The 141,611-nt window shown below is 57.4% G+C and overlaps 2 protein-coding genes across 3 annotated transcripts; one reads left to right on the top strand and one right to left on the bottom strand.

Moving 5' to 3' along the window:
• The first annotated feature begins 27,876 nt into the window (after window positions 1-27,876).
• Window positions 27,877-107,703, top strand: rnf5 (ring finger protein 5). Of its 2 annotated transcripts, XM_041213695.1 has the most exons (6): window positions 27,877-28,080; window positions 34,437-34,455; window positions 43,068-43,180; window positions 45,226-45,280; window positions 47,646-47,757; window positions 107,475-107,703. In XM_041213695.1, exons 1-6 carry the CDS (start codon window positions 27,914-27,916, stop codon window positions 107,612-107,614), a joined length of 606 nt encoding a protein of 201 aa, XP_041069629.1. In that variant the 5' UTR covers window positions 27,877-27,913; the 3' UTR covers window positions 107,615-107,703. The 2 variants fall into 2 exon arrangements, with proteins under 2 accessions (XP_041069629.1, XP_041069630.1); XM_041213696.1 differs by lacking the exon at window positions 47,646-47,757.
• A 6,028-nt stretch (window positions 107,704-113,731) lies between these two features.
• ercc6l (excision repair cross-complementation group 6-like) lies at window positions 113,732-128,969 on the bottom strand. The gene is made up of 4 exons (XM_041213694.1): window positions 128,651-128,969; window positions 126,513-127,784; window positions 124,682-125,107; window positions 113,732-116,246 (listed from the first exon to the last, which is right to left on the bottom strand). The coding sequence occupies exons 1-4, from the start codon at window positions 128,802-128,804 to the stop codon at window positions 114,730-114,732; spliced, it is 3,369 nt and encodes a 1,122-aa protein (XP_041069628.1). The 5' UTR covers window positions 128,805-128,969; the 3' UTR covers window positions 113,732-114,729.
• Window positions 128,970-141,611: the final 12,642 nt, after the last annotated feature.

Genomic DNA, 141,611 nt, shown 5'->3' with positions numbered 1-141,611 from the left:
TGCAGCACTCCCTCAGTACTGACCCTCTGACAGTACAGCACTCCCTCAGTACTGACCCTCTGACAGTGCAGCACTCCCTCAGCACTGACCCTCTGACAATGCAACACTCTCTCAGTACTGACCATCTGACAGTGCAGCACTCCCTCAGTACTGACCCTCTGACAGTGCAGCACTCCCTCAGTACTGACCCTCTGACAGTGCAGCACTCCATCAGTACTGACCCTCTGACAGTGCAGCACTCCCTCAGTACTGACCATCTGACAATGCAACACTCTCTCAGTACTGACCCTCTGACAGTGCAGCACTCCCTCAGTACTGACCATCTGACAGTGTAGCACTCTCTCAGTACTGACCCTCTGACAGTGCAGCACTCCCTCAGCACTGACCCTCTGACAGTGCAGCACTCCCTCAGTACTGACCCTCTGACAGTGCAGCACTCCCTCAGCACTGACCCTCTGACAGTGCAGCACTCCCTCAGTACTGACCCTCTGACAGTGCAGCACTCCCTCAGTACTGACCCTCTGACAGTGCAGCACTCCCTCAGTACTGACCCTCTGACAGTGCAGCACTCCCTCAGTACTGACCCTCTGACAGTGCAGCACTCCCTCAGTACTGACCCTCTGACAGTGCAGCACTCCCTCAGTCCTGACCATCTGACAATGCAGCACTCCCTCAGTACTGACCCTCTGACAGTGCAGCACTCCCTCAGTACTGACCCTCTGACAGTGCTGCACTCCCTCAGTACTGACCCTCTGACAGTGCAGCACACCCTCAGTACTGACCCTCTGACAGTGCAGCACTCCCTCAGTACTGACCCTCTGACAGTGCAGCACTCCCTCAGTCCTGACCATCTGACAATGCAACACTCTCTCAGTACTGACCCTCTGACAGTGCAGCACTCCCTCAGTACTGACCCTCCGACAGTGCAGCACGCCCTCAGTACTGACCCTCTGACAGAGCAGCACTCCCTCAGTACTGACCCTCTGACAGTGCAGCGCTCCCTCAGTACTGACCCTCTGACAGTGCAGCTCTTGCTCAGTACTGACCCTCTGACAGAGCGGCACTCCCTCAGTACTGACCCTCTGACAGTACGGCACTCTCTCAGTACTGACCCTCTGACAGTACAGCACTCCCTCATTACTGACCATCTGACAGTTCAGCTCTCCCTCAGTACTGACCCTCTGACAGTGCAGCACTCCCTCAGTACTGAACCTCTGACAGTGCAGCAGTCCCTCAGTACTGACTCTCTGACTGTGCAGCTCTCCCTTATTACTCACCCTCTGACATTGCGGCACTCCCTCTCTACTGACCACCTGACAGTACGGCACTCCCTCATTACTGACCCTCTGACAGTGCAGCACTCTCTCAGTACTCACCCTCTGACAGTGCAGATCTCCCTCAGTACTCACCCTCTGACATTGCGGCACTCCCTCAGTATTGACCCTCTGACAGTGCAGCACTCCCTCAGTACTGACGCTCTGACAATGCAACACTCTCTTAGTACTGACCCTCTGACAGTGCAGCATTCCCTCAGTACTGACACTCTGACAATGCAACACTCCCTCAGTACTGACCCTCTGACAGTGCAGCACTCCCTCAGTACTGACCCTCTGACAGTGCAGCACTCCCTCAGTATTGACCCTCTGACAGTGCAGCACTCCCTCAGTACTGACCCTCTGACAATGCAGCACTCCCTCAGTACTGACCATCTGACAATGCAACACTCTCTCAGTACTGACCCTCTGACAGTGCAGCACACCCTCAGCACTGACCCTCTGTCAGTGCAGCACTCCCTCAGTACTGACCCTCTGACAGTGCAGCACTCCCTTAGCACTGACCCTCTGAGAGTGCAGCACTCCCTCAGTACTGACCCTCTGACAGTGCTGCACTCCCTCAGTACTGACCCTCTGACAATGCAACACTCTCTCAGTACTGACCCTCTGACAGTGCTGCACTCCCTCAGTACTGACCCTCTGACAGTGCGGCACTCCCTCAGTACTGACCCTCTGACAGTGCTGCACTCCCTCAGTACTGACCCTCTGACAATGCAACACACTCTCAGTACTGACCCTCTGACAGTGCAGCACTCCCTCAGTACTGACCCTCTGACAGTGCAGCACTCCCTCATTACTGAACCTCTGACATTGCAGCACTCCCTCAGTCCTGACCATCTGACAATGCAACACTCTCTCAATACTGACCCTCTGACAGTGCAGCACTCCCTCGGTACTGACCCTCTGACATTGCAGCACTCCCTCAGTACTGTCCCTCTGACAGTGCAGCACTCCCTCAGTACTGTCCCTCTGACAGTGCAACACTCTCTCAGTACTGACCCTTTGACAGTGCAGCACTCTCACAGTACTGACCCTCTGACAATGCAACACTCTCTCAGTACTGACCCTCTGTCAGTGCAGCACTCCCTCAGTACTGACCCTATGACAGTGCGGCACTCCCTCAGTACTGAAACTCTGACAGTGCAGCACTCCCTCAGTACTGACCCTCTGACAGTGCAACACTCCCTCAGTACTGACACTACGACAGTGCAGCACTCCCTCAGTACTGACCCTCTGACAGTACAGCACTCCCTCAGTACTGCCCCTCTGACAGTACAGCACTCCCTCAGTACTGACCATCTGACAGTGCAGCATTCCCTCAGTACTGACCCTCTGACAATGCAGCACTCCCTCAGTACTGACCCTCTGACAGTGCAGCACTCCCTCAATACTGACCCTCTGACAGTGCAACACTCCCTCAGTACTGACACTCCGAGAGTGCAGCACTCCCTCAGTACTGACCCTCTGACAGTGCAGCACTCCCTCAGTACTGACCCTCTGACAGGGCAGCACTCCCTCAGTACTGACCCTCTGACAGTGCAGCACTCCATCATTACTGACCCTCTGACAGTGCAGCTCTCCCTCAGTACTCACCCTCTGACAATGCAACACTCTCACAGTACTGACCCTCTGACAATGCAACACTCTCTCAGTACTGACCCTCTGACAGTGAAGCACTCCCTCAGTACTGACCCTATGACAGTGCGGCACTCCCTCAGTACTGACCCTCTGACAGTGCAGCACTCCCCTAGTACTGACCCTCTGACAGTGCAGCACTCCCTCAGTACTGACCCTCTGACAATGCAGCACTCCCTCATTACTGACCCTCTGACAGTGCAGCACTCCGTCAGTACTGACCATCTGACAATGCAACACTCTCTCAATACAGACCCTCTGACAGTGCAGCACTCCCTCAGTACTGACCCTCTGACATTGCAGCACTCCCTCAGTACTGTCCCTCTGACAGTGCAGCACTCCCTCAGTACTGTCCCTCTGACAGTGCAACACTCTCTCAGTACTGACCCTTTGACAGTGCAGCACTCTCACAGTACTGACCCTCTGACAATGCAACACTCCCTCAGTACTGACCGTCTGACAGTGCAGCACTCCCTCAGTACTGACCCTATGACAGTGCGGCACTCCCTCAGTACTGACCCTCTGACAGTGCAGCACTCCATCAGTACTGTCCCTCTGACAGTGCAACACTCCCTCAGTACTGACACTCAGACAGTGAAGCACTCCCTCAGTACTGACCTTCTGACAGTAAAGCACTCCCTCAGTACTGCCCCTCTGACAGTAGAGCACTCCCTCAGTACTGACCATCTGACAGTGCAGCATTCCCTCAGTACTGACCCTCTGACAATGCAACACTCCCTCAGTACTGACACTCCGACAGTGCAGCACTCCCTCAGTACTGACCCTCTGACAGTGCAGCAGTCACTCAGTACTGACCCTCTTACAGTACAGCACTCCCTCAGTACTGACCCTCTGACAGTGCAGCACTCCCTCAGCACTGACCCTCTGACAATGCAACACTCTCTCAGTACTGACCATCTGACAGTGCAGCACTCCCTCCGTACTGACCCTCTGACAGTGCAGCACTCCCTCAGTACTGACCCTCTGACAGTGCAGCACTCCATCATTACTGACCCTCTGACAGTGCAGCTCTCCCTCAGTACTCACCCTCTGACAATGCAACACTCTCTCAGTACTCACCCTCTGACAGTGCAGCACTCCCTCAGTACTGACCATCTGACAATGCAACACTCTCTCAGTACTGACCCTCTGACAGTGCAGCACACCCTCAGCACTGACCCTCTGACAGTGCAGCACTCCCTCAGCACTGACCCTCTGACATTGCAGCACTCCCTCAGCACTGACCCTCTGACAGTGCAGCACACCCTCAGTACAGACCCTCTGACAGTGCTGCACTCCCTCAGTACTGACCCTCTGACAATGCAACACACTCTCAGTACTGACCCTCTGACAGTGCAGCACTCCCTCAGTACTGACCCTCTGACAGTGCAGCACTCCCTCATTACTGACCCTCTGACAGTGCAGCACTCCCTCAGTCCTGACCATCTGACAATGCAACACTCTCTCAATACTGACCCTCTGACAGTGCAGCACTCCCTCAGTACTGACCCTCTGACAGTGCTGCACTCCCTCAGTACTGACCCTCTGACAATGCAACACACTCTCAGTACTGACCCTCTGACAGTGCAGCACTCCCTCATTACTGACCCTCTGACAGTGCAGCACTCCCTCAGTCCTGACCATCTGACAATGCAACACTCTCTCAATACTGACCCTCTGACAGTGCAGCACTCCCTCAGTACTGACCCTCTGACATTGCAGCACCCCCTCAGTACTGTCCCTCTGACAGTGCAGCACTCCCTCAGTACTGTCCCTCTGACAGTGCAACACTCTCTCAGTACTGACCCTTTGACAGTGCAGCACTCTCACAGTACTGACCCTCTGACAATGCAACACTCTCTCAGTACTGACCCTCTGTCAGTGCAGCACTCCCTCAGTACTGACCCTATGACAGTGCGGCACTCCCTCAGTACTGACCCTCTGACAGTGCAGCACTCCCTCAGTACTGACCCTCTGACAGTGCAACACTCCCTCAGTACTGACACTCCGACAGTGCAGCACTCCCTCAGTACTGACCCTCTGACAGTACAGCACTCCCTCAGTACTGCCCCTCTGACAGTAGAGCACTCCCTCAGTACTGACCATCTGACAGTGCAGCATTCCCTCAGTACTGACCCTCTGACAATGCAGCACTCCCTCAGTACTGACCCTCTGACAGTGCAGCACTCCCTCAATACTGACCCTCTGACAGTGCAACACTCCCTCAGTACTGACACTCCGACAGTGCAGCACTCCCTCAGTACTGACCCTCTGACAGTGCAGCACTCCATCATTACTGACCCTTTGACAGTGCAGCACTCCCTCAGTACTGACCATCTGACAATGCAACACTCTCTCAGTACTGACCCTCTGACAGTGCAGCACTCCCTCAGCACTGACCCTCTGACAGGGCAGCACTCCCTCAGTACTGACCCTCTGACACTGCAGCACTCCCTCAGCACTGACCCTCTGACAGTGCAGCACTCCCTCAGTACTGACCCTCTGACAATGCAACACTCCCTCAGAACTGACCCTCTGTCAGTGCAGCACTCCCTCAGTACTGACCCTCTGACAGTGCAGCACTCCCTTATCACTGACCCTCTGAGAGTGCAGCACTCCCTCAGTACTGACCCTCTGACAGTGCTGCACTCCCTCAGTACTGACCCTCTGACAATGCAACACTCTCTCAGTACTCACCCTCTGACAGTGCAGCTCTCCCTCAGTACTCACCCTCTGACAATGAAACACTCTCACAGTACTGACCCCCTGACAATGCAACACTCTCTCAGTACTGACCCTCTGAGAGCGAAGCACTCCCTCAGTACTGACCCTCTGACAGTGCAGCACTCCCTCAGTACTGACTTTCTGACCGTGCAGCACTCCCTCAGTACTGACCCTCTGACAGTGCAGCAAACACTCAGTACTGACCCTACGGCCGTGCGGCACTCCCTCAGTACTGATACTCTGACAGTGCGGCTCTCCCTCAGGACTGACACTCTGACAGTACAGCACTCCCTCAGTACTGACCCTCTGACAGTGCAGCACTCCCTCAGTACTGACCCTCTGACAGAGCAGCAGTCCCTCAGTACTGACCGTCCGACAGTGCAGCACGCCCTCAGTACTGACCCTCTGACAGTGCAGCGCTCCCTCAGTACTGACACTCTGACAGTGCAGCTCTCCCTCAGTACTCACCCTCTGACAGTGCGGCACACCCTCAGTACTGACCCTCTGACAGTACAGCACTCCCTCAGTACTGACCCTCTGACAGTACAGCACTCCCTCAGTACTGACCCTCTGACAGTAGAGCTCTCCCTCAGTACTGACCCTCTGACAGTACAGCACTCCCTCAGCACTGACCCTCTGACAGTGCAGCACCCCCTCAGCACTCACCATCTGACAGTGCAGCACTCCCTCAGTACTGACCCTCTGACAATGTGGCACTCCCTCAGTACGGATTCCTCTGACAGTGCAACATTCCCTCAGTACTGACCCTCTGACAGTGCAGCACTCCCTCAGTACTGAACCTCTGACAGTGCGGCAATCCCTCAGTTCTGACCCTCTGACAGTGCAGCACTCCCTCTGTACTGACCCTCTGACAGTGCAGCACTCCCTCAGCACTGACCCTCTGACAGTGCAGCAAACCCTCAGTACTGACCCTACGACCGTGCGGCACTCCCTCAGTACTGACACTCTGACAGTGCAGCACTCCCTCAGTACTGACCCTCTGACAGTGCAGCACTCCCTCAGTACTGACCCTCTGACAGAGCAGCACTCCCTCAGTACTGACCCTCCGACAGTGCAGCACGCCCTCAGTACTGACCCTCTGACAGTGCAGCACTCCCTCAGTACTGACCCTCTGACAGTGCAGCGCTCCCTCAGTACTGACCCTCTGACAGTGCAGCTCTTGCTCAGTACTGACCCTCTGACAGAGCGGCACTCCCTCAGTACTGACCCTCTGACAGTACGGCACTCTCTCAGTACTGACCCTCTGACAGTACAGCACTCCCTCATTACTGACCATCTGACAGTACAGCTCTCCCTCAGTACTGACCCTCTGACAGTGCAGCACTCCCTCAGTACTGAACCTCTGACAGTGCAGCAGTCCCTCAGTACTGACTCTCTGACTGTGCAGCTCTCCCTTATTACTCACCCTCTGACATTGCGGCACTCCCTCTCTACTGACCACCTGACAGTACGGCACTCCCTCATTACTGACCCTCTGACAGTGCAGCACTCTCTCAGTACTCACCCTCTGACAGTGCAGATCTCCCTCAGTACTCACCCTCTGACATTGCGGCACTCCCTCAGTATTGACCCTCTGACAGTGCAGCACTCCCTCAGTACTGACGCTCTGACAATGCAACACTCTCTTAGTACTGACCCTCTGACAGTGCAGCATTCCCTCAGTACTGACACTCTGACAATGCAACACTCCCTCAGTACTGACCCTCTGACAGTGCAGCACTCCCTCAGTACTGACCCTCTGACAGTGCAGCACTCCCTCATTATTGACCCTCTGACAGTGCAGCACTCCCTCAGTACTGACCCTCTGACAGTGCAGCAAACACTCAGTACTGACCCTACGGCCGTGCGGCACTCCCTCAGTACTGATACTCTGACAGTGCGGCTCTCCCTCAGGACTGACACTCTGACAGTACAGCACTCCCTCAGTACTGACCCTCTGACAGTGCAGCACTCCCTCAGTACTGACCCTCTGACAGAGCAGCAGTCCCTCAGTACTGACCGTCCGACAGTGCAGCACGCCCTCAGTACTGACCCTCTGACAGTGCAGCGCTCCCTCAGTACTGACACTCTGACAGTGCAGCTCTCCCTCAGTACTCACCCTCTGACAGTGCGGCACACCCTCAGTACTGACCCTCTGACAGTACAGCACTCCCTCAGTACTGACCCTCTGACAGTACAGCACTCCCTCAGTACTGACCCTCTGACAGTAGAGCTCTCCCTCAGTACTGACCCTCTGACAGTACAGCACTCCCTCAGCACTGACCCTCTGACAGTGCAGCACCCCCTCAGCACTCACCATCTGACAGTGCAGCACTCCCTCAGTACTGACCCTCTGACAATGTGGCACTCCCTCAGTACGGATTCCTCTGACAGTGCAACATTCCCTCAGTACTGACCCTCTGACAGTGCAGCACTCCCTCAGTACTGAACCTCTGACAGTGCGGCAATCCCTCAGTTCTGACCCTCTGACAGTGCAGCACTCCCTCTGTACTGACCCTCTGACAGTGCAGCACTCCCTCAGCACTGACCCTCTGACAGTGCAGCAAACCCTCAGTACTGACCCTACGACCGTGCGGCACTCCCTCAGTACTGACACTCTGACAGTGCAGCACTCCCTCAGTACTGACCCTCTGACAGTGCAGCACTCCCTCAGTACTGACCCTCTGACAGAGCAGCACTCCCTCAGTACTGACCCTCCGACAGTGCAGCACGCCCTCAGTACTGACCCTCTGACAGTGCAGCACTCCCTCAGTACTGACCCTCTGACAGTGCAGCGCTCCCTCAGTACTGACCCTCTGACAGTGCAGCTCTTGCTCAGTACTGACCCTCTGACAGAGCGGCACTCCCTCAGTACTGACCCTCTGACAGTACGGCACTCTCTCAGTACTGACCCTCTGACAGTACAGCACTCCCTCATTACTGACCATCTGACAGTACAGCTCTCCCTCAGTACTGACCCTCTGACAGTGCAGCACTCCCTCAGTACTGAACCTCTGACAGTGCAGCAGTCCCTCAGTACTGACTCTCTGACTGTGCAGCTCTCCCTTATTACTCACCCTCTGACATTGCGGCACTCCCTCTCTACTGACCACCTGACAGTACGGCACTCCCTCATTACTGACCCTCTGACAGTGCAGCACTCTCTCAGTACTCACCCTCTGACAGTGCAGATCTCCCTCAGTACTCACCCTCTGACATTGCGGCACTCCCTCAGTATTGACCCTCTGACAGTGCAGCACTCCCTCAGTACTGACGCTCTGACAATGCAACACTCTCTTAGTACTGACCCTCTGACAGTGCAGCATTCCCTCAGTACTGACACTCTGACAATGCAACACTCCCTCAGTACTGACCCTCTGACAGTGCAGCACTCCCTCAGTACTGACCCTCTGACAGTGCAGCACTCCCTCATTATTGACCCTCTGACAGTGCAGCACTCCCTCAGTACTGACCCTCTGACAATGCAGCACTCCCTCAGTACTGACCATCTGACAATGCAACACTCTCTCAGTACTGACCCTCTGACAGTGCAGCACACCCTCAGCACTGACCCTCTGTCAGTGCAGCACTCCCTCAGTACTGACCCTCTGACAGTGCAGCACTCCCTTAGCACTGACCCTCTGAGAGTGCAGCACTCCCTCAGTACTGACCCTCTGACAGTGCTGCACTCCCTCAGTACTGACCCTCTGACAATGCAACACTCTCTCAGTACTGACCCTCTGACAGTGCTGCACTCCCTCAGTACTGACCCTCTGACAGTGCAGCACTCCCTCATTAATGACCCTCTGACAAGGCAGCACACCCTCAGTACTGACCATCTGACAATGCAACACTCTCTCAGTACTGTCCCTCTGACAGTGCAACACTCTCTCAGTGCTGAGCCTCTGACAGTGCAGCACTCCCTCATTACTGACACTCTGACAATGCAACACTCTCTCAGTGATGACCCTCTGACAGTGCAGCTCTCCCTCAGTACTCACCCTCTGACAATGCAACACTCTCACAGTACTGACCCTCTGACAATGCAACACTCTCTCAGTACTGACCCTCTGACAGTGCAGCACTCCCTCAGTACTGACCCTATGACAGTGCGGCACTCCCTCAGTACTGACCCTCTGACAGTGCAGCACTCCCTCAGTACTGACCCTCTGACAATGCAGCACTCCCTCATTACTGACCCTCTGACAGTGCAGCACTCCCTCAGTACTGACCATCTGACAATGCAGCACTCCCTCAGTACTGACCCTCTGACAGTGCAGCGCTCCCTCAGTACTGACACTCTGACAGTGCAGCTCTCCCTCAGTACTCACCCTCTGACAGTGCGGCACACCCTCAGTACTGATCCTCTGACAGTACAGCACTCCCTCAGTACTGACCCTCTGACAGTGCAGCACTCCCTCAGTACTGACCCTCTGACAGTAGAGCACTCCCTCAGTACTGACCCTCTGACAGTACAGCACTCCCTCAGTACTGTCCCTCTGACAGTGCAGCACTCCCCTCAGCTACTGCACCATCTGACAGTGCAGCACTCCCTCATTACTGACCCTCTGACAGTGCAGCACTCCCTCAGTACTGATCCTCTGACAGTGCAACACTCCCTCAGTACTGACCCTCTGACAGTGCAGCACTCCCTCAGTACTGACCCTCTGACAGTGCAGCAATCCCTCAGTTCTGACCCTCTGACAGTGCAGCACTCCCTCAGTACTGACCCTCTGACAGTGCAGCACTCCCTCAGCACTGACCCTCTGACAGTGCAGCAAACCCTCAGTACTGACCCTACGACCGTGCGGCACTCCCTCAGTACTGACCCTCTGACAGTGCAGCACTCCCTCAGTACTGACCCTCTGACAGTGCAGCACTCCCTCAGTACTGACCCTCTGACAGAGCAGCACTCCCTCAGTACTGACCCTCCGACAGTGCAGCACCCCCTCAGTACTGACCCTCTGACAGTGCAGCACTCCCTCAGTACTGACCCTCTGACAGTGCAGCGCTCCCTCAGTACTGACCCTCTGACAGTGCAGCTCTTGCTCAGTACTGACCCTCTGACAGAGCGGCACTCCCTCAGTACTGACCCTCTGACAGTACGGCACTCTCTCAGTACTGACCCTCTGACAGTACAGCACTCCCTCATTACTGACCATCTGACAGTACAGCGCTCCCTCAGTACTGACCCTCTGACAGTGCAGCACTCCCTCAGTACTGAACCTCTGACAGTGCAGCAGTCCCTCAGTACTGACTCTCTGACAGTGCAGCACTCCCTCAGTACTGACCCTCTGACAGTGCAGCACTCCCTCAGCACTGACCCTCTGACAATGCAACACTCTCTCAGTACTGACCATCTGACAGTGCAGCACTCCCTCAGTACTGACCCTCTGACAGTGCAGCACTCCCTCAGTACTGACCCTCTGACTGTGCAGCACTCCATCATTACTGACCCTCTGACAGTGCAGCTCTCCCTCAGTACTCACCCTCTGACAATGCAACACTCTCACAGTACTGACCCTCTGACAGTGCAGCACTCCCTCAGTACTGACCCTCTGACAGTGCAGCACTCCCTCAGTACTGACCCTCTGACAGTGCAGCACTCCCCTAGTACTGACCCTCTGACAGTGCAGCACTCCCTCAGTACTGACCCTCTGACAATGCAGCACTCCCTCATTACTGACCCTCTGACAGTGCAGCACTCCCTCAGTACTGACCATCTGACAATGCAACACTCTCTCAGTACTGACCCTCTGACAGTGCAGCACACCCTCAGCACTGACCCTCTGTCAGTGCAGCACTCCCTCAGTACTGACCCTCTGACAGTGCAGCACTCCCTTAGCACTGACCCTCTGAGAGTGCAGCACTCCCTCAGTACTGACCCTCTGACAGTGCTGCACTCCCTCAGTACTGACCCTCTGACAATGCAACACTCTCTCAGTACTGACCCTCTGACAGTGCAGCACTCCCTCAGTACTGACCCTCTGACAGTGCAGCACTCCCTCATTAATGACCCTCTGACAAGGCAGCACACCCTCAGTACTGACCATCTGACAATGCAACACGCTCTCAGTACTGTCCCTCTGACAGTGCAACACTCTCTCAGTGCTGAGCCTCTGACAGTGCAGCACTCCCTCATTACTGACACTCTGACAATGCAACACTCTCTCAGTGATGACCCTCTGACAGTGCAGCTCTCCCTCAGTACTCACCCTCTGACAATGCAACACTCTCACAGTACTGACCCTCTGACAATGCAACACTCTCTCAGTACTGACCCTCTGACAGTGCAGCACTCCCTCAGTACTGACCCTATGACAGTGCGGCACTCCCTCAGTACTGACCCTCTGACAGTGCAGCACTCCCTCAGTACTGACCCTCTGACAATGCAGCACTCCCTCATTACTGACCCTCTGACAGTGCAGCACTCCCTCAGTACTGACCATCTGACAATGCAACACTCTCTCAGTACTGACCCTCTGACAGTGCAGCACACCCTCAGCACTGACCCTCTGACAGTGCAGCACTCCCTCAGCACTGACACTCTGACAGTGCAGCACTCCCTCAGCACTGACCCTCTGACAGTGCAGCACTATCTCAGTACTGACCCTCTGACAGTGCTGAACTCCCTCAGCACTGACCCTCTGACAGTGCTGCACTCCCTCAGTACTGACCCTCTGACAATGCAACAAACTCTCAGTACTGACCCTCTGACAGTACAGCACTCCCTCAGTACTGACCCTCTGACAGTGCAGCACTCCCTCATTACTGACCCTCTGACAGTGCAGCACTCCCTCAGTCCTGACCATCTGACAATGCAACACTCTCTCAATACTGACCCTCTGACAGTGCAGCACTCCCTCAGTACTGACCCTCTGACATTGCAGCACTCCCTCAGTACTGTCCCTCTGACAGTGCAGCACTCCCTCAGTACTGTCCCTCTGACAGTGCAACACTCTCTCAGTAGTGACCCTTTGACAGTGCAGCACTCTCACAGTACTGACCCTCTGACAATGCAACACTCCCTCAGTACTGACCGTCTGACAGTGCAGCAGTCCCTCAGTACTGACCCTCTGACAGTGCAGCACACCCTCAGTACAGACCCTCTGACAGTGCTGCACTCCCTCAGTACTGACCCTCTGACAATACAACACACTCTCAGTACTGACCCTCTGACAGATCAGCACTCCCTCAGTACTGACCCTCTGACAGTGCAGCACTCCCTCATTACTGACCCTCTGACAGTGCAGCACTCCCTCAGTCCTGACCATCTGACAATGCAACACTCTCTCAATACTGACCCTCTGACAGTGCAGCACTCCCTCAGTACTGACCCTCTGACAGTGCTGCACTCCCTCAGTACTGACCCTCTGACAATGCAACACACTCTCAGTACTGACCCTCTGACAGTGCAGCACTCCCTCAGTACTGACCCTCTGACAGTGCAGCACTCCCTCATTACTGACCCTCTGACAGTGCAGCACTCCCTCAGTCCTGACCATCTGACAATGCAACACTCTCTCAATACTGACCCTCTGACAGTGCAGCACTCCCTCAGTACTGACCCTCTGACATTGCAGCACTCCCTCAGTACTGTCCCTCTGACAGTGCAGCACTCCCTCAGTACTGTCCCTCTGACAGTGCAACACTCTCTCAGTACTGACCCTTTGACAGTGCAGCACTCTCACAGTACTGACCCTCTGACAATGCAACACTCTCTCAGTACTGACCCTCTGTCAGTGCAGCACTCCCTCAGTACTGTCCCTCTGACAGTGCAACACTCTCTCAGTACTGACCCTTTGACAGTGCAGCACTCTCACAGTACTGACCCTCTGACAATGCAACACTCTCTCAGTACTGACCCTCTGACAGTGCAGCACTCCCTCAGTACTGACCCTCTGTCAGTGCAGCACTCCCTCAGTACTGACCCTATGACAGTGCGGCACTCCCTCAGTACTGACCCTCTGACAGTGCAGCACTCCCTCAGTACTGACCCTCTGACAGTGCAACACTCCCTCAGTACTGACACTCCGACAGTGCAGCACTCCCTCAGTACTGACCCTCTGACAGTACAGCACTCCCTCAGTACTGCCCCTCTGACAGTAGAGCACTCCCTCAGTACTGACCATCTGACAGTGCAGCATTCCCTCAGTACTGACCCTCTGACAATGCAGCACTCCCTCATTACTGACCCTCTGACAGTGCAGCACTCCCTCAATACTGACCCACTGACAGTGCAACACTCCCTCAGTACTGACACTCCGACAGTGCAGCACTCCCTCAGTACTGACCCTCTGACAGTGCAGCACTCCCTCAGTACTGACCCTCTGACAGTACAACACTCCCTCAGTACTGACCCTCTGACAGTGCAGCACTCCATCATTACTGACCCTTTGACAGTGCAGCACTCCCTCAGTACTGACCATCTGACAATGCAGCACTCTCTCAGTACTGACCCTCTGACAGTGCAGCACTCCCTCAGCACTGACCCTCTGACAGGGCAGCACTCCCTCAGTACTGACCCTCTGACACTGCAGCACTCCCTCAGCACTGACCCTCTGACAGTGCAGCACTCCCTCATTACTGACCCTCTGACAATGCAACACTCCCTCAGAACTGACCCTCTGTCAGTGCAGCACTCCCTCAGTACTGACCCTCTGACAGTGCAGCACTCCCTTATCACTGACCCTCTGAGAGTGCAGCACTCCCTCAGTACTGACCCTCTGACAGTGCTGCACTCCCTCAGTACTGACCCTCTAACAATGCAACACTCTCTCAGTACTCACCCTCTGACAGTGCAGCTCTCCCTCAGTACTCACCCTCTGACAATGAAACACTCTCACAGTACTGACCCCCTGACAATGCAACACTCTCTCAATACTGACCCTCTGAGAGCAAAGCACTCCCTCATTACTGACCCTCGGACAGTGCAGCACTCCCTCAGTACTGACTCTCTGACCGTGCAGCACTCCCTCAGTACTGACCCTCTGACAGTGCAGCAAACAATCAGTACAGACCCTACGGCCGTGCGGCACTCCCTCAGTACTGATACTCTGACAGTGCGGCTCTCCCTCAGGACTGACACTCTGACAGTACAGCACTCCCTCAGTACTGACCCTCTGACAGTGCAGCACTCCCTCAGTACTGACCCTCTGACAGAGCAGCAGTCCCTCAGTACTGACCGTCCGACAGTGCAGCACGCCCTCAGTACTGACCCTCTGACAGTGCAGCGCTCCCTCAGTACTGACACTCTGACAGTGCAGCTCTCCCTCAGTACTCACCCTCTGACAGTGCGGCACTCCCTCAGTCCTGACCCTCTGACAGTACAGCACTCCCTCAGTACTGACCCTCTGACAGTGCAGCTCTCCCTCAGTACTGACGCTCTGACAGTAGTGCTCTCCCTCAGTACTGACCCTCTGACAGTACAGCACTCCCTCAGCACTGACCCTCTGACAGTGCAGCACTCCCTCAGCACTCACCATCTGACAGTGCAGCACTCCCTCAGTACTGACCCTCTGCCAGTGCGGCACTCCCTCAGTACTGACCCTCTGACAGTACAGCACTCCCTCAGCACTGACCCTCCGACAGTGCAGCACTCCCTCAGCACTCACCATCTGACAGTGCAGCACTCCCTCAGTACTGACCCTCTGACAATGTGGCACTCCCTCAGTACGGATTCCTCTGACAGTGCAGCATTCCCTCAGTACTGACCCTCTGACAGTGCAGCACTCCCTCAGTACTGAACCTCTGACAGTGCGGCAATCCCTCAGTACTGACCCTCTGACAGTGCAGCACTCCCTCTGTACTGACCCTCTGACAGTGCAGCACTCCCTCAGCACTGACCCTCTGACAGTGCAGCAAACCCTCAGTACTGACCCTACGACCGTCTGGCACTCCCTCAGTACTGACACTCTGACAGTGCAGCACTCCCTCAGTACTGACCCTCTGACAGTGCAGCACTCCCTCAGTACTGACCCTCTGACAGAGCAGCACTCCCTCAGTACTGACCCTCCGACACTGCAGCACGCCCTCAGAACTGACCCTCTGACAGTGCAGCACTCCCTCAGTACTGACCCTCTGACAGTCCAGCTCTTGCTCAGTACTGACCCTCTGACAGAGCGGCACTCCCTCAGTACTGACCCTCTGACAGTACGGCACTCTCTCAGTACTGACCCTCTGACAGTACAGCACTCCCTCATTACTGACCATCTGACAGTACAGCTCTCCCTCAGTACTGACCCTCTGACAGTGCAGCACTCCCTCAGTACTGAACCTCTGACAGTGCAGCAGTCCCTCAGTACTGACTCTCTGACTGTGCAGCTCTCCCTTATTACTCACCCTCTGACATTGCGGCACTCCCTCTCTACTGACCACCTGACAGTACGGCACTCCCTCATTACTGACCCTCTGACAGTGCAGCACTCTCTCAGTACTCACCCTCTGACAGTGCAGCTCTCCCTCAGTACTCACCCTCTGACATTGCGGCACTCCCTCAGTATTGACACTCTGACAGTGCAGCACTCCCTCAGTACTGACGCTCTGACAATGCAACACTCTCTTAGTACTGACCCTCTGACAGTGCAGCATTCCCTCAGTACTGACCCTCTGACAATGCAACACTCCCTCAGTACTGACCCTCTGACAGTGCAGCACTCCCTCAGTACTGACCCTCTGACAGTGCAGCACTCCCTCAGTACTGACCCTCTGACAGTGCAGCACTCCCTCAGTACTGACCCTCTGACAGTACAGCACTCCCTCAGTACTGACCCTCTGACAGTGTAGCACTCCCTCAGTATTGACCCTCTGACAGTGCAGCACTCCCTCAGTACTGACCCTCTGACAGTGCAGCACTCCCTCAGTACTGACCCTATGACAGTACAGCACTCCCTCAGTACTGACCCTCTGACATTGCAGCACTCCCTCAGCACTGACCCTCTGACAATGCAACACTCCCTCAGTACTGACCCTCTGACAGTGCAGCACTACCTCAGTACTGACCCTCTGACAGTGCAGCACTCCCTCAGTACTGACCCTCTGACAGTGCAGCACTCCCTCATTACTGACCCTCTGACAGTGCAGCACTCCCTTAGCACTGACCCTCTGAGAGTGCAGCACTCCCTCAGTACTGACCCTCTGACAGTGCTGCACTGCCTCAGTACTGACCCTCTGACAATGCAACACTCTCTCAGTACTGACCCTCTGACAGTGCAGCACTCCCTCAGTACTGACCCTCTGACAGTGCAGCACTCCCTCATTACTGACCCTCTGACAGTGCAGCACTCCCTCAGTACTGACCATCTGACAATGCAACACTCTCTCAGTACTGACCCTCTGACAGTGCAGCACTCCCTCAGTACTGACCCTCTGACAGTGCAGCACTCCCTCAGTACTGTCCCTCTGACAGTGCAGCACTCCCTCAGTACTGTCCCTCTGACAGTGCAACACTCTCTCAGTACTGACCCTTTGACAGTGCAGCACTCTCACAGTACTGTCCCTCTGACAATGCAACACTCTCTCAGTACTGACCCTCTGACAGTGCAGCACTCCCTCAGTACTGACCCTATGACAGTGCGGCACTCCCTCAGTACTGACCCTCTGACAGTGCAGCACTCCCTCAGTACTGACCCTATGACAGTGCGGCACTCCCTCAGTACTGTCCCTCTGACAGTGCAACACTCTCTCAGTGCTGAGCCTCTGACAGTGCAGCACTCCCTCATTACTGACGCTCTGACAATGCAACATTCTCTCAGTGATGACCATCTGACAGTGCAGCTCTCCCTCACTACTCACCCTCTGACAATGCAACACTCTCACAGTACTGACCCTCTGACAATGCAACACTCTCTCAGTACTGACCCTCTGAGAGCGAAGCACTCCCTCAGTACTGACCCTCTGACAGTGCAGCACTCCCTCAGTCCTGACTCTCTGACAGTGCAGCACTCCCTCAGTACTGACCCTCTGACAGTGCAGCAAACCCTCAGTACTGACCCTACGGCCGTGCGGCACTCCCTCAGTACTGATACTCTGACAGTGCGGCTCTCCCTCAGGACTGACACTCTGACAGTACAGCACTCCCTCAGTACTGACCCTCTGACAGTGCAGCACTCCCTCAGTACTGACCCTCTGACAGAGCAGCACTCCCTCAGTACTGACCCTCCGACAGTGCAGCACGCCCTCAGTACTGACCCTCTGACAGTGCAGCGCTCCCTCAGTACTGACCCACTGACAGTGCAGCTCTCCCTAAGTACTGACCCTCTGACAGTGCGGCACTCCCTCAGTACTGACCCTCTGACAGTGCAACACTCCCTCAGTACTGACACTCCGACAGTGCAGCACTCCCTCAGTACTGACCCTCTGACAGTACAGCACTCCCTCAGTACTGACCCTCTGACAGTAGAGCACTCCCTCAGTACTGACCATCTGACAGTGCAGCATTCCCTCAGTACTGACCCTATGACAATGCAGCACTCCCTCAGTACTGACCCTCTGACAATGCAGCACTCCCTCATTACTGACCCTCTGACAGTGCAGCACTCCCTCAGTACTGACCATCTGACAATGCAACACTCTCTCAGTACTGACCCTCTGACAGTGCAGCACTCCCTCAGCACTGACCCTCTGACTGTGCAGCACTCCCTCAGCACTGAACCTCTGACAGTGCAGCACTGCCTCAGCACTGACCCTCTGACAGTGCAGCACTCCCTCAGTACTGACCCTCTGACAGTGCTGCACTCCCTCAGCACTGACCCTCTGACAGTGCTGCACTCCCTCAGTACTGACCCTCTGACAATGCAACACACTCTCATTACTGACCCTCTGACAGTGCAGCACTCCCTCATTACTGACCCTCTGACAGTGCAGCACTCCCTCAGTCCTGACCATCTGACAATGCAACACTCTCTCAATACTGACCCTCTGACAGTGCAGCACTCCCTCAGTACTGACCCTCTGACATTGCAGCACTCCCTCAGTACTGTCCCTCTGACAGTGCAGCACTCTCTCAGTACTGTCCCTCTGACAGTGCAACACTCTCTCAGTACTGACCCTTTGACAGTGCAGCACTCTCACAGTACTGACCCTCTGACAATGCAACACTCTCACAGTACTGACCCTCTGACAGTGCAGCACTCCCTCAGTACTGACCCTATGACATTGCGGCACTCCCTCAGTACTGACCCTCTGACAGTGCAGCACTCCCTCAGTACTGACCCTCTGACTGTGCAGCACTCCCTCAGCACTGACCCTCTGACAGTGCAGCACTGCCTCAGCACTGACCCTCTGACAGTGCAGCACTCCCTCAGTACTGTCCCTCTGACAGTGCTGCACTCCCTCAGTACTGACCCTCTGACAATGCAACACACTCTCAGTACTGACCCTCTGACAGTGCAGCACTCCCGCAGTACTGACCCTCTGACAGTGCAGCACTCCCTCATTACTGACCCTCTGACAGTGCAGCACTCCCTCAGTCCTGACCATCTGACAATGCAACACTCTCTCAATACTGACCCTCTGACAGTGCAGCACTCCCTCAGTACTGACCCTCTGACATTGCAGCACTCCCTCAGTACTGTCCCTCTGACAGTGCAGCACTCCCTCAGTACTGTCCCTCTGACAGTGCAACACTCTCTCAGTACTGACCATCTGACAGTGCAGCACTCTCACAGTACTGACCCTCTGACAATGTAACACTCTCTCAGTACTGACCCTCTGACAGTGCAGCACTCCCTCAGGACTGACCCTATGACAGTGCGGCACTCCCTCAGTACTGACCCTCTGACAGTGCAGCACTCCCTCAGTACTGACCCTCTGACAGTGCAACACTCCCTCAGTACTGACACTCCGACAGTGCAGCACTCCCTCAGTACTGCCCCTCTGACAGTAGAGCACTCCCTCAGTACTGACCATCTGACAGTGCAGCATTCCCTCAGTACTGACCCTCTGACAATGCAGCACTCCCTCAGTACTGACCCTCTGACAGTGCAGCACTCCCTCATTACTGACCCTCTGACAGTGCAGCACTCCCTCAGTACTGACCATCTGACAATGCAACACTCTCTCAGTACTGACCCTCTGACAGTGCAGCACTCCCTCAGTACTGACCCTCTGACAGTGCAGCACTCCCTCAGTACTGTCCCTCTGACAGTGCAGCACTCCCTCAGTACTGTCCCTCTGACAGTGCAACACTCTCTCAGTACTGACCCTTTGACAGTGCAGCACTCTCACAGTACTGTCCCTCTGACAATGCAACACTCTCTCAGTACTGACCCTCTGACAGTGCAGCACTCCCTCAGTACTGACCCTATGACAGTGCGGCACTCCCTCAGTACTGACCCTCTGACAGTGCAGCACTCCTCAGTACTGACCCTCTGACAGTGCAGCACTCCCTCAGTACTGACCCTCTGACAGTGCAGCACTCCCTCAGTACTGACCCTCTGACAGTTCAGCACTCCCTCAGTACTGACCCTCTGACAGTGCAGCTCTCCCTCAGTACTGACCCTCTGACAGTGCAGCACTCCCTCAGTACTGACCCTCTGACAGTGCAGCACTCCTCAGTACTGACCCTCTGACAGTGCAGCACTCCCTCAGTACTGACCCTCTGACAGTGCAGCACTCCCTCAGTTCTGACCCTCTGACAGTTCAGCTCTCCCTCAGTACTGACCCTCTAACAGTGCAGCTCTCCCTCAGTACTGACCCTCTGACAGTGCAGCACTCCCTCAGTACTGACCCTCTGACAGTTCAGCACTCCCTCAGTACTGCAGTGGAATGGTAGCTTGGAGTTCTGTGCTCGGATGCCGAATTGGGATTTGAATCCAGTGCTTCCAGACTGAGGGGAAGGACTGCTACCATCCGACCTACACCTGATGAGACAGAGCTCCTTGTATACTTGAAACTGCTTTCCGAGAGTTTAACTTAAGATGAGATGGATCAAATCTAAATGAAACCTCATTTTTACAAACTGGTTTTTGATAATGTAAACAAACCAGTCAAGTTTCATGTGTCCCTTTCGATTGGGCACTCCGTTTATAAACATAAATGTTCCGTGGGAGTTTAGAAATTCTGTCCGTGCTCAGTGCTCCTTCTGTTGCAAATTATCGGGACATTTCAACACTCAACATTCTTGCAATGATGAGGGATGACATTGTGGAACTTGCCTCTGCGTGTCAGTACGTCTAAACTCTGCTTCTCATAAACCCGGGGGATTTATACAGCTCTCCCAGGAGCTGGTCATGCTTCCTCAGATTGATAACAACACAGTCGTAATGAAATAAACAGGAATATCAGGATATGAAAGCAAAATACTGAGGTACTGGGAGACGGGTTCAAATCCCACCACGGCAGCTGGTGGAATTTAAATTCAATTCATAAAATCTGGAATATAAAGCGAGTCCCAGTGACGGTGACCATGAAACTATCATCGATTGTTGTAAAGACCCATCTGGGTCACTAATGCCCTTTAGGGAGGGAAATCTGCCCCCCTTACCTGGTCTGTCCTACATGTGACTCCAGACCCACAGCAATGTGGCTGATTCTTAACTGCCCCCTAAAATGGCCGAACACAGTTCAAGGGCAATTAGGGATGGTAACAAGTGCTGTTTGGGAGGGAGTTCCAGGATTTTGTCCGTGTGGTGTAGGTACACCCACAGCGCTGTTAGGGATGGAACTCCAGGATTTTGTCCGTGTGGTGTAGGTACACCCACAGCGCTGTTAGGGAGGGAGTTCCAGGATTTTGACCCAGCGACAGTGAAGGAATGGTGATATATTTCCAAGTCAGGATGGTGAGTGACTTGGAGGGGAACTTCCAGGTGGTGGTGTTCCCATCTATCTGCTGCCCTTGTCTTTCTAGATGGTAGTGGTCGTGGGTTTGGAAGGTTGTCTTAGGAGCCTTGGTGAGTTTCTGCAGTGCATCTTGTAGACGGTACACACACTGCTGTTACTGTGTGTCGGTGGTGGAGGAAGTGAATGTTTGTGGATGGGGTGCCAATCAAGCGGGGCTGCTTTGTCCTGGACGGTGTTGAGCTTCTTGAGTGTTGTGTGAGCTGCACTCATCCAGGCAAGTGGGGAGTATTCCATCTCACTCCTGACTTGTGCCTTGTAGATGGTGGACAGCCTTTGGGGAGTCAGGAGGTGAGTTACTCACTGCAGGATTCCCAGCCTCTGACCTGCTCTTGTAGCCACAGTATTTATATGGCTGGTCCAGTTCAGTTTCTGGTCAACGGGAACCCCCAGGATGTTGATAGTGGGGGATTCAGTGATGGTAATGCCATTGAACATCAAGGGGCAATGGTTAGATTCTTAACGAAAACAAAAGTACCTGGAAAAACTCAGTTGGTCTGACAGCATCTGCGGAGAGGGTACAGTTGACGTTTTGAGTCCGTGTGACTCTTCATCAGAACTAAGACATATAGAAATGAGATGAAATATAAGCTGGTAGAAGGGGGAGTGGGTGGGACAGGAGAACTTGATAGGGAGCCAGTGATAGGTGGAGGCCAAGAAGAGAGATCCAAAGATATCATAGACAAAAGGACAAAGGGGTGTTGATGGTGATGATATTATCTAAAGGATATGATAATGGTGACATTAAGGATAGCAAGCAGGACAAGCTAGTGGCAGATGGCCCTAGTGGGGGTGGGGTGAGGGGAAGGGAGTGAATTGGGCTAAAAGGTGGAGATGAAACAATAGATCAAAATAAATTTAAAAATAGGAGGGAAAAGAAAAAAATATAATGTAAAAAAATTATAAATTATTGGAAAAGGGGGATCGGAAAGGGGGTGGGGATGGGGGAGGGAGTTCATGATCTAAAGTTGTTGAATTCAATATTCAGCCCGGAAGGCTGTAAAGTGCCTAGTCGGAAGATGAGGTGCTGTTCCTCCAGTTCGAGTTGGGCTTCACTGGAACAATGCAGCAAGCCAAGGACAGACATGTGGGCAAGAGAGCAGGGTGGGGTGTTAAAATGGCAAGCGACAGGATAGAGTGGACGTGGGGAAGATGTTTCCATTAGTAGGAGAGACTAGGACCTGAGGACACAGCCTCAGAGTAAAGGGAAGACCTTTTAGAACAGAGATGAGGAGAAACTTCTTTAGCCAGAGAGTGGTGAATCTATGGAATTCATTGCCACAGAAGGCTGTGGAGACCAGGTCATTGAGTGTATTTAAGACCGAGATAGATAGGTTCTTGATTGGTAAGGGGATCAAAGGTTACAGGGAGAAGGCGGGAGAATGGGGTTGAGAAACTTATCAGCCAGGATTGAATGGCGGAGCAGACTCGATGGGCCAATTGGCCTAATTTCTGCTCCTACGTCTTATGGTCTTATGGACAAGGAGGTCTGGGTCATGCTTGCGGACAGACCGAAGGTGTTAGATTCTCTCTTGTTGGAGATGGTCATTGCCTGACACTTGTGTGGTGTGAATGTTACTTGCCACTTGTCAGCCCCGAGACTGAATATTGTCCAGGTCTTGCTGCATTTGGACTTGGACTGTTTCAGTATCTGAGGAGTCACGAATGGTGCTGAACATTGTGCAATCATCAGCGAACATCCCCACTTCTGATAAAAGCAAAAAACTGCGGATGCTGGAAAACAGAAATAACTGGAAAAACTCAGCAGGTCTGGCAGCATCTGCAGAGAGGAACAGTTAACGCTTCAAGTCCGTATGACTCTTCAACAGAACTAAGTAAAAATGGAAGAGAGGTGAAATATAAGCTGGTTTAAGGGGAGGGTGGGAAAGGTAGAGCTGGATAGAGGGCCAGTAATAGGTGGAGATAACCAAAAGATGTCACAGACAAAAGGACAAAGAGGTGTTGAAGGTGGTGATATTATCTAAGGAATGTGCTAATTAAGGGTAGAAAGCAGGACAAGCAAGGTACAGATAGACCTAGTGGGGGTGGGGTGGGGTGAAGGTACAGATAGCCCTAGTGAGGGTGGGGTGAAGGTACAGATAGGCCTAGTGGGGGTGGGGTGAAGGTACAGATAGCCCTAGTGGGGGTGGGGTGAAGGTACAGATAGCCCTAGTGGGGGTGGGATGGGGGGAAGGTACAGATAGCACTAGTGGGGGTGGGGTGAAGGTACAGATAGCCCTAGTGGGGGTGGGGTGAAGGTACAGATAGGCCTAGTGGGGGTGGGGTGAAGGTACAGATAGCACTAGTGGGGGTGGGGTGATTGTACAGATAGGCCTAGTGGGGGTGGGGTGAAGGTACAGATAGCCCTAGTGGGGGTGGGGTGAAGGTACAGATAGCCCTAGTGGGGGTGGGGTGGGGGGAAGGTACAGATAGCCCTAGTCGGGGTGGGGGGAAGGTACAGATAGCCCTAGTGGGGGTGAAGGTACAGATAGCCCTAATGGGGGTGGGATGGGGGGAAGGTACAGATAGCACTAGTGAGGGTGGGGTGGGGGGAAGGTACAGATAGCACTAGTGGGGGTGGGGTGGGGGGAAGGTACAGATAGTCCTAGTGGGGGTGGGGTGGGGTGGGGTGAAGGTACAGATAGCCCTAGTGGGGGTGGGGTGGGGGGAAGGTACAGATAGCACTAGTTGGGGTGGGATGGGGGGAAGGTACAGATAGCACTAGTGGGGGTGGGGTGAAGGTACAGATAGCCCTAGTGGGGGTGGGGTGAAGGTACAGATAGCCCTAGTGGCGTTGGGGTGGGGGGAAGGTACAGAAAACCCTAGTGGGGGTGGGGTGGGGGTGAAGGTACAGATAGCCCTAGTGGGGGTGGGGTGAAGGTACAGATAGCCCGAGTGGGGGTGGGGTGAAGGTACAGATGGCCCTAGTGGGGGTGGGTTGGGGGGAAGGTACAGATAGCCCTAGTGAGGGTGGGTTGGGGGGAAGGTACAGATAGCCCTAGTGGGGGTGGGGTGGGGTGAAGGTACAGATAGCCCTAGTGGGGGTGGGTTGGGGGGAAGGTACAGATAGCCCTAGTGGGGGTGGGGGTGGGGTGAAGGTACAGATAGCCCTAGTGGGGGTGGGTTGGGGGGAAGGTGCAGATAGCCTTAGTGGGGGTGGGGTGGGGTGAAGGTACAGATAGCCCTAGTGGGGGTGGGGGTGGGGTGAAGGTACAGATAGCCCTAGTGGGGGTGGGGTGGGGGGAAGGTACAGATAGCCCTAGTGGGGGTGGGGGTGGGGTGAAGGTACAGATAGCCCTAGTGGGGGTGGGTTGGGGGGAAGGTACAGATAGCCCTAGTGGGGGTGGGGGTGGGGTGAAGGTAAGATAGCCCTAGTGGGGGTGGGGTTAAGGTACAGATAGCCCTAGTGAGGGTGGGGTGGGGGTGAAGGTACAGATAGCCCTAGTGGGTGTGGGGTGGGGTGAAGGTACAGATAGCCCTAGTGGGGGTGGGGGTGGGGTGAAGGTACAGATAGCCCTAGTGGGGGTGGGGGTGGGGTGAAGGTATAGATAGCCCTAGTGGGGGTGGGGTGGGGGGAAGGTACAGATAGCCCTAGTGGGGGTGGGGGTAAAGGTACAGATAGCCCTAGTGGGGGTGGGGTGAAGGTACAGATAGACCTAGTGGGTTTGGGGTGGGGTGAAGGTACAGATAGCCCTAGTGGGGGTGGGATGGGGGTGAAGGTACAGATAGCCCTAGTGGGTGTGGGGTGGGGTGAAGGTAAGATAGCCCTAATGGGGTTGGGGTGGGGTGAAGGTACTGATAGCCCTAGTGGGGGTGGGGTGGGGGGAAGGTACAGATAGCCCTAGTGGGGGTGAGATGGGGGGAAGGTACAGATAGCCCTAGTGGGGGTGGGGTGGGGTGATGGCACAGATAGCCCTAGTGGGGGTGGGGGTGTGGTGAAGGTACAGATAGCCCTAGTGAGGGTGGGGTGGGGTGAAGGTACAGATAGCCCTAGTGGGGGTGGGGGTAGGGTGAAGGTACAGATAGCCCCAGTGGGGGTGGGGTGGGGGGAAGGGATCAAAGTAGGCTAAAACGTGGAGATAAAACAGTGGATGAAAATACATTTAAAAATAATGGAAATAGGTGGGAAAAGAAAAATCTATATAAATTATTGGGAAAAACAAGAAGGAAGGGGGAAGAAACAGAAAGGGGGTGGGGATGGAGGAGAGAGTTCATGATCTAAAATTGTTGAATTCAATATTCAGTCCGGAAGGCTGTAAAGTGCCTAGTCGGAAGATGAGGTGTTGTTCCTCCAGTATGCGTTGGGCTTCACTGGAACAATGCAGCAAGCCAAGGACAGACATGTGGGCAAGAGAGCAGGGTGGAGTGTTAAAATGGCAAGCGACAGGGAGGTTTGGGTCATTCTTGCGGACAGACCGCAGTTGTTCTGCAAAACGGTCGCCCAGTTTACGTTTGGTCTCTCCAATGTAGAGGAGACCGCATTGGGAGCAACAAATGCAAAGCCTACCGACTCCCACAGCTACCTCGACTACAGCTCCTCACACCCCGCTTCCTGTAAGGACTCCATCCCATTCTCTCAGTTCCTTCACCTCCGTCGCATCTGTTCCGATGATGCTACCTTCAAAAACAGTTCCTCTGACATGTCCTCCTTCTTCCTTAACCGAGGTTTCCCACCCACGGTCATTGACAGGGCCCTCAACCGTGTCCGGCCCATCTCCCGCACATCCGCCCTCACACCTTCTCCTCCCTCCCAGAAACATGATAGGGTCCCCGTTGTTCTCACTTATCACCCCACCAGCCTCCGCATTCAAAGGATCATCCTCCGCCATTTCCGCCAACTCCAGCATGATGCCACCACCAAACACATCTTCCCTTCACCCCGCCCTGTCGGCATTCCGTAGGGATCGCTCCCTCCGGGACACCCTGGTCCACTCCTCCATCACCCCCTACTCCTCAACCCCCTCCTATGGCACCACCCCATGCCCACGCAAAAGATGCAACACCTGCCCCTTCACTTCCTCTCTCCTCACCGTCCAAGGGCCCAAACACTCCTTTCAAGTGAAGCAGCATTTCACTTGCATTTCCCCCAACTTAGCCTACTGCATTCGTTACTCCCAGTGTGGTCTCCTCTACATTGGAGAGATGAAACGTAAACTGAGCGACCGCTTTGCAGAACACCTGCGGTCTGTCCGTAAGAATGACCCAAACCTCCCTGTCGCTTGCCATTTTAACACTCCACCCTGCTCTCTTGCCCACATGTCTGTCCTTGGCTTGCTGCATTGTTCCAGTGAAGCCCAACGCAAACTGGAGGAACAACACCTCATCTTCCGACTAGGGACTTTACAGCCTTCCGGACTGAATATTGAATTCAACAACTTTAGGTCGTGAGCTCCCTCCCCATCCCCACCCCCTTTCTGTTTCCCCCCTTCCTTTTGTTTTTTTCCAATAATTTATATAGATTTTTCTTTTTCCCACCTATTTCCATTATTTAAATGTATTTCTATCCATGGTTTATCTCACCCCCACTAGGACTGATCTGTCTTCCTCCCCACAGAAGCTGCCAGACCTGCTGAGTTTGTTGTGTTTGTTTCTATAAGTTTTATTGCTGTCTTGTCCAGATAAGTTGTTGTTGTAACAAACACTGGCTACACCAAGACCATCTGACTCCGCCCAGCCCCCACCGTCCAATCAGCTTCACCATTCCCTCCCTCCGGCACCCATAACCACAACACCCGCTGGTATGGATTGACAGCGGTCTAGGCCAGTCGTCTAAGGGAGAATCAGCAGTTACCTTTGAATGACGGGCCCCTGAACCAATCCGTGCTCAGTATCATCCCCCTCACCACATCCCTCCCCCTCTTAGTCTGGCTGTGGACCCACCCACCCACCCGTCCGTCCATACTGTTTAACCAGCTCACTCTTCTTCCCCCCCCCCACCACCGTTTCCACGCAGCAGATTGGATAATCATTTGTGACTGACGGACGGCTTGTCCAATAGCTGCTTCTGATGCCGTCCGGAGGTTTATCCAATCTGATGAAGCGTTCGATCGGGCCATTGATGATTGACAGCATTGTCAGCCACTCGAACTGAGGGCAATTTTGATTGACTTGTCAAATCACCAATGGTCGATAGACTACTTATTGCCCTTCTGCCTGGTACTGTCCAATCGGCGATCTGGAATGTCTGTGTGACAGTCAGCCGGGCCAATCGACTGAGAGTAAATATGTGGTGAGGGGCGTTTGATAGACAGCCGACTAGACCAATCGTCCTCCGGCGCCGCCCCCTCTGGCGGGTGATGGACGTGCTCATGGCCCAATCAGAGGGCGGGGCAGCAGAGGGGCGGCAGGCGGTGGACGGGCTCTCCCGGGGTGATTGTTCAGTCATGGCGGCCGCAGCTGAGAGCGGGGAGAAGGTGGCGGGCGGGGAGGAGAGGCCGGGACAGCCCCAGGCCCAGGGCCAGGCCCAGGGGGACAAGGGCAGCTTCGAGTGTAACATCTGCCTGGACACGGCCAAGGACGCGGTCATCAGCCTCTGTGGACACCTCTTCTGGTGAGGGGGGGGGAGGGGACTGGGGTGGGGGAGAGAGGGGGGAGGGGGAGAGAGGGAGGGGACTGGGGTGGGGGAGAGAGGGGGGGGACAGCGGTGGGGGGGGGGGGGGGAGGGGAGGGGGACAGCGGTGGGGGGGGAGGGGAGGGGGACAGCGGTGGGGGGGAGGGGAGGGGGACAGCGGTGGGGGGGGAGGGGGGACAGCGGTGGGGGGGGAGGAGGGGAGGGGGGACAGCGGTGGGGGGGGAGGGGAGGGGAGGGGGACAGCGGTGGGGGGGGAGGGGAGGGGAGGGGGACAGCGGTGGGGGGGGAGGGGAGGGGAGGGGGACAGCGGTGGGGGGGGAGGGGAGGGGAGGGGGACAGCGGTGGGGGGGGAGGGGAGGGGGGACAGCGGTGGGGGGGAGGGGAGGGGGACAGCGGTGGGGGGGGAGGGGAGGGGGACAGCGGTGGGGGGGAGGGGAGGGGGACAGCGGTGGGGGGGAGGGGAGGGGGACAGCGGTGGGGGGGGAGGGGAGGGGGACAGCGGTGGGGGGGAGGGGAGGGGGACAGCGATGGGGGTGGAGGGGAGGGGGACAGCGATGGGAGGGGAGGGGGACAGCGGTGGGGGGGAGGGGAGGGGAGGGGGACAGCGGTGGGGGGGAGGGGAGGGGGACAGCGGTGGGGGGGGAGGGGAGGGGGACAGCGGTGGGGGGGAGGGGAGGGGGACAGCGGTGGGGGGGAGGGGAGGGGGACAGCGGTGGGGGGGAGGGGAGGGGGACAGCGGTGGGGGGGTGGAGGGGAGGGGGACAGCGATGGGAGGGGAGGGGGACAGCGGTGGGGGGGAGGGGAGGGGGACAGCGGTGGGGGGGGAGGGGAGGGGGACAGCGGTGGGGGGGGAGGGGAGGGGAGGGGGACAGCGGTGGGGGGGGAGGGGAGGGGAGGGGGACAGCGGTGGGGGGGGAGGGGAGGGGGACAGCGGTGGGGGGGGAGGGGAGGGGAGGGGGACAGCGGTGGGGGGGAGGGGAGGGGGACAGCGGTGGGGGGGGAGGGGAGGGGGACAGCGGTGGGGGGGTGGAGGGGAGGGGGACAGCGATGGGAGGGGAGGGGGACAGCGGTGGGGGGGAGGGGAGGGGGACAGCGGTGGGGGGGAGGAGGGGAGGGGGACAGCGGTGGGGGGGTGGAGGGGAGGGGGACAGCGGTGGGGGGGGAGGGGAGGGGAGGGGGACAGCGGTGGGGGGGAGGGGAGGGGGACAGCGGTGGGGGGGAGGGGAGGGGGACAGCGATGGGAGGGGAGGGGGACAGCGGTGGGGGGGGAGGGGAGGGGAGGGGGACAGCGGTGGGGGGGAGGGGGACAGCGGTGGGAGGGGAGGGGGACAGCGGTGGGAGGGGAGGGGAGGGGAGGGGGACAGCGGTGGGGGGGGGAGGGGAGGGGGACAGCGGTGGGGGGGGAGGGGAGGGGGACAGCGGTGGGAGGGGAGGGGGACAGCGGTGGGGGGGGAGGGGAGGGGGACAGCGGTGGGAGGGGAGGGGGACAGCGGTGGGGGGGAGGGGAGGGGGACAGCAGTGGGGGGGGAGGGGAGGGGGACAGCGGTGGGGGGGACGAGGTGTGGGAGGTGGGGGGAGAGGTCGTGGGAGATGCAAGACTCTGGAGGGAGAGGTGAAGAGGGGAGACTTGGGGGGGAGGGGGTAGGAGACGGGAGACTGGGGAGAGGGCGGTGAAAGGGGAGACTGCGGGGGTGGGAGTGGGGTGACTGTGGGGTAGGGAGGGGAGACTTGGGGGGAGGGTATGGGGGAGGAGAGACGGGGAGGGGTGTGGGGGTGAGAGACGGGCTAGAAATTGAGGAGAAGTGGGGAGAGACTGGGATGGGGGGAGAGGGTGAAAATCAGGAGGCAGCAGGGGGGAGAGAATTTGGGGGGGTGGCGAGAGGCTGGGAGAGGGGGAGAGACTTGGGACGGAGAGGGAGGAGTTTGGGGAAGTGGGGTAGAGGAGGGGAGAGACTGGGGAAGGGGTTGAGATTGGTGGAGAGACTGAGGGGCTCAGTGGTTTGGGGATTATTTTTATGGGGTTTGGTGTTTTGGGGAATATTTGAATGGGGTTTGGTGTTTTGGGGATTATTTTTATGGGGTTTGGTGTTTTGGGGAATATTTGAATGGGGTTTGGTGTTTTGGGGATTATTTTTATGGGGTTTGGTGTTTTGGGGATTATTTGTATGGGGTTTGGTGTTTTGGGGAATATTTGAATGGGGTTTGGTGTTTTGGGGATTATTTTTATGGGGTTTGGTGTTTTGGGGATTATTTGTATGGGGTTTGGTGTTTTGGGGATTATTTTTATGGGGTTTGGTGTGTTGGGGATTATTTTTATGGGGTTTGGTGTTTTGGGGATTATTTTTATGGGGTTTGGTGTTTTGGGGATTATTTTTATGGGGTTTGGTGTTTTGGGGATTATTTTTATGGGGTTTGGTGTTTTGAGGATTATTTTTATGGGGCTCGGTGTTTTGGGGATTATTTTTATGGTGTTTGGTGTTTTGGGGATTATTTTTATGGGGCTCGGTGTTTTGGGGATTATTTTTATGGGGCTCGGTGTTTTGGGGATTATTTTTATGGGGTTTGGTGTTTTGGGGATTATTTTTATGGGGTTTGGTGTTTTGGGGATTATTTTTATGGGGTTTGGTGTTTTGGGGATTATTTTTATGGGGTTTGGTGTTTTGAGGATTATTTTTATGGGGCTCGGTGTTTTGGGGATTATTTTTATGGTGTTTGGTGTTTTGGGGATTATTTTTATGGGGCTCGGTGTTTTGGGGATTATTTTTACGGGGTTTGATGTTTTGGGGATTATTTTTTGGGGATTATTTTATGGGGTTTGGGGTTTTGGGGATTATTTTTATGGGGTTTGGGGTTTTGGGGATTATTTTTATGGGGTTTGGGGTTTTGGGGATTATTTTTATGGGGCTCGGTGTTTTGGGGATTATTTTTACGGGGTTTGATGTTTTGGGGATTATTTTTGGGGGATTATTTTATGGGGTTTGGGGTTTTGGGGATTATTTTTATGGGGTTTGGGGTTTTGGGGATTATTTTTATGGGGTTTGAGGTTTTGGGGAGTATTTTTTTGGGGTTTGAGGTTTTGGGGAGTATTTTTTGGGGGTTTTGGAGAGTATTTTTATGGGGTTTGGGGTTTTGGGGAGTATTTTTATGGGGTTTGGGGTTTTGGGGAGTATTTTTATGGGGTTTGGGGTTTTGGGGATTATTTTTATGGATTCGGTGTTTTGGGGATTATTTTTATGGGGTTTGGTGTGTTGGGCAATTTTTATGGGGCTCGGTGTGTTGGGCATTATTTTTATGGGGCTCGGTGTTTTGGGGATTATTTTTATGGGGTTTGGTGTTTTGGGGATTATTTTTATGGGGTTTGGGGTTTTGGGGATTTTTATGGGGATTGGTGTTTTGGGGATTATTTTTATGGGGTTTGGGGTTTTGGGGATTTTTATGGGGATTGGTGTTTTGGGGATTATTTTTATGGGGCTCGGAGTTTTGGGGATTATTTATACTGGGTTTGGTGTTTTGGGGATTATTTTTATGGGGCTCGGAGTTTTGGGGATTATTTATACGGGGTTTGGTGTTTTGGGGATTATTTTTATGGGGTTTGGGGTTTTGGGGATTATTTTTATGGGGTTTTGGGGATTATTTTTATGGGGTTTGGGGTTTTGGGGATTTTTTTGGGGGGTTTTGGGGAGTATTTGTATGGGGTTTGGTGTTTTGGGGAATATTTGTATGGGGTTTGGTGTTTTGGGGAATATTTTTATGGGGTTTGGTGTTTTGGGGATTATTTTTATGGGGATTGGTGTTTTGGGGATTATTTTTATGGGGTTTGGGGATTATTTTTATGGGCCTCGGTGTTTTGGGGATTATTTTTATGGGGTTTGGGGATTATTTTTATGGGCCTCGGTGTTTTGGGGATTATTTTTATGGGGTTTGGGGATTATTTTTACGGGCTTTGGTGTTTTGGGGATTATTTTTATGGGGCTCGGTCTTTTGGGGATTTATTTTTATGGGGCTCGGTCTTTTGGGGATTATTTTTATGGGGTTTGGGGATTATTTTTATCGGGTTCGGTGTTTTGAGGATTATTTTTATCGGGTTCGGTGTTTTGTGGATTATTTTTATGGGGTTTGGGGATTATTTTTATGGGATTTGGTGTTTTGGGGATTATTTTTATGGGGCTCGGTGTTTTGGGGATTATTTTTATGGGGTTTGGTGTTTTGGGGATTATTTTTATGGGGTTTGGTGTTTTGGGGGTTATTTTTATGGGGCTCGGTGTTTTGGGGATTATTTTTATGGTGCTCGGTGTTTTGGGGATTATTTTTATGGTGCTCGGTGTTTTGGGGATTATTTTTATGGGGCTCAGTGTTTTGGGGATTATTTTTATGGGGTTTGGTGTTTTGGGGATTATTTTTATGGGGCTCGGTGTTTTGGGGATTATTTTTATGGGGCTCGGTGTTTTGGGGATTATTTTTATAGGGCTCGGTGTTTTGGGGATTATTTTTATAGGGCTCGGTGTTTTGGGGATTATTTTTATGGGGCTCGGTGTATTGGGGATTTATTTTTATGGGGCTCGGTGTTTTGGGGATTATTTTTATGGGGCTCGGTGTTTTGGGGATTATTTTTATGGGGCTCGGTGTGTTGGGGATTATTTTTATGGGGCTCGGTGTTTTGGGGATAATTTTACAGGGTGTGAGGGTTGTCCATGAGGAGATAGTTAGTGACACCCTCTCTGACAAACCGGCTGTGAATTGTGTGTTTCTGAGACAGGAGCTCAGCGATGTGTTTCTGCTTGAACACTGACTGGGCAGAACTCTCTCTTTCTCTCTCTGAATTAACCTTTCATCAAACAATTGTTTTGCAACCCGTCTGTGTCCTGTATTGGACCTGTCCCCTGTGTGATGTAATATTATTGTGCAATCGCCTGTCCAAGCTGTGCCCTTTGGTAAAATCAATCCAGACTGATAGCGGGATGAGCTTTTCAGCAGCAATGTGAGATGGGGCTGGAGATTTAATCCAATAAAGCTCATCGGTTGGAGGCTGGCACTGCAATAAATTGCTTCACTTGTGCCGTTCTGAAGTGGTCTCCACATTAGAGCAGCCTCACAGTACGTGCTTGATTGTCATGCTCCCTGCACCCTGTTAGGAAAGCAGTCACTGACGACATTTCCCAGTACCATCACCGCAGAACCACTTTGGGCCACAACAACTGTGCCAACAATTGTTATTAAAGCATTTAAACAGGGCCACGTTAAAGGGCTGCTTTCCAACCAATGCTGTCCTATTGGAAGTTGGAGAGAGCGGGAGGGAGAATGGAAGGTGATCCTGGGCAGATCAGGGAAACGTTGGTACGTCTCGGATATGTTCAGTGTGAGATCCATAAGCTTGCCTGTCAGGAGTGTCCAAGGCCTGTGCTGCTTCTCCTGTCGCTGGCCAATGAGGAGATGGGTCACAGCCATTTATGGGTCGGTAGCAGAGCCATCGCTGAGCTGCAGCTGCTGAGTGAGTGGTTCGGGATGTGAATCTGTCTTTCTTCACAGACATAAACTGCTTTGGATTTCTAAAATTCAGCAGCAGCAACTTGCATTTATATAGCGCCTTTACTACAATAAAGCTTCCCAGGGGTTCTTCACGGGAGCATAACTGAACAAAATTTGACCCTGAGCCACATCAGGAGATATTTGGGACAGGTGACCAACAGCTCAGTCAAAGAGGTTGGTTTTAAGGAGCGTCTTAAAGGAGGAGAGATTGGAGGGAGTGGGGTGGGGGGGGGGTGGGGAGTTCCAGAGTTTAGGACTCATGCCTGGCTGCCATTGGCGGTGAAATGAGAATCAAGAATGCTCAAGAGGCCAGAATTAATTGAGGCGTTGCTGGACCAGGAGCCAGTGTAGGTCAGTGAGCAGAGCAGGTGATACATGAACAGTCCTAGCTTCTCCAATCTCTCCGTGGAACTGAAATCCCTGGTACCATTCCAGTTATTCAAGTCTAGTAAACCTTTAAGGGAGTGATTGCAGCACCCTTGCTGGGGCCTCCCGTTGTTTTATAACTGGACAAAGCCAAGTTCGGGCCACACTCGACACGGGCCTCTCTCTCTTAAATCCACCCTTGCTCACATCCCCTTTGAAAGAAGCAGGCCCTGCAGAGAGAGCCCCATGTCTAGGCCGTGCTATAAGCTGTCCTGGTGGGGTTTATGCTATAAATCGGAGGGCGTGTGAATGTGAGGAGCCAGCGATGGACAGGCGGTAATCACACCGTTCAGGGTTCCTGTCACGCCACTGATTTCATTATCTCTAATATATTTTTCTCTCTCTCCTCCTCCCTCCTGCTTGGTTCCCTTGCGTCTGTGCAGTTGGCCATGTCTCCATCAGGTAAGAGTCATTCATCACCCATCAGCTCTGTGCTTCTGCCTGCTTTGAATTTAGCTGCATTCGATTGGGAGACAGCTCCCCACGAGGTCCCCAGTCCCTGGCCCTCTTTGCCCGACACAGCGACAGCAGCCCTTGAGTTGCTGCTGGGGAACCCCGACACTACCCCACCACGCTGCCCCTGCTTAAGGTGGCACCAGGCAGTCACGTTTCACTCTGCTCAGACTGAGAGCTCCTTCAGTTGACGAGTAAGTCAGTCCCTTTGGAGGAAAATTGACAGTGGAGGTGGTCTCAAAGCCAGGGTCTGACACAGCACTAAACTCCTGACCAAACCCCTGTGGCACATTCGATTAGTTTCTGGATTGCACAACCATTCGGTGAATGTACCGAGCCTTTCTCGACTCCGGCAACGTTTTAATGCAACATTCACACCACACAAGTGTCAGGCAATGGCCACCTCCAACAAGGGAGAATCCAACCATCTCCCTTTGAAATTCAATAGCATTCCCATCACTGAATCCCCCACTATCAACATCCTGGGGGTTACCATTGACCCGAAACTGAACTGGACCAGACATAAAAATACTGTGGCTGCCAGAGCAGGTCAGAGGCTGGGAATCCTGCGGTGAGTAACTCACCTCCTGACTCCCCAAAGTCTGTCCACCATCTACAAGGCACAAGTCAGGAGTGAGATGGAATACTCCCCACTTGCCTGGATGAGTGCAGCTCCCACAACACTCAAGAAGCTCAACACCATCCAGGACAAAGCAGCCCCGCTTGATTGGCACCACATCCACAAACATTCACTCCCTTCACCACCGACACACAGTAGCAGCAGTGTGTGTACCATCTACAAGATGCACTGCAGGAACTCACCAAGGCTCCTAAGACAGCACCTTCCAAACCCGCGACCACTACCACCTAGAAGGACAAGGGCAGCAGATGGATGAGAACACCACCACCTGGAAGTTCCCCTCCAAGTCACTCACCATCCTGACTTGGAAATATATCACCGTTCCTTCACTGTCGCTGGGTCAAAATCCTGGAACTCCCTCCCTAACAGCACTGTGGGTGTACCTACACCACATGGACAAAATCCTGGAACTCCCGCCCTAACAGCACTGTGGGTGTACCTACACCACATGGACAAAATCCTGGAACTCCCTCCCTAACAGCACTGTGGATGTACCTACACCACACGGACAAAATCCTGGAACTCCCTCCCTAACAGCACTGTGGATGTACCTACACCACACGGACAAAATCCTGGAACTCCCTCCCTAACAGCACTGTGGGTGTACCTACACCACACGGACAAAATCCTGGAACTCCCTCCCTAACAGCACTGTGGGTGTACCTACTCCACATGGACAAAATCCTGGAACTCCCTCCCTAACAGCACTGTGGGTGTACCTACACCACATGGACAAAATCCTGGAACTCCCCCCCCCCCTAACAGCACAGTGGGTGTACCTACACCACATGGACAAAATCCTAGAACTCCCTCCCTAACAGCGCTGTGGGTGTACCTACACCACACGGACAAAATCCTGGAACTCCCCCCCCTAACAGCACTGTGGCTGTACCTACACCACATGGACTGCAGCGGCTCAAGAAGGCAGCTCACCACCACCTTCCCAAGGGCAGTTGGGGATGGGCAATAAATGCTGCGCCCTGTCATGAATAAAAAAGAGTTCAGGACCGTCTCTTGGTGAAGCTCAGTGCCTGCTACATTATGCAAACATAAGAACCATCACTGAGAAATCGCAGCCGTTCCAGGTTGAGTCATTGTGGATATTCCCCCCGTGGCCTTGAGTGAGTGTGTGAGGTTTGCTGTTCACTGTGACCCACCAGATTGCAGCATTGTTATTGATGGGTGAGGCTGGAGGTCACTGGGCAAGTGTGGAGTGCTGGAACCTCCTCAGCCAGTGTGCATGTACTGCTTTAAAACACTTACAGGTGGGGACTGTGTGCCAGGGGTTTCAAATGTACTGTCCGTTGGAACCCAGAGCTGTAGGTATCAGACGCACTGATCTAGGGAGTGCTGTACCCTTTCTGAGAGAGGCTGTGTCGCTCCAGATGTCCCAAGCTCTCTTCACCCGTTCAGTTTTCCAGCAGATAGAACACAGGGTCTGTCAGACTTTCTGGACTGATTTTGATTGTCTGAGGAGTTGGAGAGGAATTTTCCAGAGGGGTTTTTCCCATTTATTGGCCCTGGGTTTCTTTCTCCCCTCCCAAGAGTTTGATGAGAGGGTGGGTGGGTGAGTGAGTGGTGTTAAGTGTGTGTGTTTGTGTTGTAAAAGTTTAAAATGAGGATGCTCCAGCCAACCCAAGTGTGACAGACGGACACGATGGAGCAGATTTTCCTGCCTACAGCTGTGCTGCTTACCAGGTTAATTGGGTTATTGAATCATAGAATAGTTCCAGCACAGAATGAGGCCATTCAGCCCATCGTACAGGTGCTGGTTCCCTGCAAGAGCAACTCAGCTAGTCCCGTTCCCCATGGGCTCGCTAATTTCCTTCCCTTCAGATAATGACCTAATTTCCTTTTCAAAGCCACGATTAAACCTACTTCCCCCACACTCTCAGACAGTGCATTCCAGTTCCTAACCACTCGAATGACCCTGTCTCCACCACACTCTCAGACAGTGCATTCCAGTTCCTAACCACTCGAATGACCCTGTCTCCACCACACTCTCAGACAGGGCATTCCAGATCCTAACCACTCGATTGACCCTGTCTCCACCACATTCTCAGACAGTGCTTTCCAGATCTGAACCACACCCTCCACTTATCTAGCCCATCCACACAACTGGAGCCCTTCATCCCTGCAAGAAACTCAAAGATTTATAGAACAGGAGGGGGGCCATTCAGCCCATTGTGTCAATCCTTGCTGAAAGAGCTATCTAGTCTAATCCCATTTTACAGCTCCTGCTCCCTGTGGTCCTGCAGGTTAGAGCACTCCAAGTGCATGTCCAAGTAATTGTTCAATGTGATGAGGGTTTCTGCCCCTCTCATCCTTTCCGACAGAGAGCTCCAGATCCCCACCAGCCTCTGGGTGAAAATAGTTACTCCTGAGCTCATTTCTAATCCACCAAATACTGTCAATCTCTCCCCCCTTGTTGCTGACCTCTGCTCAGGGAAATAGGTCCCTCTTATCCAATCTACCTAAGCTCCTCATAATGTTATACACTTCAATTAAATCTCCCTTCAGCCACCTCTTTTCTAAGGAAAACAACCCCAGTATCTCCAATCTTTCCTCATCGCTAAAATTCTCTAGTCCTGACAACATCCTGTGTAAATCTCCTCTACCCTCTCAAGTGATCACATCCTTCCTGTACTGTAGTCCTGACCTGCACACAGCACTCTCTAACTTTGGTCTAACTAGGGTTTTATACAGACCTGACATAACATGCCTGATCTTATATTCTGTTCCTTGGCCAGTCAAACAAAATATCCCACATTCCTTCCCTTCATTAAAGGAAAATCATGTTTAGCTAACTTGCTGGGGATTTTTGAGGAGGTTACAGAGAAGGTTGATTTGGATTTCCAAAGGCATTTGATACAATGCCACACAACAGACTTGTAAGCAAAATTCTAGCTCATGTAATAAAAGGGAAAGTAGACACTTGGATAAGAAATTGGCTGAGTGACAGGAAACAGAAAGCAGTGATAAATGGCTGTTTTTCAGATTGAAGGAAGGTTTGTAGTGGAGTTCCTCAGGGGTCAGTGTTGGGATCCTTGCTCTTCCTGATATATATTTATGACCTAGACTAGTGGACAGGGCATAGTTTCCAAATTTGCAGATGATACAAAGATTAGAAACGTCACCTGTGATGGGGATAGTCTTGAACTTCAAAAGGACATAGACATGTTGGATTGGATAGGCAAGTGGCAGATGAAATTCAATGCAGAGAAGTGTGAGGTGATTCGTTTTGGCAGGAAAGATGTGGTGAGACACTATAAAATAAAGGGAGAGCCTCTAAAGGAGGAACAGAGGGACCTCAGTGTATATGTACATAGGTCATTGAAGATGGCAGGGCATGTTGAATTCTGTTGAAGGGTCATGAGGATTGGGAACGTCAACTCTTTTCTTCTCCGCTAATGCTGCCAGACCTGCTGAGTTTTTCCAGGTATTTCTGTTTCTGTTTTTGTTTTGGATTTCCAGCATCTGCAGTTTTTTGCTTTTAGGACATGTTGAGAGATTAGTTAATAAAGCATATAGTACCTTGGACTTTATTAATAGGAGCATTGAGTACAAGAGTAAGGAGGTCATGTTGAACTTGTGTAAGACACTAGTTAGGCCTCATCTGGAGTACTGTGCCCAGTTCAGGGTGCCATACTTGAGGAAGGATGTGAAGGCATTGGAGAGAGTACAGAGGAGATTCACAGGAATGATTTCCGGGATGAAGAACTGTGGCTATGAGGATAGATTGGAGAGGTTGTGACTGTTTTCCTTGGAGAAAAGAAGGCTGAGAGGAGACTTGATAGAGGTATTCAAAATCCTGAGGGGTATGGACTGGGTAAATAGTGAGAAACTGTTCCCACTCAAGCGAACATCAAGAACTAGAGAGCACAGATTCAAAATAATCGGCAAATGGAGTAAATGTGATGTGAGGAAATATTTTTTCACCCAGAGGGTGATTGGAGTCTGAAAGAAACTTCCTGAAAGGGTGGTGGAGGCAGGTTTGATCAAGGTATTAAAAAGGGCATTGGATTGCTACCTGGAAAGAGAGAATGTGCAAGGTTACAGGGATAAGGCAGGGGACTGGGACCAGGTGGAATGTTCTTTCAGAGGGCCAGTGCAGACTTGATGGGCTGAATGGCCTCCTACACTGTAGAGATACTGTGATTTAACCACCTTTATCTAGCTGTCCTGCAACCTTCCGGGATCTGTGGACATACACTCCAAGGTTGCCCTATTCCTCTACACTTCCCAGTATCCTTCCATTTATTGGGTATTCCCTTGTCTTGTTTGTCCTGCCCAAATACATTCCCTCACATTCCTGCAGATTGAATTCCACCCGACCAATCCATCAATATCATCCTGCTGTCATACAGCTGCATCCCGCAATATCAGCCACACAGTCTGAGAACTTCTTAATCACGCCCCTGACATTTAAATCTAAATCATTGAACCAAGAACAACAAGAGACCCACACTGCAAATCTTTTCTGCACCATCTCTGAACTCTTCATGTCCTTCCTAAAAATGCAGTGCTCGGAATTGGACACAATGCTGTGAGACCAAGCCAGTGTTATAAAGGTTCACCATAATAAACCTGTCCCTTCGCCTTCGATGATTAAGTGGAGTCGGTGGCACAGTGGAAATGTGACTGGACTAGTAATCCAGAGGCCCGGGCTAATGCTTTGGGATGCGGGTTCAAATCCCACTGGCAGCTGGTGGAATTTTAATTCAATGAATAAAAATCTGGATTATAAAGCTGGTCATATGAATTGGGAGCAGGAGTAGGCCCCTCGGCTTCTCAAGGCTGTTCAATAAGATCGTGACCTGAACTGATTCTAACCTCAACTCCTCGTTTCACTCCTCTACCTCCTTTCATTCTCTTGTTATCAGGAATCTATCTAGCTCTGCCTTAAAAAAAATATTCAAAGACTCTGTTCCTCAGAAGGTGGTGGAAACAGTTCCAAAGGCTCACAACCCTCTTGAGAGAAAAAATTCCCCCCCCCCATCTCTGTCTTAAATGAATGACCCCTTATTTTTAAATGGTGACCCCTAGCTCTAGAGGAAATATCTTTTTCACATCCACCCTGTCAAAACCCCTCAGGATCTTATATGTTATAGTCTCAGTCATGGTGACCATGAAACTATCATCGATTGTTGTAAGAACCCATCTGGTTCACTAATGCCCTTTAGGGAGGGAAATCTGCCCTCCTTACCCGGTCTGGCCTACATGTGACTCCAGACCCACAGCAATCACAGAATCACACAGTGCAGAAGAAGCCCTTCGGCCCATCGAGTCTGCACCGACACATGAGAAACGCCTGACCTACCTACCTACCTAATCCCATTCGGCAGCACTTGACCCATAGCCTTGAATGTGGTTGACTCTTAACTGTCCTCTGAAATGACCGAGCAAACCACTCTGTTGAAGGGCAATTAGGGCTGGGCAACAGATGCTGGCCTTGCCAGCGCCACCCACATCCCATGAAAGAATTAAATAAACTGTATGCACATATACCCCCAGCTTTAGAATTGTGAGCTTTATTTTATATTGCTTCTCCTTGTCCTTCCCACCAAAATAAATCATTTCACATTTCTCTGCATGAAATTTCATCTGCCACTTGTCCACCAGTTCCTACAACCTGTCGACCTCCTCCTGAATCGATCGCTTTCCTCCTCACAATTCACAAAGTTTCTTCATTTGCAAAGTTTGAAATGACGCCCTGTGCACCCAAGTCTGGATCAAGAAGAGCACTGATCCTCGTTCCAGCCCCTGGGAAAGCCCACCACATACATTCCTTCAGTTCGAAAAACAACCATTTACTGCTACTCCCTTGTTCCTGTCACTCAGCTAACTTGCTATCCATGCTGCTACCCGCCCTTTTATTCCATGGGCTTCAACTTCATTTAGTAAGTGTGTATTATCAGCCACTGTTTGGAAGCCCATGTACACCACATCAACTACATTACCCGCATCAACCCCTCTGTCACCTCATCAGGAAAACTTCGGTTAGTTAGACATGATTTGCCTTTAACAAATCCATGTTAGTTTTCCTTAATTAATCCACACTTGTCCGAGTGGATGTTAATTTTGTTCCGGCTGATTGTTTCTAGAAGCTTCCCAACCACTGAGGGAACTAACTGGCGCATAGTCACTGGGCTTATCTTTACATTCTTTTTTTTTGTGAATCTGGGTGTAACATTTGCAATTCTCCAGTTCCCCATCAGCATTGCTGTACCTAAGGAGAACTGCAAGGTTTTGGTCAGCGCTTCTGTAATTTCCATCCTCCCCTCAGTATGCTTGGATACATCTGAGCTGGTCCTGTTGACCAGCAGCCTTTCTAATAACTCCTCTTTATCAATTCTAACTCATCCAGTATCAGAACAGCCTCCTCTTTCACCACGACCTGTGCAGCAGCATCTCCCAAGATGAAGACAGATGTAAAGTATTCATTCAGCACCTCAGCCCCCTGCCTCCATGCGTAACTCCCATTTTTGGTCCCCCATCGGCCCTACTCCTTTTACTATTCATAGAAGACTTGTAAGATTCCCTTTTATGTTGGCTGCCAGTCTCTTCTCATACTCTCTCTTTGCTTCTCTTACGTTTTTTCACTTTCCCCTGAACTTTCTATCTTCAGCCTGGGTTTCCATTCGTATTACCAACCTGACATTTGTCATGTGACCATTTTCTGCTTCATCTTACACTCTGTCTCCTCCTTCATCCAGGCAGTTCTGGAACTGCTTATTCTACCTTTCTCCTTCATGAGAATTGACTCTACCTGAGCCATCTGCTCTTCTTGATTCCAATATATCTGGGCCAGATCTGCCCTCACCCCACTGAAATTGGCTCCCCTGTAATTAATTATTCTTCCTTTGGATTGCTCCTTATCCTTTCCCATAGCCATCCTAAGCCTTTGACACAATGATCACTGACCCCAAAATGTTCTCTCACTGACACTTGCTCCACTTGGCCCACCTCATTCCAAGAACCAGGTCTAGCAGCGGTCCCTGTTGGACTGGAAACATACAGTTGTAGAAAAGCTTCCTGACTACATTACAGGAGCACTTGCCCCTTTCTTTCCTTTACAATACCCCTATCCCAGTCCACATTCAGATAATTAAAGTCCCCCATTATAACTGCTCTCTGTAATTTCCCTGCAAATTAGCTCCTCTATATCTTTCTCACTAGTTGATAGTCTGTAGAATGCACCCCATAGTGTGATGCCAGCTCTATTGTTCCTTGGCTTTATAAATAGATTCTGCCCTTGACCCCTCTGGGACATCCTTTCTCTAGCACTGCAATATTCTCCTTATTCAATACCTCTAGCACCATCGCTGTACCTAAGGAGAAGAAAGGTCTTGGTTAGCGCTTCTGCAATTTTCCATCCTCCCCCTTTTCTTCCTTTCCTGAGCACCTTGCATCCAGGAATATTTAATACCCAGTCCTTCCCTTCTTTGAGTCAGGTCTCTGTTATCGCCACAACATTGTATTTGCCTATGGCTACCTGTGCCTGTAACTGCCCAGTTTTATTTGTCGCACTCCACGCATTCGCATACATCCACAGTGACCCTGGTTACACTGACCCAGCTAATGCCTTACTATTTCTTACTGCCTCTCCCAGTCCTCTGGGCATCTTGTTTCTCCTCTCTAATGTTACCTCCTGGCTCCCACACGCCTGCCAAATATGGGGTAGGGAAAGGGGCTAACTCTGATGGGTGTGTGGAAATGCTCAGGAGTCTATCGGACACCACACGTTCAGGTGCTCACCCCCAACGCTGGAGGACCCTTTCACATTTGAGACTCGCACTGTCTGCAAGAGTCCAAGTCTACATCGTGTGCAGTGTATAGGAACGTGGAAGCAGCAAACTTGGCAGTGAATGCATAAGCCTCATAAACTGTATCTTTTAATCTTCCCAATGTGTGTTTTCAGTGGCTGGAGATGAGACCCAATCGACAAGAATGTCCTGTCTGCAAAGCCGGCATTAGTCAAGAGAAGGTCATCCCCCTCTATGGGCGAGGCAGCAGCAGTCAGCAAGATCCCAGGTAAATGCTCACTGACTCCCTGCCCTTCATCGTCTGCAGCTGGACGATGGGACAGAGCGAAGGAATGTAGCGGGAACATAAAGCAGAGCGTGACCCAGGCCTGTCTGTCGCTAGTGAAGCCAGGCATAGTGATTGGGCTGCAGGGAATTTGAGTATGAGGGCCACGAGCTATTAGACTCTGCGAAACCCTGAGTTTGAGGTGAAGGCATTTCAGTAAGCTTTAGATTTAGCGCATTGAGATAGGAGGAGGGTGAAGAATATAGTGAAGAAACTTGAGAAGCTGGGATTGTTATTCTTAGAGCGGAGAGGGTTAAGGGGGAGATTTGATTGAAGCATTAAAAATCTTTAAGGGATTTGGTAGAAACTGTTTCCCCTGGCAGGAGGGTCGGTAACCAGAGGGACACAGACTGAAAGTAATTGAGGGAATAAAAACCAGTCTTTTTTTTTACGCAGCGAGTTGTTATGATCTGGAAGGTGCTGCCTGAAAGGGCGGTGGAAGCAGATTCAACGGGACCTTTTAAAATTGAATTGGATAAATACTGGAGAGGCTGTAGTGTGGGGGTGGTGGGGGGAGGGGGGGTGGTGAGGGGGGAGCAGGGGGAGTGGGACTAATTGGTTATTTATTTCAAAGAGCCAGCACATGCATGAGGGGCTGAATGGCCTCCGCCTGTGCTGTATAAAAGTTGGTGAGAGGATATGAGAGCCGCTGGGTTCAGGAGGGGTGGGAGGCTGTTTCAGTGCTGGGAGAGGTGGAGGGGGGTGAGGGTTCCACAGAAGATCAGAGGAGGAACTGTGGAATCATCTGTTGGTTGGACTTTGGAAGAAATTAGTTAGAAGGTGACACCGAAGGAATCCCGATGTAATAAGATGAGTTATCAGATTGAGGAAAGTGATTATCCTATGAAGTAGGGAATAAAAATTAAAAGCAGAGTTCATCTGTTGGACAAGGGTTCAGAAGTTCATAAACGCGCTTGGGCATAACTGTGTGCTCAAGGACACCGACTTCCTGTGGCATAGGATATGGTAGGTGATCTAACACAAGAATAACCTTGACTTGTAAGGATGCCCCCATCATTTGTCAGCTGAACCCGGGAAACTGAGCTCTAATCTCGAGACGATTGTATAGCAAAGACGCTGTCACCATCTGCATCACTCAGTACCCTGTTCGCCAAAGGATGTTGTCCAGCATTAGCGCTCACGAGGTGGCTCAACTTTATCACAGTATAAAAATTGAACACAGTAGGATTTTTAAGATTTGTTGGATTCACTGCAGTGTGTGTCTCTCTAGTGTAACAACAATAACCACCCCCTTAATTGGGATCAAGGTATCTTGCTAGACTCTGTAGCTTTCTACTTGGGGATTTATGGTAAATGCTACTTTAAATGTTGGTGGCTATCTTAAATATCTCTCTGTAACATTAATAAGACCTGGATTCTCTGTTAGAAACAAGAATATACTTTCTCTTCCTATAACTGTCAATGTTGTGATTGAATTACCATCAGATGTAAATTGTATGAATGGTTTTTTAATCGACTCATATAATTTAGAAAATATTTTGCCTCATACAATCTTCTGTATGAAGAACCCACCTCTGTACACTGTTCAGTGGAGAGGTACATGGTTGAGGAGAGATGAGGAATCTTGTAATATCTTGGTTGTTATAATCTAGCTAACACGTGTTAAAAAGGCAGTCGGGAAGACAGTAAAGTTCTCTGCTGTTCCTTTCCTTTGTTAGATCCCTTCTTCAGACCCATTTAATTGTCTGTAGAGTCTGTCTTTCCCAACCTTAGTGAGAGTGGTCATCCAAAGAATACACCTGATCTCAAAAAAGGGACTAGGATTATAAGCCGCTTCAACACATGGTCATGTTAGAGAGAAGGTGCAAACTGAGTGATGGTTTGCTCCCCAAGCTTGTCTGACTCTCCTTGCAGGGTTGGGTGGGTTGGCTGTTGGAGAACCGTGTCTCTGTGCTCCACTTGTACACTCGCGCTGCTACACGTGGAGTGGTTTCCATTATAAAATTACCTTCTCTTCACTTTCACAGATTGAAGACTCCACCCCGACCACAGGGACAGAGAACAGAGCCAGAGAGTAGAGGGGTAATACAACAACTGACTCCTTTAATGTTGTTCTTGTTAAGTGACTTCCTGCATAAGCTATATATTCACATTGCCCCATTTACTGAAAATGGCTTTGATTTTTAGATCAACCATCGTGTATATCCTTCTGTTACCTGCGTCTAAACTGGCACTAGGTCCCACTCCCCTAACACCCCTGTGCTTGCTGACCTACATTGGTCCAGCAATGTCTCCATTTTATAGTCCTCCTCCTTGTTTACCATGTCCCCTCCCTACCTCTGGAATCTCCTCCTGACCCACAGCCCTCCGAGACCTCGCTGCTGCTCTAACTCTGGCTGGTTTTAATCATGGATCCTGTGGGAAGTGAGAGAGAAGGAGCCACGAGAAAAACCGGCTCGGCATCGAATGGACAAGTCGCCTGGTCCAGATGGCTTACATCCAGGCTGCTGAAGGACATGGGGCGGGGAGGTAGCTGAAGGGCTTTCCATAATCTTCCAGCTTTCCCCAGATAATGGGAGAAGGTGCCAGAGGGATTGGAGAGTGTCCAATGTGTGACATTCCAATTCAAGAAAGGATGTAAGGACAGTCCTAGTAACTCCAGGCCAGTCAGTTTAACATCAGGTAATCGAGGTAAAAATCAACAGGCGCTTGGAAAGGTTTGTGTTAATTAAGCAGAGGCAGCATGAATTTGTCCAAGGCAGGTCAGACTAATCTGAGTGAATTTTTGATGCAGTGTAAGAGAAGGTTGATGAAGGGAATGCAGTTGATGTTGTCTGTGTGGATTTTGAGAAAGCTTTCAACAAAGCACCACATAAAAGGATGGTTAACAAAATTAGAATAGGCGGGTCAGTGTCAGCTTAGATATAAAGAATTGGTTTAAAGACAGAAAACAGAGTTGTGGCCAATGGAAATGGCTATTTTCAGACTGGAGGGTGTTCCCCAAGGGTCACTGATTAAACATACGATATATTATTAATTTATATGTTATATTTCATATATGTATATTGTACAATTTGGATATTGGAATCCAATATCAAACCAAGCACAAGGAGACAGTGGTGTAGTGGTAATGTGACTGGGTGAGTAATCCAGAGACCCAGGCTGATGCTCTGGGATGTGGGTTCAAATCCCATGGATTTAAATTCAGTTAATAAATATGGAATATAAAACCAGTCTCGTTAATGGTGACCGTGACAACTATGTATTGATGTGGTAAAAACTCTTCTGGTTCACTAATGCCCTTTAGGGAGGGAAATCTGCCCTCCTTACCTGGTCTGGCCTACATGTGACTCCAGACCCACAGCAATGTGTCGGGGGGGGGGGAAGTAAAATTTCACAATTTGCAGATGATATCAAATATTGAGGATGATGCGAATCACCTTCAACAGGACATGGGCTAGAAGAACCAACAGACAAACAGCAACAGGAATTCAGGACAGAGAAGTGTGAAGTGATGCATTTTGACAGAAGGGAGAGGAAGAAGCAATCGAGACTGAATGTCACAATTCTACAGTGTGTGCAGGGACCTGGAGGTGTGTGTGCATCGATCTTTGGTGGCAAGACATATCGAGAGAGCGGTTAGCAAAGTGTTGGGGATCTTAGACTTTATAAACTGAACATTGAGGACAGAAACAGGGAGGTTCTGCTGAATGTTTCTAAAGCCCTGGTTAGGCCCCAACTAGAATATTGTGTCCAGTTCTGGTCACCACCATTTAGGAAGGTTGTCAGGGTCCTTGGGAAGGTGTGGAGGAGATTTACCAGAATGATTCCAGGGATGGGGGGATTTTAGTTACCAGGTTGGGTTGGAGAAGCTGGGATTGTTCCCCTTGGAGCGAAGGAGATCGAGGGGAGATTTGATTGAGATGGACAAGATAAGGACAGGTTTAAACAAGGTAGTTTTTCTTTGTCTGTTAGAATTAGCAATGGTGCAAGGACTGGGGGACACAGATTGAAAGTTTTGGACAAGAGGTACAGGGGGATGCGAGGGTGGGGGAAGTGGAAACGATGAAAGGTTTCTAAAGGAAATTGGACGAGTGCTTGAGGGAAATAAACCTGCAGAATTACAGGGATCGAGCGGGGGAATGGGACTGACTGGACTGCTTTACAACGAGACAGCATGGACTGGATGGGCTGAATGGTTTCCTTCTGTGCTGTAAATTGCCTATGTATGTACGATTCTACTGTGTCCCCGGCTACCTCCCCTCTCCCCCTGGGCGTTGTCCTTTGTCCATAGTTATTTCACTGGGAGCTGTACTCTGTTCCCTGTTCCACCCACTGCCCAGTGCCAGTTAATTCCCCCTCCTCTGCGCTCCCCAGGTAACAGTGGGTTTCCCGCAAGCCCCAACAGAATGAACCTGGTGTGATTTCTTCTCCTTGGCTCCGACAGGGTTTCCAGGGATTTGGAGACACCGGATTCCATATGTCCTTTGGGATCGGAGCTTTTCCATTCGGATTCTTCACCACCGTCTTCAACTCGAGTGAGAACAGACAAAGAGCGGGTGAGTGGGTGGGGGAGAGAGAGAGAGACGGTCACCGCCCGGGGGGAGAGAGAGAGAGAGAGACGGTCACCGCCTGAGGAGAGAGAGAGAGAGACGGTCACCGCCCGGGGAGAGAGAGAGACGGTCACCGCCCGGGGAGAGAGAGAGAGAGACGGTCACCGCCCGGGGAGAGAGAGAGAGAGAGACGGTCACCGCCCGGGGAGAGAGAGAGAGAGAGATACGGTCACCGCCCGGGGAGAGAGAGAGAGAGACGGTCACCGCCCGGGGAGAGAGAGAGAGAGACAGTCACCGCCCGGGGAGAGAGAGAGAGAGAGACGGACACCGCCCGGGGAGAGAGAGAGAGAGAGACGGTCACGGCCCGGGGAGAGAGAGAGAGAGAGAGACGGTCACCGCCCGGGGAGAGAGAGAGAGAGACGGTCACCGCCCGGGGAGAGAGAGAGAGAGAGAGACGGTCACCGCCCGGGGAGAGAGAGAGAGAGAGAGACGGTCACCGCCCGGGGAGAGAGAGAGAGAGAGAGAGACGGTCTCCACCCGGGGAGAGAGAGGGAGACAGTCACCGCCCGGGGAGAGAGAGAGAGAGGGAGACGGTCACCGCCCAGGGAGAGAGAGAGAGACGGTCACCGCCCGGGGAGAGAGAGAGAGAGAGAGAGAGAGAGAGACGGTCACCACCCGGGGAGAGAGAGAGAGAGAGACGGTCACCGCCCGGGGAGAGAGAGAGAGAGAGAGCGAGAGAGACGGTCACCGCCCAGGGAGAGAGTGAGAGAGACGGTCAACACCCGGGGAGAGAGAGAGAGAGAGAGACGGTCACCGCCCGGGGAGAGAGAGAGAGAGACAGTCACCGCCCGGGGAGAGAGAGAGAGACGGTCACCACCCGGGGAGAGAGAGAGAGACGGTCACCGCCCGGGGAGAGAGAGAGAGAGAGCGAGAGAGACGGTCACCGCCCAGGGAGAGAGTGAGAGAGACGGTCAACACCCGGGGAGAGAGAGAGAGAGAGAGGCGGTCACCGCCCGGGGAGAGAGAGAGAGAGAGACGGTCACCGCCCGGGGAGAGAGAGAGAGACGGTCACCGCCCGGGGAGAGAGAGAGAGACGGTCACCGCCCGGGGAGAGAGAGAGAGACGGTCACCGCCCGGGGAGAGAGAGAGACGGTCACCGCCCGGAGAGAGAGAGAGAGAGAGAGAGAGACGGTCACCGCCTGGGGAGAGAGAGAGACGGTCACCGCCCGGGGAGAGAGAGAGAGACGGTCACCGCCCGGGGAGAGAGAGAGAGACGGTCACTGCCCGGGGAGAGGGAGAGAGACGGTCACCGCCCGGGGAGAGGGAGAGAGACGGTCACCGCTTGGGGAGAGATGGAGACGGTCACGCCCTGGGGAGAGGGAGAGAGACGGTCACTGTCCAGGGAGAGAGAGAGAGAGAGTGACGGTCACCGTCCGGGGAGAGAGAGAGAGAGAGACGGTCACCGCCCGAGGAGAGAGAGAGAGAGAGACGGTCACCGCCCGGGGAGAGAGAGAGAGAGAGACGGTCACCGCCCGGGGAGAGAGAGAGAGAGAGAGAGAGACGGTCACCGCCCGTGGAGAGGGAGAGAGACGGTCACCGCCCGGGGAGAGAGAGAGAGACGGTCACCGCCCGGGGAGAGGGAGAGAGACGGTCACCGCCCAGGGAGAGAGAGAGAGACGGTCACCGCCCGGGGAGAGATAGAGAGAGAGAGAGAGAGACGGTCACCGCCCGGGGAGAGAAAGAGAGAGAGAGAGGGTCACCGCCCGGGGAGAGAAAGAGAGAGAGAGAGGGTCACCGCCCGGGGAGAGAGAGGGAGAGAGACGGTCACCGCCCGGGGAGAGAGAGGGAGACGGTCACCACCCGGGGAGAGAGAGAGAGAGAGTGACAGTCACTGCCCGGGGAGAGAGAAAGAGAGAGAGAGAGACGGTCACCGCCCGGGGAGAGAGAGAGAGAGAGACGGTCACCACCCGGGGAGAGAGAGAGAGAGAGAGACAGTCACCGCCTGGGGAGAGAGAGAGAGAGAGACGGTCACTGCCCGGGGAGAGAGAGAGAGAGACAGTCACCGCCCGGGGGGAGAGAAAGAGAGAGACGGTCACCGCCCCGGGAGAGAGAGAGAGAGACGGTCACCGCCCGGGCAGAGAGACGGTCACCGCCCGGGGGGAGAGAGAGAGAGCGACGGTCACCAGCCAGGGAGAGAGAGAGAGAGAGAGAGAGAGACGGTCATTACCCAGGGAGAGAGAGAGAGAGACGGTCACCGCCCAGGGAGAGAGACGGTCACCGCCCGGGGAGAGAGAGAGAGACGGTCACCGCCCGGGGAGAGAGAGAGAGAGACGGTCACCGCCCAGGGAGAGAGAGAGACGGTCACCGCTTGGGGAGAGAGGGAGACGGTCACGCCCTGGGGAGAGAGAGATGGTCACTGTCCAGGGAGAGAGAGAGAGAGTGACGGTCACCGTCCGGGGAGAGAGGGAGACAGTCACCGCCCGGGGAGAGAGAGAGAGAGAGAGAGACGGTCACCGCCCGGAGAGAGAGAGAGAGAGAGACGGTCACCGCCCGGGGAGAGAGAGAGAGAGAGAGAGACGGTCACCGCCCGGGGAGAGAGAGAGAGAGAGACGGTCACCGCCCGGGGAGAGAGAGAGAGAGAGGGAGAGAGAGAGAGACGGTAACCGCACGGGGAGAGAGAGAGAGAGAGACGGTAACCGCACGGGGGGAGAGAGAGAGAGAGACGGTCACCGCCCGGGGAGAGAGAGAGAGAGACGGTTACCACCTGGGGAGAGAGAGACGGTTACCACCTGGGGAGAGAGAGACGGTTACCACCTGGGGAGAGAGAGACGGTTACCACCTGGGGAGAGATAGACGGTTACCACCTGGGGAGAGAGAGAGAGACGGTCACCGCCCGGGGAGAGAGAGAGACGGTCACCGCCCGGGGAGAGAGAGAGAGAGAGACGGTCACCGCCCGGGGAGAGAGAGAGAGAGAGAGAGAGAGATGGTCACCGCCCGGGGAGAGAGAGAGAGAGAGACGGTCACCGCCCGGGGAGAGAGAGAGAGACGGTCACCGCCCGGGGAGAGAGAGAGAGACGGTCACCGCCCGGGGAGAGAGAGAGAGAGAGACGGTCACCGCCCGGGGAGAGAGAGAGAGAGAGACGGTCACCGCCCGGGGAGAGAGAGGGAGAGAGACGGTCAACGCCCGGGGAGAGAGAGAGAGACGGTCACCGCCCGGGGAGAGAGAGAGAGAGACGGTCACCAGCCAGGGAGAGAGAGAGAGAGACGGTCACCGCCCGGGGAGAGAGAGAGAGAGAGACGGTCACCGCCCGCGGGGAGAGAGAGAGGGGGAGAGACGGTCACCGCCCGGGGAGAGAGAGAGAGAGACGGTCACCGCCTGGGGAGAGAGAGAGAGAGAGAGACGGTCACCAGCCAGGGAGAGAGAGAGAGAGAGAGAGACGGTCACTGCCCAGGGAGAGAGAGAGAGAGAGACGGTCACTGCCCGGGGAGAGAGAGAGGGTCAGTCCCCGCCCGGGGTGAGAGAGAGAGAGAGATGGTCACCGCCCAGGGAGAGAGAGAGAGAGACGGTCACCGCCAGGGGAGAGAGAGAGAGAGAGACGGTCACCGCCCGGTGGGAGAGAGAGAGAGAGAGAGACGGTCACCGCCCGGGGAGAGAGAGAGAGAGAGAGAGAGAGACGGTCACCGCCCGGGGAGAGTGAGAGAGAGAGACGGTCACCGCTCGGGGAGAGAGGGAGACGGTCACTGCCCGGGGAGAGAGAGAGAGAGAGAGAGACGGTCATCGCCCGGGGGGAGAGAGAGAGAGAGACAATCACCGCCCGGGGAGAGAGAGAGAGGGACGGTCACCGCCTGGGGAGAGAGAGAGAGAGAGAGATGGTCACCGCCCGGGGAGAGAGAGATGGTCACCGCCCGGGGAGAGAGAGAGAGACGGTCACCGCCCGGGGGGAGAGAGAGATGGTCACCTCCCGGGGAGAGAGAGAGAGAGAGAGACGGTCACCGCCCGGGAAAGAGAGAGAGAGAGAGAGAGACGGTCACCGGCCAGGGAGAGAGAGAGACAGACGGTCACCACCCGGGGAGAGAGAGAGACAGACGGTCACCGCCCGGGGAGAGAGAGAGAGAGAGAGACAGTCACCGCCCGGGGAGAGAGAGAGAGAGAGAGACAGACGGTCACCACCTGGGGAGAGAGAGAGACGGTCACCGCCCGGGGAGAGAGAGAGAGAGAGATAGTCACCGCCCGGGGGGAGAGAAAGAGAGAGACGGTCACCGCCCCGGGAGAGAGAGAGAGAGAGAGAGACGGTCACCGCCCAGGGAGAGAGCGAGAGAGAGAGAGACGGTCACCGCCCGGGCAGAGAGACGGTCACTGCCCGGGGGGAGAGAGAGAGAGCGACGGTCACCAGCCAGGGAGAGAGAGAGAGAGACGGTCACTACCCGGGGGGATAGAGAGAGAGAGACAGTCACTGCCCGGGGAGAGAGAGAGAGGCAGTCCCCGCCCGGGGTGAGAGAGAGAGAGACGGTCACCGCCCGGGGGGAGAGAGAGAGACGGTCACCGCCCGGGGAGAGAGAGAGAGAGACGGTCACCGCCCAGGGAGAGGGACGGTCACAGCCCGGGGAGAGAGAGACGGTCACCGCTTGGGGAGAGGGGGAGACGGTCACGCCCTGGGGAGAGAGAGACGGTCACTGTCCAGGGAGAGAGAGAGAGAGTGACGGTCACCGCCCGGGGAGAGAGGGAGACAGTCACCGCCCGGGGAGAGAGAGAGAGAGAGAGACGGTCACCGCCCGGGGACAGAGAGAGAGAGACGGTCACCGCCCGGGGAGAGAGAGAGAGAGAGAGACGGTCACCGCCCGGGGAGAGAGAGAGAGACGGTCACCGCCCGGGGAGAGAGAGAGAGAGACGGTCACCAGCCAGGGAGAGAGAGAGAGAGAGACGGTCACTGCCCGGGGAGAGAGAGAGAGACAGTCACTGCCCGGGGTGAGAGAGAGAGAGAGACGGTCACCGCCCCGGGAGAGAGAGAGAGAGAGAGACGGTCACCGCCCAGGGAGGGAGAGAGAGAGAGAGACGGTCACCGCCCGGGGAGAGAGAGAGAGAGACGGTCACCGCCCGGGGGGAGAGAGAGAGGGGGAGAGACAGTCACCGCCCGGGGAGAGAGAGAGAGAGACGGTCACCGCCTGGGGAGAGAGAGAGAGAGAGACGGTCACCAGCCAGAGAGAGAGAGAGAGACGGTCACTGCCCGGGGAGAGAGAGAGAGACGGTCACTGCCCGGGGAGAGAGAGAGAGGCAGTCCCCGCCCGGGGTGAGAGAGAGAGAGAGAGAGAGACGGTCACCGCCCGGGGAGAGAGAGAGAGAGACGGTCACCGCCCAGGGAGAGAGAGAGAGAGAGACGGTCACCGCCCGGGGGGAGAGAGAGAGACGGTCACCGCCCGGGGGGAGAGAGAGAGAGAGAGAGAGACGGTCACCGCCCGGGGAGAGAGAGAGAGAGAGACGGTCACCGCTTGGGGAGAGAGGGAGACGGTCACTGCCCGGGGAGAGAGAGAGAGAGACGGTCATCGCCCGGGGGGAGAGAGAGAGAGAGACGATCACCGCCCGGGGAGAAAGAGAGCGGGACGGTCACCGCCTGGGGGGAGAGAGAGAGAGAGAGATGGTCACCGCCCGGGGAGAGAGAGAGACGGTCACCGCCCGGGGAGAGAGAGAGAGACGGTCACCGCCCGGGGGGAGAGAGAGATGGTCACCTCCCGGGGAGAGAGAGAGAGAGAGAGAGACGGTCACCGGCCAGGGAGAGAGAGAGACAGACGGTCACCACCCGGGGAGAGAGAGAGACGGTCACCGCCCGGGGAGAGAGAGAGAGAGACGGTCACCACCCGGGGGGAGAGAGAGAGACGGTCACCGCCCGGGGGGAGAGAGAGAGAGAGAGAGACGGTCACGGCTCGGGGAGAGAGGGAGACGGTCACTGCCCGGGGAGAGAGAGAGAGAGAGAGACGGTCATCGCCCGGGGGGAGAGAGAGAGAGAGACGATCACCACCCGGGGAGAGAGAGAGAGGGACGGTCACCGCCTGGGGAGAGAGAGAGAGAGAGAGATGGTCACCGCCCGGGGAGAGAGAGACGGTCACCGCCCGGGGGGAGAGAGAGATGGTCACCTCCCGGGGAGAGAGAGAGAGAGAGAGACGGTCACCGCCCGGGAAAGAGAGAGAGAGAGAGAGAGACGGTCACCGGCCAGGGAGAGAGAGAGACAGACGGTCACCACCCGGGGAGAGAGAGAGACAGACGGTCACCGCCCGGGGAGAGAGAGAGAGAGAGAGACAGTCACCGCCCGGGGAGAGAGAGAGAGAGAGACAGACGGTCACCACCTGGGGAGAGAGAGAGACGGTCACCGCCCGGGGAGAGAGAGAGAGAGAGACGGTCACCGCCCCGGGAGAGAGAGAGAGAGAGAGAGACGGTCACCGCCCAGGGAGAGAGCGAGAGAGAGAGAGACGGTCACCGCCCGGGCAGAGAGACGGTCACTGCCCGGGGGGAGAGAGAGAGAGCGACGGTCACCAGCCAGGGAGAGAGAGAGAGAGACGGTCACTACCCGGGGGGATAGAGAGAGAGAGACAGTCACTGCCCGGGGAGAGAGAGAGAGGCAGTCCCCGCCCGGGGTGAGAGAGAGAGAGACGGTCACCGCCCGGGGGGAGAGAGAGAGACGGTCACCGCCCGGGGAGAGAGAGAGAGAGACGGTCACCGCCCAGGGAGAGGGACGGTCACAGCCCGGGGAGAGAGAGACGGTCACCGCTTGGGGAGAGGGGGAGACGGTCACGCCCTGGGGAGAGAGAGACGGTCACTGTCCAGGGAGAGAGAGAGAGAGTGACGGTCACCGCCCGGGGAGAGAGGGAGACAGTCACCGCCCGGGGAGAGAGAGAGAGAGAGAGACGGTCACCGCCCGGGGACAGAGAGAGAGAGACGGTCACCGCCCGGGGAGAGAGAGAGAGAGAGAGACGGTCACCGCCCGGGGAGAGAGAGAGAGACGGTCACCGCCCGGGGAGAGAGAGAGAGAGACGGTCACCAGCCAGGGAGAGAGAGAGAGAGAGACGGTCACTGCCCGGGGAGAGAGAGAGAGACAGTCACTGCCCGGGGTGAGAGAGAGAGAGAGACGGTCACCGCCCCGGGAGAGAGAGAGAGAGAGAGACGGTCACCGCCCAGGGAGGGAGAGAGAGAGAGAGACGGTCACCGCCCGGGGAGAGAGAGAGAGAGACGGTCACCGCCCGGGGGGAGAGAGAGAGGGGGAGAGACAGTCACCGCCCGGGGAGAGAGAGAGAGAGACGGTCACCGCCTGGGGAGAGAGAGAGAGAGAGACGGTCACCAGCCAGAGAGAGAGAGAGACGGTCACTGCCCGGGGAGAGAGAGAGAGACGGTCACTGCCCGGGGAGAGAGAGAGAGGCAGTCCCCGCCCGGGGTGAGAGAGAGAGAGAGAGAGAGACGGTCACCGCCCGGGGAGAGAGAGAGAGAGACGGTCACCGCCCAGGGAGAGAGAGAGAGAGAGACGGTCACCGCCCGGGGGGAGAGAGAGAGACGGTCACCGCCCGGGGGGAGAGAGAGAGAGAGAGAGAGACGGTCACCGCCCGGGGAGAGAGAGAGAGAGAGACGGTCACCGCTTGGGGAGAGAGGGAGACGGTCACTGCCCGGGGAGAGAGAGAGAGAGACGGTCATCGCCCGGGGGGAGAGAGAGAGAGAGACGATCACCGCCCGGGGAGAAAGAGAGCGGGACGGTCACCGCCTGGGGGGAGAGAGAGAGAGAGAGATGGTCACCGCCCGGGGAGAGAGAGAGACGGTCACCGCCCGGGGAGAGAGAGAGAGAGACGGTCACCGCCCGGGGAGAGAGAGAGACAGACGGTCACCACCCGGGGAGAGAGAGAGACGGTCACCGCCCGGGGAGAGAGAGAGAGAGACGGTCACCACCCGGGGGGAGAGAGAGAGACGGTCACCGCCCGGGGGGAGAGAGAGAGAGAGAGAGACGGTCACGGCTCGGGGAGAGAGGGAGACGGTCACTGCCCGGGGAGAGAGAGAGAGAGAGAGACGGTCATCGCCCGGGGGGAGAGAGAGAGAGAGACGATCACCACCCGGGGAGAGAGAGAGAGGGACGGTCACCGCCTGGGGAGAGAGAGAGAGAGAGAGATGGTCACCGCCCGGGGAGAGAGAGACGGTCACCGCCCGGGGGGAGAGAGAGATGGTCACCTCCCGGGGAGAGAGAGAGAGAGAGAGAGAGAGAGACGGTCACCGGCCAGGGAGAGAGAGAGACAGACGGTCACCACCTGGGGAGAGAGAGAGACGGTCACCGCCCGGGGAGAGAGAGAGACAGACGGTCACCGCCCGGGGAGAGAGAGAGAGAGAGACAGTCACCGCCCGGGGAGAGAGAGAGAGAGAGAGAGACGGTCACCGCCCGGGGAGAGAGAGGGAGAGACGGTCAACGCCCGGGGAGAGAGAGAGAGACGGTCACCGCCCGGGGAGAGAGAGAGAGACGGTCACCAGCCAGGGAGAGAGAGAGAGAGAGACGGTCACTGCCCGGGGAGAGAGAGAGAGACAGTCACTGCCCGGGGTGAGAGAGAGAGAGACGGTCACCGCCCCGGGAGAGAGAGAGAGAGAGACGGTCACCGCCCAGGGAGAGAGAGAGAGACGGTCACCGCCCGGGGAGAGAGAGAGAGAGACGGTCACCGCCCGGGGGGAGAGAGAGAGGGGGAGAGACGGTCACCGCCTGGGGAGAGAGAGAGAGAGACGGTCACCGCCTGGGGAGAGAGAGAGACGGTCACCAGCCAGGGAGAGAGAGAGAGAGACGGTCACTGCCCAGGGAGAGAGAGAGAGAGACGGTCACTGCCCGGGGAGAGAGAGAGCGCCAGTCCCCGCCCGGGGTGAGAGAGAGAGAGAGACGGTCACCGCCCGGGGAGAGAGAGAGAGAGACGGTCACCGCCCGGGGAGAGAGAGAGAGAGACGGTCACCGCCCGGGGAGAGAGAGAGAGAGACGGTCACCGCCCGGGGGGAGAGAGAGAGAGAGAGAGAGACGGTCACCGCCCGGGGAGAGTGAGAGAGAGACGGTCACCGCTCGGGGAGAGAGGGAGACGGTCACTGCCCGGGGAGAGAGAGAGAGAGAGAGAGATGGTCACCGCCCGGGGAGAGAGAGACGGTCACCGCCCGGGGAGAGAGAGAGAGACGGTCACCGCCCGGGGGGAGAGAGAGATGGTCACCTCCCGGAGAGAGAGAGAGAGAGAGAGAGAGAGACGGTCACCGCCCGGGGAGAGAGAGAGAGAGAGAGAGAGACGGTCACCGGCCAGGGAGAGAGAGAGACAGACGGTCACCACCCGGGGAGAGAGAGAGACAGACGGTCACCGCCCAGGGAGAGAGAGAGACAGACGGTCACCGCCCGGGGAGAGAGAGAGAGAGAGAGAGAGACGGTCACCGCCCGGGGAGAGAGAGAGAGAGAGACAGACGGTCACCACCTGGGGAGAGAGAGAGACGGTCACCGCCCGGGGAGAGAGAGAGAGACGGTCACCACCTGGGGAGAGAGAGAGAGAGAGAGAGAGAGTCGGTCACCGCCCGGGGGGAGAGAGAGAGAGAGACCGTCGCTGCCCGGGGGGAGAGAGAGACGGTCACCGCCCGGGGGGAGAGAGAGACGGTCACCGCCCGGGGGGAGAGAGAGACGGTCACCGCCCGGGGAGAGAGAGAGAGACGGTCACCGCCCGGGGAGAGAGAGAGAGGGAGAGACGGTCACCGCCCGGGGAGAGAGAGAGAGAGAGACGGACACCGCCCGGGGAGAGAGAGAGAGAGACGGTCACCGCCCGGGGAGAGAGAGAGAGAGACGGTCACCGCCCGGGGAGAGAGAGAGAGAGACGGTCACCGCCCGGGGAGAGAGAGAGAGAGAGAGAGACGGTCACCGCCCGGGGACAGAGAGAGAGAGACGGTCACCGCCCGGGGAGAGAGAGAGAGAGAGAGACGGTCACCGCCCGGGGAGAGAGAGAGAGAGAGAGACGGTCACCGCCCGGGGAGAGAGAGAGAGACGGTCACCGCCCGGGGAGAGAGAGAGAGAGACGGTCACCGCCCGGGGAGAGAGAGAGAGAGACGGTCACCAGCCAGGGAGAGAGAGAGAGAGAGACGGTCACTGCCCGGGGAGAGAGAGAGAGAGATAGTCACCGCCCGGGGGGAGAGAAAGAGAGAGACGGTCACCGCCCCGGGAGAGAGAGAGAGAGAGAGAGACGGTCACCGCCCAGGGAGAGAGCGAGAGAGAGAGAGACGGTCACCACCCGGGCAGAGAGACGGTCACTGCCCGGGGGGAGAGAGAGAGAGCGACGGTCACCAGCCAGGGAGAGAGAGAGAGAGACGGTCACTACCCGGGGGGATAGAGAGAGAGAGACAGTCACTGCCCGGGGAGAGAGAGAGAGGCAGTCCCCGCCCGGGGTGAGAGAGAGAGAGACGGTCACCGCCCGGGGGGAGAGAGAGAGAGACGGTCACCGCCCGGGGAGAGAGAGAGAGAGACGGTCACCGCCCAGGGAGAGGGACGGTCACCGCCCGGGGAGAGAGAGAGAGACGGTCACCGCTTGGGGAGAGGGGGAGACGGTCACGCCCTGGGGAGAGAGAGACGGTCACTGTCCAGGGAGAGAGAGAGAGAGTGACGGTCACCGCCCGGGGAGAGAGGGAGACAGTCACCGCCCGGGGAGAGAGAGAGAGAGAGAGACGGTCACCGCCCGGGGACAGAGAGAGAGAGACGGTCACCGCCCGGGGAGAGAGAGAGAGAGAGAGACGGTCACCGCCCGGGGAGAGAGAGAGAGACGGTCACCGCCCGGGGAGAGAGAGAGAGAGACGGTCACCAGCCAGGGAGAGAGAGAGAGAGAGACGGTCACTGCCCGGGGAGAGAGAGAGAGACAGTCACTGCCCGGGGTGAGAGAGAGAGAGAGACGGTCACCGTCCCGGGAGAGAGAGAGAGAGAGAGAGACGGTCACCGCCCAGGGAGGGAGAGAGAGAGAGAGACGGTCACCGCCCGGGGAGAGAGAGAGAGAGACGGTCACCGCCCGGGGGGAGAGAGAGAGGGGGAGAGACCGTCACCGCCCGGGGAGAGAGAGAGAGAGACGGTCACCGCCTGGGGAGAGAGAGAGAGAGAGACGGTCACCAGCCAGGGGGAGAGAGAGAGAGAGAGACGGTCACTGCCCGGGGAGAGAGAGAGAGACGGTCACTGCCCGGGGAGAGAGAGAGAGGCAGTCCCCGCCCGGGGTGAGAGAGAGAGAGAGAGAGAGACGGTCACCGCCCGGGGAGAGAGAGAGAGAGACGGTCACCGCCCAGGGAGAGAGAGAGAGAGAGACGGTCACCGCCCGGGGGGAGAGAGAGAGACGGTCACCGCCCGGGGGGAGAGAGAGAGAGAGAGAGAGACGGTCACCGCCCGGGGAGAGAGAGAGAGAGAGACGGTCACCGCTTGGGGAGAGAGGGAGACGGTCACTGCCCGGGGAGAGAGAGAGAGAGACGGTCACCGCCCGGGGAGAAAGAGAGAGGGACGGTCACCGCCTCGGGGGAGAGAGAGAGAGAGAGAGATGGTCACCGCCCGGGGAGAGAGAGAGACGGTCACTGCCCGGGGAGAGAGAGAGAGACAGTCACTGCCCGGGGTGAGAGAGAGAGAGACGGTCACCGCCCCGGGAGAGAGAGAGAGAGAGACGGTCACCGCCCAGGGAGAGAGAGAGAGACGGTCACCGCCCGGGGAGAGAGAGAGAGAGACGGTCACCGCCCGGGGGGAGAGAGAGAGGGGGAGAGACGGTCACCGCCTGGGGAGAGAGAGAGAGAGACGGACACCGCCTGGGGAGAGAGAGAGACGGTCACCAGCCAGGGAGAGAGAGAGAGAGACGGTCACTGCCCAGGGAGAGAGAGAGAGAGACGGTCACTGCCCGGGGAGAGAGAGAGGGGCAGTCCCCGCCCGGGGTGAGAGAGAGAGAGAGACGGTCACCGCCCGGGGAGAGAGAGAGAGAGACGGTCACCGCCCGGGGAGAGAGAGAGAGAGACGGTCACCGCCCGGGGAGAGAGAGAGAGAGACGGTCACCGCCCGGGGGGAGAGAGAGAGAGAGAGAGACGGTCACCGCCCGGGGAGAGTGAGAGAGAGACGGTCACCGCTCGGGGAGAGAGGGAGACGGTCACTGCCCGGGGAGAGAGAGAGAGAGAGAGAGAGGGTCACCGCCCGGGGAGAGAGAGACGGTCACCGCCCGGGGAGAGAGAGAGAGACGGTCACCGCCCGGGGGGAGAGAGAGATGGTCACCTCCCGGAGAGAGAGAGAGAGAGAGAGAGAGAGACGGTCACCGCCCGGGGGGAGAGAGAGAGAGAGAGAGAGAGACGGTCACCGGCCAGGGAGAGAGAGAGACAGACGGTCACCACCCGGGGAGAGAGAGAGACAGACGGTCACCGCCCAGGGAGAGAGAGAGACAGACGGTCACCGCCCGGGGAGAGAGAGAGAGAGAGAGAGAGACGGTCACCGCCCGGGGAGAGAGAGAGAGAGAGACAGACGGTCACCACCTGGGGAGAGAGAGAGACGGTCACCGCCCGGGGAGAGAGAGAGAGACGGTCACCACCTGGGGAGAGAGAGAGAGAGAGAGAGAGAGTCGGTCACCGCCCGGGGGGAGAGAGAGAGAGAGACCGTCGCTGCCCGGGGGGAGAGAGAGACGGTCACCGCCCGGGGGGAGAGAGAGACGGTCACCGCCCGGGGGGAGAGAGAGACGGTCACCGCCCGGGGAGAGAGAGAGAGACGGTCACCGCCCGGGGAGAGAGAGAGAGGGAGAGACGGTCACCGCCCGGGGAGAGAGAGAGAGAGAGACGGTCACCGCCCGGGGAGAGAGAGAGAGAGACGGTCACCGCCCGGGGAGAGAGAGAGAGAGACGGTCACCGCCCGGGGAGAGAGAGAGAGAGACGGTCACCGCCCGGGGAGAGAGAGAGAGAGACGGTCACCGCCCGGGGAGAGAGAGAGAGAGAGAGACGGTCACCGCCCGGGGAGAGAGAGAGAGAGAGAGACGGTCACCGCCCGGGGAGAGAGAGAGAGAGAGAGACGGTCACCGCCCGGGGAGAGAGAGAGAGAGAGACGGTCACCGCCCGGGGAGAGAGAGAGAGACGGTCACCGCCCGGGGAGAGAGAGAGAGAGACGGTCACCAGCCAGGGAGAGAGAGAGAGAGAGACGGTCACTGCCCGGGGAGAGAGAGAGAGAGATAGTCACCGCCCGGGGGGAGAGAAAGAGAGAGACGGTCACCGCCCCGGGAGAGAGAGAGAGAGAGAGAGACGGTCACCGCCCAGGGAGAGAGCGAGAGAGAGAGAGACGGTCACCACCCGGGCAGAGAGACGGTCACTGCCCGGGGGGAGAGAGAGAGAGCGACGGTCACCAGCCAGGGAGAGAGAGAGAGAGAGAGACGGTCACTACCCGGGGGGAGAGAGAGAGAGAGACAGTCACTGCCCGGGGAGAGAGAGAGAGGCAGTCCCCGCCCGGGGTGAGAGAGAGAGAGACGGTCACCGCCCTGGGAGAGAGAGAGGCAGTCCCCGCCCGGGGTGAGAGAGAGAGAGAGACGGTCACCGCCCAGGGAGAGGGACGGTCACCGCCCGGGGAGAGAGAGAGAGACGGTCACCGCTTGGGGAGAGAGGGAGACGGTCACGCCCTGGGGAGAGAGAGACGGTCACTGTCCAGGGAGAGAGAGAGAGAGTGACGGTCACCGCCCGGGGAGAGAGGGAGACAAGTCACCGCCCGGGGAGAGAGAGAGAGAGAGAGAGACGGTCACCGCCCGGGGACAGAGAGAGAGAGACGGTCACCGCCCGGGGAGAGAGAGAGAGAGAGAGACGGTCACCGCCCGGGGAGAGAGAGAGAGACGGTCACCGCCCGGGGAGAGAGAGAGAGAGAGACGGTCACCAGCCAGGGAGAGAGAGAGAGAGAGACGGTCACTGCCCGGGGAGAGAGAGAGAGACAGTCACTGCCCGGGGTGAGAGAGAGAGAGAGACGGTCACCGTCCCGGGAGAGAGAGAGAGAGAGAGAGACGGTCACCGCCCAGGGAGGGAGAGAGAGAGAGAGACGGTCACCGCCCGGGGAGAGAGAGAGAGAGACGGTCACCGCCCGGGGGGAGAGAGAGAGGGGGAGAGACCGTCACCGCCCGGGGAGAGAGAGAGAGAGACGGTCACCGCCTGGGGAGAGAGAGAGAGAGAGACGGTCACCAGCCAGGGGGAGAGAGAGAGAGAGAGACGGTCACTGCCCGGGGAGAGAGAGAGAGACGGTCACTGCCCGGGGAGAGAGAGAGAGGCAGTCCCCGCCCGGGGTGAGAGAGAGAGAGAGAGAGAGACGGTCACCGCCCGGGGAGAGAGAGAGAGAGACGGTCACCGCCCAGGGAGAGAGAGAGAGAGAGACGGTCACCGCCCGGGGGGAGAGAGAGAGACGGTCACCGCCCGGGGGGGAGAGAGAGAGAGAGAGAGAGACGGTCACCGCCCGGGGAGAGAGAGAGAGAGAGACGGTCACCGCTTGGGGAGAGAGGGAGACGGTCACTGCCCGGGGAGAGAGAGAGAGAGACGGTCACCGCCCGGGGAGAAAGAGAGAGGGACGGTCACCGCCTCGGGGGAGAGAGAGAGAGAGAGAGATGGTCACCGCCCGGGGAGAGAGAGAGACGGTCACCGCCCGGGGAGAGAGAGAGAGACGGTCACCGCCCGGGGGGAGAGAGAGATGGTCACCTCCCGGGGAGAGAGAGAGAGAGACGGTCACCGGCCAGGGAGAGAGAGAGACAGACGGTCACCACCCGGGGAGAGAGAGAGACGGTCACCGCCCGGGGAGAGAGAGAGAGAGACGGTCACCACCCGGGGGGAGAGAGAGAGACGGTCACCGCCCGGGGGGAGAGAGAGATGGTCACCTCCCGGGGAGAGAGAGAGAGAGACGGTCACCGGCCAGGGAGAGAGAGAGACAGACGGTCACCACCCGGGGAGAGAGAGAGACGGTCACCGCCCGGGGAGAGAGAGAGAGAGACGGTCACCACCCGGGGGGAGAGAGAGAGACGGTCACCGCCCGGGGGGAGAGAGAGAGAGAGAGAGACGGTCACCGCCCGGGGAGAGTGAGAGAGAGACGGTCACGGCTCGGGGAGAGAGGGAGATGGTCACTGCCCGGGGAGAGAGAGAGATAGAGAGACGGTCATCGCCCGGGGGGAGAGAGAGAGAGAGACGATCACCACCCGGGGAGAGAGAGAGAGGGACGGTCACCGCCTGGGGAGAGAGAGAGAGAGAGAGATGGTCACCGCCCGGGGAGAGAGAGACGGTCACCGCCCGGGGAGAGAGAGAGAGACGGTCACCGCCCGGGGGGAGAGAGAGATGGTCACCTCCCGGGGAGAGAGAGAGAGAGAGAGAGAGAGACGGTCACCGGCCAGGGAGAGAGAGAGACAGACGGTCACCACCTGGGGAGAGAGAGAGACGGTCACCGCCCGGGGAGAGAGAGAGACAGACGGTCACCGCCCGGGGAGAGAGAGAGAGAGAGACAGTCACCGCCCGGGGAGAGAGAGAGAGAGAGAGAGACGGTCACCGCCCGGGGAGAGAGAGGGAGAGACGGTCAACGCCCGGGGAGAGAGAGAGAGACGGTCACCGCCCGGGGAGAGAGAGAGAGAGACGGTCACCAGCCAGGGAGAGAGAGAGAGAGAGACGGTCACTGCCCGGGGAGAGAGAGAGAGACAGTCACTGCCCGGGGTGAGAGAGAGAGAGACGGACACCGCCCCGGGAGAGAGAGAGAGAGAGACGGTCACCGCCCAGGGAGAGAGAGAGAGACGGTCACCGCCCGGGGAGAGAGAGAGAGAGACGGTCACCGCCCGGGGGGAGAGAGAGAGGGGGAGAGACGGTCACCGCCTGGGGAGAGAGAGAGAGAGACGGTCACCGCCTGGGGAGAGAGAGAGACGGTCACCAGCCAGGGAGAGAGAGAGAGAGACGGTCACTGCCCAGGGAGAGAGAGAGAGAGACGGTCGCTGCCCGGGGAGAGAGAGAGGGGCAGTCCCCGCCCGGGGTGAGAGAGAGAGAGAGACGGTCACCGCCCGGGGAGAGAGAGAGAGAGACGGTCACCGCCCGGGGAGAGAGAGAGAGAGAGACGGTCACCGCTCGGGGAGAGAGAGAGAGAGACGGTCACCGCCCGGGGGGAGAGAGAGAGAGAGAGAGACGGTCACCGCCCGGGGAGAGTGAGAGAGAGACGGTCACCGCTCGGGGAGAGAGGGAGACGGTCACTGCCCGGGGAGAGAGAGAGAGAGAGAGAGATGGTCACCGCCCGGGGAGAGAGAGACGGTCACCGCCCGGGGAGAGAGAGAGAGACGGTCACCGCCCGGGGGGAGAGAGAGATGGTCACCTCCCGGAGAGAGAGAGAGAGAGAGAGAGACGGTCACCGGCCAGGGAGAGAGAGAGACAGACGGTCACCACCCGGGGAGAGAGAGAGACAGACGGTCACCGCCCGGGGAGAGAGAGAGACAGACGGTCACCGCCCGGGGAGAGAGAGAGAGAGAGAGACGGTCACCGCCCGGGGAGAGAGAGAGAGAGAGACAGACGGTCACCACCTGGGGAGAGAGAGAGACGGTCACCGCCCGGGGAGAGAGAGAGAGACGGTCACCACCTGGGGAGAGAGAGAGAGAGAGAGAGAGTCGGTCACTGCCCGGGGGGAGAGAGAGAGAGAGACCGTCGCTGCCCGGGGGGAGAGAGAGACGGTCACCGCCCGGGGGGAGAGAGAGACGGTCACCGCCCGGGGGGAGAGAGAGACGGTCACCGCCCGGGGAGAGAGAGAGAGACAGGTCACCGCCCGGGGAGAGAGAGAGAGGGAGAGACGGTCACCGCCCGGGGAGAGAGAGAGAGAGAGACGGTCACCGCCCGGGGAGAGAGAGAGAGAGACGGTCACCACCTGGGGAGAGAGAGAGACGGTCACCGCCCGGGGAGAGAGAGAGAGAGACGGTCACCGCCCGGGGAGAGAGAGAGAGAGACGGTCACCGCCCGGGGAGAGAGAGAGAGAGAGAGAGACGGTCACCGCCCGGGGAGAGAGAGAGAGAGACGGTCACCGCCCGGGGAGAGAGAGAGAGAGAGAGACGGTCACCGCCCGGGGAGAGAGAGAGAGACGGTCACCAGCCAGGGAGAGAGAGAGAGAGAGACGGTCACCAGCCAGGGAGAGAGAGAGAGAGAGACGGTCACTGCCCGGGGAGAGAGAGAGAGAGATAGTCACCGCCCGGGGGGAGAGAAAGAGAGAGACGGTCACCGCCCCGGGAGAGAGAGAGAGAGAGAGAGACGGTCACCGCCCAGGGAGAGAGCGAGAGAGAGAGAGACGGTCACCACCCGGGCAGAGAGACGGTCACTGCCCGGGGGGAGAGAGAGAGAGCGACGGTCACCAGCCAGGGAGAGAGAGAGAGAGACGGTCACTACCCGGGGGGATAGAGAGAGAGAGACAGTCACTGCCCGGGGAGAGAGAGAGAGGCAGTCCCCGCCCGGGGTGAGAGAGAGAGAGACGGTCACCGCCCAGGGGGAGAGAGACGGTCACCGCCCGGGGAGAGAGAGAGAGAGACGGTCACCGCCCAGGGAGAGGGACGGTCGCCGCCCGGGGAGAGAGAGAGAGAGACGGTCACCGCTTGGGGAGAGGGGGAGACGGTCACGCCCTGGGGAGAGAGAGACGGTCACTGTCCAGGGAGAGAGAGAGAGAGTGACGGTCACCGCCCGGGGAGAGAGGGAGACAGTCACCGCCCGGGGAGAGAGAGAGAGAGAGAGAGACGGTCACCGCCCGGGGAGAGAGAGAGAGAGACGGTCACCGCCCGGGGAGAGAGAGAGAGAGAGAGAGACGGTCACCGCCCGGGGAGAGAGAGAGAGAGACGGTCACCGCCCGGGGAGAGAGAGAGAGAGACGGTCACCAGCCAGGGAGAGAGAGAGAGAGAGACGGTCACTGCCCGGGGAGAGAGAGAGAGACAGTCACTGCCCGGGGTGAGAGAGAGAGAGAGACGGTCACCGCCCCGGGAGAGAGAGAGAGAGAGAGAGACGGTCACCGCCCGGGGAGAGAGAGAGAGAGACGGTCACCGCCCGGGGGGAGAGAGAGAGGGGGAGAGACCGTCACCGCCCGGGGAGAGAGAGAGAGAGACGGTCACCGCCTGGGGAGAGAGAGAGAGAGAGACGGTCACCAGCCAGGGGGAGAGAGAGAGAGAGAGACGGTCACTGCCCGGGGAGAGAGAGAGAGGCAGTCCCCGCCCGGGGTGAGAGAGAGAGAGAGAGAGAGACGGTCACCGCCCGGGGAGAGAGAGAGAGAGACGGTCACCGCCCAGGGAGAGAGAGAGAGAGAGACGGTCACCGCCCGGGGGGAGAGAGAGAGACGGTCACCGCCCGGGGGGGAGAGAGAGAGAGAGAGACGGTCACCGCCCGGGGAGAGAGAGAGACGGTCACCGCTTGGGGAGAGAGAGAGAGAGAGACGGTCACTGCCCGGGGAGAGAGAGAGAGAGACGGTCACTGCCCGGGGAGAGAGAGAGAGAGAGAGACGGTCACCGCCCGGGGAGAGAGAGAGAGACGGTCACCAGCCAGGGAGAGAGAGAGAGAGAGACGGTCACCAGCCAGGGAGAGAGAGAGAGAGAGACGGTCACTGCCCGGGGAGAGAGAGAGAGAGATAGTCACCGCCCGGGGGGAGAGACAGAGAGAGACGGTCACCGCCCCGGGAGAGAGAGAGAGAGAGAGAGACGGTCACCGCCCAGGAGAGAGCGAGAGAGAGAGAGACGGTCACCACCCGGGCAGAGAGACGGTCACTGCCCGGGGGGAGAGAGAGAGAGCGACGGTCACCAGCCAGGGAGAGAGAGAGAGAGACGGTCACTACCCGGGGGGATAGAGAGAGAGAGACAGTCACTGCCCGGGGAGAGAGAGAGAGGCAGTCCCCGCCCGGGGTGAGAGAGAGAGAGACGGTCACCGCCCAGGGGGGAGAGAGACGGTCACCGCCCGGGGAGAGAGAGAGAGAGACGGTCACCGCCCAGGGAGAGGGACGGTCGCCGCCCGGGGAGAGAGAGAGAGAGACGGTCACCGCTTGGGGAGAGGGGGAGACGGTCACGCCCTGGGGAGAGAGAGACGGTCACTGTCCAGGGAGAGAGAGAGAGAGTGACGGTCACCGCCCGGGGAGAGAGGGAGACAGTCACCGCCCGGGGAGAGAGAGAGAGAGAGAGAGACGGTCACCGCCCGGGGACAGAGAGAGAGAGACGGTCACCGCCCGGGGAGAGAGAGAGAGAGAGAGAGACGGTCACCGCCCGGGGAGAGAGAGAGAGAGACGGTCACCGCCCGGGGAGAGAGAGAGAGAGACGGTCACCAGCCAGGGAGAGAGAGAGAGAGAGACGGTCACTGCCCGGGGAGAGAGAGAGAGACAGTCACTGCCCGGGGTGAGAGAGAGAGAGAGACGGTCACCGCCCCGGGAGAGAGAGAGAGAGAGAGAGACGGTCACCGCCCGGGGAGAGAGAGAGAGAGACGGTCACCGCCCGGGGGGAGAGAGAGAGGGGAGAGACCGTCACCGCCCGGGGAGAGAGAGAGAGAGACGGTCACCGCCTGGGGAGAGAGAGAGAGAGAGACGGTCACCAGCCAGGGGGAGAGAGAGAGAGAGAGACGGTCACTGCCCGGGGAGAGAGAGAGAGGCAGTCCCCGCCCGGGGTGAGAGAGAGAGAGAGAGAGAGACGGTCACCGCCCGGGGAGAGAGAGAGAGAGACGGTCACCGCCCAGGGAGAGAGAGAGAGAGAGACGGTCACCGCCCGGGGGGAGAGAGAGAGACGGTCACCGCCCGGGGGGGAGAGAGAGAGAGAGAGACGGTCACCGCCCGGGGAGAGAGAGAGACGGTCACCGCTTGGGGAGAGAGAGAGAGAGAGACGGTCACTGCCCGGGGAGAGAGAGAGAGAGACGGTCACTGCCCGGGGAGAGAGAGAGAGAGACGGTCACCGCCCGGGGAGAAAGAGAGACGGTCACCGCCCGGGGAGAGAGAGAGAGACGGTCACCGCCCGGGGGGAGAGAGAGATGGTCACCTCCCGGGGAGAGAGAGAGAGAGAGAGAGAGAGACGGTCACCGGCCAGGGAGAGAGAGAGACAGACGGTCACCACCCGGGGAGAGAGAGAGACGGTCACCGCCCGGGGAGAGAGAGAGAGAGACGGTCACCACCCGGGGGGAGAGAGAGAGACGGTCACCGCCCGGGGGGAGAGAGAGAGAGAGAGAGACGGTCACCGCCCGGGGAGAGTGAGAGAGAGACGGTCACGGCTCGGGGAGAGAGGGAGACGGTCACTGCCCGGGGAGAGAGAGAGAGAGAGAGACGGTCATCGCCCGGGGGAGAGAGAGAGAGAGACGATCACCACCCGGGGAGAGAGAGAGAGGGACGGTCACCGCCTGGGGAGAGAGAGAGAGAGAGAGATGGTCACCGCCCGGGGAGAGAGAGACGGTCACCGCCCGGGGGGAGAGAAAGAGAGAGACGGTCACCGCCCCGGGAGAGAGAGAGAGAGACGGTCACCGCCCGGGCAGAGAGACGGTCACCGCCCGGGGGGCGAGAGAGAGAGCGACGGTCACCAGCCAGGGAGAGAGAGAGAGAGAGAGACGGTCACTACCCGGGGGGAGAGAGAGAGAGAGACGGTCACCGCCCAGGGAGAGAGACTGTCACCGCCCGGGGAGAGAGAGAGAGACGGTCACCGCCCGGGGAGAGAGAGAGAGAGACGGTCACCGCCCGGGGAGAGAGAGAGACGGTCCACCGCTTGGGGAGAGAGGGAGACGGTCACGCCCTGGGGAGAGAGAGATGGTCACTGTCCAGGGAGAGAGAGAGAGAGTGACGGTCACCGTCCGGGGAGAGAGGGAGACAGTCACCGCCCGGGGAGAGAGAGAGAGAGAGAGAGACGGTCACCGCCCGGAGAGAGAGAGAGAGAGAGACGGTCACCGCCCGGGGAGAGAGAGAGAGAGAGAGAGACGGTCACCGCCCGGGGAGAGAGAGAGAGAGAGACGGTCACCGCCCGGGGAGAGAGAGAGAGAGAGGGAGAGAGAGAGAGACGGTAACCGCACGGGGAGAGAGAGAGAGAGAGACGGTAACCGCACGGGGGGAGAGAGAGAGAGAGACGGTCACCGCCCGGGGAGAGAGAGAGAGAGACGGTTACCACCTGGGGAGAGAGAGACGGTTACCACCTGGGGAGAGATAGACGGTTACCACCTGGGGAGAGAGAGAGAGACGGTCACCGCCCGGGGAGAGAGAGAGACGGTCACCGCCCGGGGAGAGAGAGAGAGAGAGACGGTCACCGCCCGGGGAGAGAGAGAGAGAGAGAGAGATGGTCACCGCCCGGGGAGAGAGAGAGAGAGACGGTCACCGCCCGGGGAGAGAGAGAGAGACGGTCACCGCCCGGGGAGAGAGAGAGAGACGGTCACCGCCCGGGGAGAGAGAGAGAGAGAGACGGTCACCGCCCGGGGAGAGAGAGAGAGAGAGACGGTCACCGCCCGGGGAGAGAGAGAGAGAGAGACGGTCACCGCCCGGGGAGAGAGAGGGAGAGACGGTCAACGCCCGGGGAGAGAGAGAGAGATGGTCACCGCCCGGGGAGAGAGAGAGAGAGACGGTCACCAGCCAGGGAGAGAGAGAGAGAGACGGTCACCGCCCGGGGAGAGAGAGAGAGAGAGACGGTCACCGCCCGCGGGGAGAGAGAGAGGGGGAGAGACGGTCACCGCCCGGGGAGAGAGAGAGAGAGACGGTCACCGCCTGGGGAGAGAGAGAGAGAGAGAGACGGTCACCAGCCAGGGAGAGAGAGAGAGAGAGAGAGACGGTCACTGCCCAGGGAGAGAGAGAGAGAGAGACGGTCACTGCCCGGGGAGAGAGAGAGGGGCAGTCCCCGCCCGGGGTGAGAGAGAGAGAGAGATGGTCACCGCCCAGGGAGAGAGAGAGAGAGACGGTCACCGCCAGGGGAGAGAGAGAGAGAGAGACGGTCACCGCCCGGTGGGGAGAGAGAGAGAGAGAGAGACGGTCACCGCCCGGGGAGAGAGAGAGAGAGAGAGAGAGAGACGGTCACCCGCCCGGGGAGAGTGAGAGAGAGAGACGGTCACCGCTCGGGGAGAGAGGGAGACGGTCACTGCCCGGGGAGAGAGAGAGAGAGAGAGAGACGGTCATCGCCCGGGGGGAGAGAGAGAGAGAGACAATCACCGCCCGGGGAGAGAGAGAGAGGGACGGTCACCGCCTGGGGAGAGAGAGAGAGAGAGAGATGGTCACCGCCCGGGGAGAGAGAGATGGTCACCGCCCGGGGAGAGAGAGAGAGACGGTCACCGCCCGGGGGGAGAGAGAGATGGTCACCTCCCGGGGAGAGAGAGAGAGAGAGAGACGGTCACCGCCCGGGAAAGAGAGAGAGAGAGAGAGAGACGGTCACCGGCCAGGGAGAGAGAGAGACAGACGGTCACCACCCGGGGAGAGAGAGAGACAGACGGTCACCGCCCGGGGAGAGAGAGAGAGAGAGAGACAGTCACCGCCCGGGGAGAGAGAGAGAGAGAGACAGACGGTCACCACCTGGGGAGAGAGAGAGACGGTCACCGCCCGGGGAGAGAGAGAGAGAGATAGTCACCGCCCGGGGGGAGAGAAAGAGAGAGACGGTCACCGCCCCGGGAGAGAGAGAGAGAGAGAGAGACGGTCACCGCCCAGGGAGAGAGCGAGAGAGAGAGAGACGGTCACCGCCCGGGCAGAGAGACGGTCACTGCCCGGGGGAGAGAGAGAGAGCGACGGTCACCAGCCAGGGAGAGAGAGAGAGAGACGGTCACTACCCGGGGGGATAGAGAGAGAGAGACAGTCACTGCCCGGGGAGAGAGAGAGAGGCAGTCCCCCGCCCGGGGTGAGAGAGAGAGAGACGGTCACCGCCCGGGGGGAGAGAGAGAGACGGTCACCGCCCGGGGAGAGAGAGAGAGAGACGGTCACCGCCCAGGGAGAGGGACGGTCACAGCCCGGGGAGAGAGAGACGGTCACCGCTTGGGGAGAGGGGGAGACGGTCACGCCCTGGGGAGAGAGAGACGGTCACTGTCCAGGGAGAGAGAGAGAGAGTGACGGTCACCGCCCGGGGAGAGAGGGAGACAGTCACCGCCCGGGGAGAGAGAGAGAGAGAGAGACGGTCACCGCCCGGGGACAGAGAGAGAGAGACGGTCACCGCCCGGGGAGAGAGAGAGAGAGAGAGACGGTCACCGCCCGGGGAGAGAGAGAGAGACGGTCACCGCCCGGGGAGAGAGAGAGAGAGACGGTCACCAGCCAGGGAGAGAGAGAGAGAGAGACGGTCACTGCCCGGGGAGAGAGAGAGAGAGACAGTCACTGCCCGGGGTGAGAGAGAGAGAGAGACGGTCACCGCCCAGGGAGGGAGAGAGAGAGAGAGACGGTCACCGCCCGGGGAGAGAGAGAGAGAGACGGTCACCGCCCGGGGGGAGAGAGAGAGGGGGAGAGACAGTCACCGCCCGGGGAGAGAGAGAGAGAGACGGTCACCGCCTGGGGAGAGAGAGAGAGAGAGACGGTCACCAGCCAGAGAGAGAGAGAGAGAGAGAGACGGTCACTGCCCGGGGAGAGAGAGAGAGACGGTCACTGCCCGGGGAGAGAGAGAGAGGCAGTCCCCGCCCGGGGTGAGAGAGAGAGAGAGAGACGGTCACCGCCCGGGGAGAGAGAGAGAGAGACGGTCACCGCCCAGGGAGAGAGAGAGAGAGAGACGGTCACCGCCCGGGGGGAGAGAGAGAGACGGTCACCGCCCGGGGGGAGAGAGAGAGAGAGAGAGAGACGGTCACCGCCCGGGGAGAGAGAGAGAGAGAGACGGTCACCGCTTGGGGAGAGAGGGAGACGGTCACTGCCCGGGGAGAGAGAGAGAGAGACGGTCATCGCCCGGGGGGAGAGAGAGAGAGAGACGATCACCGCCCGGGGAGAAAGAGAGCGGGACGGTCACCGCCTGGGGGGAGAGAGAGAGAGAGAGATGGTCACCGCCCGGGGAGAGAGAGAGACGGTCACCGCCCGGGGAGAGAGAGAGAGACGGTCACCGCCCGGGGGAGAGAGAGATGGTCACCTCCCGGGGAGAGAGAGAGAGAGAGAGAGACGGTCACCGGCCAGGGAGAGAGAGAGACAGACGGTCACCACCCGGGGAGAGAGAGAGACGGTCACCGCCCGGGGAGAGAGAGAGAGAGACGGTCACCACCCGGGGGGAGAGAGAGAGACGGTCACCGCCCGGGGGGAGAGAGAGAGAGAGAGAGACGGTCACGGCTCGGGGAGAGAGGGAGACGGTCACTGCCCGGGGAGAGAGAGAGAGAGAGAGACGGTCATCGCCCGGGGGGAGAGAGAGAGAGAGACGATCACCACCCGGGGAGAGAGAGAGAGGGACGGTCACCGCCTGGGGAGAGAGAGAGAGAGAGAGATGGTCACCGCCCGGGGAGAGAGAGACGGTCACCGCCCGGGGGGAGAGAGAGATGGTTACCTCCCGGGGAGAGAGAGAGAGAGAGAGAGAGAGACGGTCACCGGCCAGGGAGAGAGAGAGACAGACGGTCACCACCTGGGGAGAGAGAGAGACGGTCACCGCCCGGGGAGAGAGAGAGACAGACGGTCACCGCCCGGGGAGAGAGAGAGAGAGAGACTGTCACCGCCCGGGGAGAGAGAGAGAGAGAGAGAGACGGTCACCGCCCGGGGAGAGAGAGGGAGAGACGGTCAACGCCCGGGGAGAGAGAGAGAGACGGTCACCGCCCGGGGAGAGAGAGAGAGACGGTCACCAGCCAGGGAGAGAGAGAGAGAGAGACGGTCACTGCCCGGGGAGAGAGAGAGAGAGACGGTCACCACCCGGGGAGAGAGAGAGACAGACGGTCACCGCCCGGGGAGAGAGAGAGAGAGAGAGACGTCACTGCCCGGGGAGAGAGAGAGAGACGGTCACCGCCCGGGGAGAGAGAGAGAGACGGTCACCACCTGGGGAGAGAGAGAGAGAGAGAGAGAGTCGGTCACTGCCCGGGGGGAGAGAGAGAGAGAGACCGTCGCTGCCCGGGGGGAGAGAGAGACGGTCACCGCCCGGGGGGAGAGAGAGACGGTCACCGCCCGGGGGGAGAGAGAGACGGTCACCGCCCGGGGAGAGAGAGAGAGACAGTCACCGCCCGGGGAGAGAGAGAGAGGGAGAGACGGTCACCGCCCGGGGAGAGAGAGAGAGAGAGACGGTCACCGCCCGGGGAGAGAGAGAGAGAGACGGTCACCACCTGGGGAGAGAGAGAGACGGTCACCGCCCGGGGAGAGAGAGAGAGAGACGGTCACCGCCCGGGGAGAGAGAGAGAGAGACGGTCACCGCCCGGGGAGAGAGAGAGAGAGAGAGAGACGGTCACCGCCCGGGGACAGAGAGAGAGAGACGGTCACCGCCCGGGGAGAGAGAGAGAGAGAGAGACGGTCACCGCCCGGGGAGAGAGAGAGAGACGGTCACCGCCCGGGGAGAGAGAGAGAGAGACGGTCACCAGCCAGGGAGAGAGAGAGAGAGAGACGGTCACTGCCCGGGGAGAGAGAGAGAGAGATAGTCACCGCCCGGGGGGAGAGAAAGAGAGAGACGGTCACCGCCCCGGGAGAGAGAGAGAGAGAGAGAGACGGTCACCGCCCAGGGAGAGAGCGAGAGAGAGAGAGACGGTCACCACCCGGGCAGAGAGACGGTCACTGCCCGGGGGGAGAGAGAGAGAGCGACGGTCACCAGCCAGGGAGAGAGAGAGAGAGACGGTCACTACCCGGGGGGATAGAGAGAGAGAGACAGTCACTGCCCGGGGAGAGAGAGAGAGGCAGTCCCCGCCCGGGGTGAGAGAGAGAGAGACGGTCACCGCCCGGGGGGGAGAGAGACGGTCACCGCCCGGGGAGAGAGAGAGAGAGACGGTCACCGCCCAGGGAGAGGGACGGTCGCCGCCCGGGGAGAGAGAGAGAGAGACGGTCACCGCTTGGGGAGAGGGGGAGACGGTCACGCCCTGGGGAGAGAGAGACGGTCACTGTCCAGGGAGAGAGAGAGAGAGTGACGGTCACCGCCCGGGGAGAGAGGGAGACAGTCACCGCCCGGGGAGAGAGAGAGAGAGAGAGAGACGGTCACCGCCCGGGGACAGAGAGAGAGAGACGGTCACCGCCCGGGGAGAGAGAGAGAGAGAGAGAGAGACGGTCACCGCCCGGGGAGAGAGAGAGAGACGGTCACCGCCCGGGGAGAGAGAGAGAGAGACGGTCACCAGCCAGGGAGAGAGAGAGAGAGAGACGGTCACTGCCCGGGGAGAGAGAGAGAGACAGTCACTGCCCGGGGTGAGAGAGAGAGAGAGACGGTCACCGCCCCGGGAGAGAGAGAGAGAGAGAGAGACGGTCACCGCCCGGGGAGAGAGAGAGAGAGAGACGGTCACCGCCCGGGGGGAGAGAGAGAGGGGGAGAGACCGTCACCGCCCGGGGAGAGAGAGAGAGAGACGGTCACCGCCTGGGGAGAGAGAGAGAGAGAGACGGTCACCAGCCAGGGGGAGAGAGAGAGAGAGAGACGGTCACTGCCCGGGGAGAGAGAGAGAGGCAGTCCCCGCCCGGGGTGAGAGAGAGAGAGAGAGAGAGACGGTCACCGCCCGGGGAGAGAGAGAGAGAGACGGTCACCGCCCAGGGAGAGAGAGAGAGAGAGACGGTCACCGCCCGGGGGGAGAGAGAGAGACGGTCACCGCCCGGGGGGAGAGAGAGAGAGAGAGACGGTCACCGCCCGGGGAGAGAGAGAGAGAGAGACGGTCACCGCTTGGGGAGAGAGGGAGACGGTCACTGCCCGGGGAGAGAGAGAGAGAGACGGTCACCGCCCGGGGAGAAAGAGAGAGGGACGGTCACCGCCTGGGGGGAGAGAGAGAGAGAGAGATGGTCACCGCCCGGGGAGAGAGAGAGACGGTCACCGCCCGGGGAGAGAGAGAGAGACGGTCACCGCCCGGGGGGAGAGAGAGATGGTCACCTCCCGGGGAGAGAGAGAGAGAGAGAGAGACGGTCACCGGCCAGGGAGAGAGAGAGGGGCAGTCCCCGCCCGGGGTGAGAGAGAGAGAGAGACGGTCACCGCCCGGGGAGAGAGAGAGAGAGACGGTCACCGCCCGGGGAGAGAGAGAGAGAGACGGTCACCGCCCGGGGAGAGAGAGAGAGAGACGGTCACCGCCCGGGGGGAGAGAGAGAGAGAGAGAGACGGTCACCGCCCGGGGAGAGTGAGAGAGAGACGGTCACCGCTCGGGGAGAGAGGGAGACGGTCACTGCCCGGGGAGAGAGAGAGAGAGAGAGAGATGGTCACCGCCCGGGGAGAGAGAGACGGTCACCGCCCGGGGAGAGAGAGAGAGACGGTCACCGCCCGGGGGGAGAGAGAGATGGTCACCTCCCGGAGAGAGAGAGAGAGAGAGAGAGAGACGGTCACCCGCCCGGGGAGAGAGAGAGAGAGAGAGAGAGACGGTCACCGGCCAGGGAGAGAGAGAGACAGACGGTCACCACCCGGGGAGAGAGAGAGACAGACGGTCACCGCCCGGGGAGAGAGAGAGACAGACGGTCACCGCCCGGGGAGAGAGAGAGAGAGAGAGAGAGACGGTCACCGCCCGGGGAGAGAGAGAGAGAGAGACAGACGGTCACCACCTGGGGAGAGAGAGAGACGGTCACCGCCCGGGGAGAGAGAGAGAGACGGTCACCACCTGGGGAGAGAGAGAGAGAGAGAGAGAGAGTCGGTCACCGCCCGGGGGGAGAGAGAGAGAGAGACCGTCGCTGCCCGGGGGGAGAGAGAGACGGTCACCGCCCGGGGGGAGAGAGAGACGGTCACCGCCCGGGGGGAGAGAGAGACGGTCACCGCCCGGGGAGAGAGAGAGAGACGGTCACCGCCCGGGGAGAGAGAGAGAGGGAGAGACGGTCACCGCCCGGGGAGAGAGAGAGAGAGAGACGGTCACCGCCCGGGGAGAGAGAGAGAGAGACGGTCACCGCCCGGGGAGAGAGAGAGAGAGACGGTCACCGCCCGGGGAGAGAGAGAGAGAGACGGTCACCGCCCGGGGAGAGAGAGAGAGAGACGGTCACCGCCCGGGGAGAGAGAGAGAGAGACGGTCACCGCCCGGGGAGAGAGAGAGAGAGAGAGAGACGGTCACCGCCCGGGGAGAGAGAGAGAGAGAGAGAGACGGTCACCGCCCGGGGAGAGAGAGAGAGAGAGAGAGACGGTCACCGCCCGGGGAGAGAGAGAGAGAGAGAGACGGTCACCGCCCGGGGAGAGAGAGAGAGACGGTCACCGCCCGGGGAGAGAGAGAGAGAGACGGTCACCAGCCAGGGAGAGAGAGAGAGAGAGACGGTCACTGCCCGGGGAGAGAGAGAGAGAGATAGTCACCGCCCGGGGGGAGAGAAAGAGAGAGACGGTCACCGCCCCGGGAGAGAGAGAGAGAGAGAGAGACGGTCACCGCCCAGGGAGAGAGCGAGAGAGAGAGAGACGGTCACCACCCGGGCAGAGAGACGGTCACTGCCCGGGGGGAGAGAGAGAGAGCGACGGTCACCAGCCAGGGAGAGAGAGAGAGAGACGGTCACTACCCGGGGGGATAGAGAGAGAGAGACAGTCACTGCCCGGGGAGAGAGAGAGAGGCAGTCCCCGCCCGGGGTGAGAGAGAGAGAGACGGTCCACCGCCCGGGGGGAGAGAGAGAGACGGTCACCGCCCGGGGAGAGAGAGAGAGAGACGGTCACCGCCCAGGGAGAGGGACGGTCACCGCCCGGGGAGAGAGAGAGAGACGGTCACCGCTTGGGGAGAGGGGAGACGGTCACGCCCTGGGGAGAGAGAGACGGTCACTGTCCAGGGAGAGAGAGAGAGAGTGACGGTCACCGCCCGGGGAGAGAGGGAGACAGTCACCGCCCGGGGAGAGAGAGAGAGAGAGAGACGGTCACCGCCCGGGGACAGAGAGAGAGAGACGGTCACCGCCCGGGGAGAGAGAGAGAGAGAGAGACGGTCACCGCCCGGGGAGAGAGAGAGAGACGGTCACCGCCCGGGGAGAGAGAGAGAGAGAGACGGTCACCAGCCAGGGAGAGAGAGAGAGAGAGACGGTCACTGCCCGGGGAGAGAGAGAGAGACAGTCACTGCCCGGGTGAGAGAGAGAGAGAGACGGTCACCGTCCCGGGAGAGAGAGAGAGAGAGAGAGACGGTCACCGCCCAGGGAGGGAGAGAGAGAGAGAGACGGTCACCGCCCGGGGAGAGAGAGAGAGAGACGGTCACCGCCCGGGGGGAGAGAGAGAGGGGAGAGACCGTCACCGCCCGGGGAGAGAGAGAGAGAGACGGTCACCGCCTGGGGAGAGAGAGAGAGAGAGACGGTCACCAGCCAGGGGGAGAGAGAGAGAGAGAGAGACGGTCACTGCCCGGGGAGAGAGAGAGAGACGGTCACTGCCCGGGAGAGAGAGAGAGGCAGTCCCCGCCCGGGGTGAGAGAGAGAGAGAGAGAGAGACGGTCACCGCCCGGGGAGAGAGAGAGAGAGACGGTCACCGCCCAGGGAGAGAGAGAGAGAGAGACGGTCACCGCCCGGGGGGAGAGAGAGAGACGGTCACCGCCCGGGGGGAGAGAGAGAGAGAGAGAGAGACGGTCACCGCCCGGGGAGAGAGAGAGAGAGAGACGGTCACCGCTTGGGGAGAGAGGGAGACGGTCACTGCCCGGGGAGAGAGAGAGAGAGACGGTCACCGCCCGGGGAGAAAGAGAGAGGGACGGTCACCGCCTCGGGGGAGAGAGAGAGAGAGAGAGATGGTCACCGCCCGGGGAGAGAGAGAGACGGTCACCGCCCGGGGAGAGAGAGAGAGACGGTCACCGCCCGGGGGGAGAGAGAGATGGTCACCTCCCGGGGAGAGAGAGAGAGAGACGGTCACCGGCCAGGGAGAGAGAGAGACAGACGGTCACCACCCGGGGAGAGAGAGAGATGGTCACCGCCCGGGGAGAGAGAGAGAGAGACGGTCACCACCCGGGGGGAGAGAGAGAGACGGTCACCGCCCGGGGGGAGAGAGAGATGGTCACCTCCCGGGGAGAGAGAGAGAGAGACGGTCACCGGCCAGGGAGAGAGAGAGACAGACGGTCACCACCCGGGGAGAGAGAGAGACGGTCACCGCCCGGGGAGAGAGAGAGAGAGACGGTCACCACCCGGGGGGAGAGAGAGAGACGGTCACCGCCCGGGGGGAGAGAGAGAGAGAGAGAGACGGTCACCGCCCGGGGAGAGTGAGAGAGAGACGGTCACGGCTCGGGAGAGAGGGAGATGGTCACTGCCCGGGGAGAGAGAGAGATAGAGAGACGGTCATCGCCCGGGGGGAGAGAGAGAGAGAGACGATCACCACCCGGGGAGAGAGAGAGAGGGACGGTCACCGCCTGGGGAGAGAGAGAGAGAGAGAGATGGTCACCGCCCGGGGAGAGAGAGACGGTCACCGCCCGGGAGAGAGAGAGAGACGGTCACCGCCCGGGGGGAGAGAGAGATGGTCACCTCCCGGGGAGAGAGAGAGAGAGAGAGAGAGAGACGGTCACCGGCCAGGGAGAGAGAGAGACAGACGGTCACCACCTGGGGAGAGAGAGAGACGGTCACCGCCCGGGGAGAGAGAGAGACAGACGGTCACCGCCCGGGGAGAGAGAGAGAGAGAGACAGTCACCGCCCGGGGAGAGAGAGAGAGAGAGAGAGACGGTCACCGCCCGGGGAGAGAGAGGGAGAGACGGTCAACGCCCGGGGAGAGAGAGAGAGACGGTCACCGCCCGGGGAGAGAGAGAGAGAGACGGTCACCAGCCAGGGAGAGAGAGAGAGAGAGACGGTCACTGCCCGGGGAGAGAGAGAGAGACAGTCACTGCCCGGGGTGAGAGAGAGAGAGACGGTCACCGCCCCGGGAGAGAGAGAGAGAGAGACGGTCACCGCCCAGGGAGAGAGAGAGAGACGGTCACCGCCCGGGGAGAGAGAGAGAGAGACGGTCACCGCCCGGGGGGAGAGAGAGAGGGGGAGAGACGGTCACCGCCTGGGGAGAGAGAGAGAGAGACGGTCACCGCCTGGGGAGAGAGAGAGACGGTCACCAGCCAGGGAGAGAGAGAGAGAGACGGTCACTGCCCAGGGAGAGAGAGAGAGAGACGGTCACTGCCCGGGGAGAGAGAGAGGGGCAGTCCCCGCCCGGGGTGAGAGAGAGAGAGAGAGACGGTCACCGCCCGGGGAGAGAGAGAGAGAGACGGTCACCGCCCGGGGAGAGAGAGAGAGAGAGACGGTCACCGCCCGGGGAGAGAGAGAGAGAGACGGTCACCGCCCGGGGGGAGAGAGAGAGAGAGAGAGACGGTCACCGCCCGGGGAGAGTGAGAGAGAGACGGTCACCGCTCGGGGAGAGAGGGAGACGGTCACTGCCCGGGGAGAGAGAGAGAGAGAGAGAGATGGTCACCGCCCGGGGAGAGAGAGACGGTCACCGCCCGGGGAGAGAGAGAGAGACGGTCACCGCCCGGGGGGAGAGAGAGATGGTCACCTCCCGGAGAGAGAGAGAGAGAGAGAGAGAGAGACGGTCACCGGCCAGGGAGAGAGAGAGACAGACGGTCACCACCCGGGGAGAGAGAGAGACAGACGGTCACCGCCCGGGGAGAGAGAGAGACAGACGGTCACCGCCCGGGGAGAGAGAGAGAGAGAGAGACGGTCACCGCCCGGGGAGAGAGAGAGAGAGAGACAGACGGTCACCACCTGGGGAGAGAGAGAGACGGTCACCGCCCGGGGAGAGAGAGAGAGACGGTCACCACCTGGGGAGAGAGAGAGAGAGAGAGAGAGTCGGTCACTGCCCGGGGGGAGAGAGAGAGAGAGACCGTCGCTGCCCGGGGGGAGAGAGAGACGGTCACCGCCCGGGGGGAGAGAGAGACGGTCACCGCCCGGGGGGAGAGAGAGACGGTCACCGCCCGGGGAGAGAGAGAGAGACGGTCACCGCCCGGGGAGAGAGAGAGAGGGAGAGACGGTCACCGCCCGGGGAGAGAGAGAGAGAGAGACGGTCACCGCCCGGGGAGAGAGAGAGAGAGACGGTCACCACCTGGGGAGAGAGAGAGACGGTCACCGCCCGGGGAGAGAGAGAGAGAGACGGTCACCGCCCGGGGAGAGAGAGAGAGAGACGGTCACCGCCCGGGGAGAGAGAGAGAGAGAGAGAGACGGTCACCGCCCGGGGAGAGAGAGAGAGAGACGGTCACCGCCCGGGGAGAGAGAGAGAGAGAGAGACGGTCACCGCCCGGGGAGAGAGAGAGAGACGGTCACCGCCCGGGGAGAGAGAGAGAGAGACGGTCACCAGCCAGGGAGAGAGAGAGAGAGAGACGGTCACTGCCCGGGGAGAGAGAGAGAGAGATAGTCACCGCCCGGGGGGAGAGAAAGAGAGAGACGGTCACCGCCCCGGGAGAGAGAGAGAGAGAGAGAGACGGTCACCGCCCAGGGAGAGAGCGAGAGAGAGAGAGACGGTCACCACCCGGGCAGAGAGACGGTCACTGTCCAGGGAGAGAGAGAGAGAGTGACGGTCACCGCCCGGGGAGAGAGGGAGACAGTCACCGCCCGGGGAGAGAGAGAGAGAGAGAGAGACGGTCACCGCCCGGGGACAGAGAGAGAGAGACGGTCACCGCCCGGGGAGAGAGAGAGAGAGAGAGAGAGACGGTCACCACCCGGGGGGAGAGAGAGAGACGGTCACCGCCCGGGGGGAGAGAGAGAGAGAGAGAGACGGTCACCGCCCGGGGAGAGTGAGAGAGAGACGGTCACGGCTCGGGGAGAGAGGGAGACGGTCACTGCCCGGGGAGAGAGAGAGAGAGAGAGACGGTCATCGCCCGGGGGGAGAGAGAGAGAGAGACGATCACCACCCGGGGAGAGAGAGAGAGGGACGGTCACCGCCTGGGGAGAGAGAGAGAGAGAGAGATGGTCACCGCCCGGGGAGAGAGAGACGGTCACCGCCCGGGGGGAGAGAAAGAGAGAGACGGTCACCGCCCCGGGAGAGAGAGAGAGAGACGGTCACCGCCCGGGCAGAGAGACGGTCACCGCCCGGGGGGAGAGAGAGAGAGCGACGGTCACCAGCCAGGGAGAGAGAGAGAGAGAGAGAGAGAGACGGTCATTACCCAGGGAGAGAGAGAGAGAGACGGTCACCGCCCAGGGAGAGAGACTGTCACCGCCCGGGGAGAGAGAGAGAGACGGTCACCGCCCGGGGAGAGAGAGAGAGAGACGGTCACCGCCCGGGGAGAGAGAGAGACGGTCACCGCTTGGGGAGAGAGGGAGACGGTCACGCCCTGGGGAGAGAGAGATGGTCACTGTCCAGGGAGAGAGAGAGAGAGTGACGGTCACCGTCCGGGGAGAGAGGGAGACAGTCACCGCCCGGGGAGAGAGAGAGAGAGAGAGAGACGGTCACCGCCCGGAGAGAGAGAGAGAGAGAGACGGTCACCGCCCGGGGAGAGAGAGAGAGAGAGAGAGACGGTCACCGCCCGGGGAGAGAGAGAGAGAGAGACGGTCACCGCCCGGGGAGAGAGAGAGAGAGAGGGAGAGAGAGAGAGACGGTAACCGCACGGGGAGAGAGAGAGAGAGAGACGGTAACCGCACGGGGGGAGAGAGAGAGAGAGACGGTCACCGCCCGGGGAGAGAGAGAGAGAGACGGTTACCACCTGGGGAGAGAGAGACGGTTACCACCTGGGGAGAGATAGACGGTTACCACCTGGGGAGAGAGAGAGAGACGGTCACCGCCCGGGGAGAGAGAGAGACGGTCACCGCCCGGGGAGAGAGAGAGAGAGAGACGGTCACCGCCCGGGGAGAGAGAGAGAGAGAGAGAGATGGTCACCGCCCGGGGAGAGAGAGAGAGAGACGGTCACCGCCCGGGGAGAGAGAGAGAGACGGTCACCGCCCGGGGAGAGAGAGAGAGACGGTCACCGCCCGGGGAGAGAGAGAGAGAGAGACGGTCACCGCCCGGGGAGAGAGAGAGAGAGAGACGGTCACCGCCCGGGGAGAGAGAGAGAGAGAGACGGTCACCGCCCGGGGAGAGAGAGGGAGAGACGGTCAACGCCCGGGGAGAGAGAGAGAGATGGTCACCGCCCGGGGAGAGAGAGAGAGAGACGGTCACCAGCCAGGGAGAGAGAGAGAGAGACGGTCACCGCCCGGGGAGAGAGAGCGAGAGAGACGGTCACCGCCCGCGGGGAGAGAGAGAGGGGGAGAGACGGTCACCGCCCGGGGAGAGAGAGAGAGAGACGGTCACCGCCTGGGGAGAGAGAGAGAGAGAGAGACGGTCACCAGCCAGGGAGAGAGAGAGAGAGAGAGAGACGGTCACTGCCCAGGGAGAGAGAGAGAGAGAGACGGTCACTGCCCGGGGAGAGAGAGAGGGGCAGTCCCCGCCCGGGGTGAGAGAGAGAGAGAGATGGTCACCGCCCAGGGAGAGAGAGAGAGAGACGGTCACCGCCAGGGGAGAGAGAGAGAGAGAGACGGTCACCGCCCGGTGGGAGAGAGAGAGAGAGAGAGACGGTCACCGCCCGGGGAGAGAGAGAGAGAGAGAGAGAGAGAGACGGTCACCGCCCGGGGAGAGTGAGAGAGAGAGACGGTCACCGCTCGGGGAGAGAGGGAGACGGTCACTGCCCGGGGAGAGAGAGAGAGAGAGAGAGACGGTCATCGCCCGGGGGGAGAGAGAGAGAGAGACAATCACCGCCCGGGGAGAGAGAGAGAGGGACGGTCACCGCCTGGGGAGAGAGAGAGAGAGAGAGATGGTCACCGCCCGGGGAGAGAGAGATGGTCACCGCCCGGGGAGAGAGAGAGAGACGGTCACCGCCCGGGGGGAGAGAGAGATGGTCACCTCCCGGGGAGAGAGAGAGAGAGAGAGACGGTCACCGCCCGGGAAAGAGAGAGAGAGAGAGAGAGACGGTCACCGGCCAGGGAGAGAGAGAGACAGACGGTCACCACCCGGGGAGAGAGAGAGACAGACGGTCACCGCCCGGGGAGAGAGAGAGAGAGAGAGACAGTCACCGCCCGGGGAGAGAGAGAGAGAGAGACAGACGGTCACCACCTGGGGAGAGAGAGAGACGGTCACCGCCCGGGGAGAGAGAGAGAGAGATAGTCACCGCCCGGGGGGAGAGAAAGAGAGAGACGGTCACCGCCCCGGGAGAGAGAGAGAGAGAGAGAGACGGTCACCGCCCAGGGAGAGAGCGAGAGAGAGAGAGACGGTCACCGCCCGGGCAGAGAGACGGTCACTGCCCGGGGGGAGAGAGAGAGAGCGACGGTCACCAGCCAGGGAGAGAGAGAGAGAGACGGTCACTACCCGGGGGGATAGAGAGAGAGAGACAGTCACTGCCCGGGGAGAGAGAGAGAGGCAGTCCCCGCCCGGGGTGAGAGAGAGAGAGACGGTCACCGCCCGGGGGGAGAGAGAGAGACGGTCACCGCCCGGGGAGAGAGAGAGAGAGACGGTCACCGCCCAGGGAGAGGGACGGTCACAGCCCGGGGAGAGAGAGACGGTCACCGCTTGGGGAGAGGGGGAGACGGTCACGCCCTGGGGAGAGAGAGACGGTCACTGTCCAGGGAGAGAGAGAGAGAGTGACGGTCACCGCCCGGGGAGAGAGGGAGACAGTCACCGCCCGGGGAGAGAGAGAGAGAGAGAGACGGTCACCGCCCGGGGACAGAGAGAGAGAGACGGTCACCGCCCGGGGAGAGAGAGAGAGAGAGAGACGGTCACCGCCCGGGGAGAGAGAGAGAGACGGTCACCGCCCGGGGAGAGAGAGAGAGAGACGGTCACCAGCCAGGGAGAGAGAGAGAGAGAGACGGTCACTGCCCGGGGAGAGAGAGAGAGAGACAGTCACTGCCCGGGGTGAGAGAGAGAGAGAGACGGTCACCGCCCCGGGAGAGAGAGAGAGAGAGAGACGGTCACCGCCCAGGGAGGGAGAGAGAGAGAGAGACGGTCACCGCCCGGGGAGAGAGAGAGAGAGACGGTCACCGCCCGGGGGGAGAGAGAGAGGGGGAGAGACAGTCACCGCCCGGGGAGAGAGAGAGAGAGACGGTCACCGCCTGGGGAGAGAGAGAGAGAGAGACGGTCACCAGCCAGAGAGAGAGAGAGAGAGAGAGACGGTCACTGCCCGGGGAGAGAGAGAGAGACGGTCACTGCCCGGGGAGAGAGAGAGAGGCAGTCCCCGCCCGGGGTGAGAGAGAGAGAGAGAGACGGTCACCGCCCGGGGAGAGAGAGAGAGAGACGGTCACCGCCCAGGGAGAGAGAGAGAGAGAGACGGTCACCGCCCGGGGGGAGAGAGAGAGACGGTCACCGCCCGGGGGGAGAGAGAGAGAGAGAGAGAGACGGTCACCGCCCGGGGAGAGAGAGAGAGAGAGACGGTCACCGCTTGGGGAGAGAGGGAGACGGTCACTGCCCGGGGAGAGAGAGAGAGAGACGGTCATCGCCCGGGGGGAGAGAGAGAGAGAGACGATCACCGCCCGGGGAGAAAGAGAGCGGGACGGTCACCGCCTGGGGGGAGAGAGAGAGAGAGAGATGGTCACCGCCCGGGGAGAGAGAGAGACGGTCACCGCCCGGGGAGAGAGAGAGAGACGGTCACCGCCCGGGGGGAGAGAGAGATGGTCACCTCCCGGGGAGAGAGAGAGAGAGAGAGAGACGGTCACCGGCCAGGGAGAGAGAGAGACAGACGGTCACCACCCGGGGAGAGAGAGAGACGGTCACCGCCCGGGGAGAGAGAGAGAGAGACGGTCACCACCCGGGGGGAGAGAGAGAGACGGTCACCGCCCGGGGGGAGAGAGAGAGAGAGAGAGACGGTCACGGCTCGGGGAGAGAGGGAGACGGTCACTGCCCGGGGAGAGAGAGAGAGAGAGAGACGGTCATCGCCCGGGGGGAGAGAGAGAGAGAGACGATCACCACCCGGGGAGAGAGAGAGAGGGACGGTCACCGCCTGGGGAGAGAGAGAGAGAGAGAGATGGTCACCGCCCGGGGAGAGAGAGACGGTCACCGCCCGGGGGGAGAGAGAGATGGTTACCTCCCGGGGAGAGAGAGAGAGAGAGAGAGAGACGGTCACCGGCCAGGGAGAGAGAGAGACAGACGGTCACCACCTGGGGAGAGAGAGAGACGGTCACCGCCCGGGGAGAGAGAGAGACAGACGGTCACCGCCCGGGGAGAGAGAGAGAGAGAGACAGTCACCGCCCGGGGAGAGAGAGAGAGAGAGAGAGACGGTCACCGCCCGGGGAGAGAGAGTGAGAGACGGTCAACGCCCGGGGAGAGAGAGAGAGACGGTCACCGCCCGGGGAGAGAGAGAGAGACGGTCACCAGCCAGGGAGAGAGAGAGAGAGAGACGGTCACTGCCCGGGGAGAGAGAGAGAGAGACGGTCACCACCCGGGGAGAGAGAGAGACAGACGGTCACCGCCCGGGGAGAGAGAGAGAGAGAGAGACGGTCACTGCCCGGGGAGAGAGAGAGAGACGGTCACCGCCCGGGGAGAGAGAGAGAGACGGTCACCACCTGGGGAGAGAGAGAGAGAGAGAGAGAGTCGGTCACTGCCCGGGGGGAGAGAGAGAGAGAGACCGTCGCTGCCCGGGGGGAGAGAGAGACGGTCACCGCCCGGGGGGAGAGAGAGACGGTCACCGCCCGGGGGGAGAGAGAGACGGTCACCGCCCGGGGAGAGAGAGAGAGACAGTCACCGCCCGGGGAGAGAGAGAGAGGGAGAGACGGTCACCGCCCGGGGAGAGAGAGAGAGAGAGACGGTCACCGCCCGGGGAGAGAGAGAGAGAGACGGTCACCACCTGGGGAGAGAGAGAGACGGTCACCGCCCGGGGAGAGAGAGAGAGAGACGGTCACCGCCCGGGGAGAGAGAGAGAGAGACGGTCACCGCCCGGGGAGAGAGAGAGAGAGAGAGAGACGGTCACCGCCCGGGGACAGAGAGAGAGAGACGGTCACCGCCCGGGGAGAGAGAGAGAGAGAGAGACGGTCACCGCCCGGGGAGAGAGAGAGAGACGGTCACCGCCCGGGGAGAGAGAGAGAGAGACGGTCACCAGCCAGGGAGAGAGAGAGAGAGAGACGGTCACTGCCCGGGGAGAGAGAGAGAGAGATAGTCACCGCCCGGGGGGAGAGAAAGAGAGAGACGGTCACCGCCCCGGGAGAGAGAGAGAGAGAGAGAGACGGTCACCGCCCAGGGAGAGAGCGAGAGAGAGAGAGACGGTCACCACCCGGGCAGAGAGACGGTCACTGCCCGGGGGGAGAGAGAGAGAGCGACGGTCACCAGCCAGGGAGAGAGAGAGAGAGACGGTCACTACCCGGGGGGATAGAGAGAGAGAGACAGTCACTGCCCGGGGAGAGAGAGAGAGGCAGTCCCCGCCCGGGGTGAGAGAGAGAGAGACGGTCACCGCCCGGGGGGAGAGAGACGGTCACCGCCCGGGGAGAGAGAGAGAGAGACGGTCACCGCCCAGGGAGAGGGACGGTCGCCGCCCGGGGAGAGAGAGAGAGAGACGGTCACCGCTTGGGGAGAGGGGGAGACGGTCACGCCCTGGGGAGAGAGAGACGGTCACTGTCCAGGGAGAGAGAGAGAGAGTGACGGTCACCGCCCGGGGAGAGAGGGAGACAGTCACCGCCCGGGGAGAGAGAGAGAGAGAGAGAGACGGTCACCGCCCGGGGACAGAGAGAGAGAGACGGTCACCGCCCGGGGAGAGAGAGAGAGAGAGAGAGACGGTCACCGCCCGGGGAGAGAGAGAGAGACGGTCACCGCCCGGGGAGAGAGAGAGAGAGACGGTCACCAGCCAGGGAGAGAGAGAGAGAGAGACGGTCACTGCCCGGGGAGAGAGAGAGAGACAGTCACTGCCCGGGGTGAGAGAGAGAGAGAGACGGTCACCGCCCCGGGAGAGAGAGAGAGAGAGAGAGACGGTCACCGCCCGGGGAGAGAGAGAGAGAGAGACGGTCACCGCCCGGGGGGAGAGAGAGAGGGGGAGAGACCGTCACCGCCCGGGGAGAGAGAGAGAGAGACGGTCACCGCCTGGGGAGAGAGAGAGAGAGAGACGGTCACCAGCCAGGGGGAGAGAGAGAGAGAGAGACGGTCACTGCCCGGGGAGAGAGAGAGAGGCAGTCCCCGCCCGGGGTGAGAGAGAGAGAGAGAGAGAGACGGTCACCGCCCGGGGAGAGAGAGAGAGAGACGGTCACCGCCCAGGGAGAGAGAGAGAGAGAGACGGTCACCGCCCGGGGGGAGAGAGAGAGACGGTCACCGCCCGGGGGGAGAGAGAGAGAGAGAGACGGTCACCGCCCGGGGAGAGAGAGAGAGAGAGACGGTCACCGCTTGGGGAGAGAGGGAGACGGTCACTGCCCGGGGAGAGAGAGAGAGAGACGGTCACCGCCCGGGGAGAAAGAGAGAGGGACGGTCACCGCCTGGGGGGAGAGAGAGAGAGAGAGATGGTCACCGCCCGGGGAGAGAGAGAGACGGTCACCGCCCGGGGAGAGAGAGAGAGACGGTCACCGCCCGGGGGGAGAGAGAGATGGTCACCTCCCGGGGAGAGAGAGAGAGAGAGAGAGACGGTCACCGGCCAGGGAGAGAGAGAGGGGCAGTCCCCGCCCGGGGTGAGAGAGAGAGAGAGACGGTCACCGCCCGGGGAGAGAGAGAGAGAGACGGTCACCGCCCGGGGAGAGAGAGAGAGAGACGGTCACCGCCCGGGGAGAGAGAGAGAGAGACGGTCACCGCCCGGGGGGAGAGAGAGAGAGAGAGAGACGGTCACCGCCCGGGGAGAGTGAGAGAGAGACGGTCACCGCTCGGGGAGAGAGGGAGACGGTCACTGCCCGGGGAGAGAGAGAGAGAGAGAGAGATGGTCACCGCCCGGGGAGAGAGAGACGGTCACCGCCCGGGGAGAGAGAGAGAGACGGTCACCGCCCGGGGGGAGAGAGAGATGGTCACCTCCCGGAGAGAGAGAGAGAGAGAGAGAGAGACGGTCACCGCCCGGGGAGAGAGAGAGAGAGAGAGAGAGACGGTCACCGGCCAGGGAGAGAGAGAGACAGACGGTCACCACCCGGGGAGAGAGAGAGACAGACGGTCACCGCCCGGGGAGAGAGAGAGACAGACGGTCACCGCCCGGGGAGAGAGAGAGAGAGAGAGAGAGACGGTCACCGCCCGGGGAGAGAGAGAGAGAGAGACAGACGGTCACCACCTGGGGAGAGAGAGAGACGGTCACCGCCCGGGGAGAGAGAGAGAGACGGTCACCACCTGGGGAGAGAGAGAGAGAGAGAGAGAGAGTCGGTCACCGCCCGGGGGGAGAGAGAGAGAGAGACCGTCGCTGCCCGGGGGGAGAGAGAGACGGTCACCGCCCGGGGGGAGAGAGAGACGGTCACCGCCCGGGGGGAGAGAGAGACGGTCACCGCCCGGGGAGAGAGAGAGAGACGGTCACCGCCCGGGGAGAGAGAGAGAGGGAGAGACGGTCACCGCCCGGGGAGAGAGAGAGAGAGAGACGGTCACCGCCCGGGGAGAGAGAGAGAGAGACGGTCACCGCCCGGGGAGAGAGAGAGAGAGACGGTCACCGCCCGGGGAGAGAGAGAGAGAGACGGTCACCGCCCGGGGAGAGAGAGAGAGAGACGGTCACCGCCCGGGGAGAGAGAGAGAGAGAGAGAGACGGTCACCGCCCGGGGAGAGAGAGAGAGAGAGAGAGACGGTCACCGCCCGGGGAGAGAGAGAGAGAGAGAGAGACGGTCACCGCCCGGGGAGAGAGAGAGAGAGAGAGACGGTCACCGCCCGGGGAGAGAGAGAGAGACGGTCACCGCCCGGGGAGAGAGAGAGAGAGACGGTCACCAGCCAGGGAGAGAGAGAGAGAGAGACGGTCACTGCCCGGGGAGAGAGAGAGAGAGATAGTCACCGCCCGGGGGGAGAGAAAGAGAGAGACGGTCACCGCCCCGGGAGAGAGAGAGAGAGAGAGAGACGGTCACCGCCCAGGGAGAGAGCGAGAGAGAGAGAGACGGTCACCACCCGGGCAGAGAGACGGTCACTGCCCGGATGGAGAGAGAGAGAGCGACGGTCACCAGCCAGGGAGAGAGAGAGAGAGACGGTCACTACCCGGGGGGATAGAGAGAGAGAGACAGTCACTGCCCGGGGAGAGAGAGAGAGGCAGTCCCCGCCCGGGGTGAGAGAGAGAGAGACGGTCACCGCCCGGGGGGAGAGAGAGAGACGGTCACCGCCCGGGGAGAGAGAGAGAGAGACGGTCACCGCCCAGGGAGAGGGACGGTCACCGCCCGGGGAGAGAGAGAGAGACGGTCACCGCTTGGGGAGAGGGGGAGACGGTCACGCCCTGGGGAGAGAGAGACGGTCACTGTCCAGGGAGAGAGAGAGAGAGTGACGGTCACCGCCCGGGGAGAGAGGGAGACAGTCACCGCCCGGGGAGAGAGAGAGAGAGAGAGACGGTCACCGCCCGGGGACAGAGAGAGAGAGACGGTCACCGCCCGGGGAGAGAGAGAGAGAGAGAGACGGTCACCGCCCGGGGCGAGAGAGAGAGACGGTCACCGCCCGGGGAGAGAGAGAGAGAGAGACGGTCACCAGCCAGGGAGAGAGAGAGAGAGAGACGGTCACTGCCCGGGGAGAGAGAGAGAGACAGTCACTGCCCGGGGTGAGAGAGAGAGAGAGACGGTCACCGTCCCGGGAGAGAGAGAGAGAGAGAGAGACGGTCACCGCCCAGGGAGGGAGAGAGAGAGAGAGACGGTCACCGCCCGGGGAGAGAGAGAGAGAGACGGTCACCGCCCGGGGGGAGAGAGAGAGGGGGAGAGACCGTCACCGCCCGGGGAGAGAGAGAGAGAGACGGTCACCGCCTGGGGAGAGAGAGAGAGAGAGACGGTCACCAGCCAGGGGGAGAGAGAGAGAGAGAGAGACGGTCACTGCCCGGGGAGAGAGAGAGAGACGGTCACTGCCCGGGGAGAGAGAGAGAGGCAGTCCCCGCCCGGGGTGAGAGAGAGAGAGAGAGAGAGACGGTCACCGCCCGGGGAGAGAGAGAGAGAGACGGTCACCGCCCAGGGAGAGAGAGAGAGAGAGACGGTCACCGCCCGGGGGGAGAGAGAGAGACGGTCACCGCCCGGGGGGAGAGAGAGAGAGAGAGAGAGACGGTCACCGCCCGGGGAGAGAGAGAGAGAGAGACGGTCACCGCTTGGGGAGAGAGGGAGACGGTCACTGCCCGGGGAGAGAGAGAGAGAGACGGTCACCGCCCGGGGAGAAAGAGAGAGGGACGGTCACCGCCTCGGGGGAGAGAGAGAGAGAGAGAGATGGTCACCGCCCGGGGAGAGAGAGAGACGGTCACCGCCCGGGGAGAGAGAGAGAGACGGTCACCGCCCGGGGGGAGAGAGAGATGGTCACCTCCCGGGGAGAGAGAGAGAGAGACGGTCACCGGCCAGGGAGAGAGAGAGACAGACGGTCACCACCCGGGGAGAGAGAGAGATGGTCACCGCCCGGGGAGAGAGAGAGAGAGACGGTCACCACCCGGGGGGAGAGAGAGAGACGGTCACCGCCCGGGGGGAGAGAGAGATGGTCACCTCCCGGGGAGAGAGAGAGAGAGACGGTCACCGGCCAGGGAGAGAGAGAGACAGACGGTCACCACCCGGGGAGAGAGAGAGACGGTCACCGCCCGGGGAGAGAGAGAGAGAGACGGTCACCACCCGGGGGGAGAGAGAGAGACGGTCACCGCCCGGGGGGAGAGAGAGAGAGAGAGAGACGGTCACCGCCCGGGGAGAGTGAGAGAGAGACGGTCACGGCTCGGGGAGAGAGGGAGATGGTCACTGCCCGGGGAGAGAGAGAGATAGAGAGACGGTCATCGCCCGGGGGGAGAGAGAGAGAGAGACGATCACCACCCGGGGAGAGAGAGAGAGGGACGGTCACCGCCTGGGGAGAGAGAGAGAGAGAGAGATGGTCACCGCCCGGGGAGAGAGAGACGGTCACCGCCCGGGGAGAGAGAGAGAGACGGTCACCGCCCGGGGGGAGAGAGAGATGGTCACCTCCCGGGGAGAGAGAGAGAGAGAGAGAGAGAGAGACGGTCACCGGCCAGGGAGAGAGAGAGACAGACGGTCACCACCTGGGGAGAGAGAGAGACGGTCACCGCCCGGGGAGAGAGAGAGACAGACGGTCACCGCCCGGGGAGAGAGAGAGAGAGAGACAGTCACCGCCCGGGGAGAGAGAGAGAGAGAGAGAGACGGTCACCGCCCGGGGAGAGAGAGGGAGAGACGGTCAACGCCCGGGGAGAGAGAGAGAGACGGTCACCGCCCGGGGAGAGAGAGAGAGAGACGGTCACCAGCCAGGGAGAGAGAGAGAGAGAGACGGTCACTGCCCGGGGAGAGAGAGAGAGACAGTCACTGCCCGGGGTGAGAGAGAGAGAGACGGTCACCGCCCCGGGAGAGAGAGAGAGAGAGACGGTCACCGCCCAGGGAGAGAGAGAGAGACGGTCACCGCCCGGGGAGAGAGAGAGAGAGACGGTCACCGCCCGGGGGGAGAGAGAGAGGGGGAGAGACGGTCACCGCCTGGGGAGAGAGAGAGAGAGACGGTCACCGCCTGGGGAGAGAGAGAGACGGTCACCAGCCAGGGAGAGAGAGAGAGAGACGGTCACTGCCCAGGGAGAGAGAGAGAGAGACGGTCACTGCCCGGGGAGAGAGAGAGGGGCAGTCCCCGCCCGGGGTGAGAGAGAGAGAGAGAGACGGTCACCGCCCGGGGAGAGAGAGAGAGAGACGGTCACCGCCCGGGGAGAGAGAGAGAGAGAGACGGTCACCGCCCGGGGAGAGAGAGAGAGAGACGGTCACCGCCCGGGGGGAGAGAGAGAGAGAGAGAGACGGTCACCGCCCGGGGAGAGTGAGAGAGAGACGGTCACCGCTCGGGGAGAGAGGGAGACGGTCACTGCCCGGGGAGAGAGAGAGAGAGAGAGAGATGGTCACCGCCCGGGGAGAGAGAGACGGTCACCGCCCGGGGAGAGAGAGAGAGACGGTCACCGCCCGGGGGGAGAGAGAGATGGTCACCTCCCGGAGAGAGAGAGAGAGAGAGAGAGAGAGACGGTCACCGGCCAGGGAGAGAGAGAGACAGACGGTCACCACCCGGGGAGAGAGAGAGACAGACGGTCACCGCCCGGGGAGAGAGAGAGACAGACGGTCACCGCCCGGGGAGAGAGAGAGAGAGAGAGACGGTCACCGCCCGGGGAGAGAGAGAGAGAGAGACAGACGGTCACCACCTGGGGAGAGAGAGAGACGGTCACCGCCCGGGGAGAGAGAGAGAGACGGTCACCACCTGGGGAGAGAGAGAGAGAGAGAGAGAGTCGGTCACTGCCCGGGGGGAGAGAGAGAGAGAGACCGTCGCTGCCCGGGGGGAGAGAGAGACGGTCACCGCCCGGGGGGAGAGAGAGACGGTCACCGCCCGGGGGGAGAGAGAGACGGTCACCGCCCGGGGAGAGAGAGAGAGACGGTCACCGCCCGGGGAGAGAGAGAGAGGGAGAGACGGTCACCGCCCGGGGAGAGAGAGAGAGAGAGACGGTCACCGCCCGGGGAGAGAGAGAGAGAGACGGTCACCACCTGGGGAGAGAGAGAGACGGTCACCGCCCGGGGAGAGAGAGAGAGAGACGGTCACCGCCCGGGGAGAGAGAGAGAGAGACGGTCACCGCCCGGGGAGAGAGAGAGAGAGAGAGAGACGGTCACCGCCCGGGGAGAGAGAGAGAGAGACGGTCACCGCCCGGGGAGAGAGAGAGAGAGAGAGACGGTCACCGCCCGGGGAGAGAGAGAGAGACGGTCACCGCCCGGGGAGAGAGAGAGAGAGACGGTCACCAGCCAGGGAGAGAGAGAGAGAGAGACGGTCACTGCCCGGGGAGAGAGAGAGAGAGATAGTCACCGCCCGGGGGGAGAGAAAGAGAGAGACGGTCACCGCCCCGGGAGAGAGAGAGAGAGAGAGAGACGGTCACCGCCCAGGGAGAGAGCGAGAGAGAGAGAGACGGTCACCACCCGGGCAGAGAGACGGTCACTGCCCGGGGGGAGAGAGAGAGAGCGACGGTCACCAGCCAGGGAGAGAGAGAGAGAGACGGTCACTACCCGGGGGGATAGAGAGAGAGAGACAGTCACTGCCCGGGGAGAGAGAGAGAGGCAGTCCCCGCCCGGGGTGAGAGAGAGAGAGACGGTCACCGCCCAGGGGGAGAGAGACGGTCACCGCCCGGGGAGAGAGAGAGAGAGACGGTCACCGCCCAGGGAGAGGGACGGTCGCCGCCCGGGGAGAGAGAGAGAGAGACGGTCACCGCTTGGGGAGAGGGGGAGACGGTCACGCCCTGGGGAGAGAGAGACGGTCACTGTCCAGGGAGAGAGAGAGAGAGTGACGGTCACCGCCCGGGGAGAGAGGGAGACAGTCACCGCCCGGGGAGAGAGAGAGAGAGAGAGAGACGGTCACCGCCCGGGGACAGAGAGAGAGAGACGGTCACCGCCCGGGGAGAGAGAGAGAGAGAGAGAGAGACGGTCACCGCCCGGGGAGAGAGAGAGAGAGACGGTCACCGCCCGGGGAGAGAGAGAGAGAGACGGTCACCAGCCAGGGAGAGAGAGAGAGAGAGACGGTCACTGCCCGGGGAGAGAGAGAGAGACAGTCACTGCCCGGGGTGAGAGAGAGAGAGAGACGGTCACCGCCCCGGGAGAGAGAGAGAGAGAGAGAGACGGTCACCGCCCGGGGAGAGAGAGAGAGAGACGGTCACCGCCCGGGGGGAGAGAGAGAGGGGGAGAGACCGTCACCGCCCGGGGAGAGAGAGAGAGAGACGGTCACCGCCTGGGGAGAGAGAGAGAGAGAGACGGTCACCAGCCAGGGGGAGAGAGAGAGAGAGAGACGGTCACTGCCCGGGGAGAGAGAGAGAGGCAGTCCCCGCCCGGGGTGAGAGAGAGAGAGAGAGAGAGACGGTCACCGCCCGGGGAGAGAGAGAGAGAGACGGTCACCGCCCAGGGAGAGAGAGAGAGAGAGACGGTCACCGCCCGGGGGGAGAGAGAGAGACGGTCACCGCCCGGGGGGGAGAGAGAGAGAGAGAGACGGTCACCGCCCGGGGAGAGAGAGAGACGGTCACCGCTTGGGGAGAGAGAGAGAGAGAGACGGTCACTGCCCGGGGAGAGAGAGAGAGAGACGGTCACTGCCCGGGGGGAGAGAGAGAGAGAGACGGTCACCGCCCGGGGAGAAAGAGAGACGGTCACCGCCCGGGGAGAGAGAGAGAGACGGTCACCGCCCGGGGGGAGAGAGAGATGGTCACCTCCCGGGGAGAGAGAGAGAGAGAGAGAGAGAGACGGTCACCGGCCAGGGAGAGAGAGAGACAGACGGTCACCACCCGGGGAGAGAGAGAGACGGTCACCGCCCGGGGAGAGAGAGAGAGAGACGGTCACCACCCGGGGGGAGAGAGAGAGACGGTCACCGCCCGGGGGGAGAGAGAGAGAGAGAGAGACGGTCACCGCCCGGGGAGAGTGAGAGAGAGACGGTCACGGCTCGGGGAGAGAGGGAGACGGTCACTGCCCGGGGAGAGAGAGAGAGAGAGAGAGACGGTCATCGCCCGGGGGGAGAGAGAGAGAGAGACGATCACCACCCGGGGAGAGAGAGAGAGGGACGGTCACCGCCTGGGGAGAGAGAGAGAGAGAGAGATGGTCACCGCCCGGGGAGAGAGAGACGGTCACCGCCCGGGGAGAGAGAGAGAGACGGTCACCGCCCGGGGGGAGAGAGAGATGGTCACCTCCCGGGGAGAGAGAGAGAGAGAGAGAGAGACAGACGGTCACCGCCCGGGGAGAGAGAGAGAGAGACGGTCACCGCCTGGGGAGAGAGAGAGAGAGAGACAGACGGTCACCACCTGGGGAGAGAGAGAGACGGTCACCGCCCGGGGAGAGAGAGAGAGACGGTCATCACCTGGGGAGAGAGAGACGGTCACCGCCCGGGGGGAGAGAGAGAGAGAGACGGTCGCCGCCCGGGGGGGGAGAGAGACGGTCACCGCCCGGGGGGGAGAGGGAGAGAGAGACGGTCACCGCCCGGGGAGAGAGAGAGAGAGAGAGAGACGGTCACCGCCCGGGGAGAGAGAGAGAGAGAGACGGTCACCGCCCGGGGAGAGAGAGAGAGAGAGACGGTCACCGCCCGGAGAGAGAGACGGTCACCGCCCGGGGAGAGAGAGAGAGAGAGAGAGAGACGGTCACCGCCCGGGGAGAGAGAGAGAGACGGTCACCGCCCGGGGAGGGAGAGAGAGAGAGACGGTCACCGCCCGGGGAGGGAGAGAGAGAGAGAGAGACGGTCACCGCCCGGGGAGAGAGAGAGAGGGACGGTCACCGCCCGTGGAGAGAGAGGGAGAGAGACGGTCACCGCCCGGGGAGAGAGAGAGACAGTCACCGCCCGGGGAGAGAGAGAGAGAGACAGTCACCGCCCGGGGAGAGAGAGAGAGAGAGAGAGAGAGAGAGAGAGACGGTCACCGCCCGGGGAGAGAGAGAGAGAGAGAGACGGTCACCGCCCGGAGAGAGAGAGACAGTCACCGCCCGGGGAGAGAGAGAGAGAGACGGTCACCGCCCGGGGAGAGAGAGATAGAGAGACGGTCACCGCCCGGAGAGAGAGAGAGAGAGACGGTCACCGCCCGGGGAGAGAGAGAGAGAGAGACGGTCACCGCCCGGGGAGAGAGAGAGAGAGAGACGGTCACCGCCTGGAGAGAGAGAGAGAGAGACGGTCACCGCCCGGAGAGAGAGAGAGAGAGACGGTCACCGCCCGGGGAGAGAGAGAGAGAGAGAGAGACGGTCACCGCCCGGGGAGAGAGAGATAGAGAGACGGTCACCGCCCGGGGAGGGAGAGAGAGAGAGAGAGACGGTCACCGCCCGGGGAGAGAGAGAGAGAGAGAGAGACGGTCACCGCCCGGGGAGAGAGAGAGAGAGAGAGAGAGACGGTCACCGCCCGGGAAGGGAGAGAGAGAGAGAGAGACGGTCACCGCCCGGGGAGGGAGAGAGAGAGAGAGAGACGGTCACCGCCCGGGGAGAGAGAGAGAGAGACGGTCACCGCCCGTGGAGAGAGAGGGAGAGAGACGGTCACCGCCCGGGGGGAGAGAGAGAGACGGTCACCGCCTGGGGAGAGAGAGAGACGGTCACCGCCCAGGGAGAGAGAGAGAGAGAGAGACGGTCACCGCCCGGGGAGAGAGAGAGAGAGAGAGAGAGAGACGGTCACCGCCCGGGGAGAGAGAGAGAGAGAGAGACGGTCACCGCCCGGGGAGAGAGAGAGAGAGACGGTCACCGCCCGGGGGGAGAGAGAGAGAGAGAGAGAGAGAGACGGTCACCGCCCGGGGAGAGAGAGAGAGAGACGGTCACCGCCCGGGGAGAGAGAGAGAGACGGTCACCGCCCGGGGAGAGAGAGAGAGAGAGACGGTCACCAGCCAGGGAGAGAGAGAGAGAGAGACGGTCACTGCCCGGGGAGAGAGAGAGAGACAGTCACTGCCCGGGGTGAGAGAGAGAGAGAGACGGTCACCGCCCCGGGAGAGAGAGAGAGACGGTCACCGCCCAGGGAGAGAGAGAGACACGGTCACCGCCCGGCGAGAGAGAGAGAGAGACGGTCACCGCCCGGGGGGGAGAGAGAGAGGGGGAGAGACGGTCACCGCCCGGGGAGAGAGAGAGAGACGGTCACCGCCTGGGGAGAGAGAGAGAGAGACGGTCACCAGTGAGGGAGAGAGAGAGAGAGAGACGGTCACTGCCCGGGGAGAGAGAGAGAGAGACGGTCACTGCCCGGGGAGAGAGAGAGAGGCAGTCCCCACCCGGGGTGAGAGAGAGAGAGAGAGAGACGGTCACCGCCCGGGGAGAGAGAGAGAGAGAGACGGTCACCGCACGGGGGGAGAGAGAGAGACGGTCACCGCCCGGGGGGAGAGAGAGAGAGAGAGAGAGACGGTCACCGCCCGGGGAGAGAGAGAGAGAGAGAGAGACGGTCACCGCCCGGGGAGAGTGAGAGAGAGACGGTCACCGCTCGGGGAGAGAGGGAGACGGTCACTGCCCGGGGAGAGAGAGAGAGAGACGGTCATCGCCCGGGGGGAGAGAGAGAGAGAGAGAGACGGTCACCGCCCGGGGAGAGAGAGAGAGACGGTCACCACCCGGGGAGAGAGAGAGAGAGACGGTCACCGCCCGGGGAGAGAGAGAGAGAGACGGTCACCGCCCGGGGGGAGAGAGAGAGGGGGAGAGACAGTCACCGCCCGGGGAGAGAGAGAGAGAGACGGTCACCGCCCGGGGAGAGAGAGATAGAGAGACGGTCACCGCCCGGAGAGAGAGAGAGAGAGACGGTCACCGCCCGGGGAGAGAGAGAGAGAGACGGTCACCGCCTGGGGAGAGAGAGAGAGAGAGACAGACGGTCACCACCTGGGGAGAGAGAGAGACGGTCACCGCCCGGGGAGAGAGAGACGGTCACCACCTGGGGAGAGAGAGACGGTCACCACCCGGGGGGGGAGAGAGAGAGAGAGACGGTCGCCGCCCGGGGGGAGAGAGAGACGGTCACCGCCCGGGGGGAGAGAGAGACGGTCACCGCCCGGGGGGAGAGAGAGACGGTCACCGCCCGGGGAGAGAGAGAGAGACGGTCACCGCCCGGGGAGAGAGAGAGACAGTCACCGCCCGGGGAGAGAGAGAGAGAGACAGTCACCGCCCGGGGAGAGAGAGAGAGAGAGAGAGAGAGACGGTCACTGCCCGGGGAGAGAGAGAGAGAGAGACGGTCACCGCCCGGGGAGAGAGAGAGAGAGAGAGACGGTCACCGCCCGGGGGGAGAGAGAGAGAGAGACGGTCACCGCCCGGGGAGAGAGAGAGAGAGAGACGGTCACCGCCCGGAGAGAGAGAGACGGTCACCGCCCGGGGAGAGAGAGAGAGAGAGAGAGAGACGGTCACCGCCCGGGGAGAGAGAGAGAGAGAGAGAGACGGTCACCGCCCGGGGAGGGAGAGAGAGAGAGACGGTCACCGCCCGGGGAGGGAGAGAGAGAGAGAGAGAGACGGTCACCGCCCGGGGAGAGAGAGAGAGAGACGGTCACCGCCCGTGGAGAGAGAGGGAGAGAGACGGTCACCGCCCGGGGAGAGAGAGAGACAGTCACCGCCCGGGGAGAGAGAGAGAGAGAGAGAGAGAGAGACGGTCACCGCCCGGGGAGAGAGAGAGAGAGAGAGACGGTCACCGCCCGGAGAGAGAGAGAGAGAGACGGTCACCGCCCGGGGAGAGAGAGAGAGAGACGGTCACCGCCCGGGGGGAGAGAGAGAGAGAGAGAGACGGTCACCGCCCGGGGAGAGTGAGAGAGAGACGGTCACCGCTCGGGGAGAGAGGGAGACGGTCACTGCCCGGGGAGAGAGAGAGAGAGAGAGAGATGGTCACCGCCCGGGGAGAGAGAGACGGTCACCGCCCGGGGAGAGAGAGAGAGACGGTCACCGCCCGGGGGGAGAGAGAGATGGTCACCTCCCGGAGAGAGAGAGAGAGAGAGAGAGACGGTCACCGGCCAGGGAGAGAGAGAGACAGACGGTCACCACCCGGGGAGAGAGAGAGACAGACGGTCACCGCCCGGGGAGAGAGAGAGAGAGACGGTCACCGCCCGGGGAGAGAGAGAGAGACGGTCACCGCCCGGGGAGAGAGAGAGAGACGGTCACCGCCCGGGGAGAGAGAGAGAGAGAGACGGTCACCGCCCGGAGAGAGAGAGAGAGAGACGGTCACCGCCCGGGGAGAGAGAGAGAGAGAGAGAGACGGTCACCGCCCGGGGAGAGAGAGATAGAGAGACGGTCACCGCCCGGGGAGGGAGAGAGAGAGAGAGACGGTCACTGCCCGGGGAGAGAGAGAGAGACGGTCACTGCCCGGGGAGAGAGAGAGAGGCAGTCCCCGCCCGGGGTGAGAGAGAGAGAGAGAGAGAGACGGTCACCGCCCGGGGAGAGAGAGAGAGAGACGGTCACCGCCCAGGGAGAGAGAGAGAGAGAGACGGTCACCGCCCGGGGGGAGAGAGAGAGACGGTCACCGCCCGGGGGGAGAGAGAGAGAGAGAGAGAGACGGTCACCGCCCGGGGAGAGAGAGAGAGAGAGACGGTCACCGCTTGGGGAGAGAGGGAGACGGTCACTGCCCGGGGAGAGAGAGAGAGAGACGGTCACCGCCCGGGGAGAAAGAGAGAGGGACGGTCACCGCCTCGGGGGAGAGAGAGAGAGAGAGAGATGGTCACCGCCCGGGGAGAGAGAGAGACGGTCACCGCCCGGGGAGAGAGAGAGAGACGGTCACCGCCCGGGGGGAGAGAGAGATGGTCACCTCCCGGGGAGAGAGAGAGAGAGACGGTCACCGGCCAGGGAGAGAGAGAGACAGACGGTCACCACCCGGGGAGAGAGAGAGATGGTCACCGCCCGGGGAGAGAGAGAGAGAGACGGTCACCACCCGGGGGGAGAGAGAGAGACGGTCACCGCCCGGGGGGAGAGAGAGATGGTCACCTCCCGGGGAGAGAGAGAGAGAGACGGTCACCGGCCAGGGAGAGAGAGAGACAGACGGTCACCACCCGGGGAGAGAGAGAGACGGTCACCGCCCGGGGAGAGAGAGAGAGAGACGGTCACCACCCGGGGGGAGAGAGAGAGACGGTCACCGCCCGGGGGGAGAGAGAGAGAGAGAGAGACGGTCACCGCCCGGGGAGAGTGAGAGAGAGACGGTCACGGCTCGGGGAGAGAGGGAGATGGTCACTGCCCGGGGAGAGAGAGAGATAGAGAGACGGTCATCGCCCGGGGGGAGAGAGAGAGAGAGACGATCACCACCCGGGGAGAGAGAGAGAGGGACGGTCACCGCCTGGGGAGAGAGAGAGAGAGAGAGATGGTCACCGCCCGGGGAGAGAGAGACGGTCACCGCCCGGGGAGAGAGAGAGAGACGGTCACCGCCCGGGGGGAGAGAGAGATGGTCACCTCCCGGGGAGAGAGAGAGAGAGAGAGAGAGAGAGACGGTCACCGGCCAGGGAGAGAGAGAGACAGACGGTCACCACCTGGGGAGAGAGAGAGACGGTCACCGCCCGGGGAGAGAGAGAGACAGACGGTCACCGCCCGGGGAGAGAGAGAGAGAGAGACAGTCACCGCCCGGGGAGAGAGAGAGAGAGAGAGAGACGGTCACCGCCCGGGGAGAGAGAGGGAGAGACGGTCAACGCCCGGGGAGAGAGAGAGAGACGGTCACCGCCCGGGGAGAGAGAGAGAGAGACGGTCACCAGCCAGGGAGAGAGAGAGAGAGAGACGGTCACTGCCCGGGGAGAGAGAGAGAGACAGTCACTGCCCGGGGTGAGAGAGAGAGAGACGGTCACCGCCCCGGGAGAGAGAGAGAGAGAGACGGTCACCGCCCAGGGAGAGAGAGAGAGACGGTCACCGCCCGGGGAGAGAGAGAGAGAGACGGTCACCGCCCGGGGGGAGAGAGAGAGGGGGAGAGACGGTCACCGCCTGGGGAGAGAGAGAGAGAGACGGTCACCGCCTGGGGAGAGAGAGAGACGGTCACCAGCCAGGGAGAGAGAGAGAGAGACGGTCACTGCCCAGGGAGAGAGAGAGAGAGACGGTCACTGCCCGGGGAGAGAGAGAGGGGCAGTCCCCGCCCGGGGTGAGAGAGAGAGAGAGACGGTCACCGCCCGGGGAGAGAGAGAGAGAGACGGTCACCGCCCGGGGAGAGAGAGAGAGAGAGACGGTCACCGCCCGGGGAGAGAGAGAGAGAGACGGTCACCGCCCGGGGGGAGAGAGAGAGAGAGAGAGACGGTCACCGCCCGGGGAGAGTGAGAGAGAGACGGTCACCGCTCGGGGAGAGAGGGAGACGGTCACTGCCCGGGGAGAGAGAGAGAGAGAGAGAGATGGTCACCGCCCGGGGAGAGAGAGACGGTCACCGCCCGGGGAGAGAGAGAGAGACGGTCACCGCCCGGGGGGAGAGAGAGATGGTCACCTCCCGGAGAGAGAGAGAGAGAGAGAGAGAGAGACGGTCACCGGCCAGGGAGAGAGAGAGACAGACGGTCACCACCCGGGGAGAGAGAGAGACAGACGGTCACCGCCCGGGGAGAGAGAGAGACAGACGGTCACCGCCCGGGGAGAGAGAGAGAGAGAGAGACGGTCACCGCCCGGGGAGAGAGAGAGAGAGAGAGACAGACGGTCACCACCTGGGGAGAGAGAGAGACGGTCACCGCCCGGGGAGAGAGAGAGAGACGGTCACCACCTGGGGAGAGAGAGAGAGAGAGAGAGAGTCGGTCACTGCCCGGGGGGAGAGAGAGAGAGAGACCGTCGCTGCCCGGGGGGAGAGAGAGACGGTCACCGCCCGGGGGGAGAGAGAGACGGTCACCGCCCGGGGGGAGAGAGAGACGGTCACCGCCCGGGGAGAGAGAGAGAGACGGTCACCGCCCGGGGAGAGAGAGAGAGGGAGAGACGGTCACCGCCCGGGGAGAGAGAGAGAGAGAGACGGTCACCGCCCGGGGAGAGAGAGAGAGAGACGGTCACCACCTGGGGAGAGAGAGAGACGGTCACCGCCCGGGGAGAGAGAGAGAGAGACGGTCACCGCCCGGGGAGAGAGAGAGAGAGACGGTCACCGCCCGGGGAGAGAGAGAGAGAGAGAGAGACGGTCACCGCCCGGGGAGAGAGAGAGAGAGACGGTCACCGCCCGGGGAGAGAGAGAGAGAGAGAGACGGTCACCGCCCGGGGAGAGAGAGAGAGACGGTCACCAGCCAGGGAGAGAGAGAGAGAGAGACGGTCACCAGCCAGGGAGAGAGAGAGAGAGAGACGGTCACTGCCCGGGGAGAGAGAGAGAGAGATAGTCACCGCCCGGGGGGAGAGAAAGAGAGAGACGGTCACCGCCCCGGGAGAGAGAGAGAGAGAGAGAGACGGTCACCGCCCAGGGAGAGAGCGAGAGAGAGAGAGACGGTCACCACCCGGGCAGAGAGACGGTCACTGCCCGGGGGGAGAGAGAGAGAGCGACGGTCACCAGCCAGGGAGAGAGAGAGAGAGACGGTCACTACCCGGGGGGATAGAGAGAGAGAGACAGTCACTGCCCGGGGAGAGAGAGAGAGGCAGTCCCCGCCCGGGGTGAGAGAGAGAGAGACGGTCACCGCCCAGGGGGAGAGAGACGGTCACCGCCCGGGGAGAGAGAGAGAGAGACGGTCACCGCCCAGGGAGAGGGACGGTCGCCGCCCGGGGAGAGAGAGAGAGAGACGGTCACCGCTTGGGGAGAGGGGGAGACGGTCACGCCCTGGGGAGAGAGAGACGGTCACTGTCCAGGGAGAGAGAGAGAGAGTGACGGTCACCGCCCGGGGAGAGAGGGAGACAGTCACCGCCCGGGGAGAGAGAGAGAGAGAGAGAGACGGTCACCGCCCGGGGACAGAGAGAGAGAGACGGTCACCGCCCGGGGAGAGAGAGAGAGAGAGAGAGAGACGGTCACCGCCCGGGGAGAGAGAGAGAGAGACGGTCACCGCCCGGGGAGAGAGAGAGAGAGACGGTCACCAGCCAGGGAGAGAGAGAGAGAGAGACGGTCACTGCCCGGGGAGAGAGAGAGAGACAGTCACTGCCCGGGGTGAGAGAGAGAGAGAGACGGTCACCGCCCCGGGAGAGAGAGAGAGAGAGAGAGACGGTCACCGCCCGGGGAGAGAGAGAGAGAGACGGTCACCGCCTGGGGAGAGAGAGAGAGAGAGACGGTCACCAGCCAGGGGGAGAGAGAGAGAGAGAGACGGTCACTGCCCGGGGAGAGAGAGAGAGGCAGTCCCCGCCCGGGGTGAGAGAGAGAGAGAGAGAGAGACGGTCACCGCCCGGGGAGAGAGAGAGAGAGACGGTCACCGCCCAGGGAGAGAGAGAGAGAGAGACGGTCACCGCCCGGGGGGAGAGAGAGAGACGGTCACCGCCCGGGGGGGAGAGAGAGAGAGAGAGACGGTCACCGCCCGGGGAGAGAGAGAGACGGTCACCGCTTGGGGAGAGAGAGAGAGAGAGACGGTCACTGCCCGGGGAGAGAGAGAGAGAGACGGTCACTGCCCGGGGGGAGAGAGAGAGAGAGACGGTCACCGCCCGGGGAGAAAGAGAGACGGTCACCGCCCGGGGAGAGAGAGAGAGACGGTCACCGCCCGGGGGGAGAGAGAGATGGTCACCTCCCGGGGAGAGAGAGAGAGAGAGAGAGAGAGACGGTCACCGGCCAGGGAGAGAGAGAGACAGACGGTCACCACCCGGGGAGAGAGAGAGACGGTCACCGCCCGGGGAGAGAGAGAGAGAGACGGTCACCACCCGGGGGGAGAGAGAGAGACGGTCACCGCCCGGGGGGAGAGAGAGAGAGAGAGAGACGGTCACCGCCCGGGGAGAGTGAGAGAGAGACGGTCACGGCTCGGGGAGAGAGGGAGACGGTCACTGCCCGGGGAGAGAGAGAGAGAGAGAGACGGTCATCGCCCGGGGGGAGAGAGAGAGAGAGACGATCACCACCCGGGGAGAGAGAGAGAGGGACGGTCACCGCCTGGGGAGAGAGAGAGAGAGAGAGATGGTCACCGCCCGGGGAGAGAGAGACGGTCACCGCCCGGGGAGAGAGAGAGAGACGGTCACCGCCCGGGGGGAGAGAGAGATGGTCACCTCCCGGGGAGAGAGAGAGAGAGAGAGAGAGACAGACGGTCACCGCCCGGGGAGAGAGAGAGAGAGACGGTCACCGCCTGGGGAGAGAGAGAGAGAGAGACAGACGGTCACCACCTGGGGAGAGAGAGAGACGGTCACCGCCCGGGGAGAGAGAGAGAGACGGTCATCACCTGGGGAGAGAGAGACGGTCACCGCCCGGGGGGAGAGAGAGAGAGAGACGGTCGCCGCCCGGGGGGGGAGAGAGACGGTCACCGCCCGGGGGGAGAGGGAGAGAGAGACGGTCACCGCCCGGGGAGAGAGAGAGAGAGAGAGAGACGGTCACCGCCCGGGGAGAGAGAGAGAGAGAGACGGTCACCGCCCGGGGAGAGAGAGAGAGAGAGACGGTCACCGCCCGGAGAGAGAGACGGTCACCGCCCGGGGAGAGAGAGAGAGAGAGAGAGAGACGGTCACCGCCCGGGGAGAGAGAGAGAGACGGTCACCGCCCGGGGAGGGAGAGAGAGAGAGACGGTCACCGCCCGGGAGGGAGAGAGAGAGAGAGAGACGGTCACCGCCCGGGGAGAGAGAGAGAGAGACGGTCACCGCCCGTGGAGAGAGAGGGAGAGAGACGGTCACCGCCCGGGGAGAGAGAGAGACAGTCACCGCCCGGGGAGAGAGAGAGAGAGACAGTCACCGCCCGGGGAGAGAGAGAGAGAGAGAGAGAGAGAGAGAGACGGTCACCGCCCGGGGAGAGAGAGAGAGAGAGAGACGGTCACCGCCCGGAGAGAGAGAGACAGTCACCGCCCGGGGAGAGAGAGAGAGAGACGGTCACCGCCCGGGGAGAGAGAGATAGAGAGACGGTCACCGCCCGGAGAGAGAGAGAGAGAGACGGTCACCGCCCGGGGAGAGAGAGAGAGAGAGACGGTCACCGCCCGGGGAGAGAGAGAGAGAGAGACGGTCACCGCCTGGAGAGAGAGAGAGAGAGACGGTCACCGCCCGGAGAGAGAGAGAGAGAGACGGTCACCGCCCGGGGAGAGAGAGAGAGAGAGAGAGACGGTCACCGCCCGGGGAGAGAGAGATAGAGAGACGGTCACCGCCCGGGGAGGGAGAGAGAGAGAGAGAGACGGTCACCGCCCGGGGAGAGAGAGAGAGAGAGAGAGAGAGACGGTCACCGCCCGGGGAGAGAGAGAGAGAGAGAGAGAGAGACGGTCACCGCCCGGGAAGGGAGAGAGAGAGAGAGAGACGGTCACCGCCCGGGGAGGGAGAGAGAGAGAGAGAGACGGTCACCGCCCGGGGAGAGAGAGAGAGAGACGGTCACCGCCCGTGGAGAGAGAGGGAGAGAGACGGTCACCGCCCGGGGGGAGAGAGAGAGACGGTCACCGCCTGGGGAGAGAGAGAGACGGTCACCGCCCAGGGAGAGAGAGAGAGAGAGAGACGGTCACCGCCCGGGGGGAGAGAGAGAGAGAGAGAGAGAGACGGTCACCGCCCGGGGAGAGAGAGAGAGAGAGAGACGGTCACCGCCCGGGGAGAGAGAGAGAGAGACGGTCACCGCCCGGGGGGAGAGAGAGAGAGAGAGAGAGAGACGGTCACCGCCCGGGGAGAGAGAGAGAGAGACGGTCACCGCCCGGGGAGAGAGAGAGAGACGGTCACCGCCCGGGGAGAGAGAGAGAGAGAGACGGTCACCAGCCAGGGAGAGAGAGAGAGAGAGACGGTCACTGCCCGGGGAGAGAGAGAGAGACAGTCACTGCCCGGGGTGAGAGAGAGAGAGAGACGGTCACCGCCCCGGGAGAGAGAGAGAGACGGTCACCGCCCAGGGAGAGAGAGAGACACGGTCACCGCCCGGCGAGAGAGAGAGAGAGACGGTCACCGCCCGGGGGGAGAGAGAGAGGGGGAGAGACGGTCACCGCCCGGGGAGAGAGAGAGAGACGGTCACCGCCTGGGGAGAGAGAGAGAGAGACGGTCACCAGTGAGGGAGAGAGAGAGAGAGAGACGGTCACTGCCCGGGGAGAGAGAGAGAGAGACGGTCACTGCCCGGGGAGAGAGAGAGAGGCAGTCCCCACCCGGGGTGAGAGAGAGAGAGAGAGAGACGGTCACCGCCCGGGGAGAGAGAGAGAGAGAGACGGTCACCGCACGGGGGGAGAGAGAGAGACGGTCACCGCCCGGGGGGAGAGAGAGAGAGAGAGAGAGAGACGGTCACCGCCCGGGGAGAGAGAGAGAGAGAGAGAGACGGTCACCGCCCGGGGAGAGTGAGAGAGAGACGGTCACCGCTCGGGGAGAGAGGGAGACGGTCACTGCCCGGGGAGAGAGAGAGAGAGACGGTCATCGCCCGGGGGGAGAGAGAGAGAGAGACGGTCACCGCCCGGGGAGAGAGAGAGAGACGGTCACCGCCCGGGGAGAGAGAGAGAGAGACGGTCACCGCCCGGGGAGAGAGAGAGAGAGACGGTCACCGCCCGGGGGGAGAGAGAGAGGGGGAGAGACAGTCACCGCCCGGGGAGAGAGAGAGAGAGACGGTCACCGCCCGGGGAGAGAGAGATAGAGAGACGGTCACCGCCCGGAGAGAGAGACGGTCACCGCCCGGGGAGAGAGAGAGAGAGACGGTCACCGCCTGGGGAGAGAGAGAGAGAGAGACAGACGGTCACCACCTGGGGAGAGAGAGAGACGGTCACCGCCCGGGGAGAGAGAGACGGTCACCACCTGGGGAGAGAGAGACGGTCACCGCCCGGGGGGAGAGAGAGAGAGAGACGGTCACCGCCCGGGGGAGAGAGAGACGGTCACCGCCCGGGGGGAGAGAGAGACGGTCACCGCCCGGGGGGAGAGAGAGACGGTCACCGCCCGGGGAGAGAGAGAGAGACGGTCACCGCCCGGGGAGAGAGAGAGACAGTCACCGCCCGGGGAGAGAGAGAGAGAGACAGTCACCGCCCGGGGAGAGAGAGAGAGAGAGAGACGGTCACCGCCCGGGGAGAGAGAGAGAGAGAGACGGTCACCGCCCGGGGAGAGAGAGAGAGAGAGAGACGGTCACCGCCCGGGGGGAGAGAGAGAGAGAGACGGTCACCGCCCGGGGAGAGAGAGAGAGAGAGACGGTCACCGCCCGGAGAGAGAGAGACGGTCACCGCCCGGGGAGAGAGAGAGAGAGAGAGAGAGACGGTCACCGCCCGGGGAGAGAGAGAGAGAGAGAGAGACGGTCACCGCCCGGGGAGGGAGAGAGAGAGAGACGGTCACCGCCCGGGGAGGGAGAGAGAGAGAGAGAGACGGTCACCGCCCGGGGAGAGAGAGAGAGAGACGGTCACCGCCCGTGGAGAGAGAGGGAGAGAGACGGTCACCGCCCGGGGAGAGAGAGAGACAGTCACCGCCCGGGGAGAGAGAGAGAGAGAGAGAGAGAGAGAGACGGTCACCGCCCGGGGAGAGAGAGAGAGAGAGAGACGGTCACCGCCCGGAGAGAGAGAGAGAGAGACGGTCACCGCCCGGGGAGAGAGAGATAGAGAGACGGTCACCGCCCGGAGAGAGAGAGAGAGAGACGGTCACCGCCCGGGGAGAGAGAGAGAGAGAGACGGTCACCGCCCGGGGAGAGAGAGAGAGAGAGACGGTCACCGCCTGGAGAGAGAGAGAGAGAGACGGTCACCGCCCGGAGAGAGAGAGAGAGAGACGGTCACCGCCCGGGGAGAGAGAGAGAGAGAGAGAGACGGTCACCGCCCGGGGAGAGAGAGATAGAGAGACGGTCACCGCCCGGGGAGGGAGAGAGAGAGAGAGAGACGGTCACCGCCCGGGGAGAGAGAGAGAGAGAGACGGTCACCGCCCGTGGAGAGAGAGAGAGAGAGACGGTCACCACCCGGGGAGTGAGAGAGAAAGAGAGAGAGACGGTCACCGCCCGGGGACAGAGAGAGAGAGAGACGGACGGTCACCGCCCAGGGAGAGAGAGAGAGACGGTCACCGCCGCGGGGAGAGAGTGAGAGAGACGTCACCGCCCGGGGAGATTGAGAGAGAGAGACGGTCACCTCCCAGGGGGAGAGAGAGAGAGAGACGGTCACCGCCCGGGGAGAGAGAGAGCGAGACGGTTACCGCCCGGGGAGAGTGAGAGAGAGACAGACGGTCACCGCCCGGGTAGAGAGAGAGACGGGGAGACGCTCACCGCCTGGGGAGAGTGAGAGAGAGATAGAGAGACGGTCACCGCCTGGGTAGATAGATAGAGAGACGGTCACCGCCCGGGGAGGGAGAGACGGTGAGACGGTCACCACCTGGGGAGGGAGAGACGGTGAGACCGTCACCTCCCGGGGAGGGAGAGACGGTGAGACAGTCACTGTCTGGGGAGGGGGCTGGCCGCTGTCATTGAGTTGCAGTGCTGAGTTTCAGAGCTCAGGGAGAAATGTGTGATTTCTGCCCTTTTCTCCACTTTATTCTCAGATGAGAGACAACATCCCACCAACGGCGGCATGGACTGGGAAACCTTCTTCGGGGCAAACCGGGGCCATAACAGCAACAACTGGGACTCACTCTTCCTCTTTGTTGCCATTTTCTTCTTCTTCTGGCTGCTGAGCGTGTGACTGGCTGAGAACATCTGCGTATCAATGTGGGCAGTGATTTCGGGCACTCAATTGGGGGTTCATACTGATCAATAAATGCCTAAAGCCAAGCAGAAAGACCCCTCCCACCCACACCCCCCACTCTGTCTCTTTCCTGTCACACTCTGGTCTCGGCTGAAAGAGTTTCACTTGTATATACTTTAATAAATGCTACTCTAACACTCAGGTTCCTGAGCAGATACGCTGTCACAGGCACAGCTTGCAGGAGTTAGAGCCTTGATTTTCTGTGCGTTGCTGGTACCAGCAAGTGAAGCAGTCTCCTCTCTGGGAACGTATGTTATTGGTTCATTCGCACTCTGCTCTCCCTCTCCTGCTCACCTCCAGTGCCAGCCAATCAGCAAATGCCATCCCAGCTTCATTTCAGGAATTTCCGATGATGTGTGGGAGACGGGAAGTGGGGAGTCCATGTGAAAAGGCAGGATGCTCCTCCATCTGTTAAGTGACCTTCCCAAAAATAGCTTCTCTCTGTCTCGCGCCCAGCCTCGCCCTCCCACCCCCTTGCGTTCTGCCTTCCCCTCGCTCTGCCTCCCCCTCCCTCCCCCCTGCGCTCTGCCTCGCGCAATCCATAAGAAAAGTCTAAAGTACAATGGAATTGCAGCCCATTGGCTTCGGTTGGCTGTGAAGAGGTGGGAAAATAGAGTAATGCAACATTCCCAATGCCGGGAGTGGCATTCCTTAACTGTGCATGTGAGTGAGTGTACATGTGTGTGTGTCTATACGTGTGTGTGTCTATACGTGTGTGTGAGTACGTGTGTGTGAGTACGTGTGTGTGAGTACGTGTGTGTGTGTACGTGTGTGTGTGTACGTGTGTGTGTGTACGTGTGTGTGTGTACGTGTGTGTGTGTACGTGTGTGTGTACGTGTGTACGTGTGTGTGTTCGTGTGTGTGTGTTCGTGTGTGTGTGTTCGTGTGTGTGTGTACGTGTGTGTGTACGTGTGTGTGTGTTCGTGTGTGTGTGTACGTGTGTGTGTACGTGTGTACGTGTGTGTGTTCGTGTGTGTGTGTTCGTGTGTGTGTGTTCGTGTGTGTGTGTACGTGTGTGTGTACACGTGTGTGTGTGTACACGTGTGTGTGTGTACACGTGTGTGTGTGGGTACACGTGTGTGTGTGTGTACACGTGTGTGTGTGGGTACACGTGTGTGTGTGGGTACACGTGTGTGTGTGGGTACACGTGTGTGTGTGGGTACACGTGTGTGTGTGGGTACACGTGTGTGTGTACACACGTGCGAGTACGTGTGTACACACGTGCGAGTACGTGTGTGAGTACGTGTGTGTACGTGTACGTGTGTGCGTGTGCGTGTACGTGTGTGCGTGTACGTGTGTGTGTGTACGTGAGTGTGTGCGTACGTGTGCGCGCATGTACGTGCGTGTACGTACGTGAGTGTACGTGTGTGTGACTGTGGGGGGGATATTCCCTAACTGTGCATGTGAGTGTGTGCACATGTATGACTGGGGCGAGGGAGGGGGTGTTCCCTAATTGTACATGTGAGTGAGTGTGCATATGTGAGTGAGTGTGCATGTGTGACTCTGTGGGTGGTGGTGGGGATCTCGGATACAAAGTGAGACCTGATTCATTTGATTGAATCTGTAACTGCTCATCAATCTTGCTCTGTGATCAATCTGTTTCTAAGCTGACAATGATTGACTTGTACCCCACCCCTGCTCTGTCTTCAACACTTCCCAGTCAAGAGCCCATTGTGATGGGCTCAGGTCCCTCTGTCCCATTAACCATGGCCTTGCATCTCCCTGAATTGGCTGAGACAAGAATTGAATTAAATTGTGTTTGAATCAAGGCTGATCTTTTGAGGGGCATTAAAGAGAAAAGCATTGTTTCCGGCTGGGTCAGATATAACCTCTGGAATTCCTCTGGGCTGCGCAGAGCTGTTAGCTCATTTAATTTAAAAGGGCGAGGGAGTTGGCGGGGGGAGCGCCACTGTTGATCAGATAGCAGAACCTGAAATGTGATTTAGAGGGGGAATTAGCCAGTGTCACTCTGGTATCAATAGTACTGCCTTTGTATGTGTCCTACTGGAGTCTGGCATTTACACCGTACTAACACTGGGACTAGCCCATTATGCAAATGCAGTAACTTCCCTCTTTTTTAAAAAATTGGTTAAAACTCTCCCATTCTGTGAAAATAGCCACTGAGGGTCCCCTAATAGTTATGAGAGAGAGAGAAAAGCGAAGGAATTATTTGGAGCAAGACTTTTCACACATTCCAGTAAAATCTTACAGAACATCACAGGGGAGAAGATGAAATAATACCCAGCTTCATAAATTTAAGTCTGATATCATTCGGCCCCTCTGTACACAGTGTCTCCTCCAATTTGCTAAATCATTCCAGATTCTTGTCCTCACTGCTGCATGTCTTATTGGCCTGTCTCCCTTACTCACTCAGCAGGTACGATAGTGGTGTTTAAGAGGCAGCTTGACAAATACGTGAATAGGATGGGAATAGAGGGATACGGACCCCGGAAGTGCAAAATGTTTTAGTTGACAGGCAATATGATCGGCGCAGGCTTGGAGGGCCGAGAGGCCTGTTTCTGTGCTGTACTTTTATTTGTTCTTTGTCTTGTAGCAGTATATACATACAACCAGGTCACCTCTCAGTTACTCCCTCTCAAGACTATCAAGTCCAAATGCCTCCAGTCTTCTGCCAACTGCTAAATGATATTTCACTCCTGCCTCGCACAGCATTCGGATCTCATTTTGTTTCAAACAGTGTCTAACAGAATTCTCTCAGCGCCGAATGAGGTTATGTGGCTGAGGGTTCTTCTGATTTCTTTGAGCTGAGGCCCTTGGAAAGAAATTTTTATGGCGGGGGGGGGGGGTCAGTCCTTTGCCCCTTCATACCTGTGGTTCAAGCGTTGACCAGAGGGGCAGGATGAAGGCTTTCCCTCTTCCCCCATGACTCAAACCAGTTTTAATTGAGTCCTCACTGAGATTGTTCAGTGTTCACCGTGGCTGTGTCCCTCTGATGGAGTGGGGTGGGGTGGGGGTGGGGGTGGAAGGCAATGGTGTTGGTGCAGTAACGTTTACATTTGCAATATCAGAACTGGAAAGATGCACAATGTTCCACATCTGAAAAAGACCCAGCTGCAGGAAATGGAATGGAGTCCTGACTGGGTCAGCACTTGGAAAGCAGATATTATCAATGGTTATTTTTGAGAAGAGGTAAAATGCTGATTGGCCTGTTCTGAAGTTGTTAATGTCCTTGATTCCTCCCCCCCCCCCCCCGCCCAATGTGCATGTTACCCAAATGTCTTCCGTGCTCGGTGGGCACCGCGGGGACTGGGGTGTTTTGTTGACCCCTTTAATCACATTTTGATTTAAAGTTTGTAAGGTTCCTTTAAACTTTGTTCTTGGTTTTACAACTGACCTGAATTAGGGGCTGTGCCTGATTTATCCCAATTTTGTTGATTTGGTTTAATTGTTTTGACTCTGAGTTACCCAAATGTGGAAGGGGGCAGGACAGGAACCATTCCTGCAATGAGTGGCACATCCCCCACACCTTCAGCAGCTGATGTGATCCCAAGGGGTGGGGGGAAGAAAGAATCATACCCTGAGCAATGTTCCTTCATTAAAACCATGTGTCTGCAGTGTGATTAGGGTTCTGCAGAACATCTTGTTGAGCGATTTTGCAGAGTGAGTTTTTTTATTCTACCAGATTGTTGAAAGTGAGCAAAGATATTCCCCAATCCACATACTCTCTCGGTGGAAGGTGTAACATTAAGACAGCTTTTGAAGGCTGACAGAGCTTTTGAAATAGATATAATCCAGTAGTTGTATCTGGTGGTTGCTAGCTATTCAATCATTAACCAGCATTCTCTGCAGCGGGTCAAAGTCTGATCTCTCAGGATCCCTGTATCGAATTAAGCATTAATCTGTTCTAACAAGAGTTGACATATCATATTTATTGCTAATAGAAAACCATGTTAAGGAAGGAGAAGGAATGAAACAGGAAAAGAAACTCAAACCACAACCCCCTGGAGTTGGCTGCTGTGTTGCCATCTCTTGTTCCAGGATCTTCTGAGCAGTTAGGCAGCCACAGAGTCTGAGAGAGGGGCCTGTGCTCTCTTCCAAATGATTGTGCACCTTTTCCCAGCTTTGTAACTGGGGATAAGCAGGCTTCCTATAAATCACCACCAGGAATGCAGAGCACCCCCCACACACACAAAACAATTTGGAAGTTTGTAAAGCAGCGCAGACATATTCCATCCAGAACAGTCACTTCAAGTATACGACAGAAACAGACCACAACCAGTCTATTCAAACCTCTTCACACACTTCATCCATATCCCTCCTGTCATGTATGCATAGGCCTCCCCTTAAACTAATCCAGGCTCTTATTCAATCACACCACGTGACTGAGAGTTCCTTATTCCCACTATCTCTGAAAATCAATTCCTTCTAAATTTTGTAACCTGTTGGTTATGTTTATGTCCCTTGGTTCTCGACTCTCCCACATCTATCAAAAGCCCTTCATAATTTTATAGACGCTATACTCGGTGACTTCTGCCATCTCTTTTCTAAAGAATCCCAGCTTGTTCAGCCTTTGTCCTGGTCTGCACTTTCTCCATTACATCTATATCCAGACTGCACACACAGTAAGTGTTCCATATAAATTTAACATTAACTCCCTGCCTCAATATTCTATTCCTCCTGAACAAACACCAGTACTGTTTGCACTTTTTATTTATACATCTGTCGTCCCCAGACTGGTTTGTCCACTGGACTGAAGGTCATGAACTGTCCTGACCACCCCCGGATAAGGTGAGTTGATCTCAGTCACTTTCTCCAAATGATTAGGGTCTTCCCCCTCCCTCACTCCAGCTGTCAGACACAGAGAACAAATCCTGCCTCTCGAGCCGGGGAGGGGAGACATGCACTGGACAGCGGGGTAGTTTCTGTCCCAGGTCTGCTCTAGTTGTACGGTATGCACCATGACTGCATTCTGATGCTGCTCAACACTTTGGGGCATGTTAAACGGGGAATAAAAATGCCTAAACTGCAAAAGATTCCTGTACGTTATTGAAATTTGAGTTGATTAAACTAACTATAGCTAATACTGATCTATTTAGTATTTGAATGTAGCATATTGTGGCATCCGAAATAAATGGATCTTGGTGATTATGAAACTGAGATACTCAATGGGCTGTATTTTTTCCCTACAGATTATGGGTAGTGGCAGGATTTGATCCTGCACAGTCCACTCTCTCTCGCATCAATCCTGTTTGAAGGATTCCCTAGACAGACACGTCGGCGCGGGGGGGGGGGGGGGGAATGGGGAGGCGCTCTGGTTCTGTCCCTGACCTCCCAAACAAGGTAATCTGCAGAGCTCCATCTCCACTCCAGCCAGGGCTGTGCACTGTGTTCCACCACCCACAAGTGAGAACAGCTCTGGGTCAGAACTTGATCAGAAGGTCCCAGATGTGAGGCAAAATCCCTCTGCCTCCAGCATGAATTGCAGCCTCACAATCACAGAATTGTTACGGTGCAGGAGGCAGCCATTCAGCCCATCCTGTCTGCACTTGCTCTCTGAATGACCATTCCCCCATGCACATCACCGCTCCTTGTTCTGAGCTGCAGAGTGGGATGTTGAATAGTTGGGCTCCAAGTTTATTGAATGATGATTTATCACGGTGGTTCTCAAACTCTTTTCATCAAAGTGTCTCCTCTAGAAATGGATTAGAAGTCACAGCCAAGCCCTTCACCCATCTGAATAAGTACAGCACGTGATGAGTGTTTCATCGTGCTTAAAGAAAACTGGTTCCTGCAGATATCAGAGAGATGGATGTGCGCACAAAGCCGAGTTAAACACGTTGAACCCTCTCTGGAACAAAACTGAACTTACCTGATGCCCACCACCAGCGTTGGGAACAGACGGTGTGTGTGCTGCTCTCACCACTCCCCTCCTAGATGAGACAGCCAGCCCACTCTGCACTATGTGGTATCTGTCCTCTGCTCCTGCCTCCAGCCACCCAATTACTTGGCAGGTCCAGATTTTGTGAACCACTGATGTACCAGGCAAGACAGCTCTTTTTCAAACCAGCGCCAGTTCTCCTTAACCAACACAGATTTGAGTATTCATTTTATTCATCATTAAGGTCGAGGTACAGAAAATATGGGTACAAAACACATCTCGAAGCACTGATCAAAACTATTCAATTCTCAATCCTCAAGATTGAACAAATCAATTCTTTCATCAAGATCAGCACTGTTGTTTGAAGGAAGGGGGATGGAAATTCCACCAAAGGATATTACTGACAGCTGAACAGTTGGGCTGAGTTTTAATCTAACAGTTCCCACAGGGTGACGTGGAGTGGGGTCTGTTTTACTGCACGCTGAAGGGATATTAAAAAGGGTGAACCGCTCAGAGATCGAATACCAGAGGCTGGTGTTCAACTCACCTCCAAGATGAACCAGCTCATGTTTTCAGATATTCAGACACAACCAAGACCAGGGAATTTCCTGGCAACAGATCGCTTCTACTCAGGAGGGAAAGTCGTGTCCCTCCTCGATCAGACGAGCACAATCCTTACTCTGACCTCTCATTAGAAAACAATCTACAGGTATCAATACAGTACAGGCATCACAGAGCCGTGGGGGCACTGGCAGCTGACTCATTGGGTTTATAAAGCATGGGGAGGGGCTGGGGACAGGAGAGAGAGAGACACAGCAGTACAGTGGGGAAACTGGAGATGGTAGGCAAATGCCCCACATTACAGGGATATGGCCAAGAATGGAGGAGGGGGTGGGAGAAAAGGATAAAGAGAAAGAGCCAGCAAAAGAAGATTCTTTGCAGATATATTTTCAAGACTCAGATTTAGGTTTAAATGTTAACAGGTTCTCCAGATTTGAAGATTTCAAGTTTCACTCAGTTGACGAGGTCTGAAAGCCCTGATAGTGGATAGACTCTTATGATAAACTAGCTATACAGCAATATCACAACTCAAAATCAGATGAAGGAATTTGCTCTTTTACAATTCTGGCTCTGCAATGCAGTCAGCAATTGAAATGAGCAGGTAAAGTGGAGAAGCCGGACAAACACACACTGTCCCTCAGTCTCGGCACACTCAGCCCTGATCTAGCTGGCGATACAGTTTAATGGTTATTAACTGCACTTCAGGATCCCCACTCCTCAGATCCAGAGCTTGGAGCATACTGTTCAATGCTGCCTTCAATTCTCCTTGCTCCATCTGCACTTTGCCACGTTTCACCAGCCTCTCATATTCACCCAGTGTAGGCTCTGCCTCTTCACCTGCTGCACGTGTATCGATCACAGTCAGTTGTGCTGGCGCCTTTGTGAAGGTCTCCAGCTGTTCATCAGAGCCAAGTTCTGGGTCGAACGTTCCAGATTGATCTTCGCTGCTCCCAGCCTCTTCATTGCTCCCTGTCACCATTGAGCTGCTCGACTCAGAGACTCCCTCATCACTGCTGGCCGCTCCCAGCTCCACGCTCTGCCTTTCAGGCATTGCTTCTTCCACAGATCTACCGTCCGCTTGACTTTGGCTGGGCTCAGCGGTCTGCTCACCTGTGTTTTCCTCTCCATCGCTCTGGCTGCTTACATTATCATCTGTATCACCATCATCATCAACACGCAGGGCACCCACACTGCCAGGGGGAGCCTCATCCATGTCCTCCACATCGTCAAGAACCTGGCAGATTAACGAACGCCTGGAAGCCACTGAGTGATTTCCACTTCTGTTCAGGAAAGCTGGAAGGGGCGAGTTTAACCCTTTAGGGGTGGAAGCAGCAGCTACATTGAAAGCTTTCAGAATCGGACTGGTCACAAACTGACGTAGGGAATTCTCTGGGGCACTGGGAGGGTCGAGGTCACCCTCAGTTTCCTCCTCGCTGTCACTGGCAATCACTCTACCGTGGCACTTCTTCCAGGGCTGGAAAACTTCGGAGGAATCCTCTTCCACGCTGCTGGGAGACTCGGTGCCTGGGGACAGAGGGGGCTTACTAGGCTGCTCAACAGGCCAAGCTGCTTCCATGTTGCCTGGCTGTGTCTCTATTAAAGAACTGGAAGAGTCTTCCATCAGGAGTTTGGCTTCAGCCAGCTTGTCAGAATCCAGATTCTCCCCCTCTTCCATAGTCTCTTCCAACACCAGATTGAAATCAGATTCAAACAGGGCTTTGGAGCCAGGAGAATTAATCTCAGAGGTAGACAGCTCTGCCTTGGACTCATCACCTTGGCCCTCGGTGGAAAACTGCTGCTGCTGCTGTGGGCTGTTTTGAAGAGCCAGGGAGAGTTTGCCACTCGAGTCAGATAACTGGCACACAGCAGGTTCGAGGTCTGCAATAAGAGAGTCACCTCCACCACCATCATCATCCCTGGTAGTATGGGTGTCACCAGGTGACACGGAGCTGTCCAACATAACCACGCTGTCATTTTGCTCCTCTGACTCTATCGGCAGCTCAGCTAACCTGCAGCTCAGGTTAAGCACCTCATCAGCCATCTCTTGGTCGACTGGCTTTGTTAAATCCACCGTGACTGGTGGGTAGGGAGGAGTGCGGTTTTCAGTCAATACTGGGAACATGCTGCTGGTAGAATCTGGCTGTGGTCTTGTGATTCCTTCTCCTCTGCCTGCAAGAGCAAAAACAACAAACCCCCCCCCAAGGTGGTCGAATTAAAAACAAACACACATTTTAAACAAACTGCTCACAGGTTTCTCTTGGTAACATAGCTACTGAGAGACTGAATACTGTTGCTTTAGGATTCTTCCTTTCGTTTTAAGAAAAAAAAAACAAGTTTGCATTTCTGTAGCACCTTTCCTGACAGGGCATCCCAAAGCTCTTTACAGCCAATGAAGTATGTCTGAAATGTAGTCACTGTTGGAATTTCCAACAAAACAGCAATAACTGGATAATCTGAGCGATGGCAGTAGAGGGATAAATATTAGCCCAGGAAACATCTTAATCAAATCTCCTCTCAACATTCTCCAAGGAAAACAGTACCAACTTCTCCAATCTATCTTCATTACTGTAGTCCCTCATCCCTGGAACCATTCCCATGAATCTTTTCTACACTCTCTCCAATGCCCTCACAGCCTTCCTAAAGTGCAGCTCCCAGTACTGGACACAATACTGCAGCAGGGGCTGAACCAGTGTTTTATAATACAGGTTTAACATACTTTCCATGTTTTTGTACTCTATGCCCCTATTAATAAAGCCTAGGATATTATATGCTTAGTAACCTCTCTCTCAGCCCTGTCCTGCCACCCTCAATGATCTATGCACATATACGCCCAGGTCCCTCTGTTCCCACCTTTAGAATTGTACCCTTTATATTGTCTCTCCTCTATCTTTTCCTGCTCAGAACTGTTCAATCAGATCTTTTACATAAGAAACAGGATCAGGAGTTGACCCTCGAGCCGGCTCCACCAATCAATAAGATCACGGCTGATCTTCTTGTGTTGAAATTTCCACATTCCCATCTCACCCCGATAGCCTTTGATCCCCCTGCCTAACAAGAATCTATCTACCTCCACCTTAAAAATAGTGACCCCACCTCCACCATCCTCTGAGGCAGAGAGTTCCAAAGTCTCTTTTCTAAAAGGGTGACCCCTAATTTTAAAACACTGCCCCCTAGTTCTGAACTTACCCACAAGAGGAAACATCCTTTCCACATCCACCTTGTCAAGGCCGTTCAGGATCTTACATCAATCAAGTCACCCCTCACGCTTAAACTCCAGTGGAAACAAGCCCAGTCTGCCCAACCTTTCCTCATAAGACAACCCACTCATTCCAGGTATCAATCTAGTAAACCTCCTCTGAACCGCCTCCAATGCATTTACATCCTTGGCTGGCAGATTCCCCCTGGTTGGGAGAAAATGATTTAGCAAACAGGAGTTCCATGACCAGGGCTTTAGTTGGGAGCTGCATTACAGGCCAAGTGGCGTGTGTAACTGTTCCTGGTAACTGGCCAGTCAGAGTCAGGAGTTAGTATTTATGAGTGTGTATTTACAGGGAGCTGCTTCTGCATTGGTTGTATCAGCATCACAGACTGACACCCATATTGTGCCAAAATTTTTGAACGTATGATGATGGTCAGATAAATCTGTGTTGATTGAGGGATAGATATTGGCCAGGACACCAAGGATAACTCCCCTACGCCCACCTGCGAGGGCAGATGGGGACCTTGGCTTAATGTCACATCCTGTGACTCCCTCAGTACTGGCACTGTAACAGTGCCCTACCCCCTCAACGCTGCCTCCGACAGCACATTACTCCTTCAGTGCTGCATTGGGAGCGTCAGCCTGCATTTTGTGCTCAAGTCTCTGCAACAGGGCATGAACCCATGAGTTCTGACTTGAAGGTGAGAGTGCTACCCACTGTGACTATATATTGGTCAGTAAGGTGCGCAAAGAGTCAGGAGACTACACCTGAGTGAGACAGAGACTGAGTCAGTAGCAAACTAGGTACATGTGGGAATTAAGTAAGCTTTATTGCAACTCATAAAACGTGTTAAGTATTAGTCAGATTTATCAGTACTAGTAAGGTTTATCAATAGCTGTAAGGTTTAGATAGTTAAGGTCAAGTAAAATAAAGTTAATATAAGTAAACCAAAGTAAAATAAAATTAGTGTAAGTGAAGTAAAATTAAGACATGGCAGGGCAGCTCAGTCACGTGGAATGCGTGTCCTGTAGTATGTGAAAGTCGTGGACCTAGATGGCCACATATACAGGAAGTATCACCAGCTGCAGAAACTGGAGCTCCGGGTTTCGGAGCTTGAGCAGCAGTTGGAGTCACTGTGGCGCATGGATACACATTCAGAGAGGTGGTCACGCCTCAGGCTAGGAACATGCAGGCAGACAAGGAATGAGTGACCACCAAACAGTCCAAGAGAACCAGGTAGGTAGTGCAGGAGTCCCCCAAGATCTCACTCACTAATCAGTTTTCTGTTTTGGATACTGGTTGGTTCCTTGGAGGAGTGCAGTCAGGTCCAAGTTCGTGGCACCAGCTGTGGTGTTTGAAGCATCTCTCTCAAGACCAAAGTTTCCTTTCACAAAATGGAAGAACCTGGCATGATCTGGATGTTAACCTGGGTTTTCTTTTTTTAAAAAAGGTCATAAGTTAACCTGAGAACTGTCAACAAGCAGGCCTCTTCCAAGAAATCAACTGACCAATATAGTACTTGAGTTGTTTGTTTTGAACTGCAAAGTACTTTAATTGATGAAGCTGGGAGACAAAAAAGGCAATCACATGGGAGAGGGGGAAATAAATTTAAGTTGTGAATCTGCTTTTTTAGGAGGCAGTCTTATTGGAGAACAAGCTGAGAAAGGAAGGCTCCTTCTCTCAACCTTGTCTAAAACTGTGTGTGACTATCAACCTGCAGCCAGAGAACTTTAAATGTAACTAGTCTGCATTTGGATCTGAGAAGCCGAGACCAGTGGTGTGAACTTCCAGACATCCACTGGGACCAGCGTCTCCACACGAGACAACTCCAGGGCGACAACGTCGAGACCCTGTGGACTTTATCCTTCATTTTATAATGCCCATCCTCCAAAGCCCATTTCTTCAGAGACACTCTGTCCCTTGTTTGTCTGCATGTGTGCTGGGGGAATTCTTTAGGAAGAGATGGATAGTTATACTTCCCAATTACAATTGTGTGTTAACCGGTACGGGCAACTTGTTTAGAGAAGTTGTGTTTTAAAATAAATGAATCATTCAGAGTTTTTTGAAAGAAGCCTGGTCAGACTCTTTTTTTCTTGGTACTAGAGGTATAGGTAAACAATTGGTCATCCCAGTGAGAAAATTAAACATTTAAATTAATGGTGGGGCTGGATAATTTACACACTCCTTCCATTCCAGTCTTAACAACAGGAGGGGAGGAGGAAGAGGGGAAGAGCAGTAGTGATGGTGGATTTGTTAGAGGTATAGACAGGCATTTCTGTGGCCATAGATGTGACTCCAGGATGGTTTGTTGCCTCCTTGGTGCCAGGGTCAAGATGTCACGGAGTGGCTGCAGGACATTCTTCTGTTGGGGGGGGAGGGGGGGGGGGGGAGAGTGAACAGCCAGAAGTTGTGGTCCACGTTGGTATCAATGACTTAGGTAGGAAGGGGGATGAGGTCTTGAAAGCTGATTCCAGGGAGCTAGCAAGGATACTGAAAAGCAGGACCCCTAAGGCAGTAATCTCAGGATTATTTCCAGACCCACCTGCTAATGAGCATAGAAACAAGAGAATTGAGTGATGGAACACATGGCTGGTGAACTGGTGTAGTAAGGTAGGGCAGATTTCTGAGGCATTGGGACCGGTTCTGGGGCAGGTGGGACCTGTAAAAGATGGACGGGCTGCATCTTAACAGATTAACATCCTCACAGGGAGATTCCCTAGTGCTATTGGGAAGGATTTAAACTAGATTGGCCGGTTTGGCGGGGCAGGGGGGGAGAGGAGTGGGAACCTAAGAGGGAGCTCAGGTTCAAGGGAGGCGAAACTGGTAAAAGGAAGTAGAAAAGTAGAAAGCAAAAATAGAAATAAAAATAGCTGGAAAAACTCAGCAGGTCTGACAGCATCTGTGGAGAGGAAGACAGAGTTAACGTTTCGAGTCCGTCTGATTCTTCATCAGTTCGGACTCGAAACATTTACTCTGTCTTCCTCTCCACAGATGCTGTCAGACCTGCTGAGATTTTCCAGCTATTTTTATTTTTGTTTCGGATTTCCAGCATCCGCAGTATTTTGCTTTTATTTAAGCAAAAATAGAAGACTGACAAAGGATAGACAAGCATCAAATAGGATCAGAATAGAGAACAATGTTAAAAAAACGTGATGACTTGAATGCACAAATTGAGGTAAATGAGTACGATTTAATTGCCATTACAGAGACCTGGCTACAGGGTGACCAAGTTTGGGAACTGAATATCCAAAAGGATATTCTGCATTTAGGAGTTAAAGGCAAAAAAAAGGACAAAGGGGCGGGGTAGCATTCTTAATAAGGGACGTGATCAGTACATTAGTGAGAGAGGATCTTAGATCAAAGGATCAAGATGTAGAATCCGTCTGGGTGGAGCTAAGAAACAGCAAGGGGCAGCACACATTGGTGGTAGTTGTTGATATGCCAAACTGTAGTGGGAGTTTGGGCACGGTATAAAGCAGGAAATCAGAGTTGCATGTAACATGGGTAAGGCAGTGATAATGGGCAACTTCAACTTACACAGACTAGGTTAGCCAAATCAGCACTAATGCTGTGGAGGAGGAATTCCTGGAATGTGTACGAGATGGGTTTCTGAAGCTGTACATTGAGGGGCCAATTAGGGATCGGGTTATTTTGGAGAAAGGGCTAATTAATAACAAATAGTGACCATAATATGATAGAATTTCACATTAAGTTTGAATGCAATATAGTTCATTATGAAAGCAGGGTCTTAAATCTGAAGAAATCATGAAGGTATGAGGGGCAAGTTGGCTATGGTGGATTGGGAAAATACACAAAGATTTGACTGTTGACAGGCAATGGCTAGTATTTAAAGAAATACTACACAGTCTACAGCAGATATTCTTCCCTCAAAGGCACAAACACCCAAAGAGAAAGGTAAATCAACCGTGACTAACGAAAGGAGTAAAAAGATTGCACTCGATCAAAGGAAGTGGCTTATAAGGATCCCAGAAAAAGTGGCAAGTCTGAGGATTGGGAGCAATTTAGAACCCAGCAAAGAAACTGGGAAAAAGAGAATGTAAATGCAAACCAGTGAGGAGCATTAAGGCAGACTGTAAAGGTTTCTTGGTGAGACCTCACCTGGAGTATTGTGCACAGTTTTGGTCTCCTTATCTCAGGAAGGATGTACTTGCCATAGAGGGAGAGTGACTGAGGTTCACCAGACTAATGCCTGGGATGGTGGGATTGTTTTATGAGGAGACTGGGTTTGTATTCCCTCGAGTTTCGAAGAATGAGGGGTACCCTCACTGAAACTTACAAAATTCTTACAGGGCATGACAAGGTGGATGTGGATAAGATGTTTCCCCTGGCTGGTGAGTCTAAAACCAGGATATGGGGTAGGCCATTTAAGACTGAGATCAGGAGGAATTTCTTCACTCAGCGGGTGGTGAATCTTTGGAATTCTCTACCCCAGAGGACTGTGGAAGCTCAATCATTGAGCATGTTCAAGACAGAAATTGATAGATTTCTGGAGACTAAAGACATCAAGGGACATGGGGATAGCCCGGGAAAGTGGTGTTGAGGTAGATGATCAGCCATGAGCGTATTGAATGGTAAGGCAGGCTCGAGGGGCCGAGTGACATACTCCTGCTCCTAAATTCCTATAGCAGGGCGCAGCCTTCAACTTGCATTTTACCCAGATGGCTAACTGGGAGCACAAACCAGTGTAGCACAAGGAACATAGGCTTTTCCCCATCAGAAACACCACGCACAACTGAATAATAACCAGCTCATACAAGTCTGCAACACTCTCCCACAAAAAGTCAATGCTAGCTCAATTAGTTATCTTTATAAAGCTCAGATAGATCAATGTTTTCTAGCTAAGGGTATAAAGAGATATGGAGACAAGGCAGGTAGGATGGATCAGCCATGAGCTCACTCAATGACAGAACAGGCTTGAGGGGCTGAATGGTCTCCTCTATTGTAGCATTTTTAAAAATTCATTCACGGGATGTGGGCTTCACTGGCTGGGCCCAGCATTTATTGCCCATCCCTAATTGCCCCTTGAGAAGGTGGTGGTGAGCTGCCTTCTCAATCCGCTGCAGTCCATGTGGTGTAGGTACACCCACAGTGCTGTTAGGGAGGGAGTTCCAGGATTTTGTCCATGTGGTGTAGGTACACCCACAGTGCTGTTAGGGAGGGAGTTCCAGGATTTTATCCGTGTGGTGTAGGTACACCCACAGTGCTGTTAGGGAGAGAGTTCCAGGATTTTGTCCATGTGGTGTAGGTACACCCACAGTGCTGTTAGGGAGGGAGTTCCAGGATTTTGTCCGTGTGGTGTAGGTACACCCACAGTGCTGTTAGGGTAGGAGTTCCAGGATTTTGTCCGTGTGGTGTAGGTACACCCACAGTGCTGTTAGGGAGAGAGTTCCAGGATTATGTCCGTGTGGTGTAGGTACACCCACAGTGCTGTTAGGGATGGAGTTCCAGGATTTTGTCCGTGTGGTGTAGGTACACCCACAGTGCTGTTAGGGAGAGAGTTCCAGGATTTTGTCCATGTGGTGTAGGTACACCCACAGTGCTGTTAGGGATGGAGTTCCAGGATTTTGTCCGTGTGGTGTAGGTACACCCACAGTGCTGTTAGGGAGAGAGTTCCAGGATTTTGTCCATGTGGTGTAGGTACACCCACAGTGCTGTTAGGGAGGGAGTTCCAGGATTTTGTCCGTGTGGTGTAGGTACACCCACAGTGCTGTTAGGGTAGGAGTTCCAGGATTTTGTCCGTGTGGTGTAGGTACACCCACAGTGCTGTTAGGGAGGGAGTTCCAGGATTTTGTCCGTGTGGTGTAGGTACACCCACAGTGCTGTTAGGGTAGGAGTTCCAGGATTTTGTCCGTGTGGTGTAGGTACACCCACAGTGCTGTTAGGGAGAGAGTTCCAGGATTATGTCCGTGTGGTGTAGGTACACCCACAGTGCTGTTAGGGAGAGAGTTCCAGGATTATGTCCGTGTGGTGTAGGTACACCCACAGTGCTGTTAGGGAGAGAGTTCCAGGATATTGTCCACGTGGTGTAGGTACGCCCACAGTGCTGTTAGGGAGGGAGTTCCAGGATTTTGTCCGTGTGGTGTAGGTACACCCACAGTGCTGTTAGGGAGGGAGTTCCAGGATATTGTCCGTGTGGTGTAGGTACACCCACAGTGCTGTTAGGGAGGGAGTTCCAGGATTTTGTCCGTGTGGTGTAGGTACACCCACAGTGCTGTTAGGGAGGGATTTTGACCCAGCGACAGTGAGAAAGGACGATTCGGAGTTGGGCTGGGGTAAGGAGAGGATACAGCTCAGTGTCCTGTTCCAATCCATTGGAGTGATGTTTGCTGCAGACAAGGACAGGAGCAGTCTCAGGTGTGACACACGCTGCAGGCGAATAGCCAGCTGAGAAGGAAAGCCACATGATGGTAACAGAGTGCTTACATCACAGAATTTTAATAGCACAGAAGGAGGCCATTCGGCCCATTGTGTCTGTACCAGCTCTCCAAATGAGCATTCTGACCATGTGCCATTGCCCTGTCTTTTCCCCGTACCCCTGCACATTAGATGATTATTTGAATAGAAACAACGTCCTCTTGAATGCCTCGATTGAACCTGCCTCCACCATACTTCCAGGCAGCACATTCCAGACCTGAGCCACTCTCTGTGGGGAATAAGATTTTTCCCACATCACATTTGCTTCCTTTGCAAGTCATTAAATCTGTGCCCTCTCGTTCTTGATCCTTTTACGATTGAGAACAGCTTCTCCCTATCTACTCTGTCCAGCCCCCTCATAATTTTGAACATCTCTATCAAATCTCCTCTCCAAGGAGAACTGTACCAGCCTCTCAAGTCTAGCTTTGTATCTGAAGTTTCTCATCCCTGGAACCATTCTTGTGAATCTCTTCTGCACTCTCTCCAATGTGTTCACATCCTTCCTATAATGTGGCGCCCAGAACTGTACACAACACTCCAGCTGAGGTCTAACAAGTATCTTATATAAATTCAGCATAACCTCCCTGCTCTTGTACTCTATGCCCAGGATACTATTTGCTTTATTAACTGTTCTCTCCACCTGTCCTGCCACCTTCAATGGTCTATACAAATGGACACCCAAGTCTTTTATTCCCACACCCCTTTCAAAATTTCACCCCTTATTTTATATTGTCTCTCCATGTTCTTCCTACCAAAATGCATCACCTCACACTTCTTCACATTGAACTTCATCTGCCACCTATCTGCCCCCTGCACCAACTTGTCCATGTCCTTTTGAAGTCCTACACTGTCCTCCTCACAGTTTACAACACTCCCAATCCTAATCACTGGACTGGTAATCCACACAACATGAGCCACCAGTGAACAAATTCTTAAAAAGCACCAAAGTCCAAGAGAGGAGAACAGTACCTGTAATTGTCGGAGGCTCTCGAGGTCTGTTCAGCCAGCCTGGTTCAGTATCAGTCTGGATATTCTGTGCTAGCTGCTGTTGGAGTTGTGACTCAGCTGCCACCAGCTCCTGGGCTTTCTGCACACGTTGCTGGATGTAATGCCTTGATTCGGGATCATTAACTGAGTTTTCCTCATCGGGGACAACATCCTGGGAGAAAACAAGGTCATGGTCTGTCACTCCGAACATCTCGAGGGTGTGCAGGAAGGCAATATGCTGGTCCAGCGTGCTGTCTGTCCGTCTCTGGCTGGAGTGCATGGACTGCAGCTGCCTCTGTGTGCTCGAGGTCCGGGGGTCCTCCAGTATGAACAGTTCCCTCAGCTCCTGTCTGCTGAAATAGCGAAAGGGATTCTTCTGCTCTCCAACTGACTGGCGAACCAGAGAGTCTACCAGAATAAAGAGACAGAGCGATTACCAGCATTAATCACATTCCTTTCAAAGTTAGTGCCCCTAACCTCATTACCATTAAAGGCTGCTCTTGGGGCTGTGGTTGAAGGGGAATTGGATAAATACTTGGAGAAAAAAATTGCAGAGATATGGGAACAAGCAGGGAACTCCAACTGTCCAGGTACTGGGGAGTCTGTGTACAGTTTTGGTCATCGTACCTAAAGAGGGACATCCTCGCTTTGGAAGCAGTTCAGAGAAGGTTCACTCGGCTGATTCCTGGGTTGAAGGAGTTGTCTTATGAGGAAATGTTGAGCAGGTTGGGCCTACAGGAGAATGAGAGGTGATCTTATTGAAGCATATCTGAGGGGGCTTGAGAGGGTAGATGCTGAAAGAATGTTTCCCCCCTCATGGGGAAAGCTAGAACGAGGGGGCACAGTTTTAAAATAAGGGGTTTACCATTTAAGATGGAGATGAGGAGGAATTTCTTCTCTGAGGGCCGTTAGTCTGTGGAATTCTTTTCCCCAGAGAGCAGTGGAGGCTGAGTCATTGAATATATTGACAAGGGAGTCAAAGGTTATGGGGGACATGGGGCAAGTGCAGTTAAGACATCTGATCAGCCACGATCTTACTGACTGGCAGTGAAGGCTCAAGGGGCCAAATGGCCTACTCCTGCTCCAATTTCTTGTGATCCAAGTTCTTATGACTAACTTGATCGCTTTTCACAGACTTGATGGGCTGAATGGCCTCCTTCTGTCCTGGATGATTCTTTCCAAGGTTGTATTCCATAACAACACAATCTCCCAAATCAAGACAGACATTTAACATGGCACAAACACTACATGCTTTTAATCCCAACTCCTTCCCCAACCAGTGTACCTACACCACAGCAGTTCCACAAAGTCTCTCACTTTCTCAAGAGTGAACTCATAAAACAAAAATGCTAGAAATGCTCAGCAGGTCTGGTAGCATCTGCAAAGAGAGTGAGAGAGAGAGAGAGAGAGAGAGAGAGAGAGAGTGAGAAACAGCTAATGTCCCAGTTCAGAACTGGACGCAGACCTGTTTCTCTCCATTGTATCTGTCCAGGTATTCCAGCTTTAACTTTCGACTTTGTTCCCTGTCGGTATTCTACACTGAGGGGCAAAGTGCAACGAACCACATGAGAAATAGGAGCAGGAGTAGGCCATTCATCTCCTCTGCTGCTCAGCAAGATCCTGGCTGACCATCAACCTCCACCCCACCTTCCTGTCCTATTCCCATACTTCCTACTTCCTTTAGTAATTCCCTGGAAATCCATCGACCTTAGCCTTGGAGATGTTCAACGAGGGAGAATCCACAACCCTCTGGAGTGGAAAGCTCCAGAAGACTCACAACCCTCAGCGAAGACTCCACAGCTGAAAGTCATACCTTTGAAGATCTGCCGCCTGTAAATCTTCTCCTCCACACTGCCACAGGTCACCAGCCTGTAGATGACGACATTGTCGGTCTGTCCGATCCTGTAGGCTCTGTCCACAGCCTGCGCGTCCGTGGCAGGATTCCAGCTCGGGTCAAAGACCACCACACGGTTTGCTGCTGTGAGGGTGAGGCCAACACCACCGACCTGGGTGGTGAGGAGGAAGACACAGTAGTTGGCCCACCGCTGGAAGGCCTCAATCTGCTTCTGCCGTTCAGGCAGTGTCATGGTGCCATCTAGGCGCATGCACTTGAAGCCCCTGTTGGTCAGGATGCGCTGGATGATGTCCAGCATCTTCCTCGATTGCGAGAAGACCAGCGTGCGTTTGCCCTCCTCCCTCAGCTTCCCCAACAAGGACAACAGGAAGACCAGCTTGCCCGACTCCTGAATCAGATCCTCATCGGACACGCGGCCGATGTCACTCGAGGCGCTGCCCTCTGTGGCCCCGCCCTCTTCTTCACAGCCTTCCAGGCCGAGCACCTGGCAGATCCTGCGGGACAGGAGTCTGGGGTGGTCGCACAGTTTCTTCAGGTTGGTGAGCTGCACCAGGGGCGAGCGCTTGGTCAGCAGCGCCTCCTGAACCTCCTCCGACGACACAAAGTTGTTGTAGATTTCCTCCTGGACCCGGCTCAGGTAAACCCAGACAATCAGATCGTTCTTCCTGGTCAAGCTGGGCATGTGGGCGCCCCCGGCGGGCGAGCTCGGCCTCTCCAGCTCACCGCCGTTCATCTGCGGGAGCTCGGGCGTTGAATGCACGTTCCCCTTAGTGCGCCGCAGGAAGTAGGGTTGGATGATCTTCATGAGGTTCTCAGAGATGCGCAGTCCCAGGGCTTTCTCTGCAGGCGTGGCGTCTTTCTCCCTGGCCCGCGTAATGGGGTTCTCATACTCCATCTTAAAGGTCTTGGCGGTGCCCAGCAAGGATCCCTGGCAGGCAAAGTCGAACATGGCCCACAACTCCTGCAGGTTGTTCTGGACCGGCGTTCCTGTCAGCAAGACACGGTGCTTGGCGGGGATAGCGCTGGCACACTTGGTGGTCTTGGTGGATTTGCTCTTGACCTTGTGAGCCTCGTCGAGCACCAGGTAGTCCCAGGTGAACTCCCGGCCGTCCAGGCTGGAGAGCTGCTGCCAGTTGTTAATCAGCATGTGGTAGCTGGTCAGCACCACGCCACCTCTCCGCTGAACCCGCTCCAGGTTTTTGGTCCGCTCGTTCCTGGCGCCGTGGAACTCTAGAAACAACAAGGACACGTCGATGAGGATCTGCCCGAGTCAGGAGCTCAACAGTTCAAAGCCCGCTGCAGACACAAAGACAAAATTCTGGGCACACGCTCTGGGATCGGTACCGAGGGAGAACCGCGCCGCCGGGGAGGTCAGTAGTGAGGGAGTGCCGCACTGTCAGAGGGTCAGTACTGAGGGAGTGCCGCACTGTCAGAGGGTCAGTACTGAGGAAGTGCCGCACTGTCAGAGGGTCAGTACTGAGGGAGTGCCGCACTGTCAGAGGGTCAGTACTGAGGGAGCGCTGCACTGTCAGAGGGTCAGTACTGAGGGAGTGCCGCACTGTCAGAGGGTCAGTACTGAGGGAGTGCTGCACTGTCAGAGGGTCAGTACTGAGGGAGTGCTGCATTGTCAGAGGGTCAGTACTGAGGGAGTGCTGCACTGTCAGAGGGTCAGTATGAGGGAGTGCTGCACTGTCGGAGGGTCAGTACGGAGGGAGTGCTGCACTGTCGGAGGGTCAGTACTGAGGGAGTGCTGCACTGTCAGAGGGTCAGTACTGAGGGAGTGCTGCACTGTCAGAGGGTCAGTGCTGAGGGAGTGCTGCACTGTCAGAGGGTCAGTGCTGAGGGAGTGCTGCACTGTCAGAGGTTCAGTACTGAGGGAGTGCTGCACTGTCAGAGGGTCAGTACTGAGAGTGTGTTGCATTGTCAGAGGGTCAGTGCTGAGGGAATGCGGCACTGTCGGAGGGTCAGTACTGAGGGAGTGCTGCACTGTCAGAGGGTCAGTGCTGAGGGAATGCGGCACTGTCAGAGGGTCAGTACTGAGGGAGCGCCGCACTGTCGGAGGTGTCGGTCCTGTTTAACTCCTCCCACCCTCTCACCTCTGACTCTCATGCCCGGGGTCCACTTGGTGAACTCGGCGGCCCAGGTGTGGAGGAGGCCGCTGGGCAGCAGCAGGAGGCAGGAGCGGACCAGCTCCGAGTCGAACATGCCGGAGAGGAAGGCGATCAGCTGCACCGTCTTCCCCAGGCCCATGTCGTCGGCCAGAATCCCGCCGGGGCCGCCGCCGCCGTGCAGCCGGTGCAGGAAGGCCACCCCCTGCCGCTGGTGCGGGTACAGCCGCTCGTACAGCCCCCGGTACAGGGAGAGGCCGCAGCCGGGCACGGCCACGAACTCGTCCCCGGCGTCCTCCCCGTCCCCGTCCCCGTCCCCGTCCCCCGCGGCCTGGGCCTGGGCCTGGGCCTGGGCCTCCAGCTCCCCCAGCGCCCGCTCCAGCCGCTCCAGCCGCCGGCTCAGCTTCCCGCTCGGGCACATGGCCTGAGCCGCCCGCATCAGCTCCAGGGCCCGCCTCAGCTCGCCGGCCCGCGCCGCCTCCTTCCCCCGGACGATCAGGGCCTGGTACCGCTGGAGCTCCCCGGCCGAGAGGGGCGGCATCGCCATCGCCATCTCCGGCGCCGGCTCGGGGCTGCGGCCCAGGGGTCTCCCGGCCGCCATCGCAGGGGCGGAGAGAGCCGCGAGCGAGCGGCCGTTATATTTGAAAAACAACCGTTAAACCGCCTTTGGCGCCAAAATTTCAAATCAGGGGCTGCGCGGTCTTTGTTGGAGGGGGGGGGGGGGGGGGCGTGGTTTGGCGGGGAGGGGGCGGGGCGTGGTTTTGTTGGGGGGGTGGTGGGGCAGGGAGAAGGGATGGCCGACCGACCGCTTGCCCGGGGAAAGAATGGCCAAGAGGACACCCACCCCTCACTCATGGTGGATGGTGGAAACCTGGGAATTCAAAACAAAGGAAAGGCCAAGAGGGAAAAACAGCAACAACAACCTTCAAGATCAAGAGAAAAGGACGGCGGGTGCTGGAAGTCTGAAATTGGAAGACGTTGGTCTGGCAGCCTCGGGTTGGGTTGGGTTGGGTGGAGAGAAACAAGGTTAACCTTTCGGGTCCAACGTTGACTCGTTGGGCGAAGAGTTGAGGATGGGGCGTCTTCGATATATTCTCCTCACGGCCACGGCGAAGGTCTCCCGGGCCTCGGGGAGGACGATGGGCAGCGCGGCGTCCATCAGCGCGTTCCTGGTGGCGAGACCCTTCGCCGGCGCTCTGCTCCCACCCGCTGCGTCATGGCCATGGTGGGCAGAGGCTCGGCACAAACCGCCCCCCCCCCCCCCAAGTCACAGAAACATTGGGCTGAGGGGCAGGAGGAGGCCATTCAGCCCTTCGAGCCCGCTCCGCCACCCAGTAAGGTTATGGCTGATCCGGTTGTCTGAACCCCATTTCCCAGCCTGTTCCCCATCACCCTGGACCCCCTTGTCAGGCAAAGACCTGTCTAACTCAGCCTTGAATATATTCAATGACCCAGCTCTCTGAGGAACACTCTTTGACAGAAACGTATTCTCCTCATCTCCGTCTTAAACAGTAGATTCTACCCCCCAGATCTATTTCCACAAGCGGAACCATCCCCCAGGGATCTACCCCATCCAGTCCCCTTCAGTAAGATCACCTCTCACTCTTCTGAACTCCAGTGAGTACAGACCCATCCTGTTTGACCTTCCTTCATGAGGCCACCCCTTCATCCCAGGAATGAGACCAGTGAACCTTCTTCAATAACTGTCGGAGCAGACTCGATGGGCCGAAGGGCCTCTTCTGCACTGTGATTCTGTGAAACCCTAAGCCTTCACCAACTTAAATATACTCACTGTGCCGGCTACTCAAACCAAAATGGAAACCATTTTTTTTTTCTCTTGCTGAACACTCATCCATCGAAGTGTTGGGAGACTCCATCAGCTTTCCGCAGACACATGGTATTGCCTTGGGACCCCCTCTGGCTCCAACACTCAATAACGTTTCCATTCCAGGAAATGCTGCAAAATACTCAACAGCTTTACAGCTTCCATACAGAGAGGAAAACAGTTCAACTTTCCAACCTGAAGGATGTGAAGGTATGAGAGAGGGTGCAGAGAAAGTTCATAGAGGTTTGGAATGGTTACAGCTCAAAAGAAGGCCATTCAGCCCATTGTGACTGCACTGGCCCTCTGAAGGAGCAGATTACCTAGTGTCATTTCCCCCATAGCCCCACACATTCTTCCATTTCAGATATCAATCCAATCCCCTTTGGAAAGCCTCAATTGACCCTGTCTCCATCACACTCTCAGGCAGTGCATTCCAGACCCTAACCACTCGATTGACCCTGTCTCCACCACACACTCAGACAGTGCATTCCAGACCCTAACCACTCGATTGACCCTGTCTCCACCACACTCTCAGACAGGGCATTCCAGATCCTAACCACTCGATTGACCCTGTCTCCACCACACTCTCAGACAGTGCATTCCAGACCCTAACCACTCGATTGATCCTGTCTCCACCACACTCTCAGACAGGGCATTCCAGATCCTAACCACTCGATTGACCCTGTCTCCACCACACTCTCAGACAGTGCATTCCAGATCCTAACCACTCGATTGACCCTGTCTCCACCACACTCTCAGACAGGGCATTCCAGATCCTAACCACTCGATTGACCCTGTCTCCCCCACACTCTCAGACAGGGCATTCCAGATCCTAACCACTCGATTGACCCTGTCTCCACCACACTCTCAGACAGTGCATTCCAGATCCTAACCACTCGATTGACCCTGTCTCCACCACACTCTCAGACAGTGCATTCCAGATCCTAACCACTCGATTGACCCTGTCTCCACCACACTCTCAGACAATGCATTCCAAACTCTAACCACTCGCTGTGTGAAAGTTCCTCCTCATGTCTCCATTGCTTCTTTAGCCAATCACATTAAACCTTTGTCCTCTGGTTCTCGATCCTTCCACCAATGGGAACAGTTTCTCTCTATCTCCCCTGCCCAGACCCCTCATGATTTGAAAACCTCTATCAAATCTCCTCCCAACCTTCTCTTCTCCAAGGAAAACAGTCCCAACTTCTCCAATCTCTCCTCATAACTGAAGTTCCTCATCCCTGGAACCATTCCCGTGAATCTGTTCTGTATAATAATATTTTATTGCACCATCGGTGGACCGTTGGTCCTTGTATATTTATATATTTCTGAGTGTGTCATCATGTCTGTTCGATAATATAATTATTGATTTAAAGTCCAGCCCAATCTCATACCAACCCCAGCAGGGGTCTGGCTAGAGTTTGAAACTCCAGGAAAGTTTTCGTTCGGCCATCGGTTCCTGGCGCTAGCAGCCAATCAGAGAGCAAGGCCCGCCTCTCCATGACGATGCCCGGGGGCGGGGCCGGGCCCCCCCGTTGCCAGGCAACAGGTATGCATTGACCAGCTGGGCGTCTGAGCCCAAAACAGGCGTGAAACGCGCTTGCAGTCGGCGGAACTGAGCCAGAAACAGGCGCTAACTGTACGTGGTGAGAGGATTGAGCCTAAAACAGGCGTAAAACAGGCCTGAAGGAGGAACTGAGGCAGAAACAGGCGCTAATTGTACCTGATGGGAGGATTGAGCCCAAAACAGGCGTAAAACAGGCCTGAAGGAGGAACTGAGGCAGAAACAGGCGCTAATTGTACCTGATGGGAGGATTGAGCCTGAAACAGGTGTAAAACAGGCCTGAAGGAGGAACTGAGGCAGAAACAGGCGCTAATTGTACCTGATGGGAGGATTGAGCCTGAAACAAGTGTAAAACAGGCCTGAAGGAGGAACTGAGGCAGAAACAGGCGCTAATTGTACCTGATGGGAGGATTGAGCCCGAAACAGGCTTAAAACAGGCCTGAAGGAGGAACTGAGGCAGAAACAGGCGCTAACTGTACCTGATGGGAGGATTGAGCCTGAAACAGGCTTAAAACAGGCCTGAGGTGGGAACTGAGGCAGAAACAGGCGCTAATTGTACCTGATGGGAGGATTGAGCCTAAAACAGGCTTAAAACAGGCCTGAAGGAGGAACTGAGGCAGAAACAGGCGCTAATTGTACCTGATGGGAGGATTGAGCCCAAAACAGGCCTGAAGGAGGAACTGAGGCAGAAACAGGCGCTAATTGTACCTGATGGGAGGATTGAGCCCAAAACAGGCGTAAAACAGGCCTGAAGGAGGAACTGAGGCAGAAACAGGCGCTAATTGTACCTGATGGGAGGATTGAGCCTGAAACAAGTGTAAAACAGGCCTGAAGGAGGAACTGAGGCAGAAACAGGCGCTAATTGTACCTGATGGGAGGATTGAGCCCGAAACAGGCTTAAAACAGGCCTGAAGGAGGAACTGAGGCAGAAACAGGCGCTAACTGTACCTGATGGGAGGATTGAGCCTGAAACAGGCTTAAAACAGGCCTGAGGTGGGAACTGAGGCAGAAACAGGCGCTAATTGTACCTGATGGGAGGATTGAGCCTGAAACAGGTGTAAAACAGGCCTGAAGGAGGAACTGAGGCAGAAACAGGCGCTAACTGTACCTGATGGGAGGATTGAGCCTAAAACAGGCTTAAAACAGGCCTGAAGGAGGAACTGAGGCAGAAACAGGCGCTAATTGTACCTGATGGGAGGATTGAGCCTGAAACAGGCGTAAAACAGGCCTGAAGGAGGAACTGAGGCAGAAACAGGCGCTAATTGTACCTGATGGGAGGATTGAGCCTAAAACAGGCTTAAAACAGGCCTGAAGGAGGAACTGAGGCAGAAACAGGCGCTAATTGTACCTGATGGGAGGACTGAGCCTAAAACAGGTGTAAAACAGGCCTGAGGTGGGAACTGAGGCAGGAGGAGGATGGGCTGCGTTTCCTGCCAACGCCGGGCATAAAGCAGTTGCTTGGTGTCAGAGTGGACAGCAGCCCGGTCAAGCGGCTGAAGTCATCACGCCCGGGGGGGGTGGCTGGGTCCATTTAACCTACAAACCAGCATGTGAATTAGGAGCAGGCGAGGCCACTCGGCCCCTCCAGCCTGCTCCGTGGCTGATCAGGGTTGTAACCGGAACCCCCACATTCCTGCCGACCCCCGATAACCTTTCACCCCCCCAACCTTGTTCATCGAGAATCTACCCAGCTCGGCCTGAACGATATTCACAGACTCTGCTTCCAGTGTCTGTTGAAGAAGAGAATCCAAAGACTCAACCATCTGAGTGAAAAATGTCTCCCCATCTCTGTTTTAAATGGGCGACCCCTTATTTTTAAACAGCGACCCCCTAGTTCTAGACTCTCCCACAAGAGTAAACATCTTCTCCACACCCAACCTGTCAAAACCCTCTCAGGATCTTATATGTTTCAATCAAGTCACTTCTTACTCTTCTAAACTCCAGTGGATACAAGTCTAACCTGTCCAACCTTCCCTCATAAGCCCATTCCCAGTATTAGTTTAGTAAACCGTCTCTGAATTGCTTCCAATGCATTTTGCTTCCCGCACGTGGAGTAGAATGGTGAAATGTATGGATTTGTAATCGTCCACAAGAGGTTCATTCCGGGCTCGAGTGACGTAGCAGCTGCACACATGGCCGCCAATTTGGGTACAATGAAGAATGCTAAAGAGGGCAGAATTGTAGTCAACACGCAAATCACTGTGCGTGGTCGTGAGGGTCGCAGGGATTGGAGATCGCGGTGGCAGGGAAGGGTGTGGGGTCTGGGGCAGGTTAGTGGGGTTTGTAGAGGCTGGAGAAAGTATCAGAGGTAAGTAACATTTGCACCACACAAGTGCCAGGCAATGACCATCTCCAACAAGAGCGAATCTAACCATCGCCCCTTGATGTTCAATGGCATTCTCATCACTGAATCCCCCACTATCAACATCCTGGGGGTTACCATTAACCAGAAACTGAACTGGACCAGCCATATAAATACTGTGGCTACAAGAGCAGGTCAGAGGCTGGGAATCCTGCAGTGGGTAACTCACCTCCTGACTCCCCAAAGCCTGTCCACCATCTACAAGGCACAAGGCAGGAGTGAGATGGAATACTCTCCACTTACCTGGATGAGTGCAGGTCCCACAACACTCAAGAAGCTCAACACTGTCCAGGACAAAGGAGGTTCAAGAAGGCAGCTCCCCACCACCTTCTCAAGGACATTTAGGGTTGGGCAGTTCAAATCACAGAATTGTTGCAGTACACCGAAGGAGGCCATTCGGCCCATTATGCCTGCACTGGCTCTCGGAATGAGCATTATGACTTAGTGCCATTATCCTGCCTTTTCTCCATACCCTTGCACATTGTTTCTATTTAAATAATCATTTAATGCCCTCTTGAATGTCTCGATTGAACTTGCCTCCACCGCACTTCTATGCAGTATATCCAGACCTGAACCACTTGCTGTGTGAAAAAGTTTTTTCTTTCACTGCATTTGACTCCTTTGCAAATCACTTTAAATCTGTGGCCTCTCATTCTCGATCCTTTTACGAACGGGAACAGCTTCTCCCAATCTACTCTGCCCAGCTCCCTCATGATTTTGAACATCTCTATCAAATCTCCTCCTGGTTGGTGACGCCCACATCCTATGGTATCCTTGGATGCAAGTCGTCTGGTCCAGATAACTTACCAGCCGGAATCCTGTGGAGGTGTTGGGGGTCTCGGCCGCTGGATGGAGAGCAGCTGAGACCTCTGCGCCTCCTCTTTTTGGGATGGCTGGTTGCATCATGTACCACTCAGACACTTTACTGACTTTCAGGTCAGCAGCGGGCCTTCCCAGATCAAGGCCCCACCCACCCCCCCACCAGGCACACAAGTCCTGCACGCTGAGAGCTGCCGGCCAGTCAGAGGCCAGCCACTAGGGAGGCCCAGGATCAGTGCGAATGATGGCAGGGTGGGGTTCTTGGGGTGAGTGTCACATGCGAAGTGGGTCAACAGCAAGGGCAAGGGTTGGCTCTCAGTGCCCCCCCCACCGCCCCACCCCACCCCACCCGCTGCCTTCCCAATGCTGGGCTCCTCGATCAGGGCACTAAGTGCCTGATAGTGAAGTACCCCACCCCTGGGAGCCAGCATGCACGGATTCGCTTGTTGAGCCACAAGAGTTAATACCAGCGGCAGTGGATGAGGCCCTTAAGTTGGCATTAATTTAAGGGCCTCAATTGACAGCAGAGCAGGAAGGACTCCATGGGCCTCCTCACCACAGATTTAATCTGTGGCCCACCCACCAAATTCACCACGGTGGGGGAGGCACAAGATCCTGCCCATCAACTTTAAGTACAACCAACCAACTGTTACCTTCCCTTTATAAATTTTAGCCCATCCAGTGTCTCAACTACCACCTCTTTCACTATGACATCAACAGCATCTTCTTTCTTGGCTGAGGCAGAAGCAATCCCTGTAGAGACAGATAACTTTTAAAAAGAGATAGGAAATTCCCAGTGTCCAAAAATCACACGAGATTTCACGTTTTAAGACTTGTATTGTAACAAAGAAGCTAAAATTCAATAATGATTAAACATTACTTCATAGGCATCTAATATACCAAACTACAGAAAAGGTCCTTCCCATTGACTTATTAACTCAACCAAAAATACTTTATGACCCGGTTATACATTCTGCCACCCTCTCAGCAGATATGTAGCCTTGTAGATTAAATGCCAAAATCCTCCTGCCTTTCAATCAGGTTCCCTTCTCCCTGACACATCAGGGTGAGTATTCCAGTGTCCTTTGAAATTCCCTTCACTCAGTTCTTTGACTATCTACAAGAGCAGGTCAGAGACGGGGCAAGTAACTCCTGACTCCCCAAAGTCTGAGCACCATCTACAAGGCACAAGTCAGGAGTGCGGTAGAATACTCTTCGTTTGGTTGGATCAGTACAGCTCCAACAACACTCGAGCTCAACATCAGGATAAAATAGCCTGCTTGATCGACACCCCATTCACCACCTTAAACGTTCACTCCCTCCACCACCGACACACAGTAGCAGCAGTGTGTATCATCTACAAGATGCACTGCAGCAACTCACCAAGGCTCCTTCGACAGCACCTTCCAAACCTCCAACCACTACCCCCGGAAGGACAAGGACAGCAGATAGATGGGAACACCACCACCTGGAAGTTCCCCTCCAAGTCACTCACCATCCTGACTTGGAAATATATCACCGTTCCTTCACTGTCGCTGGGTCAAAATCCTGGAAATCCCTCCCTAACAGCGCTGTGGGTGTACCTACACCACGTGGACAAAATCCTGGAACTCCCTCCCTAACAGCACTGTGGGTGTACCTACACCATATAGACAAAATCCTGGAACTCCCTCCCTAACAGCACTATGGATGTACCTACACCACATGGACAAAATCCTGGAACTCCCTAACAGCACTGTGGGTGTACCTACACCATATGGACAAAATCCTGGAACTCCCTCCCTAACAGCGCTGTGGGTGTACCGACACCACATGGACAAAATCTTGGAACTCCCTCCCTAACAGCACTGTGGGTGTACCTACACCACACAGACAAAATCCTGGAACTCCCTCTCTAACAGCACTGTGGGTGTACCTACACCACATGGACAAAATCCTGGAACTCCCTCTCTAACAGCACTGTGGGTGTACCTACACCACATGGACAAAATCCTGGAACTCCCTCTCTAACAGCACTGTGGGTGTACCTACACCACACGGACAAAATCCTGGAACTCCCTCCCTAACAGCACTGTGGGTGTACCTACACCACAGGGACTGCTGCGGTTCAAGAAGGCAGCTCACCACCACCTTCTCAATGGGCAATTAAGGATGGGCAATAAATGCTGGCCTAGCCAGTAAAATCCACATCCCGTGAATGAATAATGAAAATCCTTGAACTGACTTCTAGCCACAAGGTCCTCTCTGGCAGCTCCTTGGTTCTTAAATCTCCAAAAGTCCCATCTATTCCGTCTTTTTTCCGAAGTGAAAACCAACTCTTATGAGCATCCTGCTCTCACAGTGTTGTTTCCCCGCTTTTTCACTCAGCAGCTTTTCTCTCTCCAGCTCTCTGAGAGGCTGTGTCCAGAAAGACCGGCTGCCCCTCTTTTGTGCCCAAGTGTGAAAACTGGCACTTGATATCCTATAGGTTTCCACTTGGGCCTCAATGACTTGGACCAGTCTCCAGGCAAAGATTAAGTGGCCTCTTCTGGGCAATCTGCTTTACCTTAAATTAAAGGAAAGATCTTAAAACATAACCACCTTGTAAAGTCTTACTTCATAACAGTTTTGATTTAGTACCTCAGCCATGACCTCACTTCTGTGCTTAAATCCTTTTTTAGGTCCTCCTTTACCACTCTTTTAGTATTTAAATGCCTATAGAGGACTTTTGGCCTCCCTTTCAGGTTAGCTGCCAGTTTCTGCTCATACTCTCTCTCTTTGCTTCTCATGTTTTTTTTTTAATTCCCCTTTATTGAGCTTGAATGTCATTTGATTTATCCACCTGACATCTGTCATTTGCACCCGTTTTCTGCCTCATCGTACTCACTCCCTCTCCTCAGCCAACAAGTTCTAGATTTATTTTCTCCACCTTCCCCTCTTGTGGGAATGTTCCTTGACTGTATTGACTGTACTCAAACTATCTCTTCTTCAAAGACATCCCATTGTTCCGTTGCAGCTTTTCCGGCTTCGTGGGGTTGTATTCTCTGGAGATTTCAAATGGGCAATATAGGTGGGGTTACAATGTACTTGGTGGTAGTAATGTACCAGCGGCAGGTGGATAATGTACCTAGGGGATAATGTGCTGCATCAAGGAGAGTGGGATTAGTTTGGGATTGATACAGAGCTATGGGGAGAGAGCGGGGCAGTGGGATTAGTTTGGGATTGATACAGAGCTATGGGGAGAGAGCGGGACAGTGGGATTAGTTTCGGATTGATACAGGGCAACAGGGAGAGCGAGGGGTAGTGGGATTAGTTTGGGATTAATACAAGGCTATGGGGAGAGAGTGAGGCAGTGGGATTAGTTTGAGGGTTGATACAGGGCTATGGGGAAAGAGTGGGACAGTGGGATTACTTTGGGGATTGATACAGGACTATGGGGAAAGAGCAGGGCAGTGGGATTAGTTTGGAATTGATACAGAGCTATGGGGAGAGAGCGGGGCAGTGGGATTAATTTGGGGATTGATACAGGGCTATGGGGAAAGAGCGGGACAGTGGGATTAGTTTGGGATTGATACAGGGCTATGAGAAGAGAGCGGGGCAGTGGGATTAGTTTGGGATTGATACAGGGCTATGGGGAGAGAGTGGGGCAGTGGGATTAGTTTGGGGATTGATATAGGGCTATGGGGAGAGAGTGGGGCAGTGGGATTAGTTTGGGGATTGATACAGGGCTATGAGGAGAGAGCGGGGCAGTGGGATTAGTTTGGGATTGATACAGGGCTATGGCGAGAGAGTGGGGCAGTGGGATTAGTTTGGGATTGATACAGGGCTATGGGGAGAGAGTGGGACAGTGGGATTAGTTTGGGAATGATACAGGTCTATGGGGAGAGAGTGGGGCAGTGGGATTAGTTTGGAGACTGATACAGAGCTATGGGGAGAGTGGGGCAGTGGGATTAGTTTGGGGATTGATACAGGGCTTTGGGGAGAGAGTGGGACAGTGGGATTAGTTTGGGATTGATACAGGGCTATGGGGAGAGAGCGGGGCAGTGGGATTAGTTTGGGAATTGATACAGGGCTATGGGGAGAGAGCGGGGCAGTGGGATTAGTTTGGGAATTGATACAGGGCTATGGGGAGAGAGTGGGGCAGTGGGATTAGTTTGGGAATTGATACAGGGCTATGGGGAGAGAGTGGGGCAGTGGGATTAGTTTGGGAATTGATATAGGGCTATGGGGAGAGAATGGGCAGTGGGATTAGTTTGGGGATTGATACAGGGCTATGGGGAGAGAGTGGGGCAGTGGGATTAGTTTGGGAATTGATACAGGGCTATGGGGAGAGAGTGGTGCAGTGGGATTAGTTTGGGAATTGATACAGGGCTATGGGGAGAGAGTGGGGCAGTGGGATTAGTTTGGGGATTGATACAGGGCTATAGGGAGAGAGTGGGGCAGTGGGATTAGTTTGGGAATTGATACAGGGCTATGGGGAGAGAGCGGGGCAGTGGGATTAGTTTGGGGATTGATACAGGGCTATGGGGAGAGAGTGGGGCTGTGGGATTAGTTTGGGATTGATACAGGGCTATGGGGAGAGAATGGGGCAGTGGGATTAGTTTGGGGATTGATACAGGACTATGGGGAAAGAGCAGGGCAGTGGGATTAGTTTGGAATTGATACAGCGCTATGGGGAGAGAGCGGGGCAGTGGGATTAATTTGGGGATTGATACAGGGCTATGGGGAAAGAGCGGGACAGTGGGATTAGTTTGGGATTGATACAGGGCTATGAGAAGAGAGCGGGGCAGTGGGATTAGTTTGGGATTGATACAGGGCTATGGGGAGAGAGTGGGGCAGTGGGATTAGTTTGGGGATTGATACAGGGCTATGGGGAGAGAGTGGGGCAGTGGGATTAGTTTGGGGATTGATACAGGGCTATGAGGAGAGAGCGGGGCAGTGGGATTAGTTTGGGATTGATACAGGGCTATGGCGAGAGAGTGGGGCAGTGGGATTAGTTTGGGATTGATACAGGGCTATGGGGAGAGAGTGGGACAGTGGGATTAGTTTGGGAATGATACAGGTCTATGGGGAGAGAGTGGGGCAGTGGGATTAGTTTGGAGACTGATACAGAGCTATGGGGAGAGTGGGGCAGTGGGATTAGTTTGGGGATTGATACAGGGCTTTGGGGAGAGAGTGGGACAGTGGGATTAGTTTGGGATTGATACAGGGCTATGGGGAGAGAGTGGGGCAGTGGGATTAGTTTGGGAATTGATACAGGGCTATGGGGAGAGAATGGGGCAGTGGGATTAGTTTGGGAATTGATACAGGGCTATGGGGAGAGAGTGGGGCAGTGGGATTAGTTTGGGAATTGATACAGGGCTATGGGGAGAGAGTGGGGCAGTGGGATTAGTTTGGGAATTGATATAGGGCTATGGGGAGAGAATGGGCAGTGGGATTAGTTTGGGGATTGATACAGGGCTATGGGGAGAGAGTGGGGCAGTGGGATTAGTTTGGGAATTGATACAGGGCTATGGGGAGAGAATGGGCAGTGGGATTAGTTTGGGAATTGATACAGGGCTATGGGGAGAGAGTGGGGCAGTGGGATTAGTTTGGGGATTGATACAGGGCTATAGGGAGAGAGTGGGGCAGTGGGATTAGTTTGGGAATTGATACAGGGCTATGGGGAGAGAGCGGGGCAGTGGGATTAGTTTGGGAATTGATACAGGGCTATGGGGAGAGAGCGGGGCAGTGGGATTAGTTTGGGGATTGATACAGGGCTATGGGGAGAGAGTGGGGCTGTGGGATTAGTTTGGGATTGATACAGGGCTATGGGGAGAGAATGGGGCAGTGGGATTACTTTGGGGATTGATACAGGGCTATGGGGAGAGAGTGGGGCAGTGGGATTAGTTTGGGATTGATACAGGGCTATGGGGAGAGAATGGGGCAGTGGGATTAGTTTGGGATTGATACAGGGCTATGGGGAGAGAATGGGGCAGTGGGATTAGTTTGGGATTGATACAGGGCTATGGGGAGAGAATGGGGCAGTGGGATTAGTTTGGGATTGATACAGGGCTATGGGGAGAGAATGGGGCAGTGGGATTAGTTTGGGAATTGATACAGGGCTATGGGGAGAGAGCGGGGCAGTGGGATTAGTTTGGGGATTGATACAGGGCTATGGGGAGAGAGTGGGGCAGTGGGATTAGTTTGGGATTGATACAGGGCTATGGGGAGAGAATGGAGCAGTGGGATTAGTTTGGGGATTGATACAGGGCTATGGGGAGAGAGTGGGGCAGTGTGATTAGTTTGGGATTGATACAGGGCTATGGGGAGAGAATGGGGCAGTGGGATTAGTTTGGGATTGATACAGGGCTATGGGGAGAGAGTGGGGCAGTGGGATTAGTTTGGGAATTGATACAGG

Source organism: Carcharodon carcharias, chromosome 19, assembly GCF_017639515.1.
Source record: "Carcharodon carcharias isolate sCarCar2 chromosome 19, sCarCar2.pri, whole genome shotgun sequence".
Taxonomy (NCBI): Eukaryota; Metazoa; Chordata; class Chondrichthyes; order Lamniformes; family Lamnidae; genus Carcharodon; species Carcharodon carcharias.
This window is presented reverse-complemented; position numbering and strand designations above follow the sequence as displayed.

Coding starts and splice junctions, on each gene's coding strand:
- rnf5 (XM_041213695.1), top strand. CDS start 27,914: ATGGCGGCCGCAGCTGAGAGCGGGGAGAAGGTGGCGGGCGGGGAGGAG. Junction 43,181..45,225: donor AGCAGTCAGCAAGATCCCAG/GTAAATGCTCAC, acceptor TCACTTTCACAG/ATTGAAGACTCCACCCCGAC. Junction 47,758..107,474: donor TGAGAACAGACAAAGAGCGG/GTGAGTGGGTGG, acceptor CTTTATTCTCAG/ATGAGAGACAACATCCCACC.
- ercc6l (XM_041213694.1), bottom strand. CDS start 128,804: ATGGGCCTGGGGAAGACGGTGCAGCTGATCGCCTTCCTCTCCGGCATG. Junction 127,785..128,650: donor CCCGGGCATGAGAGTCAGAG/GTGAGAGGGTGG, acceptor TGTTGTTTCTAG/AGTTCCACGGCGCCAGGAAC. Junction 125,108..126,512: donor CAGGCGGCAGATCTTCAAAG/GTATGACTTTCA, acceptor TTATTCTGGTAG/ACTCTCTGGTTCGCCAGTCA.